The sequence below is a fragment of the Phyllostomus discolor genome, chromosome 4, assembly GCF_004126475.2.
Source record: "Phyllostomus discolor isolate MPI-MPIP mPhyDis1 chromosome 4, mPhyDis1.pri.v3, whole genome shotgun sequence".
Lineage (NCBI taxonomy): Eukaryota > Metazoa > Chordata > Mammalia > Chiroptera > Phyllostomidae > Phyllostomus > Phyllostomus discolor.
Genome location: NC_040906.2, coordinates 177,168,194 through 177,292,871, shown reverse-complemented (window position 1 = coordinate 177,292,871; position 124,678 = coordinate 177,168,194). Strand labels below are relative to the sequence as shown.

At 38.0% G+C, this 124,678-nt stretch overlaps 2 protein-coding genes, 1 long non-coding RNA gene and 1 pseudogene across 5 annotated transcripts; 2 read left to right on the top strand and 2 right to left on the bottom strand.

Annotated features, from left to right (window-relative positions):
* The first annotated feature begins 59,396 nt into the window (after positions 1-59,396).
* On the top strand, positions 59,397-61,387 carry LOC114495681 (annotated as a pseudogene).
* Positions 61,388-63,056: 1,669 nt separating this feature from the next.
* SMPDL3A (sphingomyelin phosphodiesterase acid like 3A) lies at positions 63,057-97,415 on the bottom strand. Of its 3 annotated transcripts, XM_036024642.1 has the most exons (9): positions 92,151-92,344; positions 87,726-87,939; positions 86,676-86,820; positions 82,290-82,386; positions 81,374-81,543; positions 80,723-80,903; positions 79,224-79,348; positions 77,235-77,593; positions 63,057-63,067 (listed from the first exon to the last, which is right to left on the bottom strand). In XM_036024642.1, the coding sequence occupies exons 1-8, from the start codon at positions 92,260-92,262 to the stop codon at positions 77,273-77,275; spliced, it is 1,365 nt and encodes a 454-aa protein (XP_035880535.1). In that variant the 5' UTR covers positions 92,263-92,344; the 3' UTR covers positions 63,057-63,067; positions 77,235-77,272. The 3 variants fall into 3 exon arrangements, with proteins under 3 accessions (XP_035880535.1, XP_035880536.1, XP_028365434.1); XM_036024643.1 differs by lacking the exons at positions 63,057-63,067; positions 92,151-92,344 and adding an exon at positions 96,473-97,415 and having other exon boundaries at positions 76,959-77,593; XM_028509633.2 differs by lacking the exon at positions 63,057-63,067 and having other exon boundaries at positions 76,959-77,593.
* Positions 97,416-98,452: 1,037 nt separating this feature from the next.
* Positions 98,453-102,264, bottom strand: FABP7 (fatty acid binding protein 7). Its single transcript, XM_028509805.2, has 4 exons — positions 102,031-102,264; positions 101,420-101,592; positions 100,758-100,859; positions 98,453-98,821 (listed from the first exon to the last, which is right to left on the bottom strand). Exons 1-4 carry the CDS (start codon positions 102,101-102,103, stop codon positions 98,771-98,773), a joined length of 399 nt encoding a protein of 132 aa, XP_028365606.1. The 5' UTR covers positions 102,104-102,264; the 3' UTR covers positions 98,453-98,770.
* Positions 102,265-107,562: 5,298 nt separating this feature from the next.
* On the top strand, positions 107,563-118,581 carry LOC118500316. The gene is made up of 2 exons (XR_004902881.1): positions 107,563-108,088; positions 118,538-118,581. It is a non-coding gene; the product is annotated as an uncharacterized LOC118500316 (long non-coding RNA).
* Positions 118,582-124,678: the final 6,097 nt, after the last annotated feature.

Here is a 124,678-nt window from a genome sequence, read left to right as displayed (position 1 = left end):
AATTACATAGTATTGTATATATAGTTATGCCATTATATATTATTTATATGTTCTTTATCATGCTTTAAATATGTGTCTAGTATACATGTAATGAATATTATATTTACATACCTAGGTTTATATGTATAAACATATACATTATGTATATACATGTTTATGTTTAATACATTAGTTATTTTATTTACACATTCAACAAACATTTTTGAAGTAGAACAGAGATTGGCAAACTTTTTCTGTAAGGGGTCAGACGGCACATGTTTTAGGCTTTGAAGGTCATGCAGCCTCTGTTGGAACCCTTCTATTCCCCAGTTCGGCAGCTCACCAGTTAGTGGGGGTGGCTGTATTCCAGCAAAACAACAGTTCTTCCCGCGACCTGCAGGGTTTGGTCCCTGTCATCACTGAACCCTGGCTTCCTCACAGGAATGAGGACTCCGTGCGTGTGGCCACTGCCACAGGGCTTAGTGTTTGTTTATACCTGGAGTTTTCTTTCCCCGGATATCTTTATGACTTGTTCCCTCACCTCCTTCAAGACTTTGCTCAAATATCACCTTCTGAATGAGGCTTGTCTTACCATGTTATTTACTTCTGTGGTATGTAATATTGAGACCTCCACATGGGTTCATCCAATACTTTTAACTTTGCTCCATGGCACTGATTTAGCCCAGTAGTTGGAAAGAGCAGAAGCTCTAGAGCAAGAATGTCTCAGTTGAATTCTGGTTCTACTATTCATTGACTCTGTGGTTTTAGACTAATTATTTAGTCTCTCAGTGACTCATCTTCCTTTACCCATAAAATGATCACACTGACATTATATAACTCATGAAACTATTTGAAATAGTTAACATATATTTAGTTTAATATATACAATGCCAAATTAGTATTAAACTGAATTAAATGTCTAAAATAATAGAGGAATAAAAATAATCCAACAGAAGGTGGATAAGCAGAAACATTATTAAAAGAAAATATAAACAGCAGAAATCACAAAATAAGTTTCAAAAATAAATCCATGTCATTAACTGTCAATTATAGTCATTAGTTCCAATATATATAAATACATTAAATCCATTTATTAGAAAAACAGATTGTTGGGTTAGAATTTTTAAAGAAATACAGCTCTCAACATCCATAACACATACATACATACATACATACATACATTTACATATATGCACACAGATTGAACATAAAATAATAGGAAAAGATACATTTTGCAAAAACTAACCAAAGAAAGGTAAGGTAGTATGTTAATTTTAGACAAAACATAAATTAAAACAAAACCCATTAAAAGAGATAAAGAGGTACACACAAATAAAAGTACAACTTGATCTGGTATATACCTGTCTTAGTCCATTCGGGCTGTATAACAAAATTCCACTGACTGGGTGGCTTATAAACAATGTTTACTTGTCATGGTTCTAAATGCTGGACATCGGAGATCAGGATGCCATCACGGTTGGATAAAGGCCATCTTCCAGGTTCTTCACATTGCAGACAGGGCTTGGGAGCTCTGGAGGGTCTCCTTCACAAGGGCACTAATCCCATTCATGAGGCCTCTACTCTCATCATCTAAGCATATTCCAAAGATGCCACCTCTTAATACCATCACATTGGGTATTAAGATTTCAGCATATGAATTTGGGGGGAGTCACAAACATTTAAACTATAGTAGCACCTAAGACATATATGCAAAGATTTATATTGTAGCACTATTTATAATAGTAAAAAAATATATATATTAACTAATTTAAATATCATGAGATAAGAAAGTAATTTAAATTGAAAATACAGTTTATATGTCATGCTTGTAAAATATGTAATAAGTTTAAATTTGTATAGAAAAAAGAAACTAGAAAGTATTCATTAAAAATTTTGCAATAGTTGTTATTTCTGGGCAGTAGAATTGCAAGTGATGTTAATTTTTAAATTATTTTCTTAAAATTTGTTTTTCTAATTTTATATAATGGACATTATTACATATAATTTTAAATTAATTTATTGGAGTAACATTGGTTAATAAGATTATATAGGTTTCAAGTATACATTTCTATGATACATGATCTATATATTATATTGTGTGCACACCATTCAAAGTCAAATCATCTTTCTTTACCATATACTTGGTCCCATTACATATAATCTTTAAAACTAGAAAAATAAATATTTTTATTCAAAGGTTTACCAGAAAACCACAGAAGTAAAACTATACATCACATCAACATTAATGTTTATTTTCTGGAAGGAACTGCTTATTAGCGTGCTTGTAGGACAGTTATTGTTGATAGATGTTAGTCGCATTCAAATGTTTTTATTTCTTGTTGCCTTTAACCTTAGTTCAGTACAATTTTAGTCGTAGTAAAAATTCTTCACATATTTATTGAGACCATAAATATTAATTAGCGTGTCTCATTTCTCTCCGGGGTAACCTCAATCTATAGCACTACTCACCACCTCCAATCTCTCAGTTTCCACACTTCACTTTTGCAAGGATGAGGGTGTATTATTTATGTTTTCACACATACATTCTAAACATTTCAGATGATATGAAAACCCCGTGCTCTCATCATAATTCATTTAAATTGTTTTGCACAATGCCACAGGAGAAATGGTGAGAGAGAATAAAATGGATATCAGCTGTTATAGTTTAAAACTCCAACCAGAGATGTCTAACCATTTTTTTAAACTATGCTCTAAAGGCCACTCTATTGTCAAACTAAAGAAAGATTATTCTGCAACCATGTGTGGTGTGTTCTTAGTCTCCTCAACTCAGGTGTTTGCCTAAGCTTGTGTCCTCTCCCCATTCCTTCCCCTCCCCTCCCCTTCCCCCTATCCCCCCACCCCCGCCTCCTCTGCTCTTTTCTATTTTCTTTCCTCCTCTCTCCCTCTCTGTCTCTCTCTCTCTCTCTCTCTCTCTCTCTCTCTCTCCACCCTCCCAATTCTCTTTCCTATACCTGTCCTTACGCCTTGGGTTAGACTTGAGCTAAGGAAAAAAGACAAGCATTAAATTGTAGGTAACACTAGAATTTTGATTTACACTAGATTTTTCTTAATATCTAAAATTCTGAGAAAGGATGGAAAAGATTGATCCTGAAGAATGTGTTCCAGTGGTGTGGTATTGGGGCAGGGGGTGGGGGGAAACCTGTTTCCTAGTTGCACCCTGCTGAGTTCAATCATGTAAAGAACCAATTAAATTGACTCCCACAGTCTGGATTATTCATTATCAACCCAATCCAGGCCGTACTCACAGCGCTCCATGCAGGCCTTTGTTTCATGAGTGCTTCTAAACTGGCATGTGCTCTGAAGCCTTCCCGGCAGCCTTTAGGCAGCTCATGCCCACTGTGTCCCCACCAAAGGAACTGTATTGCAGTCTTCAAAGGGCCCAAGTTACACAGTAATCTGATGTAACAGAGAGAAAAATTCACACTTTAAGTTTTTTTTACTGTCAATTCCTTCTACTTAGGATGAATTATCATCCATAAAAAAATGGGCTTCCATATGATTGTCCCACCAGTTTTTCAAAAATGTCCATACATGTCTGCTTCCCAGATATGAATTTAGTTTGAGTTCAAGCTGGAATTCCTACTATATTCATTGAAATCAATGCCTCATTTAGTTATTGCAACAGGACGTTTTTAAACAAAAGAAGTTACCAAAATACTAGTTCAATGCACACAATGTGGCTATAATTATAATTGGGAATAATTAAGTATTTAAATATATGCACACATATGAAATTATAAATATCCTATACCATAAATATATATATATAAATTATGATTTTAAATTTATGTATTTCTGGAAGTGAAGCAAGACAATCCTTTCAAAAACATCAATTTCAATACTCTTTCAAAAATGCCAACAAAAATACTCTTTTCATCTTTTACTGACATTTCCTTATTTTTGTGACTAGCAACCAACAAACACATTTCTTCATTTCAAAAGCCCCACACTATAGTTGTATGACAAGCACTTAAAATGCCATTATTGAAACTGGGCTGTCCCAGGTTATACAGAGATGGTCAGGGGCACAAGATTAGCATATACACTACAAATAAGTTATGTATGAAAATGAATAGAATGCATGGTTACAAACAATTCCAAAATGAAAACCCAGATCTGTCTTTACAAAGTGCATGCCTGGTGACATCTGCATTGTAATAGAAAAGCTTGAGTCTTTCTTTAATATTCAGCCTTGACACTTGATTTACTGCTCACCATTGATTCTCACATTGTAAAGAAAGCTTCCTTTAACTGTCTTTCTCCCTGTTCAGTTTTCATTATCTGTACTCATCAACTCCTCTCAGTAAAAGGAAGTGCATATGTTTATGTCAGAATGTACATTATTAGGTGCATTTATATATACACGCCATGTGCAACTGTGCAACAGCCATGCCAGAAAAGACTGTTTTCCAAGTGTGACCTGCAGGGAACAAAGAGAAGGAAAAAAGTAGGCATTTTAAGAATCTCCTATCCGATAAGACTGAAATACCATCAATAATTGCATTGATTACCATTATCTATTAAGATGATTGCTAATGTGTCCTCATTTTGTTCATGAGGAGACTAAAACTCAGTTAAGTCACTTGCTAAAATGTACACAGTGGCTAATTACAAAAATGGGATCCAAGTCTGGGTCTAATTCCCAAGTTCTTATTCTTTAAGTTATACAATAATTCCTTCCTTTTGTGCTGGGAATACAGTATGGAATGGTGTTTGCATGAATACATTTTTATTTTAAAGATACTGAATGGATGCTTGTACCTACACAGACTATGTAATCACAGAGGCTGAGAATGTCAGGCAGACAGTCCAAAAGCACATCTTATCCAGCACCAGGCTTTGCTGACAATCAGGAAAAGATATGACAAGTGAAGCGGCATACCCAGTGTCAATGCAGCCGAGGCCTCACACTGTCGGGCAGGTTCCTGAGTCTATTTCCCACACTGGAACATATTGTGGTTCCATGATAATGAGTATCTGAGGGCAAGTTCAATGAAACAAAACCTGTTAGTTTGGGAGTCTGTGCACGTGTTCATCATGCTAACAACCATGGAGCTCCATTCTGGTTATGTAACAAACTTCCTTCCATGTAGCACTTGTCCATATATTGCAAATTTGTCTACAATGAGCAGATTGAGCAACCAGGTGGGTGCTTCAGAATGCATTCCTCAGTCAATAATCAATGCGTACAACATCCTCATTTATCTTCTAGCAAGTACATTTTTAGTCAATATTTGAAAGAAATTTGTTATAGTTATAATGACATTAGATGTGTATGAGAAGCAAAGAAGACATAAGATATTTATAAGGCCTTCCCATTAACTCTTTTTCCCTGCAGATGCTACTAAGTATAGACTGGATCCTTAAAAAACATGGAAAGATAGATATACTCATCTGTCTAAAAACAAAGTATAGTTATAATTGTGTATATAGTATATGTGGAGATTTATATAAATAATACATTTACAAATCACTTTTGGTATTATAAAGCTCTTCCAGAATTAAGACATTAAGTTGCTGATTACTACTTTAATATGTTTTGAACAGACTTTCTGAAAGTCTGCTAGAGAAAGGCTTTTGCTTTCAAAAATATCTCCATTCTCAGTTATGCCAATTAAAGTTTATTGAGATTTTAGGACCTCCCTTTGGATCATCAATAGTTCACATCTAAACACAAAGTAATTCATTAATTTTGATATTTCTTGCTGCAGATTAGAAGATTTAATAGAAGAATGGTAAATTAGATGAACTCCAGGGAAATAGAAGTCTCAATAGGACCTCAGAGTGGGCACAATGTGAGAACAGTGACCAATTTGGGAACAGAGATCATTGGGAAAATGCCAATGCAGAACAGAAAAGGGAACGAGAATGAGAACACTCAGGACAAGTACAGCATCCTTGCAATTTTGACAATGTTAAACCCATTGAAATCAACATCCCAGCCATCACACTTTGTTGGTCCTTGTGACATCCTTCTCCATGCTGCCTGATTTAGTCTTGTCAGCTGAGGAGTAAAAGCTTTACAACATCAATGACTCTGTGTGGAAATAGAGGCATTAAAGTTCCTCCTCAATCCTTTACTCAGTTCGGGATTGTGTTTCCTGTAGCAGAAACACATTATTTGTCTATTAGTGATAAATAATGAGAAAAGGTGATTTTACTATAAATTCAGTTTAGACTGGTGAAGATAGCACATCTATAACTGAAAGAGAATGCTCTGCAATGAGAAAGGAACAATAATAGCAAGTTTAAAAGAACATGAAAATTAAAAATATGATTATTGAGATAGAAATTCAATTGAGAATTAGATGATAAAATGGAGATCATCTCTCAGAAATCAGACCAACTAAAAAGAGATAAAAATATGAGAGAAAAGATAAAAGGTAAAAAACCTTAGAAGACCACTTCATGCCATCAAACATACAATTAATAAAAATTGAAAAACTGAATGAAGAAAAAAGCCTCTAGATTCAAAATAAAACTTACTTTAAATTGGGAATGAGGGGATGCAATGCTAATATTTTTTACTTAAATGTTTACTTTTAGTTAATCTAATATAGTCACTATTATTCATTTGTGTTGGCTATAATAATAGAATAAAAGCTTTACCCCTTAAAAGCTTAAGTCAGTGGACATTGAACATCCAAATGAGCGCCATCATCCAAACAGTTTACTTTGAAAGGCTAAACGTATGGCAGTGGCATTGCAACCATTTTTGGAAATGCTCCTTTAAAATGTTCTTCCAGGTGAATTTAGGAAACTGTGTTTACTGTTTTATATTTTTATATTTTATTTGTAAATCAAAACTCCACATCTAACAAACATAAAATGAGATGCAGGAAACCATTGTCTCTGTCTCCAAGCATAGAATCCACTGGCAGCTCAGATAACATAGATGAATGTACATCTGACAGATGGAGAGCAATAGGTGGCCACTGCACCTGGAACAGCTCAAGGAACAGATGGTATTCATGTGTGTTTTTAAACAAGAATGAAGAGACACATTTATCTTATTTGAAATGATCACCCAGAAAGATTTGAAGGGACAGAAAAACACCTTAAGAATCACATGGAGAGCAAACAATAAGGATGTGCAAATTGTACGTGTCACAGAAAAAAAGATCACATTGTCTTTCTATCAAAAACACTACAATCTAAAAAAAAAAGTTAATTCAAAACCCAAATCAAAGTATAGGAAATACATATTTTGAGATGTTATGGATCTTAATCTCTTTACTAGCCCCATTACACAAACAAACATTTTTATCCAACTTATGCTAGAACCTATTATGTTTCAGGATGCCTTTTGCTTAATATTTGAAAACTCTTGCCTGGCTGGTGTAGCTCAGTAGATTGAGTGTGGGCTGCGAACCAAAGTGTCGCAGGTTCGATTCCCAGTCAGGGCACATGCCTGGGTTGCAGGCCATGGTCCCCAGCAACCTCACATTGATGTTTCTCTTTCTCTCTCTTTCTCCCTCTCTTCCCTCTCTAAAAATAAATAAATATAATTTTTAAAAAATTAAAAAAAAATACTCTTTGCCCCCTCATTCTCCCTGAGTTATCTAAGTGGCAGAAATTAATATAATAAACTCATTGGCCTAACATAGTAATAATGGACAATGGAGTGTTATTTCTCCTTAAAAGCCTTCCAGGACTAATGTCAGCAATAAGATATCTGTTTTGGTAACAAAGAACTTGTATATGTAATTGAAAGTTATTCTTCAGAACCTTCTTCACCTTGGAAAACTACAATATTTATTCATTCCATGAAGGCTGTCGGTAGTCAACACATTTTTGGAACTTATTTTTCTATTGCCTTTATACAAGTTCTCAGAACAAATATATACATATACACACATATATATATTTCTACATTCACATTGTGATTATTATACATGCCAATCTAATAAAATATCTTACTTATCACTTCTGGGTCCAAACAACTTTTAGAATCTTCATTTAACTTAATTTTCCATCAAAGAAAAAGAATGGCAGTCTTCTGCCACTGAAGACTTCCATAAGAATGTAATGTGGATTCTGAAGATTCAGATCTAGTTTGATTCTTGTCTCTATACTTATAACCATGGAACCTTGGGCAAATATTATTTGAACTCTTTAAGCCTAATTTTCTCATCTATGAAATGATAGTGACAATGTTGCTAATGTTTGAGCCAAAAATCATGATGCCAGAAGATGGAGGAAAAGAAGTAAATTTGATGAATTCTGTTTATCCAGATCCTAAAACAGTACATGATATATAGTATTTGTTCAATACATGTTTATTGGCTATGTAAGTGATGGTTTTGTTTAAAAGTTATGATTACTGGGATAAGAATTTGAACATTCTATTTTAAAAGTTTAGGAAAAACAATCTCAGAATTGCTTTAAAAATAAAAGGAGAAAAATATATATGAAGGGTAAAGAAGAGAGTGTTCTAGAGAAATTGAGAGCAAAACACATGAAGAAACTGAAAAATAAAGATCGCTTATTCAAGATCACAAGAACACTTGGATGCATTTATCAGGCAGGATATGGTGTAAGGTTTTAGAGCAAGAAGAAAAACAGAAGTCAAATCAGAAAGATTACTATATCCAGAGTAAAATATAGGTGAAACATTAATTTCAGATCTCAAGTGTTACATTAAGAACACTATGTATGGGTAATGTAAATCCAAATTCAGCTGTCCCTGTGCACCGAGAAGTAGGAGGGAATCTGCAGAAAGCAAAAATGAAGCTGACCTGTTTGAGACATCACCATGAGAGATCTCATGGCCTTGAGAGATGGAGAAAGGGACACCAGGCCAGCACTGTCCTGGTCCAGGCCCTCCTGAGGACCACTTGCACTTCCAACTGGTCAGTTCCACAGACCACTGTGAATCCTTCCAATGTTTTCCTAGTCTTAGTTAAGCTAATTTTAATGGATTTTCATTCTTTGCAACCAGACTTTCCAGAGTATACCAGTCTCATAGACTTCAACCTTATCACAATTTGTAACACATTTTCAGATTCATAATACTCAAGTTTTAATTATGAATCTACCACATATCATTTTCCTACGAACAAACCCAAGACAGTAATACTATTTTCCTTGGCTCCAGGTAATAAGTCTGGAGAGTTAGGCAGAGCCCATATTCCCCAAAACTAGAGATGTCATAAAAGGTAAGGTCAGTAAACCCTGCACTGTCCTTAGCAAAAGAGAGAGACAGAGAAAGAAAGAAAGAGGGAGAGAGGAGGGAAGGAAGAAAGAAAGGGAGGTGGAAGGAAGGAAAGAGAACTAGGTAATGAGTAATCTTATAAAGTGCTATTTTGGTGGAAAGTTAAGGCAAAAATCAAGACGTTTTCCTCTGAAGGGTTAAAATAAAGCACAGTAGTTGGGAATACATGAGTGTGGTTGTTTGAATAATTCTTTATTGGTTTTTAGTGTGCTAAATTAATTTACTGTGAAATTATATGAGTATTCAAACTTTGATAAAAGAGATAAGACTCTGAAGAGTTCTCTTATTTTATTAGATGAAGAAGAAAATTTAATGTTGAAAAATAATTAGGTTTACAGGTTTGTGGGCAACACTTTGAAAATGTATTATTTGATGTCTCTTTTTTCTTTGTAAACAAGATAGTTTGCCCAAATATGAAGGGCTTCCAAGGAAGGGTAGAGTGAGAGGTCTGAGAACAGAAAAAACTTCCAAATGGCACTTGTAGAGAAAGAGAGAGAACTTACAAGGGAAACATACCAGAATTCTTGGACATGGTTACTGTGGTCCCAAGACCAATAATTTATGGTGACAATGATCACTTAATTGTGTGATTATTTCCAACAATACTGCACAGACTCTATGTAGACATAAAAATTTAAGACTGTGCTCAACTTTGGGTTTGTCCGTGTGACAAAATAATGGATCAAGAGCTTTGGTGTATATTCACAGGACTGATTGAGACTGTGCACCACAAACTCTAACCTAACTTGGAGATGATATGAAAATGGAAGATGAGTGAATAAGGTAGCAACAGAGGGATCTGTGCTAGGACTCCTGATAAGCCAGAATCAACGAAAAAAGAATTAATATAGTGGATATTTGTCATATTATCTGGCTTCTGGGAACCTTTTGAACACATTTTGAACAATTCTTCATTGGTTTTTAGTGTGCTAAAAAACCAATATATGAGAATTTTCTGCCCTATGAATTCTGCTTACCCAAGGTAGACACCAAGAAACTTCCTGGAAAACTTTCCTACCAAAGTATAGGCACGTGAACAACTATCAGATGCATCCTCTTAGGACAATTTAAAGAAGTGAGCAATGTGAGGAAGTGAGCAAGGGGGATTCATCTGTCAGCAACCATATCCACAAAGATGACTGGCTCTTTCAGAGAACTGTCTGGGAGCTTTGAGCATCCAATGACACCAGTGACATCAATGGTACCAGCAACAACGATGGTACTGAACAGGGGTAGCAGGGATATTTTCACTATAGTAATCTTTAATGGGGTTGATACAGAGAGAGCCAATCAGGTCATTAGGGAGGAGAAGAGAGAGGCTATGAAGGAGGTTGCCTGAGGCAATGGTAAACAGTCTAGGATAGCATTGGCTGAGAATCTGAATGCCTCTGGAGCACATGAAATTATGAGCCAAAAAATTTAAAATAAAAGGAGGGCAGAGACTGGCTCTCTGGCACTCTTCCTCGAGGATGCCTGGATGATTGTGTTGTAGCTGCCTGCATTTCCCAAAGGACAGAATTTTGGATGGGAGAAGAAACTCTGGGTGCAGCCTAGGATCAGGCTGACCTGGCAGAAGATGGCAGGGTTATTCTTCTTTGGCTATTCTGGACGGGACAAGCCCTGAGGCAGAAGCCTGCTGTTCTTCCAAAACTGTATAGCTTTTGTAAAAGAGAGAGAAGAGAGGGAGGAAAACATTGATGTGAGAGAGAAAAAACAATCTATTGCCTCTCACTTCCCCAACCTGTGGGACCTGGCCTACAACCTAGGCATGTGCCCTTACTGGGAATTGAACCACAGAATTTCAGTTTGCAGGACAATGACCAACTCACTGTGCCACACCAGTCAGAGCTAACTAAATTTTTTAAAAAACAAACAAAGAAATTTCAAGGATCTTCCCTTCTGACTCCAGTTCCCTCTTCCAGTACATACACACATACACACACAGCAGAATTCCCAAGGTATGGAGAATTTTTTAGGGTGGGGTGGGCAGTTGGGGGGAATTGAAGAAATAAGAGAAACCGCTTAGCCCAGATTTTTTGTTAGAGAATGTAGAAGAAAGGAGAAAGTGCAAAGAATGAGGCATCTGATTTACTGTGTGAGATCTGGGGAGAAATAACTGGACATTCTACTCTGTATCAGGTCATACAGTTGTCCATTAGAACATCTTTAGTAAATAATTAAATAACTTAGCAAAGGAAAACATTAACTTGTGAGCAGTCAACATGTTAGTGTATTCTCCACTGATACCCAGCTGAAAGGAGAATTACTGGAGTGATGGCCTCGAGGAGGAGGAGGAAACTGGCTCTAGCACACAGACGGGAGGTTTGCCTTAGAGCACAGTCAATGGGAATGAGGCCCGGAGCAGAGTCGAAGAGGACAGAGGCTAGGAGATGGGGAGACGTGTGTGCATGTGGCAGCCTGTTGAAGTTTTCTCCTGACTGTTTCAATATTTTCACATTTGAATAAGAACATGGGGTCATTAACTGGAACAAAGTTGGAGTGAGGGTGTTGAACATTTGAGGGCTTGATGAAATGTGCATTTCCCACAATTTCCTAAAGATTGTTAGACATTTTATCTTGAGATATAATCAAAAGACATTTTATCCTGTGTTGTAGTTCAACAGTTAACATTTACAAACTAGAATCTCAAAGAAGCATGCTTATGACAAAATCAATGGAAAAGGAATGTTGAATCAAAAGAGTTTTAAGAATATATATCTAGATTTCTGTATTCCACCATAGTATAAATATTCTCGGATACAATTGAGATAGTCCTCAGTTATAATTTAATTTGTTAAGCTACCATCCCTGATTCATGGACCACCTTGAAGCTCCACCACCGCCTCGTCCTTACAGAAATAAAAAAAAAGAAAGTGTAATTTAATTTCACTGTATCATTGTCATTGGCTCATTATCTGAGCTTAAGTTTTATTAAAAACTATCCAAAATCCAAGTATGTAAGATGGGGCTCAGGAAAAAAAATGAATAAAATAAAAGACCAACAGAACCTTTTTACATCAGAAATACTAAAGTTTCTCTCTCTTTTCATCCTCACTCAGAGAGTGTCCTGAGGCTAACAATGTCAGTTTCTAAAATTTCATGTGATACCGTGACAGCCTAACACTCAGAGACCGTAAGAATGTGCACTACACCGGTAAATGTCCGTCTGAGTGATGTGGGACTGATGGGGAAAAAATCATGATTACTTTTCAATCCAAATAAACTTCTGGATTGTTTGCAGTTTCTACAACGAGTGTGTCTGACTTCTTGAATTAAAAAGCCAGTAAAGGCTCATTGTTGTTTATTTGTTTCTTTGCAAGACAGGTGTTTTCTTTTTCATGAGTCAGTAAGTTCCAATGATGATCTGCATCAGACTACCTGAGTTTGTAGTCTGAGTCTGCTGCTTCTAGATGTGTGACCTTGGGCATGTTATTTAAACAAATGAGGCCTTTGTTTACAAATGAGGTAAATGCTTTCCCACAGGACTAATAGAGTTAACATATGTTACATACTTTGAAGAGTGCTTGGCACATAAAAGCATTTAATAAATGTTAACTATTACTGTTATTTCTTTGAATAGGGATACTTCTCCATTTGTGGTTTTAGTTTCAGCTCAATCTTTCCATGTCTCAAAGCATCATACTATTTTGTATTGTAAAAATGATGTAAAAATAGCATGCATTTTACTATATTCTTATGTTCATTTTCTACTCATGTATTAGTGCATTTTAAACCAATCTCCTTTGACATTTAGTCATGAACATTTGTACTTTTTAAAGCCACCTATCATTTGAAACTCTAGTAATTTGGGAATTCATATCTTACCAGTCCTAGTGAGAAATAGAGCAACGTCTCTCTCATGAAGCTGAAAGCTTATTTCCCAGCTTTTTGCACAGCAAGGGTGTGCCAATGTGATCCAGAATTGATCAATCAGGTTTACCAAATTTAGACTATGAACAGGAGTTAGTGACCCAAAGATGTGGGAGCCATGCAGGCTCCATTCTTGTGTCAGGGGATGGCAACAGCAGCAAAACCGTTAGGTTTCCTGAAACATCAGGGACAGCTAAACAGGTTGGGGTCTGGGGTTTGGTGCCTTGATAAACTGCCACGAGTCAGTGTCAGCACCAGTAGCAGCAGGTCTCAACAGGCCTCATTCAGGGCATGTCATTAGCCTGGTCCTAGCTGATGCCTAGCTCCCTCACTCTGACTTTTCAAATCGTACAGTCAGTAATGTTTCCAAAAGCCTCTCAGTAAATTAATTTCCTGCTTCAATGTCAGAGTTGCTTTCCGAACCCTCCAACTAACAAACCTTGACCGATACAATTTAATTTCATGTACTGTTGCCTGGTTGAATGTATACTCCCCTAATCTTCCTTCCTCTCACAGCACCCTGTGAATAGAGAGAGAGAAGCGCATGCTCTTATTCCATATGTATTAGGAAGAAGTTAAACTGATAGGCAACATACAAGACTGTGTTGGTTTCCTATTGCTGCTGTAACAAATTACCATAAATTTAGTGATTCAAAACAACGCAAATTTTTCTCTTACAGTCTGGAGGTCCGAAATCCAAAATGAGCCTTCCAGAGCTAAAATCAAGGTATTAGAAGGGTTTGTTCTTTCTGCAGGCTCCAGGGGAGAAGCCGCTGTTTGCCTCTTCCAATGTCTAGGAGCTATCTGCATTCCTTGCTTAGTAGCCACACCACTCACTTGGACCTCTTGCTTCCTTCCTCACATTTTCTGTGCCAACTCTAATCTTCTGCTTCCCTTTTTTAAGAACCCTTACAATTACATTTGGGTCCACCAGGATAACCCAGAATTATCTCCCATCTCAACATGCATAATCACATTTGCCAGTCCCTTTTGCCATATAAGGTAACATTTACAAGTTTCAGGGATGAAGAGGTGGGCATCCCTGAGGGACCATTATTCATTCTGCTGTAAATATTAGTAAGCACACTCTAGATTAAGTAATTGTAGATCGTGTGAGGACCTCTGATCTCTTTTATGTTAGAAGTCCTTAGTTTCTTCCAGCTCTCAGCCTGCTGCCAGTTATTAAGAAGACTCAAGTTGTATAAGTCAAGTTACTGACTGCCAAATTTAAGGAAACAGAGAAGGTATTCCTGAGAAGACACCTTAAGAAGAAAAAAAAAGTCATACATATAGACACGTAGAGTAGTGTAGTCTTGTCACATTGCCTGCATACCTCAGTCGTGATTCAAAGAATGTACATTACCAAAGTATGCTTGCCGTCATGTCCCAGGCAAAGGGGAAAATTCTATTCAATCTTCTGTCAGCCAATATATACAATAGTTAACAACCGTGAATATCTACAGGACAACATGGTCATCATAGAAGCACAATACCTGTATTTCGCATATGAGGATATATTCTCATCCCATATGATACATGCTTTAAGAAGAGGAAAGAACACTTCTGGATGGTAGCACTGTAGTTGTCATTGCCCTAAAATACATCTCTTCTTGTTGGACAAAACTACCTTGAATTGCCAAGGCAACAACCCACCCTCCGTATGGTCACTCTACTCTAGTTGTTAACCTCCTGATTGCTTTTGCTTTCACTGCAACATGCCAAATTAGCTCTGCAGAGCTCCACACAGCTTCTCTCTTCCTGAAGGTCAAGTGTCATTCTGATTCCTTTCCCTTCTTTTAGTTGGTCAATTTACACCTTTGTTTTCTTCCAACCATCAATATAAAGTACCTCCTTGTTTTATGTTATTATACTTCCTTTGCTTTATCTAGAAATTGTGCATTGTCTCAGCTTGCATGGATCAGTTGATTGGATATCCTGCCACAAATTGAGAGGTTGCCAGTTTGATTCCTGGTAGGGGCATGTGAGTAGGTTGTGGGTTCAGTGACCAGCCAGAGTGCACATGAAAGACAGCCAATCAATGTTTGTCTCTCACAGCAATGCTTCTCTCCCTCTCTTTTTCCTTCCCTCCTCCTCTCTATAAAATCATACATAAAATAAAATTTTAAAAAATATATATTTAAAGGGTGATCATGTAATTGAGAAACTCAAATTATTACAGGTAGCTCTAGGGGAAGAATGGCAGGAACTAATCATTAGAAATTGTGATGAAATAGATTGAAGTTTATGATAAGAAAGATTTTCAAACAGTGCTCTTTCGAGTGAAATAAGCTGCTTTACAAGAAAATAATTTATTAAAAGTATTTATGCGAAGGCCAGATGGTGATCCATCAGGAATAACCTTATAAATAGGAGAAATTCTATTACTAAATAAATGATTGGGTCAAATTATCCCCTAGGATATCTCTAAAATCTATGATTCCAAGTTATGTGGTATATGTAATAAAATGTATTTTTTGCTTGTATTAGATTCTTACTTCAAGTGTAAATACTTCTTTTAGGTAGATAGCCACTCTTCTAATGTGTAAAAGTAAATAGAGGTATGAAAATAAAAGTATTTGTTCAATGGAAGTAAAAGGATAAGAAGACAGGAAAGAACACACTGTCATTTAAATTCAGTGTGAGATTTTCCATGAGGATGCCTATGAAGTTAGATTTGCATCTGTGGAAAGGATTATGCATATATAACTAATGTATGTTAAGATGTTAAATTATCAATTATCTTGTGACAGTACTGTACTACCAAGAGCCTGAGTAAACTACATGTGATACTTGGGTACTAGCTAGTCTGCCCTAAAGAAAGTGTGAGTACAGGAAGTTGAAACCTTGGCACAAAGAGACAACTGCAACTAGGGAGCTGGAGAGTGGAAGAGCCAAGAGAACAGATGGGCAGGAGAGGCAGCGAGGTTTGCAACAATGTCTGTGATAGTGAGGCTTCTGCAAGTGATGCCACCATTAATGCCTGCCACCCAAAAAGGCAGGTTATTAATGTTTATTAAAGTTAATTCTTGATGTTATATCACATTACCATAAAAAAAAATCTAGCTTTATCATCATTCATTTTACTTGGAATGCTATTCTAGATGCCTGACTTTAATTTAAGAAAGTTAAGATTAGGAAATTTTTTAAGCCATGTACAATAATCAAAGAAATGCTTTACTGGCTGAATAATTCAATTTCCCAGAGTGCATATATGCTCTATATGGCACTGTATAAGGCAGAGAAATAGTCTTTTGCAGTGGGAATTAAAAAGAGCTCAAGGCGTCTAGAAGTTAAGCTCCACTGGAAAACCTACTTTAAGAATTGGCACCACTTGCCGAAGTTTCACCATCACAGAAATTGTCCTGAACCTCACTGCCTCTCCTGCCCATCTGTTCTCTTAGATCCTTCACTCTCCAATTCCCTAGCTGCAGTTGACTCTCTGTGCCAAGGTTTCAACTTGCTAATAATACCCAAGTACCACATATTTTATTCAGGTTCCTGGTAGTACAGTATTGTCACAAAATAATTAGTAATTTAAACTCTTAACGTACCCTAGTTATATACACATGATCCTTTCACTAAACAACTCTTTTTGCAGTCATCCTCCTGGAAAACTTCACATTGAATAAAAATGACTGCACTTTCTTTCCTGTCTTCTTTTTATCCTTTTACTTCCATTGAACATACACTTTTATTTTCATACTTATATTTGCTTTTGCACAAATTAGGAGCCACTACCAACCAAAAAGAAACATGGTAAATTTGAAGTAAGTATCGAATACAAGCCAAGAAATACCTTAATATATATACTATATGGCTTGAAATCATAGGTTTTAAAAAATGTGAATTTTTTCATAGATGAAAAAATCCTAGGGGATCATTTAACCCAATCATTGACTTGGTGTTAGAATTTTCTCCATTTATAACACTCTTTTTGCTGGATGATCACCTAGCCTGCTCTTCACACAAGCATCCCACAATAGTTGCAGCCAGGCCTCGCAGCCAGATAGGCCAGAGATCAGCCTCACCTGCCAGTGAGTTTGTGGTTAGTTGTGGATCAACCACAATAGGAGGCCACTCCAGGCCACACAGGGAACACCTCTGGAGCACCTGGCTCTGGTGAAAAGGGGGAATTCCACCACTGGTCAGCCATTGGGTGAATAAGGCCAGTTGTGGATAAATCAGGCCAGTTTTTCAAGACCAGGAGATGTAGTTGATCTACCTAATACATAGAAACAAACAGGCAAAATGAGGAGACTAAAGAATATGTTTAAAACCAAAAAACAACCAAATAAAAAAAGATCAAACTTCAGAAAAAGATCTAAATGAAATGGAGTTAAACTGTTTGGTAGATAAACTGTTCAAAGTAATAATCATAAAAATGCCTATAAATATCTGCAAAGTAATAATCTTAAAAGTGTCCATAAATATCTGCAGTCAAGTGGATACTATACTCAGTGACAGCTTTAAGAAAGAAACAAAAATTATAAAAAATAAAAAGTACCCATCAGAACTGAAGAATATAACGATTTAAATGAAAAAAAAAAAAAAAAAAAAAAAACCACCAGAGGGTATCAAAATCAGATCAGATAACACAGAAGATTAGATTAGCAATCAGGAACACAGAATTTTGAAAATCACCTAATTGGAAGACCAAAAAAAATAAATAAATAAGAATGAAGATAGCAAGAGAAACCTATGGAACAACATCAAGTGTACTAATATTTGCATAATAGGGGTACCAGAATGAGAAGAGAGAGACAGTTGTGGTAAACCTATTTAAAGAAATAATGGTTAAAATGTTGCCTAACTTGGAGAAGAAAACATATCCAAGTCCACGAAGCACAGAGAGCTCCAAATAAGATGAACCCAAAGGGAACCACACTAAGACACATCATAATTAGAATATTAAAAGTTAAATATAATGAGAGGGTCTTAAAAGCGGCAAGAGAAAATTACTTACATAAGAGAATGACCATAAGATCAATAGCTGATTTTACAACAAAAATTCTGCAGACCAGAAGTAGTATGATATATTCACATGATGAAAGGGGAAAACCCACAGCCATGAATACTCTACTCTACCTGGCAAGGTTATCATTCAGAATTGAAGGAACAATCAAGAGTTTCCCAGACAAGCAAAAAGTAAAAGTGTTCATCATTACTAAATTGGCTTTATAAGAAATGTTAAAGGGAGTTTTTTAAGTGGAAAAGATAAGACCAACACTGCAAGTAAGAAAATATATGAAAGAAAAACTTGCATTAATAAAGGCAAACATATAGTAAAGGTAAAAACCAACCACTTATGCAGGCAGTATGAAAATATTAAAATGGCAGTAAGTACATACCTATCAATTGTGGAGGGAGAGTAATGGGTGAAGGTGAAAGTGGTATAAGGGGGGATAAATGGTAATGGAAAACAAAATACCAAAATACATAGGGACATAGGGCGCTGAATGGCAAAAAAAAAAAAAAAAAAAAAATCCTTACATATGTTATCTACATGAGACTCACTTCATGTCAAAAAATGCACTGAAACTAAAGGGATGCAAGAAGATATTTCATTAAAACATAGACAAAAAAGCTAGGATAGCAGTACTTACACACTAAATAGACTTTAAAACTAGAGCTATAACAAGAGAAATAAGGATGCAACAATACCACATCTAGATTCTTATCCAGTGAGAATGAGTTAGTAATTCAAAAAGATATATTCATTAGCCAGGAGATTTCTGGTCAAGATGATGTCATAGGTAAACATGCCTCACTTCCTCACACAACCACATGAAAATTACAACTAAAATATACAACAACCATCATTCATAACTGGCAGAAATCAAGTTGAATGGAAGTCTGACAACTATGGAATTAAAGAAAGCACATCCATCCAGACTGATGGGAAAGGAGAAGACAGGGAGAGGGCTGACCCCCCATCCATGTGTGGTGGATAAAAATTCAGGAGAAATATCTTGGGAGTAAGGAGTCCTAACCCCACAACAGGCCCCCAGTCCAGGGTTCCAGTGCCAGGAAGATAAGTCCCCGTAACTTCTGGCTGCAAAGTGGAGATTAAGTTGGTGGAAAAAACTTCTGGAGTCCCAAGTAGTTCTTATAAAAACCCACACATGGATTCAATCAGACTCACTTGATCTGAGCTTCAGCACAGGGGTAGCAGCTTCGAAGGCACTGGTGGCATACAGGGAGAAACTGAAGTGTCTGGCATCAGTGCAAGAGCTAGGGAAAGCTTTCTTCTAGACAGAAATCAGGCTGAGGCTATTGTCCCTTTTATGAACCATTCCCCCTCAAAGAGCTAGCAGGCTGGTGCCATATCTGAGATTCCATCACCTGGGCTAATATTATTTGTCCCACCCTGGAGATCCCCAGAGACTCCCTCCAACCCAATTTATGGGCACACCCATGCTACTTTTCCATGTAAATGGCTGGCCTTCTCACATGCTTCAAAACTTCTTAAATTCTTTCAAATAAGCAATAGTCAGCCACAGAGGCTCCAGTACCTGCACCACTTGTTAAGTGACTGACCCCAGGTCTTGCAATAAAAGCAACTAGCCTAGTTTCACAGCTTGGTTTCATCTAGGAATCTCCAAACCCAACACAAGTAGCAGCCATCTCAGATTGCTCTATAGATCAGTCAGGATAGCTCCAGGCAAAACACAAGGGGGGCGGGGGATGACCTTGGCCTGAACCACCTGGGAAAGCCCGGAGCCTGCGCACCCAGTGAACAACTACTGACCACATTGGAGCACCACCATCTTGCCCCCACATAGCTGGTCCTCCATGAAGGGTGAATGTTCATGGACAGTGGTCACAGCCAGTCCTTGTAGTTAACTGGCTTGGGTAAATACCTGCCACTGGCTTTCAAACAGCATTCAAGTCTCAACTACAAGAGGAGGATGTGCTCAGCCCCCATGGAGTATGCACATCAAGTACCCAGCATGAGTGATAGGTGAGGCTGTGCCACTGGACCCTACAGGACACCTACTATACTGGGCAAGGCTAACAAGACAGGGAGTCATAGCAGCTCTATATAATACATAGAAACAAACACAGAGAGGCTGCCAAAATCAGGAAACAAACATGGCCCAAATGAAAGAACAGATCAAAACTCCATTAAAAAAAAAACTAAACAAAATGGAAATAAATAATCTATCAGATGCAGAATTGAAAACACTGGTTATAAGGATGCTCAGAGAACTTAGTGAGAACCTCAACAGCATAATAAAGATCCAGTCAGAAACAAAGGATACACTAACTGAAATAAAGAACAATTTACAGGAGAACAATAGTAGAGTTGATGACGCTGAGTGTCAAATCAGTGATTTGGTACATAAGGATGCAAAAAACAACCAAACAGAACCACAAGAAGAAAAAAGAATCCAAAGAAATGAGGGTGGTATAAGCAGCCTCTGAAACAACTTCAGTGGTTGCAATATTCACATCACATGGTGCCAGAAGGAGAAGTGAAAGAGCAAGGAATTAGAAATCTATTTGAAAAAATAATGAAAGAAAACTTTAATAATTTGATGAATGGGCATGCAAATCCAGAAAGCATAGAGAGTCCCAAACAAGATGGATATAAAGAGGCCCACTCCAAGACACATCATAATTAAAATGCCAAAGGTTAAACACAAAGATAGAATCTTAAAAGCAGCAAAAGAAAAGCAGTTAGTTACCTACAGGGAAATTTTCATAGACTGTCAGCTGATTTATCAAAAGAAACTTTGCAGGCTAGAATGGATTGGCAAGAAATATTCAAAATCATGAAAAGCAGGGACATACAGCCAAGAATGTTCTACCCAGCAAACATTTCATTTAGAATCAAAGGGCAGATAAAGAGCTTCTCAGACAAGAAAAAAATGAATGGAGTTCATCATCACCAAACCATTATTATATGAAATGTTAAAGGGACTTACTTCAGAAAAAGATAAAAACTATGAACAATGAAATGGCAATAAATACATATCTATCAATAATTTAATCTAAAAAACAAACTAAGCAAACAAAAATAACAGAGATGGAATCACAGGTATGGAGAGCATTTTGATGGCTGCCAGATGGAAAAGAGGTGTGGGGTATGGATGAACAGGTAAGGGGATTAAGAAGTACAAATAGTTAGTTACAGAATAGCTATGGGGATGTAAAGTACAGTGTAGGAAATGGAGCAGCCAAAGAACTTAAACAAAAGACCCATGGACATGAACAAAGATGTGGGTTTGCCTGAGGGAGTGGGGGGGATAGAAGGGCAAAGGGACAAAAATTGAGACAACTGTAATAGCATAGTTAATAAAATACAACTTAAAAATGAAATCATAAAAATTATCTAGGAAATAAGAAAAAATTAGAAAAGAACATATTTTAAATACATATAGAGCTCCCAAAATAGAATGTTCCTGAAAATGATAGATTTTCTGGAGAATACAGAGCTACCATCTGGGTGCCTCACCAAAACAGAAAGAGCTCTCTCTCTGCATTTGCCAAATTAGATCAGGATAAATATCCTCATTCTCCAGAAACCTAACACCAACTTTTCTCTGTTCTTTTTTTAAAAAAATTCTGGAATGTCAAGCTCTTTTTAATTAAAGTATAGTTGCATACAATATTATATTAGCTTCAGGTGTACAACAATAATTTGTCATTTATATACCTTATGAAGTGATTGCCATGAGAGACCTAGTAACTCGTTGTCACTGTACAAAGTTATTACAATATTATCATGTGTTTTTGGATACTCTATTTTCTAGTATTTTACTATTACTAGCTATTACCATAGCTATTCAGTAACTGCGAGTGTTTACTTCTTATTCCATTCACTATTTATTTAGTTATTTTTTATTGAATTTATTTGGGTGACACTGGTTAACAAAATTATACAAGTTTTGGGTACACAATTCCTCCATATTTCATCTATTTTGTGTTCCATATGTACATACTGATTGTGTCCCTCCATATATACATACTGTTTTGTGTTCCACCCAAGTCAAGTCTCCTTCTGTCCCCATTTATTCCCCCTATACACTTCTCCACCTTAGATAAAATTTTAAATTAATGATAGTCATTCAAATACTCAACTTATGACTTAGTTATGACTTTAAATAATTTATAACCAATTAATATTCTCTCATACTGAAAAACCTAAAGAGCCAAGCTAAAAAGAAGTGAAATGTAAAATATGCCAATAATACTTTTCTACTATTAAACCCAACATCAATAATTTAGTTTTAGCCAAATATCATTCAGTATACAATATTAATGTTATTTGAATTTTCTAGCTTTGTATTTGATTTATAAATGTTTTAGTTTATAGTTGTGTTACAATCAATAAGTATAAGAAACATATACCTGGTAATATGTTTATATATTTTTAAGTAATATTTTGATGAAGCTTATAAAGTAAGCATAGGGGAAATCTATTTTTTAAAAATGTATGCATTCCTTATGTATGATAAGACTGGATTTATGCTTGTAATTAATTATACACCTCAGCTTGACTTTTTATTGCTAGTTAAAGAAAACCAAGAGAATATTCTTAGGGAACAGAGTACTTCTGAGAACTTAAGGCTCATCTGAGCATGCTGCCCTGGAGAGAGATTCAGACCAGTTCATAGTCAAGCAGAGGAGCCCAGGGTCCCAGTTAAATAATTAGGAGGAAGAAAAAAGTATAAGAAAACATGGAATTTCCCATAGATCCAATCCCATATCTTTCTGATTTCTTCTATTCCCTCTTCTTATAACAACAGCAAAAGAGACTACTGACTCCAGGAACAAGAAATAATAATAATAGGGCTTCTGTTCAAGATGAAGGTGTGGGTAAGCATGGTTGGCCTCCTTGCACAACTACATCAAAATTACAACTAAACTAGAGTACAACCATCATTCAGAATCATCAGAAATCAAGCTGAATAGAAGTTTACAACTACAGAATTAAAGAAGAAACTACATCCAGACTGGGAGGAAGGGTAGGGCCACAGAATGGTTGGTCCCACACCCACATGTAGTAGATACAAGTTTGGAGGGATATCTCAGGAACAAAGAGCCCAAGCTCCACATCAGGCCCCACAGCCCAGGGCTCTGAACCAGAAAGAGAAGTCGCCATAACTTCTGGCTGTAAAAACCAGTGGGGACTTCTGGTCAAGATGGAGGCATAGGTAGACACATTTTTCCTCCTTGCACAACCACAGAGAAAATTACAACTAAACCTCAAAACAAATAACACCCAGAACTGTCAGAAAATTGAACTATATCGAAATCCAACAACCAAGGATTTAAAGAGACTACATTCATCCAGGTGGGTAGGAGAGGCAAAGATGCAGAGACAGGCAGAGAGGTGAGAAGATGGGGTGTGGCATAGAGAGGAGGTGGTGGTGGAATGGGCAGTCCCACATTCAGGTGTGGTAGATAAAAGTCAGGAAGGACACCTTGGGAGTGAGCAATACCAGTGCTAGACCAGACCTCACAGCCCAGGGTTCTAGCACCGGGAAGATAAATCCCTATGACTTCTGTTATAACTGGCTGTTAAAACCAGTGGGGATTGGAGTGGTAGAAGAAACTGCAGGATATTCAGGAGTCTCCACTTAAAGGGGCCATTGGGTCTTAGGATGCATACAAACCCACCCACTCTAGGATTCAGCACCAGGACAACAGCTGGAAGGGTGCCAGTCACATACAGAGTATGGGTGAAGTGACTAGAAATGGGGCAAGTGCCAGGCAAACCTCCAGAAGCCAAGCAGTGGCATTGTCCCATTTCAGAGCCTTCCCCCACACAGAGCCACAGAGCAGTGAAGCATGTTACACCACCTGGCAATTATCTAAGGCTTTGCCCCACACAATTTAGAGGTGCCTTTTCTAATAAGCCACACTACTAAGACAGGGAGTCAAAGCAGTTCTCTTTAATACACAGAAACACATACAAGGAGGCTGCCAAATTGAGAAGACACGGAAACATGGCCAAAATGAAAAAAATATAACAAAACCTCAGAAAAAGAACTAAACAAAACAGAGATAATCAACCTATCAAATGAAGAGTTCAAAACACAAGTGATCAGGATGCTCAAAGAGCTGATTGAGTATGGCAGCAACATAAAGATAAAAATGAAGGTTATACTAAGTGAAATAAAGAAAAACCTACAGGGAACCCAACAGTGAATGGGAGGAAGCTGGGATTCAAGTCAATAATTTGGAACATAAGGAACAAATAAGCATTCAACCAGAACAACAAGAAGAAAAACATAATTAAAAAAAAACAAGGATAGTATAAAGAAGTCTCTGGTATATTTCCAAATGTACCAATATCTGAATCATAGGGATGCCAGAAAGAGAAGAGAAAGAGCAAGAAACTGAACACTGATTTGAAAAAATACTGAAAGATAACTACCCTAATTTGGAAAATGAAGTAGACACACACAAGTCCAGGAAGCACAGAGAGTCCCAAACAAGTTGGACTCAAAGAGGACCACACCAAGACACACCTTAATTAAAATGCCAAATTTAAAAATAAAGAGAGAATCTTAAAAGCAGCAAGAGAAAAGAAGACAGTTACCTACAAAGGAGTTCCTATAAGACTGTCCACTGATTTCTCAAAAGAAACTTTGCAGGCAAGAAGTGACTGACAAGAAGTATTCAAAATGACAAAAAAAAAAAACAAGGACCTACAACCTAGATTGCTCTGCAATAGAACTATCATTTAGAATGGAAGGATATATAAAGTGCTTCCCAGACAAGGTAAAGCTGAAGGAGTTCATCATCACCAAGCCATTACTACATGAAATGTTAAATGGACTTATTTATGAAAAAGAAGATCACAACTATGAACATTAAAAGATCAACAAATTCACAACTATCAACAACTGAATCTAAAAAAGCAAACTAAACAAACAACCAGTAAAGGAACAGAATCATAGATATAAAGATTATTTTTAGAGTTATCAGCTGGGAGGGAGAAGAGGGAGAGTGGGGAGAAAGGTGCAATGATTAAGAAACATACTTGGTAGGTACAAAATAGACGGCAGGATGTTAAGAATAGTATAAGAAATGGAGAAGCAAAAGAAATTGTATGCATGACCCAAGGACATGAACTAAAGGGGAGTTTCTAGAGGGAAGGGAGTACCAGGTGGAGGGGGACTAAAGGGGAAAATTGGGACAACTTGTAATTGCATAATCAATAAAATATATATTTTAAAAAAACAGTGGTGATTGAGACTGTGAATAAACAGAAACTGCTAGCACATCAGGCAGTTCCTCTTAAAGGGCCTGTACCCAGTCTTACTCCCTCTGAGCTCCAGCATGAGGTCAGCGGCTTGAAATGCATCAGAGACACATGGGGAGGAACTGAATTGTCCAGCTCCAGGACAGCTTTCTCTCAAACAAAGTGCTGGCAGAGGACATTTTCCTTTTCTGAGTCCTCCCCTGACAGAGCCAGCAGGCAGGCACCATATCTAAGACTCTAATCAACCTGGGGCACACTGTTTGCCCTGCCCTGGTGATTGCCCAAGGCTCCATCCCACCCAACTTTAGGGTCCACACAGGCTGTTTCCAGTGACTTTTCCATACACATGTCTTGTCTTGGCTCATGCTTCAGATTTTTCTAAATTCTCTCAAACAGCATCTCTCCTTGGCATGCCATTTGCCTATTGCTAGGTGTCCCCAGGCCCAGCACTAGCAGCAAAGCAGATGACCTTGGTTCACAGCCTGGACTTGCTTGGGCACCTCCATAAGTAGCAGCCAAATGCAGATTGCATTGTAGCTTATTTGGGTGGCCCCAGACAGAACACAGTGGTGGTGTTGGCCTGCACCTCCCAGGAGACCATAGAGCCTGTGCACTCAGCAGATAGACACAGACCATATCAGAGCACCACTGCCCAACCAGATCTACAAACAACACACTCAACGGGTGGACTGAGCAGGCATCAGAGCACTGGTGAAGTAAGTCCTGCTTTGTGGAGAGGCCCCTGCATAGCTGATCCTCCACAGTGGTCAGAGGTTGTGGTCAGTGGTCACTGCCAGGACTTGCAGCTGATCGGCCTGGGAAAATCCCTACCATGGGAGGCTGGACCCTGTGAAACACTATGTTAGGCCACTCTACCAAGCCCGGGTGTAATAGCAGCTCTACCTAATACATGGAAAAAATCATAGTACACCATCACCAAGCTAGTATTATATGAAAATATTAAAGGGTCTTCTTTAAGAAGAAGATTAAAACTATGAGCAATAAAATAGTAATAAATACATGTCTATCAATAACTGAATCTAAAAGACAAGAAGAAACAAACAAGCAGAACAGAAACATTTAAAGGAACAGAGAATGTTTTGAGGAATGCCAGATGGGAGGGAAGGTTGTAGGGATGGGGGAAAGAGGTGTAGGGATTAAGAAGTACAAGTTGGTTGTTACAGAACAGTCACGGGGATATAAAGTACAGCCTAGGGAATATAGTCTCAAAGAATATACATGCATGACCCACAAACATGGACAGAGGTGTGGGGTTGTCTGAGGGAGTGGGAGAGGTGTGAGTAGAGGGGGACAAAGGGGAAAAGTTGGGACAACTGTAATAGCATAAACAGTAGAATATAATTTAAATTTTAAAAATAAATAAATAACCAGAACAGCAAAAAAAAAGGAAAGGACAAAAGAAAGAAAATAAAACAATCATAACATACTTAAATGCTAAATATGCTTTCATAACACAAAAGTGAAAAAAGAAATTATCCAGACTGTGATTTTCTATAGAAAAATGCTTACAGGTGCCTAAACAACTAATTTACATGTAAACTTGTGGAAAGTATCATACTAGTGATTGGAGACTACCTACAAGGTTTCACTTTCCTCCTGTTATGTCTCAGCTGTCTTAGTAGCTAATATATGCATGCATATATTATATAGTACATATAATTTATGTATACTAAATATTATGTACAATCCTGTAGGTACTATTAGAAAGACAAAACTCTCAAAAATCTCTGCAAGAGTGCATTTTCACATAAAAGCATGGCACTATGTACCTCTTTCTAATCCACATGTTCCATGGGAGTAAAACAGCATGTTATCAATGGGAAATGATAAAAAATATTACCCAGACAGATAATTCCTGGGGAAGGGAAGGAGCTACTTTTGCTCCACAGTATAAGAATTATCTGAATTATTGCTCTATTTCAGTATTTTACCTTGGGAGTAAGGGTTTGGACTCAGAACCCTCTAAGTCACCCGAGCTCTACTTTCAGACTCAGAAACCATGGTAACCAACCACCACAGTGAGAAAACTTCCTGTGCCACTGTGTATTTTCCAGGTCTTTATAGCTGAGACTTGAATCACTGCTGTACAATCAGCCGATCCCACACAGTCTGCAGTGAGTTCCTGTCCCTTTGTTGATATGACTGGCATCATTAGTTTCTGGATAAATGTGCACATAAGGAAATATTTTGGAGAGAGGGGATTAACTTTATGCTGTTCTGTTTTGCTAGCATCATTATGTGACAAACTTTGGTATCTCTCTCTATTTTATAATTTTAATTAAATTCCCAGAAGGCAGAGAAAAATGAGAAGATGTAATGTCCAAAACATAAAAGCAGATGCTCTTCTTTTTCCTAAATATGACCTTTATGTTTTTCTCATAAAGGAGTATCCCAGAGATCATCTGTCTCGTGGGCTACAAATAAAATAAGGAATAGGCTTCAGGAGGTGGTGTGCATATGTGTTGGGGTATTGTGGTAAAAAGCTAGAATTTTATTAAATCAAATACCATTGCAATGTAGAAATCAGCTTTACTATTTTGTTTTCTATATTCTTTAATGTGTCATTAAAAAACTACACTAATTAGCATGTGAGCCCTTTATGCATAGCACCTAAAAATATTGAAAGAATAGAATGCAATAGTTTAAAGAATAAATTCAGGGATCAACCTACCTCCATCTTCTGCCACATACTAGTTGTGTAACCCTGGGCAGGCTGCTTACTATCTCTACTGTGCCTCAGTTTCCCCATCCCTAAAATAGGGCTAATAATAGATTCTATTTCTTTAGATACTTATCATGAGTAAGTGATTTAACATATATTCATAAATACCTAGAATTCAGTGTTTCAGAAATGTTAGCTATTATTATTATCATGATCATTCTTTCACTATTACTGAACTGTTTGATATAAAATTGGATTTCAACAATAAAATGAATAACAAAAAAGTTAAATAAATACTAGAGGAAAGGAAATAGGTACACAACTGCTTCAAGTAATTAAAAATAAAATTGTTGCCTTTGCAACTAGAAAGGGCTTTCGAGACCATTCAGTGCAAACGCTGCATTCGCTGGAGAGCTGCAGACACCAGACGCAACAGGAGCAGTCGCTGATCCCAAGCCCTGGAGCTGGTCTGCGTTTTGGAGGCAGACTGGAAGAGGTCACTGACTCAGATCCCCAAATTTCTAGTCCATTTCTACCCTATTACATTAAATCTGTGTGTAATTCTTAGACTATAGGTGAACTATATTAAGCAGAGCTTTCAGAAGATATAACAACTTGCAAAATTTAGAAATCTGGTAAATAAGGCCTTACTATTACTAGCTCTGGTTATTGTGTGTGTGCATGCCTCAGTGTAAGTGTGCACAGATGTGTAGCTTATGTTCTTTAATAGCTGATGATGACAAAATGACTTCTTTTCTTGATAATGGTGTATTGTAGGTTTCAGAGTTATCAGTATGTTGCTTTCAGAGGCTAAGTGCATCAGCTTTGTAATCATATTGACCAATATTCAAGTCTCAAATTCTGACTTTGTATTTTAATGGCTGTGACTCATTTTTTATTTGTAAAATCAGGGTAATAATAACTCCCTCATGGCTTTGCTTTGAGGGTAAAACGAGATAAAATAGATGTAGTCCTTATACATCAGATGTAGTCCAAAGTACATGACAATAAGCAGGAGATATTAGCTATAATTATTATTGGTGCAGAAGACTTCTGAATACAAATCTGTTACTAAATGATTTTTAGTGCTTTCCCATTGTTTCTGTGCTCAGATTTTTTTTTCATTATTAGCTTTTGTGCATGGTGGAGCCAAATAGAGAACACTTGGTAAAGTCTGTGTGGTTTTGGAAATACTGGACTTTCTAGAGATCTGTTTAGTCCTGTACTTCTCCACACCCACGCTGTCGACATCAACAGCAGAGTGTCTTTGTTGGTTATATAAAGAATCATCCAGGAAATTTTTAATTTCCAAGCCCTCCTGCCAATTAAATTGGAATCTCTGAGATGGGACTCAGACATCAGTAGTTTGTAAAGCTGCCTGGGTTTCCAATGAGCAGTCAAGGATGAAAACTGTTGTATGATATTAGGTATTGTTACAGGTTCTTAGCATAGCAGGACGGAACATAAATGTACTCAGATAGATGAAAGGTAAAAGCCTTTTTCACTGACTGCTCCAAGTGAGAGAAGGCTGCCACGCAGCGCCACAAATGGGTTGTCCTCAAAGACATGGTAATAGTAAGCTGGAACTGTATAAGCTTTACATAGGGCAAGTGGGAGAAAACTGTTCCTTACTTCAAAATTTGTGAAGGATCAAGATTGATTACTTGTTTTATATGAAAAATTAAGTCAATTGCCTATTTGGTTAGTTTATTTTATTAAACAGATTTGTTCTTTGTTCAGCATATCATGAAATACTATAATGCTGCCCTCAGAATTAAGGGTGGAATATGAAACAATAAGCTCTCAAACCGAATATGAATCTTGAGTAGAATGTGGTAGACAATATTCAAGATGGCCCTAAGATTCCCAGCCTCTGGTATATACTTCTCCCAGCTATTCAAGCAAACATTAATCTAAGTACTGCTATGAAAGGATTTTATAGATGTAATTATCATATGAGCCCTTCAAAAGGAGCATTTTCTTTGGCAAGTGGCAGAGGAAGAAGTCAAAGATCCAAACACAAAAGGAATGAACCAGCATACCATCACCAGCTTGAAGATGGAAGGGACCACATAGCAAGGAATGCAGGTGACATTCAGGAGCTCAGAGCAGCCTCTGGCTGACAGGCAATGTGGAAATGTAGATATCAATCCTATTGAGATAAAAGGAAATGAATTTTGATAATGGTTAAAAACAAGTTTGGAATATGATTTTTCCCCACAGTCTGCAGATGAGAGATCCATCTAGTCAACATCTTGGTTTCAGCCTGTGCTACCCTTCGTAGGGAGTTAGCCATGCCATGACAGACTTCTTACCGGCCCATCCATGAGCTAATAAGGATGCTGCTTTAAGCCACTGAGTTCAATAATTTATTACACAGAGATAGAAAACTAATATGAGGGTCTTTTCTGTTCTGTATTATTCTTCCCTTAAATCTCTTCTCTTTTCTCTGTGCACCAGGCTCAGAGAGGGCTTGTTATTGCCATATTAATTGAAAGTACATAATTTTTGTTAGTAAATTTATTTTCAGAATGCCAACAGTGACTCTAAAAAAGCAACAGGACTTCCATAAATAGACACAATCTCCATGGTCTCCACTGGGCCAGCTTCCACCACTTCCCAACTTGGACCCCAGAGAGCATACAAGGGGTATGCACATGATTCCAAATCTTTAAAAACTTACCCAAAGTACCTCAGTAAACAATAGAACTTGCACTTAAATATCAAACTAAATTTAAATCCAACTCTCTCCCTAAATAATAATTTGACCTTGTATAGATTTATTTTTCTGGATCTACAACAGTGATTCTCAACAGTGATGCTACATATTAGAATCACCTGAAAACTTAAAAAAAAAGTTCTGATTGCCAAACAACACCCAAGCACATTTAATCAGAATATATGAGGTCCAGACATCAGGAAATTTTAAAATTCCCAGGTGATTCCAGTTGGAAAACCAAGTTGGGAACTAGTAGTCTATAAAAGGGAACTCAGGTTATATGACTTTAGGAGCCTCTTTTAGTTCTAACAGCCTATAAACATGTTTAATAAACAGAAATGTAAATTAACAAGCAATATTTTAATGATGCTTGAAAGAAAGTGGTCAATTAAGGCTAACAATTTACTACACCTGTCTGTATTTAAGTGCACTGGCACCATTTCAATCCAGAGGATACATCCATTTTATTATTTTAGGAATCATCTTAATAGGATATGTTAGATATCAATGCTCATCTTCTGTGTATATGACTTTGAGGAGGGTAGAACATATAACACATGGGAAACAAAGTAACCATGTATTAGTGTAGTGGGGATGGGGTAGGGAAAGAGGAAAGAGAAAGGTAAGATGTATGCATGTATTTAAAAAATAGAGAGAGAAAGAGAGAGAGACAGAGATGGACAGAGAGACTGGAAGGTACAGAAATAAGAAATGCATATCCCTGATAGTGAACTGAAGGACATTAAAACACTAAGATGTAATAATAATTGTTCATTTTCCCAAACCTTCTGTAAATTTGACTATTATGTAAAAAGCCATGTGGACCCTGACCAAGTAGCTCACTTGTTTGGAGTGTTATCCCATACACTGAAAAGCTGTGAGTTTGGTTCCCAGTCAGGGCACGTGCCTAGGTTGCGGGTTCAATCTCCAGTCAGGGCACATACAGGAGGCAACTGATCAATGTTTCTCACATCAATGGTTTTATCCTCTCTTTCTCTCCCTTCCTCCCTCTCTAAAATCAATAAATATATTCTCAGGTGAGGATTAAAACTAAGTTTTGTGGGAATAGGAGTGTTTTATGGAAACCAAGGAAAAATGGGGGGAATGCAGAATGGTGCAGCCACCATGGAAAACAACATGGAATTTCCTCAAAGCTTAAATGTAACTACCTTTTGACCCAGTCATTCTACTGCTGGGACTATACCCTAAGAACCCTGAAACACTAGTTCAAAAGAACTCATGCACCCCTATGTTCATAGCAGTGCTATTTACAATAGCCAAGATTTGGAAACAGCCTAAGTGCCCATCAGTAGATGAGTGGATGAAAACAAAACAAAACTGTGGTACGTTTATACAAGGCCTTTTGCAACAACATGGATGGAACTGGTACTATTACACTAAGCGAAATGAGCCAGTCAGTGAAAGACAAACACCATATGATCTCACTTATAAGAGGAATCTAATGAACAAAATAAACTAATGAGCAAAATGAGAGGCATAGAATCATGGAACAGACTGACAGTTGTAAGAGGGGATGGGAAAGGCAGGGACTGTTTGCAAGAAGGTGAAGGGATTAGTCAAAGAGCATAGATGAAGAACCCATGGACATGGGTAACTGGTTGGGGATTCACTATGGAAGTGGGGGGTGGGCTGGGGGAACAGGGCTCAAGGGGGAAAATTAGGACATTTGTAGCAGTATAAACAATAAAACATGTTTAAAAATGGGGGTTTTCCTCAGCTTAGTAAGCACAAGTCAGAGAGCAGTAAACAGCTCTGTGAATGGAAGTGTTACAGAGCAGACGGGGCACACAGTTATCGGCCCACCCAGGGATGCCAAAAACTGTTACAGAACACACCCACACACAGGGCCAAGGGGGGTTACTATATACTATTACCTAAAGGACCCCCACTAGGTTTGATTGTCTGCTGCCTTAGGAAGGATGTCTCTCAATGCCAGAGATTTGTGAAAAGGAAAAGAAATGTTTATTTAAACTTATACAGATTTAAAGTAGTGACCTAATGTCTTCATTAAAATATCAAAGTCCTTTGGATACCCACAGACACCCACAGTGCTTCCTTCTCCCCTGCCCTAGTTTGGGGTACCCTATCTCAGGAAAAGAAATAGACGTCTGTGATTCCAGCCTTGGGCAACATCAGCTGTGCTGCCATCCAGGCAGAATCTCTAATTAATCCAAAGCCATGTGGCACCTTCTCATGGCCTACTGGCAAGAGTTCTTTGTACCCATTTTCTAGGCAAGGTCTCTTCTGCTTACCAGGCCACATGGCCAAAGGGAGCACCCCAAAGCCTCATGGTCCTCTTCTACCAAAGCTGCAGGGGTCCCCACTCTGGCAAAGTCATGTGGCTCCTCTCACATGGCTGTGAGGGTCCCCACACTTGCCAGAAGTTTGTGGCTCTCTCCTCTGTTGCCACAGCCATGTGGTCCTCTCCTGCAAAGCTGCTGGGGTCCCCACTTTGGCTAAAGCTGCATGATTCCTTCCTCACATGGCTGTGGGGAGTCCCTGCTCTGCCAGAAGCACATAACTCTCTCTCTAATGACTGCCCGTGTCTGGGTTTAAATCCCCACGCCAATCTTCCTCTGCAGCCCCATTTCTGACTCCTCCCACAATTGGCTACACTTGCCAGCACTCCCATTTCCTTCCAGTTTTACTGGGCTGCCATCGTGAGTCTGGGTAGGTGTGGCCCCATGTCATGGAGCCAATCACTTCCAAGCTCTCACACAGGTGCTGTAACGAGGGGGACCTGCCCCCCACTTACATCTTCTGTGGAAGTCACTCCCTTCTCCCTGGCTCAAAGCATGGCCATAGCTATTTAACATATCTATGCAAACAGTTAAAGGTTATAGATATGTTAAATGACCATGCCAGAGGTTAGCTGCAATGCTGTTGTTGTACAAAACAGCCCTGCATTTTCCTGCTCCATGTGTCCCTTACCCCAAATCACACCTGTGGGAGAAGGGGTGAGGACATCCTAGTATTTCCAGGACACCTTGAGTTCTGGACCCCATTCCAAATCCCTATTTGGGGCTGCTCTCTTGGCTGCACCCTGTTACAGAAGTGCTATTGAAATTAAAATTTTTGCAAGAAATATATAAATTGGACCCAAAAGCTACCACAAAAAGTTACATTCCTTCAAATCTGGGAATTTTGAGGGGGTCATTTTCATTTTCACTGACTATGGATTGAGGGATCCCTAGAATTTACGCCACTCTGCTTAGTGCTTCTGTTTCTAATTGATAAAATGGATTCAATATGGGACACGCTTCATTGGTTTTTTGAAGAAGACATGATTAAGTAGTTACAGATGACTGAACATACTGTTTGAGACACAGTATTGTTATAGAAATGTTTGTTAAATAAAAAATAAACAAGTACAACATCTCCCTTCTGATTTTTCTTCCCATTCTTTGGTGAACTGAAGCTCTGAAAAGAAGACATTGAGCTGACATTGACCTCACTTTTTCTTTCCCTCAAGCATTGATCTAGCTAAATAATTTATAGGAATATATAATTCAATGTATGGCTTGTGACCTCTAAGCCCCAAAGCTACAAATTTCAACTTTATTAAAGACTTCAGCTCTTTTCATTGTATTGTCTTATACCTTTAACTCTATCTTTAGAATAGGAAAACTGCTTTAGACACAATGAAGATTAAGACATGTAGTTCTACGTGATAGATCCCTGGTATAGATGTTTATAGTCTGTTTAAAGTTGACAAGTTTTAATGTGAGCAGTAAGCACTCTTTCTTATACAGCCTGGCTTCTAGGGTAGGGCAGATTAAAGGAAATAAGCATTCAACCATTCAGCTGTTAACTGAGAAGTTTAAACTAGCCCCACGTTTCTGGAGCCACAGGCAGTCAGTTAAGCAGCATTAGTGGTGCCCTGAGGACATCTGCCCTGAGACAAAAGGAGCTTGTACTTTTCTCGGCTGTGTCACTCAGTAGTTGTGGGCGGGGGGGGGGGGGGGGTGAGGAGTGTAACTGTGTACTAGTGTATCACAGTTAATACACTAGTACATTTATTCATAACTCTTGAGGCTGCTGCATTGCATTTAGAAAATGACTACATCTATGCATTGCCAAAGGCCACACTATTGATGTCCATTTTGGTCATAACCTATCTGATGAAGAAAGATTAATTATGTCACTTTTGAAATAGTCATAGCCTTCAAGTACATGATGAAATAAAAGAAAAACATAGCTATTTCTACAAGATCTGGAAAATATTTCACCTTGTATGCACATGGCCCCACATTATAAAGGATAAAACTACTATGTTTTAGGGACAAAGCCTGTGAATTTTTGCAGGGTCTCCTTCTATCTTGGTGCAAAGATTAAAGTTTAAACTTTGTCATTTAATAATTTTCCAGAAATTCTTGAATGTTTGGTGTTTGACCTGCTTGCCAATTCTTACCTTTTTCCATCCCAGTATTCTCCTGCTCTCACCCATGTCATTCTGCATTAAATGTCACAATAACTTGATATGAATACCTTCCATTCAGCGCATGTGAGGTTGCACCACTTCCACATGTGTGCCCTTCTCCTGGCTGCTTGGTGCACCCTGCTGGACTCCCTCGGGAATGCGACTTAGACAAGCTTCTTGCATACACTCACAGATGAGACACAGTGTCTACTGCTATGATCTCCAAAATATTTTCCTCCTTTTCCTTGGTTCACAGACTCATCCAGCTCAGTCCAGATCATACCAATTTAGATATCAACATTTTCTGCAAAAGCTTGCTCTTAGTGCAATACTCTAAATGTTTGTGCCCTCCCCCAATTCAAATTTTGAAGGCTAATTCCTAGTGTGATTGTGTTTATAAGTGGAGCCTTTGGAAAATGGAATGGAGTCTTCGTGAATGGACACCTATAAGAAAAGAGAGGAAAAGTCTATTTCTCTCTTTGCCATGTGAGCACACAGCGAGAAACTGGCTATTTACATATCAAGATGCGGATCTTCACCAGAGAGCAAATCAGTTGGCACTTGGATCTTGGACTTCCAGCTCCAGAGCCATGAGAAATAAATGTTTGTGGTTTAAGCCACCCAGACTATGGTAATTCTATAGCAACCTGAATTAAGACCCTCATTTATTTAAGTGGGTATCAAAGCCTTGAGAGCAATTTCTGAATGCTGAAGTCATTCTTGTCCATCTTCTAGTGCACAGACAGGTATGCCTACATTATGACTGTGACACTGGAATAGCAATAATAGGAATTGTAACCCCACTAGTGAACTCCACAGTGACCAATGGGGGTGACATGCTACTCTAGCTCCCCTAACCCAAGGAGTGTGATGCCCCCTGCTTGCTGTTTTCACCTGAGATCCCAAAGTAATCTCTGAAGATGATAGTCTTTATCGTACTCCACCCACTTTTCAGTTGCTATTACATTTCTTCTTTTGATACCTCTTTCTTGTTTCTACTGCCTCCCCTATTTTTAACCCCAACCCAGTTCATGGTGAGTTTCCTTTATTTTTTGAATAGTTGTTCAGAGAATCTGGAACAATTTATTTTCTCCATATGTTCATGCTGCAGGTTTGCTAAATCCCTAAAGATCCTCACCATCATTTAATAATAAAATTTATCATACAGTGAAGAGTTGTAAGAGTTAATTTAGCAGAGATCATGTGCCTTGCTCTGTGCTAAGGTCTGTCAATAAAATTAAACATACATCTATAGAAGGCTTACACCATCCCAGACACTGCAGAGGACTCAAGCAAGTATGTAGGATAGGCTCTCAAGAATGTATAGCACCAGGGAATGGGCAAGAAACTAATATTTATTGAGCTCCTAACACATTATCCTCACACTAAACCTACAAAATAAATATTATCACTCCCATTTTAAAAATAAGAAATCTCAAAAGGTCAAAAAGATTAGGAAACTTGCTCAATATTCCAAAGTGAGAATAAACAGAATTATAATGTAAAATATTTAACACCATAGTAATTCCCATACTGAACTGGAAGAATAGGAGAAGTACTCAATTCACCACAACACAGGGAGAAATAGATGAGTGACATGTAATGACAAAATGATTTGAGGATTTAAGAGAGGGAGAAATTTCATCTAGTAAGGGGAACTGGAAAGACTTCAAAAAAGGACTATATTTAATAAAGTACTTGGAGAAGGGATTTTAACAAGCCCATCTGGAGAAATGTGAAACTGGTCCACAAAAACAACCTTAGGACAAACAAGTGACTTCAGCATGGCCACAAGATAAAGCAAACACACAACTATCCATGGTGTTTCTATATACTATCAACATGCATGTGTTTGAAAAAAGTTTTAAAACAATACCATTTTATAATAGCTCCTTTTAAATCAAAATAGGTATAAATCTAACAGAATCTTTTCCAGATCTGTATGCTGAAAACTGCAAAGTTCTAATAAAATAAATCAAAGAAGAGCTAACTAAATGACAAGACATGATATGTTCAAGAATCTGAAGAGTCAACATAGTAAAGATGACAATTCTCCCCAAATTAATCTCTAGATTTAATGCACTCCAATAAAAATCCCACTAGGACTTTTTGTGTAGAGACAAGATAATTCTAAAATTGGTATGAAAAGGCTAAGGAACTAGAATAGCTAACATTTTTTTTAGGAATAATAAATTTTCAGAAATTACTCAACCAGATTTTAAGACTTACTATAAAATGACAGTAACTGGATAGTGTGGTAGTACTAGTAGAGAGAAAGACACATAGGTCAGTGGAACAGAACAGAGAGCCCAGAAATTGACCCATACAGATAGGGCCAATAAATTTTTGACAAGTGTGCAAAAGCAATTTGATGAAGGAAGGATATTCTTTTCTATAGTGATGGAACAATTGAACATCTATACTAAAAAAGAATGAACTAAATCTCAATCTTCTACAAAAATCTTATACAAACTCAAAATGTGTCATATATAAATGTAAAAATTTTTAGACAAAAATATAAAATCTCTATAGCCTGGGATTGAGCAAAGAACTCTTAGACATGACACCAAAAACAAGATTCATAAAAGAAAAAAACTTAATAAATTGGAGTTCATCAGAATTAAAAAAGTTTATTCTTTAAAGACACTGTCAAAAAGTGAAAGACACAAGCTTCAGACTAAGAAAAATATGTGCAAATCAGATATTCAACAAAGGAATTGTATCCAGAATATAAACAACTCTTTAAACTCAATAATAGACTAGAATCAACCCAATTAGAAAGTGGAAAAAAAGAATTGAATGGATACTCCACCCAAAAGGATCTATAGATGGTAAAAAAAAAAAGCATATGAGTAGATGTACAAATTATTAGCCATTAAGAAAATGCAAATTAAAGCCATACTGAGACATTACTAAACACCTCTCAAAGTAGCTAAAATTAAAAATACTGACAATACCAAGTGCTAGTGAGGATGTTGAGCAAGAGAAACACATCGCAAGGAACACAGGTTAAAGAAATACATTGCTGATGGGAACACAGAATGATATATCCACCCTGGATAAGAGCTTGCCAGTTCTCGTAAAGTTAACCACCCACTTACCCAAATACCCAGCAATCCAGTTTATGGATTGTTATGGACTGAATGTGTCCCCTCCAAATTCATATGTTAAATTCTAACTACCAGTGTGATGGCAATAGGAGATGGTGACTTTGGGAGATAACGAGGTCTTGATAGCAGAGCTCTAATGCATGAGGTTAATACTTGCACAAAAGAGAGCTCCATACCTCTCCTTCTGCCACAGACAGATACAGTGAAAGTCATTGGTCTGCTTGCCATGTGGAAAGGGCAGATCCCAGCCAAGCTGGCACACTCTGCTCTCAGACTTCCAGCCTTCAGAACTGGGAGAAATAAATACCTACTGTTTATAAGCCACCTATTCTATGGTGTTTGATTAGAGAAGCCTGAACAAACATTTGTATTAATCTTAGAGAAATGAAAATTTATATTCTCTTAAAAACCTGTATGTGAATGTTTATAGTGGTTTTATTCATAGTCTCCAAAAACTAAAAATAAGCTAAATGTCCTTCATTGGGTGAATAAATAAACAGACAGTGGTACATCAGACCATTGAATACTACTCCATAACAATAAGAAATAAACGATCAAACAGCAACTCATATGAATCTCAAAGGCATTACACTGAGTATAAAACCAAAGGCCAGACTCAATGGTAACGTGCACACGAGTCCACTTACATGATATTCTCAAAAGGACAAAACCATTCTGATGAAGAATTTATTAGAGGTTCCCAGAGCTTATAGATAAGGTTAGGGTGTGACTTCATGGGGATGCCATTAGGGCATTTCTGGGAGAGATAAAACTTTTTTGCATTCTGATTCTGGTGTGATCTCATACATCTATCCCTGTGTTACAATTCCTAAAACTGTTTAACAAATAAGTCAATTCTTATATGATAATTTCAAAATAAAATGAGATAATAATGGCAATGATGAGAGGGAACTATGAGTTGTCCCATTTAGGTGGTCAGTAGGACAGACATAGGGACAAGTGGAGCACAGGGTGGGGTGAAGCATTGCTGTTGGGTTCAGACTCTCAGAATGAAACACTCTTTGGCTTTCATTGTTCCAGGGCTGCCTCATTTTCTTCTCTCGGTTAATATTTCTTCCTACCTTTCTCACTTCACCCTGGAAGCAGATTCGCAGCAATCCATGGGTTCCTTCCTTTCTCTAAAATGCTGTACTGACAGGAATTTATAGCTGATCTGCCTCTGGTCAAGGGAAAGTGGGGAACATGTCCAGCATAGACATATGAACTGGTGGACTAAGGGCTGAATGAAGGAACGTGGGACATGTGTGGTTGTTACAGAACACAAGGGGGGAGCAAAGGCAATGTACTATTACTGAAAGGGACCCCCTAGGTTCATTATGTCCGCCACCTTATGGGAAAGACATTTCTCAATGCCAGAGATTTGTGAAAAGAAAAGGAAATGTTTATTTAATGCTGTGCAGACTTAAAATAGTGACCTAATGTCTTCATTAAAATCCCAACGTCCCTTAAAACACCCACAAACACACACAGTCCTTCCTTCCCCTTTGCCCAGTCTGGGGTACCATATCTCAGGAAAAGAAATAGAAGTCTGTGGCTCAGGCAGCCCCCAGTTCTTTCCAGTAAAATGTGCTCGGCTGGTAGGGCTTCCTCGGTTCCCCGCACCATCAGCTGTGTCGCTGGGATCTCTGCTAAAGCTGGGTGGTGGTTCCCCCTTCTAAAGCTGCGGGGGTCCCCACTCTGGCAAAGCCATGTGGCTCTCCTTCACTGCCACAGCCTCATGGTTCTCTGCAATGCCACAGCCACGTGGTCCTCTCTGCACATTGGCTGAGGGACCCTCCACTCTGCCAAAACTGCATGGTTCTACTTCCAATGGCTGCTGAGTCTTTGCTTAAATCCCCGCACCAATCTTCCTCTGCAGCCTTTCCCATAATTGGCTACACTTGCCAGCACTCTCAGATCCTTCCAGCTTTACTGGGCTGCCATTGTGAGTCTGGGTAAGCATGAGCCCATGTCATGGAGCCAATCTTCTCCAAGCCCTCATGCAGGTGCTGCAACCAGGGCAAGTTGCCTCCCAGTTACATCTTGGGGGGAAGTTACTTCTACCCCTTGGCTCAGAGCAGGGCCACAGCTATTTAACATATCTATGAAACTAGTTAAAGGTTATAGATATGTTAAATGACCACACCAGAGGTTAGCTGCAAGGCTGTTACTATGCAAAACAGCTCTCAATGGCCATGCTCTATTTGTCCCTTCCCCCAACCCACACCTGAAGGGGGAAGGGGTGAGGACATCTTATATGTCTTTCTAATATTTCCTGGACACCCAGAGTTCTGAGCCCCATTCCAAATCCGTATTTGGGGCCCCCCTCTTGGCTGCACCCTATTACATGGTGACAGAAAGTACTTTAACAAATGCATGAGAAGAATGGGAATTAAAACTGAGGTAGGTTGGGATTAAAGTGGAGTGAGCTGTGAATGAGAGATTGAAGAGTGTGTCACACTCCTCAATTTTGTAGGTATGTTTCTTAGAAATGCTTTAGAAAGATGCAGCTGTTTTATAAGATGTAGTAGGATGGACAGAGGGCAAGGGAACAAGAAAGAGAGAGAAAACAACAACCTAGTTCTGCAGCAGTTGGTTCATAGTCACGGCCATGATTGCAGAAAAGGGAAAATAGTGGATAAGTAGCAATTCATGCCCAAAAAGCATAGGACTGAGCAACTTATTTGAAATAGGGTAAGGAAGAGGGAGATGAGATGAGATGAGATTGAGCAGAGATGTCACTTATTACATTCAGGAAATGGTATTTTAGGGGAATTTTTGGAAAGATCAGGAAAAATCACCTTGTCCCTGCCAAGACCCAAAGTAATGCACTTATATACAAGGAACAAAAGGTTCAGAACACCAAGAAACAGATTAAGTCTGAAGAGTTTCCCAAAAATGTCCATTTATTTATTTTTCACTCCAGACAACATTAGGCAGTGACCAGAATTACCCAGACTTGCTCCCCAGCCCCTTGCTGGGGAAGCCTCTCCCCTGACCCCTTTTAAAAGCTCAGCACCAGTGGGAAGGCCCAGCCCTCACCACCACCACAAAAATCATTACTTTTCTCTGCTTCTCCTCCCTATAGAGATTTAATTCTTTTTTTTTTTCATTTATACCCAAGATGAATAACATAGATGACATCTAGTTATACTTCTCCCTTCTCGTTTGGGGCACTGAGCAATGTACTTCCGCTACTTTCTGATAGAGATGAATTGGCAAGCAAAGTGCAGAACCAGATGGAAGGGCTAAAGAATGCCTCATTCTTTCCTTCCCTACCCTTGTTGAAACTTACAGCGTAGGCCCAGCCTGCTGGATGTGTCTCCTTAAAAACAGTTTATCGAGTCCATGCATTCTCAAACACAGGAAGTTCTGTCATCCGGCCAACAGCTCACACACTGTCCTCCTAGCCACTTCTAGAGGCTATCCAAGGGCACAAAGCAAATCAGTGCTTGGTATTTCTGTATCAATCACAATTGCAGCTTCTAAGGGTTTTATAATTTTTACTGCATTCACATGTCTTATATCAGAAGAGCAGCTTTATGCTAATGTTAAAGATGGAAAAGCTAATGTTCAGATTGGTTATGAGCTTAGTCATAGAACTAGTACATGGCAGAGTCTGGACTCAAACATTCTGCTTCCTAATCTTTCTCCTGATATAATCAAGATTTTTTTTATGTATGAAAACTCCTGGTCTGTGCTTTATTTGAAATGATATTAAGGACCAAGATTTTAACCAACACCAAGGACTTGGTCCAGATTCACCATCACAATGTTTTCTCTGAGACCCAGGTGAGCTATTGTTTCTATAGGTTAAATTAGGATATTCTGAGCTTCTCTTTCCATTTGTAAAGTACACTGCTGGTTCACAATCAAAAAGCAGTCTTTATAAAGAGATATCTAGTACAACCTCTGCACAATTCAGCAACAGACTGCAGAATGAATTGACCCCCTAGGGTTTCTTTTCATTATATTTTATTGTTTATGCTGTTACAGTTGTCACAATTTTTCCACATTTGAACCCTTCAACCCAGCTCACTTGACTCCCTCAGGTGATCCCCACACTGTTGTCCACAACCATGGGTCATGCATATATGAGGTCTATCCAGAAAAAGTCCAGCCATTGTTAATATAATAAGAACATTTTGTGCAACATCGATGCAACCTGGCTGCCAAGGAGAGTGGACTGGAATGCACACAACAGTGATGACTTCACTGTTCTAGTCAATGGGGGTGGTAGATGCCATTGAGTGAGCATTTGTACTGTGTGGCTGTTGCATTCAAAATGACTGAGTGAGTAGAACAATGAATCAGCATCAAATTTTGCATTAAGTTTGAACATTCTTCCATGGACACTATTTGAATTATTCAGGAGGCTTTTGGGGATGATGCAATAAGTGCAGCACCAAAAAATTGTGGTACAAATGCTTCAAAGATATTCTAGAATCTGTTGAAAGTGATCTATGTTCTGGAAAGCCTGCGACAAGCAGAACACATGAGAATGTTGAACATGTACCAGCTGGAATCAACAAAGATCAGCAACTGACAGTGTGAGAACTAGAAACTGATCTGGAGATTCCAAAAACTACTGTGTCCAATATTTTGGTGCAAGATCTTGACATGAAACATGTCATGGCAAAATTTGTTCCATGGCACCTGTAGCCAGAGCAGAAAAAACATTGTGCTGCAGTTGCTAATGCCTTGATTCAAACTATTACTAATGAACCCAAAGTAGCTCCCAAGGCGCCTACTTTGAAGGGGACTGAGGCATCATTGCTCTATGTACAATGTTTCTTGTATCTTGTATTTTCTTCAATAAATGTCTCTATTTTTCATAGCGTGTGGCTGAATACTTTATGGACACAGCTCATATATTCTTTGGCGACTCTATATCCCTAGGCTGTACTGTACATCCCCGTGACTCTTTTGTAACTACCAATTTTTATTTTTAATCCCTTCACCTTTTTTACCCTTCCCCCAACACCCCTTCCATCTGGAAACCTTCAAAATAGTCTCTGAATCTATGATTCTGTTTCTCTTCTGCCTGTTTGTTTATTTCGTTTTTTTAGACTCCATTGTTGACAGGTAGGTATTTATTGTCATTTTATTGTTCGCATTTTTATCTTCTTTTCCTTCTTCTTAAAAAGGACCCTTTAACATTTTATATAATACTGGTTTTGGTGGTGATGAACCCTTTTAGGTTTTTCTTTTCTGGGAAGCTCTTGAGCTGTTCTTTGATTCTAAATGATAGCTTTGCTAGGTAGAGTAATCTTGGTTGTAGGTCCTTGCTTTTCATTTCTTTCAATATTTCTTGCCAATCCCTTCTAGCCTCAAAGTTTCTTTTAAGAAATTAGGAAATGGTCTTATGGAAGCTACCTTGTAGGTAACTGACTGCTTTTCTCTTGTTGCTTTTAAGATGCTCTTTTTGTCTTTAACCTTTGGCATTTTAATTATGATGTATTTTGGTGTGGACCTCTTTGGGGTCATCTTGTTTGGGATTCTCTGTGTTTCCTGGACTTGTATGTCTATTTCCTTCACCAAGTTAGATAAGCTTTTTGTCATTAATTTTTCTTCAAATAGGTTTCCAATTTCTTGCTTTCTCTTCTCCTTCCATTACCCCCATGATCTAATGTTGGAACACTTGAATTTGTCTCAGAGGCTCCTTATACTATCTTCATTTTTTTGGATTCTTTTTTCTTCTTGCTTTTCTGACTGGTTGTTTTTTGCTTCCTCATATATTCAAATAACTTATTCGATTCTCAGCTTCATCCATTCTACTGACGATTCCCTATAAATTGTTCCTTATTTCAATTGGTGTACCCTTCATTTCTGACAGGATCTTTTTTATGCTGTGGAGGTTCCCACTAATTTCACTGTGCATCCTTATAACCAGTGTTTTGAACTCTGTAACTAGAAAATTGCTTGTCTCCATCTTCCTTAGATTTTCTCTGGAATTTGTCCTATTCTTTCTTTTGCACCATATTTCTTTGTCTTCTCATGTTAGCAGCCTCCCTGTGTTTGTTTCTATGTATTACATAGAGCTGCTACATTTTCCAGGCTTGGCAATATAGCCTAATGTAGTAGGTGCCATGTAGGGTCCAATGGCACAGCCTTCCTACTACCTAAGCTGGGTATTGAAGATGTGCCCATTGTGTGGGTTATGCACTCTCTCCTGTTGTAGTTGAGTCTTGATTGTTGTCTACACATCCAAGGTTAGCCATGACCTGTGTTCTGTCCAGGGCCACTAGCATAAGCTACAATGTGATCAGCAGATGGCTATTACTTGTACTAGGCTTGGAGGTGCCCAGGTGAGGCCAAGCTGTGAACCAAGGCTGGCTGCTGCTAGTCCCAGGTCTGCAACTGATTAACAAGATGTACGGGGCTTGGTGAAGCCATAGCTACTGGTTTTAGAGAATTTAGGAAAATCTGAATCATGGGACAAGAAAAGACATATGCACAGAAAAGACACAGGAAACAGCTTGAGTGGTCCCAAAAGTTGGGTGGTGCAGGGCCTCGGGAAATCACTGAAGTGGGGCAAACATGTGAGCCAGGTTAATAGAGTCTCAGACATGGCGCCTGTCTGCCAGCCCTGTGACTCTGGGAGGGTGGGGAGGGGGTGGTTCAGAAAAGGAACAATGGCCTCTGCCAGTACTTCTATGTGGGAGAAAGCTGTCCCCCAGTTCTTGTCCTGATGCCAGACATTTCAGTTTCTCCCGATATGTCTCTGATGACTTCCAATCTGCTGCTGCCATGCTGGAGCTCAGAGGGAGCTAGTCCAAGTAAGTCTGTGTGTGGGCCCTTTAAGAGGAACCGCCTGAGACTCCAACAGTGTCTGTCTTCCACAGTCTCAATCCTTGCTAGTTTTTACAGCCAGAAGTTATGGAGATTTGTCTTTCTGGCACTGGAACTCTGGGTTGGGGGTCCTGGTGTGGGGCTGGGACCCCTTATTCCTGAGATGTTCTTCCTGGTTTTTGTCCTCCACACATAGTTGTGGGATCATGTTCTTCTGCAACTTCACCTCTTCTACCAGTTTCAGTGTGCTCCTTCTTTAATTCCATAGTTGCAGGACTTTCATGCAGCTAAGTTTCTGACATTTCTGAGAAGGTCATTCTGTAGGTAGTTGTAATTTTGATGTGGTTGTGTAAGAAGGTGGGCCGTTTTACCTATGCCACCATCTTGACCAGAGGTCCCCTAGGTTACTTTTTAATTATCTTGAATTGTAGACATTTTTTTAAATGTGCATAGTACTTTTACACATAAAAATTACAACTATAAAAAAGCAGGATTTATTTCCTAAGTCACCCTATTGTACTTTTTCTTATTTAATAAACATTTTTACTAACATTTAAAGTACATCAAAAACCCCAATCATAAGTCTATAGCTCAGTGGATTTTTACAAAATGAACACGTTCATGAAAAAAGCACTGAGATCGAGCCCTGACTAGTGTGGCTCAGTTGGTTGGGTGTCCTCCCTCAAAGAGAAAGGTCAGGGCACGTGCCTGGGCTGCAGGTTCGGTCCTGCTCTGATTGAAGCACATATGAAAGGCAGACAATTTCTCTCTCACACCGATGTTTCTCTCCCTCTCTTTATTGCCTCCCTTCTCCTTTCTCTAAAAGTAAATAAATAAAACCTGGGGAAAAAAAGAACTGAGATCAAGAAACATTACTCCTGGCAGCTCAAAGAACTTCTCATGCTCTTTCAAGGGACTAACTACCTTCCAGGTACACCTGGTGCCACCATTCTACCTTTTAATACCATAGAACAGCTTGGATAATGCATGTTTAAATAAGAACAACTCTGTCACTTTATATTAGTCATGTTATTACCCACTTGGCAATAAGTCAAATACACAATGATTAGAGAGATTTGTTTTCCATAAGGTATGCTCCAGGGAGTCTGTTTGTCTGGAAGTATTTCATTTTGAATTATCAAGGTCTCAAAGTACCAGATTTTAATAGATGATTTTTCATCATAAGGTCCCAAGATGGAAAAGTAGTGATGCTGAAAGATGTCACTCTGTCCGGGGAACAAGAGCACTGCATTGTTACTGCAACATGAAGTAGAACATGGCATCAGCGTAAATTCAGAGTGCACATCATTTATGTGTAACACTTTGTTACTTTATTACTACCAAGAAGAACTATAACTTTGCCTCTAGTCATGTTCAAATATTCTGAGAAATATTAAATTTATAAACAGATGAGGAATAAACTTTAGCATTGTAATATACTATAAATATATTTGAGGCATAAAATCTATAATAAATGGAGAGAAGCAGTGCATTTTACATTTAAAGAGTGCCTGGTAATACTTCATTCTGGCTGAGCAATGTATAGATTTGGGAATGTTTTCCTTACTCTTCATTTAAATAGTCCATCATTTTCTGTGTTTTTAAAAAATTGGATGATGAGTTTATCAGAGGTTGAGTTTCATTTTCTTTAAAATTTGGATGATGAATTAATCATATTTTCCAATTACCAATTTTTCTTTCTTTTTCCCAAGGCAGAGAATCGGAGAAATAAACTGATTTATAAATCTACTATTCCCTGAATTATGAACCATCATTATTCCATGACAGTTTCTTCTATGAACCATGGACCATGAGAGGCATAATATGAGAAAAGAGGGAAAGAAATATTATTGACCCTGGCTGGTGTGGTTCAGTGGACTGAGCGCCGGACTGCAAGGCAAAGGGTCGCCGGTTCCATTCCGTCAGGGCACATGCCTGGGCCAGGTCCTCGGTAGGGGGCGTGTGAGGGGCAACCACACATTGATGTTTCCCTCCCTCCCTTTCTCTCTCTTCCTTCCCCTCTCTCTGAAAATAAATAAAATAATTTTTAAAAAGAGATATTATTGCACATATTTATTAAGCAACTGGGTGGATATGGTACTTTATTTATAGATTATCATTTAATAAAATATAGTCCTGCCTCCAATGAACTTGAAGTTTAAAATTAAACTATATCAATCTTCTCTTCTAGGGGAAACCCATAGGCAGTTATGTTAACATTTGTGAAAGAATGGAAGGGAACAGTCACACTCATAGTTCTGAATGGTGGATATTACCAAAGCTTTTATCATCTAACCTACTTTCTTTCTCTTCTGTTTCCACCTGGTCTTATCTGTTAATCCAATAATTAAATCACAGCACTTCTAACAAAATAATAAAGCAATCTAGGAAAGAGTAAATCATCCAGATGGAGAAAGTAACCACCACTTCTAGCAGCTCCAACCTCAATTCTCCCTAAATCCTACAGCTCCCCTTTCCTTCAAAGTTTTCACTCAAGTAAGGAAAACAAAAGCTGTGTCTTCAAAATGTTATTTATATGTTACAGGAATAGGGTCAATAGAAGTGTAAAGCAGAAGGAAAAGATATTATTGATTAGAGTAGTTGCTAATTATTAAAAAGATCAGGATGCCAAACTTATGATTATAACAGGACAATAAGAAAATCGTCAGACTTACTTTTGAAACAAATTTCCTATCTGAGAGTCCTGGGCAGAGAGGAAGGACACAAAGAGAAAACCCATAGGATAAAAATGAAATTTCATAAGAGTGGTTATAGTCCAAGCTGAGGTATAGTCCAAGCTGAAATAATCCCTTGAACTTGTAGCTAAGGAAGTTTTTGCTTTGATTCAGGCAGGGTATCCTGAGGGTTTGCATTTACTATCAGAAAGCATTAGATCTCAATTCATGGTCCCCAGACCTGCAGTATCAGCATGACCTGGAAACTTGTTAAAAATGCAATTTTTTAGTCTGTAGACCAAAACTACTGAATTAGAAATTCTGGGAGTACAGCCTAGCCACCCTAGCATTCTGATGCAAGCCAAACTTTGAGAACCACTGGTCTAAAGCAGAGGTCAGCAAACATTTTCTGTAAAAAGCCAGAAATTAAATGTTTTAGATTTAAAAGTCCATACAACCCCTGTTGTAACTACTCAAAATGCAGCAATAGTCAATATGTGAATTAATGGGCCTGATAGTTTTTTCAAAAAACTGTGTTTGCAGACACTTGTAGTGGGCTGGAGCTAGCCCAAGGGCCATTGCTGAGCCCTGTATAGAAAACTGGTGGGAGCAGGAAGGCAGTTTTGCTCACTACTTCTCCCTTCTCACCTGGACCCTTTCGTTGGTCCTGACACCTAGTGAGTGATGAGTCCAGATGGCACTAAAGTGCCTCTCAATGTGCTTCCACTTAAGAACGGTGCACAGGAAGTACTCATGCCACCTAGTTATTATTGTTAAGGCAAAGAAAGGAAAGCAGTAGAAAGGGATGGACACAGAGATACCAGTCAGTCAGTAAAATGCCAGGGCTAAGAAAGAAAGGGTAGCCTTAAGACTAAAATATAAACTCCATAACCATCATTTACCCAAATTTTGTGTTACTTTTCTAACAGAAATGCTCCCTATGACCATATTTGCTATACTTAGGAAACAGGAAAAAATGAAAAAGGAGCCTGACATACTCATTCACTCAAAAAATACCTACATAGGACTGACCATGATGGGACTGATAATAGTCTCTGCATGTACATCTTATTGGACCATTCAGTAAGGCTGAGGTGAAAATGACTATTTCTCTCCAAAGCAAAGGCTCTCAAATTCTATCAAACATCAGAACACCAGGAGGTCTTCTTAAAGCAGACTGCTGGGCCCCACCCCAGAGCTCCTGATTCAGAGGGCTATCTGAGAGGTCCCAGCTCTAACAAGTCTCCAGGTGATGCTCATGATGCTGGTACAGGAACCACATGTTAAGAACCACTGCTCCAAACCAAGCTCTTCCTTTTGTGCTTTCAATCTTAGCTGGCAAAATTATCTCTTTACATATCTAGGCTCCTAAGCAGACCCGTGAGTCATTCTCACTTATCCCTATCTCTCACCCTCACGTGAACCAACTGCCAAGTCTAATCAAGTTTGTTCCTTCCATATTTTGGAAACCTAGCCTCTCTTTACCATCCCCATTGTCAATGAATTCATTTACACCATTGTCCACATACTTTTCACATATTTTACATATAAAAAATAGTGAAATCCACCAGGCTACAGAAGTAAGCAGGTATAATTGTAGTTGCCAAGGACAATAGGCCTGGGGACTTCTCCAACCATCCCTGGGAATGGAGGCTTCATCTCCCTGCACAGTTCTCCCCACTCATTCCGTGGGGAAGCCTGATTTCAGGCCCTCAAAGTCATGTCTTGAATATTGTTGAATATTTTTCAGGCATTCTACTGAATTTGAGATTTAGCCCTTCAAACACACTTTCTACTAGCCAAAGTGATTTTTTACATGGTAAGTTAACCAAATGCTCTAAGACCAAATACTCATTATCGCTCCTTGAAGCTTACAAAATGAACATCGAGCTCATTTAGCTTTGTATGCACTGGGTATCACTCATAGTTCCAACAGGATACAGATATCATGCTCAAAATAGGATAATTCAAGGAGGGTTTATTTATAAAGGTGAAGGCGTGGAGCAGTGATTCTGAAACAGCAGCAATTTTACTGCTGGGGACACTGGACAAAGTTTGTAAACTTTATCAAGACTAGGGGGAAGGGAGGTTGGAAAATACTACCGGCATGTGGCAGGTGGAGGCCAGGGATGTTGCTTAATATTGCTTAGTATCCTACAGTGCACCAGGCAACCCTGCACAACAAAGAATTAGATAACCCAAGATGTCAACAGTGCTAGGGTTGAGAAACCCTGCCATGGAGTAAGCTCTCATTAAATATTTGCCATATTGAACTAGGCCTAAACTGCAAACACCATTCCCTAGCACGACTAAGTGCTGAGTCATCTGAAGAGGTTGACTATCACCTTTGACAGGTGATCTGTATAGAATGACAGAACCTCCATTTCATCTTGTGCTCTGACATCTCAAGTAAGTTCACCTTTGGGGAAAGGTCTGATCTGCTCCACTGAGTAGCTGGTATGTGGCTGAGGGTTCCCAACTTTCCTGAGACAATTTGTGAGCCCACTGTGTCAATATATTGCCCCAAAGAAAATCCTCAAAAATAGACTGAGGTATCTAATCAAAGTGAGAAATAAAAAAAAAAAATCACACGTAGGCATTCATGAAATACGTACTGAGAGTGGACTATATGCCCAACACTGTTCAAACCCAGCAGGTAGACACAACCCAATGCAGCTGAAAGAAGGTTTAGCTCTGACGTTACAGGTAAATCTTTCCTTAGCTTTTAGGTTAGAGAATGAGATTGCTTTCTTGCATTGCCCCTTACACAAGAAAGAAGTGAGGTCCTAGCGAGAAGCCCTACAAGATAGAAAGGAGAGAGAAAAGATTTCCTTAGCCTCTTGACATCACCCTCCATGATGTCAGATGAAACCACCTACAGTTTTGAATAAGTAAACATTCTATTTCCAACCACATGGTGCTAGAGAAAATGGGCCAGGCATTTGTGTGCTTGGCTGATTTGGGTTTGGAGATATATGCTTATGACTTCTTTCTCAGAAATAAATAACTAATGTCTACCTCAGTTAAAGAAGAATAGTTGGTAGTCTACAGTGTCATTTGCGTCGTACTTGTCCCAAGTGTATCCATTTTTATGCTAAGATTGGTGGAGTAAACACACAGTGCAGTGGCCTCTGTTCTCTTTCCTGATTCCACAACAGAGCCTCGCAGTCAATCAGCACACTCTTCCCCCCCTTGAGCCTCGGCATGGCCTCAGGTTCCTATTGTACATAGCACTCCAGGAGGCCACTCTCAGTAGGAATGGACACTTCAGGTAAAATCTCCTTGTGCTTCCTTGGTAAAGATATTGACCCTGGGGTAGGTCTTGTTAACATATAATAAATATGTAGCTGGAAAGAGTAGCTTAATGACTCTCTTATCATTTTATTTAGTTTGTATCTTCCTTAGTAGAAACCTGATAGGATGGAATGTGGAAGAATTTAATTCTGATAAGATGGAGCCAAAAGTGGGGAGAAATCATGCAAGGCAATAGGTGATAAGTTTATATTATAAATATGTATCTTGTGTCAGAATTTCTTTCCTGAACTTCTAACTCGAACTCATATATCTAATTGCCTATTTGATATTTTCACTTGCATATTCAACAGACGCATCTTAAAAATTTCTTCCAGTCTAGATGAAATAACAGAGACTGGATTTAACCACTACCACCAGCAGCCCAACATTACACAACCAGCAAGCCAGACAAAACATATGAAACTACAGTTTTTGGACACTGCACAGCAGGGTGTGTGGGCAGTGACCCTCGAGAGAAGAGAAAGGAACAAGATGAGTCCCCCACAGGCTCTAGTCTGCTGCCTAGAGAGAGTTTCCAGGCTATGGAACCATGAGAAGGAACCTAAACAGAACTCAGCATCTGGCTGAATTGGGGAGCCTGAGATCTGAGTTCTAGGAGTCCAGGGCAGCTAGAATGCATGAGGCAGAGCCCAGAAAGGAGAGAGCCTCACAGAGAGACTTGAGCTCTTGTCTGAGTAGCTGTTTGAGCACAGGCAAAAGGAAACCACCTGGGACTAGAGAAGGAACCTTCCAAAAGCAACAGCAAAACAATTCTAATAAAGAAGGACACGCGGAGTTAGGAATACTTAATATTTCCACCACCTTGTAATATGTGGAGTAGAATCCTTGGAAGAGTACCATCTTAATGTAGGGGATAAATTAGTTCTTGACCAAAGGCCAAGTTCTTGTTAGTGCTCTGGTCTCACACTGACAAAACATAAGGCAGATCTCAAAAGGATCAAACTGATCTAAGGTGACTTAACTATATACCAGACCATGTCCACACTATTTAAATAAGTGCAACAAAATCTAGCACCCAACAATGTAAAAGCCATAATGTCTGTCTTCAAATTTTAGAAACAGGCATCAAAGGAGCAAGATATATGAACTATTACCAGGAGAAAAGTTAATCAGTAACAACAGAAACATAATTTGCAGAGATGTTGAAATTAGCAAACAATAAATTTCAAATGCTATTATGTTTACAGGTCATATACCCAAGGAGGTGAGAGAAAATGTGAACACTGTGAGGGGAAAAGGGAAAGATATAAAGAGTCAAATGTACTTTGTAGAGAGAGAAGAATAGTATCGAAAATGAAAAGTGCAGAAAGGATTAACCACAGATCAGTGAACTTGAAGGTGTTGAAGTGAATTTAAAGCAATAGAAAATATCCAAAGTGAAGAACAGAGAGAAAGAGACATTTTTAAAAAAACATAAATGAGTGACCTGGGAGGCAATATCAAGCAATCTAATACCATGTAATTGGAGATCCAGAAAGGGGAAATGAGAGATAAAGTAGTTAAAAAGTAATGACCAAAACTGTTTTAAGTTTGATGAAAACTATAACCCCACATATCCAAGAAGCTCAAAGAACCCCAAACAAAAAACAAAACAAAACAAAACAAAACAAAGGAAGTCACAACAAAGCACATCAAAATCAAATTGCTGAAAACTGGTGAGTAAAAAAAAAGATGCAAGAGCAGCTAGAAAATAAAGGCACAATCAATTCAAAAGGTAAAGTCCAGGATGACAACAGAATTGGCAGAAACTATGAAAGTCAGAAGACAATAAAGCAATCAAATGTATTGGGAAGAAGGGTGAAGGCTGCTCACCTACAATTCTGTATCCATAAAAATATATTTCAATAATGAAACAGAAATGGTTTCAGATCTCCCTAAAAAAAAGCAAACTGAAGGGATTAATCACCAACAGATGTATCTCAAAAGAAATAGTATGAGATATTTTCCTGATAGAAGAAAAACTATGCCAGATTCTGATTTGGCCCTACATAAGGACATGACAAGCACCATAAGTGGTAAATTGTAGCTAAATATAAAAATTAAAATGCCCCAAACTGAGCTCCTGAATTTTTCTCAAAATCTGCTTCTTGTTCAGCCTTTTCTACCTCTTCTAATGGCAACTCCATCCTTCCCTCTGAAGGTCAAACATTTTCTAATCAGCGCTGACTTGTCTTTTTCGCACATGTCCTACAGCACATCATCAGCAACTGCCTGTGGCTCTAACTTCAGAACATGTCCAAGGCCTCACCTCCATATCCGTCTATTAGGTGCTTGCCTCCATCATTTTGCCTCATCCTTCTAACTGGCTTCCTGGCTTCTTGTTACAGTAATTCACCAGGCAGCAGTCACAGTAACCTTGTAACAATACATGATACTCCTATCACGCCTCTACTCACGAAGCTCCAGACGTCCCCGTCTCACCCAGAGAAAAGCCAAAATCTTGCTATGGCCAACAGGCCCCACACAGCCTGCCTTTGTGTGTCTTTACACCTCTCCGTCCAGCCTCTGGTGCTCCCGCATCACTCAGTTCAGGGTGCACTGACCTCCTCAGATTAGGAGCTACTCTCTCCCTTCGGCACTTTTTGCATTTTTGTCTGCCTACACCATTCCTCTCCAGACACTAAGGTGGTTTATTCCCTGACTGGCTTTAAGTCTTTTCTCAAATGTCATGTATTCACTGAGGCCCTGAACATGCTATTTAAAGTAGCAACTTTCTGCCCACACACACTCCTACACCCTCCCCTGATTTATTATATCCATGGTCCTTGTGTATTATAAAATGTGCATACTATCTTGTCTCTCTTGACTAGTACATACATTCCATGAGGGAAGGAATACTGTGGGTTTTTGCTTTTGTTGTTTTTACCACTGAAACTATAGTGTCTGGAACAACTGGCAGTCATGTAGTAGACCTCAATATGTGTTTGTGGAAGGAATGGAGCAGGGTGTGCTTGACCAAGACCTGCAGCTGTAGTACATGCTTTTGTCACCAGAGAGCAGCACAAGAGCATTAAGTTCTAATGATGGCACCTGAAACTCAGGTGCACACAAAAGAGAGGAGGAGGGATTTTTCAAACCCAGGTCAAACCAGGTTAAACACAACTAGTGGATTTTTCAAAAACATGGAGCCTGAATAGAAGGGGCAATCAGGGGTAGCGAAGCAACCGCTGTTCCGCTACGTGTGATTTGGGAGTCACTTCACTCTCCAGGCCTCAGTCGGCTCGTTTTAAGTCAAGGGTTAGCACTAGATTTTTTTTAACTCTGATTCACTTCTGGCCCTTATAATCCATGGTTCTAAATCAAACAGGCCCCCACTCATTTACCACATCTTTAATTCCATATTCAGGCTAGAAGGTCCAGTAATGTATTTCCCATAAAGTTGTATTCAAGCTACTGGGATTCATTTAACTACCCACAAGTTCAATAGAAAAACGCTTTGTGTGATATTAGACTATATCAGTGAGTGAGCTTGACTCAATTTATTTATTCCCACATCCTAATTTTTAAAGTGAGATAGAGTAATATTTCCTGAAAGGAAAAAAAAACCCCACAATGCTGGAGATCCCAGGTCCCTAAGATCATGTCAATTAAATGCTGTGGTTTCTTTCCTTGTTATTACTTTTGGGGAGAAACTAATGTACAGCAACTCGAGACATTGCCTCCCAGAGAAGAGACTGTTTAAATGGATCCATCTAAGGAAATGACTAAATTTATTTTCTTAGTGATGGAAGAGTTTAATTTTTTTCTGAAAGAAGTAGGACTTCTAAAATTGATCAGTGGAGGGCAGTAAAGAATTGCATGTTGGCTAGTGAACAAAGCATTCGAGGAATAATTCTTGTTAAGTTATTTTTGTTTTACTCCCCCCCTAATAAAATTCACTCACCATTTTTCTTGGTTGAGAAAATTAAAGTGTTATCCAAGGGTTTATGGAGATTAGTTCAGTCACTGAGTTAGTACAGGCACCTCAGAATAAAATTTTTTAAATATTCCCCAAATTGCATTCTACCACTGACTATAAAGCTTACTACCATATGCAAGATAAATCATTTTTCATGATTAAATATTTAAGTGACTTTAATGAAAGCCATCTTTTTATGGGGATTAAATGCATTAATTTCTGTTTAGTCTAATTTCTTTTTCTGTTCTGACATTTGACTTATTTCAGAATGTCTAATCCACATTCATGTCTCACAGAATTTTATTTTCTCATTAAAAAAAAAAACAAGATGTGGAAAGACACAGGTTGCACTCTTAGTGTGGACTATTATTTTAAAGCAGAATCAACATCGGAACTGGGTTCTTCGGTCTGTTTCCCTTTGATGTAAGTGGATGTCTCTCATTGGAAAGAAACAAAGAAAGGGTATCCATGCCATTTATTTGAAGAGCAGTAAATAAACACGTCTGATTATGTAATTTTCTGACAGAATAGAAGGTCAGGGTATCTGGAATGAATCAAGACATCCAAGCTAGATTCTGGCTGCGTTCTTATAATATCTAGTAATTTCCTTAATAGCATTTATTGAAACTATAAGTAAATAATGATTGAGTTTTTCTTTCCTCTGTCTTTACCACCTAGAACTGTACCAAATCTCATATCTGTACCCCAGATCCTGTCAAATCTCTCCCCATTTAGGGTGGTATCCCTGGCAATTCCCTAGTATTTAGCACGTAGCATGGTAGAACATGTAAATCTAATAAATGTTTCTTGAATAAAGAGTTGTCCAGTGGATTTACTCTCTCTACAGAATACACAGTGAACAAAACAAGTTTCATGCTATCATGAAAACATTCTAGTGGGAGGTAGGAGAATGGGGGTAAGAGATATATATACCTGAATAATTAAATAGCTGACGCATCAGGCTGTGATGCATGTACTTATATATACACTTACAGCAAGTCAAGAAAGCCTGCTTTGGTAACTGACAGCCAAGAGCAGAGCTGAAGGTGCCATTCTCTGAACAGCAAAGGTGAGTCTCCCAGCCAAGGGAATAGCTTGTGCAAAGCGCCTTTGCAGGACTCTGGCAAGTTCAAAAGGTCAGGGAGGCCAGAAGGAATCACTGAAGGTAGCCAGGCCCTTCATCCCTGCCATGGCTGCAATGGAACTGGAGAAAAGTGGCTTGAAAAGTGTGGCACAAGGAATGCAGTCACAGAATTATCATCTGATAACAAACACAAAGGAATCCTGTCTTAAGCACTCAGAGGCAAGGTATTCAATACTCTTAGCATCTGCTTCTGCAGCACTGTATGAAGAATCCCTCCTAAAAGATTAAGGAAATATTATTTTCTAATGTTAACTGAAATATCAGGCTACAAAATTGTTTATACAGGGTAAGTGCAACCAGGGAAGGACTACTCAAAAGATAAGGCTACTTATGTTCATTCATTAAAGCATTATTAACAAACCCTTAGTGAGTGTCTTCTAGCACTGGACATCATTCTGGTCCTAGTGATCCGTGGGTCACCGGCCAGCAGTGATCACGGAACATTGCGGATGGCTCGTCAAATGCGAGAAAAACATACACAGAGACAACCAGTGTCCTGTGGGGGAATAAGAACAGCAGAGCTACTCCTCACGTGGCCACCATCTCTCCTGGAGGGCGCCACTTGGCCACCCTCCCTGGTGCGGAAGAACACGCCATTCCCCTCCAGAGAGGCTTTTTATTGGTTTCATTTGCATAGAATCCAGGTAAAAGCTCATTAGTCATTGCTAGGAAGTAAGGATCAAACAATAGATAACAAGGAAGTCTGAGGGCCTATATTGAGTCAGGGTCAAAGAGCTGTAAAACTTTGAGGAACAAACTACTTCCTCCTTGGACCCTTCTCATTCACCTGAGAGCATTCTAAACAAAGAAGGTTTCACAGGACTTTACATATTCTTTCTTAGGCCTGATCACCCGGGGAATCCGCCCTTTTCAGCACAGAGCTGCACTACCCAGTCATTGTTTCAGGCTTAGGTGGAGCAAGGGAAGTGAGACAACCAAAAGGTAAGGAGATTTTCTCCCAGACACTGAGGACTCAGGCTATGTCAAAGCTGAGGAGCGAGGGTCCATCACCCCCTTTGCTGTAGCCCCCAAAGGCCTTCTTTTGGGGGCCTCCCACATGATCGTGCCTGTCTTAGGTCGTTCTCCCCTTGCGGAATCTTACCCGTCTTTGGCTAACCGACCAAGCTTTGGGGTTCAGTTATGAATGAAGCAGCAGAAGCAGCGCTCCTGCCAGGGAGATAAGCTTTTGTCTCCTTGCTGGCTTAGGGTCCAAGGCCACTCCCTCAGCCTTAGCCTAGGTGGGGGCTACAGCTTCTGATATCAGGCAGGGTGGTTCCCAACATGCTGGGGTTACAACAGCGAGCAGAGCAGAAGTATGTGTGTATGTGACTGAAAAAGAGTTTAACCAAAAAATTTAAATCACACAGAAGATGAGGTCATTTTGGCTGTGACTAGGGCTACAAATGAAAAAATGCCAGGACCCACTTGGATGGCTGGCGGCCTTCCCAGGCCATCTCACAAGTGATCTGCCAGCCTACCCACACAGCAAGCACTTAAGAGGTTCCTTTAGCAGCACATAATGGGACAATTTTCTTTATTTTTCTGCATTTTTTAAACTTTCTTGCAATAAGAATGTTCCTTGACTTATGCCATCAAATTAACAAAATGTATTAAGTAATACATTGAATATAAAGTTAGGGGCTTCCTTTGGCAAAGGAAAACAACAGGTATATAAAGTAATATTATTAATGAGTTTTATTTAAAAATGACAAAAACTTGAGGTCAGTGATTTGCTGCATCTGCTTCACAACTGGAACAAGTTTTCCAGAAACTAATCTCTCTTCCCAGAAGTATAAAGAAAGCATAATTTATTATTTTCAACATAGATGCTTCTTTCTATGATTTATAAAGAGTATATCACCAGAGACACTATTGTTAACCCCATGCGATTGAAGAGACAATTCTGCCAACCTGTTGTAGATAAGCAGCAACAAGTGATTCGCAGAGTCTGATGCACATGCAGTGGAGGTATGAGTGGACCTCTGCAGAATAAGCTCCTTATTTTAAAAACCTTCTTGATCAAATGTTCAGACTCAGAGCCAGAACACCATTGACTGCCTCAAACCAGCTGTGGAAATGGGCTGTCAATAGCGATGCCGTTTACTTCAGCAGGACAAGGGGCAGGTCACTGCTCTTACACCTGAGAAGAGGAACTTCCGGCTCCAGTCCTCAGATGACAGCCTGTGAGAACCAGTGTTTCACATGACTCAACACACCTCCCAACTCGCACGTGACATTGATGAGGAACAACACAAGTGAAGGAATGGGGACCAGTTCACCGTTTATTTAAAAAACACAACCTGTTGAAAGCAACACAATACAAGGGGAGATTGTCCGGAACCTTTGCTAAACAGGCAGAAATGTTCTACTCAAGTTAGTCAAAACCCAGACAGACAGAAGCATTATTTTCTTTGTCTCTGTTAATGCACATTCACGTTTTTAGGTAAAAATTAATATAACCACTAGAAAAATGGGGACAGAGTACCAAAGGGGTCCATATGTACCAGAGCAGATAAAGCTGATATACTGGACCCAAGTCTCACAAAACTGTAAATTATTTTTGCCTCAATTTTATGTCTCTCTTTACTTTCACTCTCCTTTTTAGAACTCATTTTTTTAAAAAAAATATTTGTTATGGAGAGTAGCATTCAGCAATTCTCAAGGATAAACAGGCCTCTCTTGCTATTTTCCCAGGCTTGCTTTTTTTTTTTTTTTTTTTTTTTTTTTGCCTTGAAAGGCAAAAAAAAAAAAAAAAATACAGGCAAAAAGGGAGACTGTCTGGCATTGCCTGGCTTCCCATCATGCGATGCTGATGTAACGGGCTGGGGGCGCACCAACTGGCTGCCTGCAAACTGGTCATGCTCTCTTCACACAAGGAGCGGCAATCAGCTTACAACTAAATCACATCTGAGCACAAGCTGTTGCCACAAAGGCAGCCAAAGAGGCGGGATTCAAAAGCTGACAAAGCGCCCCTAAAGCATGAAAAGAAAAGGAGCCCCTGAGGCTGCTGAGAGAGGCTTCCAACATTCACACCCACTCTGTAGTCCGTACAAAAGCTATGGCTTTGTGTGAACGATGGACAGAGCACCCTCTGAAGTCCACACTCAGAAAAAGTGCATGTTTAATGTCAGGAGATGAGAAGCAAGTGCCAGGTTATAGAATCAACAAATAATAAGAAGATGGCAGAAAAGACTAGGAAGGGAAATGCAGTGTTATGTGTTAACACCCAGAACTGATATTTGTTACCTCGTAGGCTTCCAGTGAACACCACTATTATTCACAGGCAGAAATTTTGTGAATTGCATATACTTTGCTTGTCATTTGCTTTTTAATGTATGCAAGAGAGTCATTTCTTGAAGGTGCAAATGGTTTTTGTTGGAAACACTTAAAAAATTATAACACTGACCAAAGATCATCAAATAATATCTAAAATAGAGTTTAAGTATAATAAATCTGTTCTTTCTGGGCCAAGATTGTTATTTACAATCATATTACTGGTGATCTCAGAAATGGGATGTGACAGAAATGTACCAGCTCTGACTTAAAACTGGCCCTGAGACCTGAAGCAGTTCTCAGGGATCACAGCAGGATCTCTTGTCTACCATGTTATCTACTCCTTTGTCTGCCTGTTCCCACCTGGGCATCACTCTATGCTTTAACACTCACCAAATAGCACACATATTGCTGGTCTGTATTCACCTCTTTGCCATCATCTTTCTCTTCTGAAAGACTTCAACAATCCAAATTACATCTTTATGATAAGTTCATAGAGACATTTGCTAAGATCTGGTTATGGAAACTTGCTTAATTCCAGATGGATAACATGCATATGTCAACTTCCTTCTACTTGAGCTAAACAAAATCTTCAAAACATCAAGCCTACTAAAACCTGAATGTGAAAAAAGTTGAATGTGAGATATACACGGTTAGACATGAAATGAGAAAGAACACTAAGAGATTAGCTCACATGTATGCATAATTTGTCCCATTTATTCCATAATGCTAATTTACAGTGACATAGTGCGTACTGCTGTGCTTCATAACCATTGTAAGCACTTAATGAGAATTAACTCATTTAATACATAACTTGTTTTGTGATATAATTCTATTCATCACCATATCTTACCGATGTTGAGACTGAGGCCCAGAAACTTGCCAAGGCCATCCAACTAATTGTCATTAGAGATGAGATTTGAATCCCAGCAGTCCAGATCCAGGGGCTGAGCTTTGGCCTCTCTGCTATGTAACCTTTATGTAAAATATTTTTAAGATTTATTTTCTCAGCCCTTTCAAGGAATACAACACCTATTTTTTTAACCGTAATTAAAAATAAATGTTAGCACTTCCACGTTACCCACAAGAGAGGTCCATATGGCTTTGTTCTCAGTTCCCACACAACTTAAAGGAAAACTTTCACAATGTCCTGAGCCCTTGATGTCCTGCCAAATGAAGCAGGGAGATGGCCTCAAATTCCTCCCAGCAGGAACCCACTTTGGAAGTCAAGGTGACACCAACCTTGACTTCCAAATCAAGTGGAACAGGTGCAAAAGGAAAAGTGGCAGCATCTGAACCATAAATCTGAACAGAAACCTGGGAGGAGCTTCTGCCTGCAGCTTGTGCCATTGAAAACCCCGCTGCTGTCAGTGTCACCTCCTGCAGGGAGCTGTACTGAAGCTTGTGGCTGCCACTGCAGTCACCCCCATCGCCAGCACCTGACTCCTGGAACCCTCACTAACCAGATCCAGGCAGTCTTCTGGGAGCCTAGACTTCTATGGTTACTGATCCCAGGGCTGACCACCAGCCTCTCACAGAGGCATCTTAATGTCAACCTGACCACCATGTTCTGTGTCACACAGACTCTCCCCTGCGCTTTGTGGCCTTGTCAACCCTTGCAACCACAGGGATGCTACTCAGTGGGCCTGATGTGGTGCATGCTGGCCCCCAGAAGTGCTACACATGGTGGCACTATCTCTCATGAACACCCATGGGAGATCCTGCCTGATCTCTACTTCTACGGAGATTCTGAAGAGATTGAGAAGGAAGAGCAGACCACTGCTGAAAAGACCGTGACTAAGTAAGAATTTCAAGGTTCATGGTCTGTTCTGGCTCCCAAGTTCACTGCTGCCCAGTCTGAGGTCACGGACTGGTCTGAAGGCACAGGTGTCCGCTGTACCTATTCTGCAGCTTCCTACTGAAGACCTCAGCTGCTGCTGAAGATAGGTCTGCAGCCCCCCACTGCACAGGCCACTGAGTGGGTAGGAACAACCACTGAGTGGTCTTAAGCTGTTCTTTTACAAACTCCAGAATGGAAATAAAGTTAATGAAAAATAAATAGGTTTCTAAAAATAAAATAAATGTCGATTAATTTGCAAAAATAAATATGAGCATTATGCAGATTGAACTGTTGTATCAGCTAAGGCGCATACAATTTGAGCTACCTAGGAAAGGAAACCATAGAAAGAGTGTTTAATAGGAAGGGGTTAGAAAAAAGGAGTTAACTATGTGTGTTTGTGAGGGTTTTCACCTTCATGACCTAATTATCTCTCATAGACCTCATCTATTAATGTGATCACATTGTGAATTAGGATTCCAACATAGGAATTTTAAGGAGACATGACCATTCAGGTCCATAACACTCTGTGATCCAAATGTGGGAGAGCATCGGATCCCAGCATCCCAATGCATGCACCTCCACCGGGATGGAACCCAGTGGTGCTGACCTGATTCCAGGGCGTTTCTGAGAGCTGGATTTGAAGAGTCAAATTATCTTTTGACCTCTGGATTGGGACATTTCAACACATTAACCTTTCTAAATATAAGCACATTATCTTCATATGTGTCACATTTTCATTTGGAAGCTATCATACAACCTAAGGCAGAATGCATATTTGGGTTAGAATGTCAACAAAGAGGACTTCTAGGGCAAGCAAGGTAAGAACATACCAGAGTACAGCTTTAAGTAATGTGGACTAGAACTTGAATCCTGTGAAGTATAACAGTAATTTCAAAAATTGATTATATTCTAATTGAAACCAGGTAAATTGTTTTAAAAGCATGCGGTCATTGTTAAAACACCTAGAAAAATAATAATCATAATAATGCTATCATGTAAAATGATACCAGATGGTAAAATGGCACCAGATGTAGGACCTTGGTTCAGCAACCTCTGTACTTGAGTTCTGGCTAAGAAAGAATTCAGAAACAAGACCCAAACCGTAAGAGAAAGCTTAGTTAAAGTGTCACAGAGGCAAAAGAAGTGAGTCGTGCAAGAAATGGGCTCAGGAAATGAGTTACAAAGGCAAAAAGAAGGGCCCTGGGAGCTTAGGAGAGATGTGCCCTGAGAGACGAAAGCGAGAGGAAAGGCTATGATCAGGAGTAGAAGCTGGAATCTATGTAGTGAATCAACTCTATTCCATAGCTGTGCCTGCAGTGCTGCCATCGGACCGGATATTTAACAAAGAATTTAGACACTTTCTGCGCATGAGAAAAAGAGGGTGGAGAAAGAGCATGGCTCATGGTTTACAGTCTATAATCCTTCAACTACGTATCTAATATGACCACCAGGTGCAAACAGTCTTGTAATGTGTGTATGACATTGAGATGGAGAGACATTTGCGAAACATGCTCCAATTTAACCCAAAGTAATCTTGCTTGTTAATTTTTTAAAGTTACTACTAAATACAGAACGTGATTCATTCAAATAAATGCATGAGATAGCACTGTCATTGATGGTGAAAGCCTTTAAAAAGGACAATTATTACTTGGTGAAGTGTAAACTCTCCGCTTTGCTAGTGAGGGTGTAAATTGGAATATAAAGTCTTATGTGGAGAGAAATTGGTATAAACAGCCTTAACATTTTTATATCATTTGATTTCGTGATTCCATTTCTAGAAGTTGCACTATAAAATAATCAAAAATACACTCGAAGATTAATATGTAAGAATATCCCTCATAGCATTATTTAATAATGATGAAGCATCAGAAATAAACTAGATATATAAAAATTAAGTAAATGGTTAAATTATTGATTATGTTATTCATTTAACTGCTGCGTCAATGAGCACCGATGTTTTAGAGGACATTCATCACCCAGCTCTCTCAAGAGATGGTGCCAATTATCCTCCCTGAGCTCTGTGCTAAGTGGGCTGTACTCCCTTGGTGATGCACTCTCAGCGCTGTGCCCTGCCTAAGGCTGCTCAGCCTTGTCACACACCCTCCAGTTCCCCACAGTGACTGATCTGCCTATCTCCTCAGAATATCAGGCTGCAAAATCAGGTTCCAGTCCCCAGCCCTCTCAATCTGCCTTCTCCTCATTCACACACCTCAGAAGGGAGTAAGGCAACAAATTTGTCAGTCCTCAATCTGAAAGTTATTGCTACTGAGGAACCCAATCAGGGAGGTGAGACCATATCATTTGCAATGCATGCAGTGTCTGGCTACTTCAGAACCATACATCCAACAGGGGTGACTTTCTGGGAAAACTGAATGCATGAGGCAAAACCCCCACCAAGGAGCTGAGGGAAAATTCTTGGTCCAGTGGAATTCAAAGCAGCTGCTTGGAGCTCTGTTAATTTTAATAATCTATCTCTATTATTCTTAATAATCAATCACTATACTGAAAGCAGAGAATTAGAAAGCACTTGACTTACAAAAGAATTCGTTACGCAGTCATTAATGGTATCACTTTCTCAACATTGTTTTTTGTTTCATTGTTTGTTTTTACATAGGGAGGAAAGGAAGGAAAAAGAGAGGGAAAGGAACATTGATGTGAGAGAGAAACATCAATCAGTTGCCTCCCTTATGCGCTCCTACCAGGGACCAAACCAGCATCCTAGGCATGTGACCTGACCGGGAATCCAACAAGCGAACCTTCTCTTTGTGGAATGATGCCCAACCAACTGAGCCACGCCAGACAGGGCTGAAATATGTTTAAGTGTTCCTTTATTTTGTCCCATGGAAATTTTTACACAGTAGGCTCAAGAACCATAGAAATGTCCTGGATGGATGAGAAGAATGTATTTCTTTGTAAAGTGAAAACAAGGTGGTTATGAATGGGGCAGTAGAAGAAAAAGTGGCCTGATGCTTTTATCACAGGTGCTTCCCTCCACAGATAAATTTTAGAAAGAGTACACCTGGAAAACCCTAGTCAGTGTTATCCAGGCTAGTAACTATAGTTAGATACCTTGGAGCGCTCAAGTTGTTGTGATCCCACATTTCTAATGATAATAGTAATTATGAGGAATTTCATGTAATCCTCCATTTATAGGCAGACAAACAAGCAAAAGTAATGCTAAACATGCAAAAAAATCAAACCATTTCTTGGGTTTGGGGCAAGGCCCCAACTTTTTTTGAAGATTTTGTTTATTTTTAGAGAGAGGGGAAGTGAGAGAGAAAAACATCGATGTGAGAAAGAGAAACATTAACCAGTTGTCTCTCACATGTCCTGGACCAGGAAACCTGGACCACAAACCAAGCATGTGCCCTGACTGGGAATCGAACTAGCCACCTTTTGGTTTATGGGATAACGTCCAACCCACTGAACTACACCAGTCAGGGCAGGCCCCAACCTCTTATTATAAACTACAAAGATCTTTTCCGCAATCACTCTCACACCAAAGAGCTTCTTTATTTGCGACAAAAGCCAGATTTTCAAACCCCTCCTCTAAACCACTAATTATAAATTCAAAATGCTTCAAAGAGAAATACAATCAAAGGAAAACATGTTTGCAAAACTTTGATAGTAAAAGAGATGCAGTGGAACTGATTAAGTCTGCCTTGAAAACCTGCATTACAAAGCCGGTTGACAAAAATCTCCTGTTGCTAAATTACTGTTGTTCGTGCAGCGATGATGACAGAACAGCAGCAAGAAGCCCCGGGAAATGATAAAACCCTCCTGTCACTGATATTATGAAAATATCTTTACAATAGTGCTGGATAAGTTATTTTATTATAACCTACCAAGTTTTGATCAGTAAAAACTTTCACATTTTTGAAAATATCAATGTGTGTATTCAATTGAGTTTGCATATGTTAAGTGATAGCAACCACACACACACACACACACGAAAGAAAGCTTTGTGTTTCCCTCTGCCTAAGGCTTCAAGGAAAGCATGAGAGAAGTGGTGGCCTTTCCCCAGGAAAATGTGGCTTACAGTCACATAGCTTCCAGCTACTCGGTGCTGAATTAATGTGTGAAAGAAAGAAAAGTTTTCTTCAGGACCACTTAAATAGAAGGATGAGAATGCCTTAAAGAGATGTTCGGATGGAAAGAAACCATGCTGAGAAAGAGTATGCATTTTAAAGGCTCCAAAAGAAACTGAAAATGGCTGTGGGAAAGTAAGAATGATTCATAAAGATCTTGAACTTGGTCTTTGGAGAGAACAAATATATTCTACCCTGTGCTTACAGCATCTAATCCCCATCACCTCCACATGAAAGCCAATTACCTCACAACATGCCACTAGAAAGAATGACCCATCTACTTTCTATTGCTGACTGAGTTACAAGGGGTTACCATGGTTCAGGCAGCTTCATCACCAGCAATGCTTAACATGCAGAGTGAGAATGGAGGTTACATTAAGGTACCAGGGCTGCTGCTGTGGGACGTCGGATGGTTCCTTGTTACAGAGCAACAAAACAGCCTGCCGAAACGGTGAGAACAGCAAGAGAGAGAGAGGAAGTTCAAGAAAACATAATTAAGTTGCATTCTATGTAAAATCTCATAAGGTATCTAAAACAATTAAGACATAGTTTAATGACACTTAAGTAAGAAAGGCATTTTAGAGCATAAGAGTTGCCAGAGCCACATGCTGTAAGAAATACAACCATTGTTTCAATTACTTTCACTTTTGTTTTATTTGGTTTGGGTTTTCAGACTGGAAGTTTTCTCGAATTAACGTTTTCACATGTTATGTTTTAACATTTTATTTCACATGCATGTGTTTGTATATGTATAGATATGTGTGTGTATGTGCTTTTTTTTTCTTGAACTATGTGACAGTTGCAGACACCATGTCCTTTACACCTGAACACTTCATGTGCATTCCAAGAACAAAGGCATTTTCTCACATAACCACACACCATTGCTAAATTTAGGAGGCTTTAGCTAATGCAATCCTAAACAATATACAGCTTGTGTTCAACATTCATCAACCATCTTAACATCCTCCACAGAAGTTTCTTCCCCATCCAGGACTTTGAATCACATTTACTTGTCAGCTCTCTTTAGTCTCCTTTAATCTAAAGTAACTCCTTACTCTTTCTTTTTCTTTCATGATATTAACCTTTTTGAAGATTCTTGGCCATTCGTTTTTGTAGAACACTCCTCAAAGTGTCTGATATTTCCTTAAGTGTATGTTTATTTTACATATTTCAGGCAGGAATAGTAAGTATATCATTAGTGCATCATAATAGGAAGCTCAGGTGTTTCCTAGTGATGTTAATTATAAAAACTTGGGGAAGGTGATATCTGTCAGGTTTCTCTACCATGAAGTTACTGTTTTAATTTTTGTAATTAATGTGTTATCTCTGGGGAGATACTTTGAGATAATGTAATATGCTGTTCCTTATCAAACTGTCACACAACTTTTGGCATCCATTGATGATACTTGCTTCAAATAATTATTACATGATGGTTGAAAAATCATTTCAGTATCTTTTGAAAAAACTACATAACTAGAAACTAAGAGAGATTTCAATTTTGTCATTTCTCACTTTTATGTGTTTAGATGTATGGAGAGATAGATACCTGTGTGATTTGATCAAACATGCACTTTAATTGATTTCTTAAGACATACAGAAATATTTTCCGCTTTCATTTTGAGTAAAAACCTTTTCCTCTCATGAGAATCCTTAATGTTGGCATGAGTACACGTGCATGAAGCAGTGTTATTATATATTGCTTCCTAAGAAAGTTCTACAGCGTCATGCTTTATAGGATATATTGGCATGTTTTTTTCTCAATCCAATTCTTATTTTTTTCATGCCATTGTAGGATTTTTACCCTTGTAGTCAAAAGGAACAGTGGATGGATGTCCAACAGATCGATCTCCTTTTAATATCAGATGCTCTTGGGGCCCAGAACCAGAGCAGAAGCTTGAAAACTGTCCCATAAACTTAGGTACGTAGAAACTAAGCTTGTATGGTGCATAAAATGGATGCTCAATAGGCCATGTTAAATCGACGAACCTCATTAAATATATAATGGGTTGTTAAAACTAAGATAATAGAAACCTTTCTAGCAATATACTGAAAATGATAATGGATTTAATATGTAAAAATCAAAATTGAAAACTTTATACTCGAAAAGTTACATTTTACTTATTCTAAAGTAATAGAAAAAAAGGATAAATGTTTTTTCTATGCTTCTTAAATTGTGTCTTGGCCAGGAAAAAAATAGAAAACAGAAGTTTTAATTTATTGATAATAGAAGCAGGTCAAGACAACATCACACAGCCTTAGTGTTGCTTGTGTTGTTTTCATCCCATCAATAACTGTTTCCGCAGTGTGTGAAAGAGCACCCGGCATGTGGGTGGCATTCCACAGGTGTATAGTGAAAGAACAAATTCATAAATACTTGATGAAAGAATAAAATTTGTAAGCCCTTGTGAGTCTCCTCATAAGGAGGCATGCAGTGTCAGCTGAGTGTTGATTCTGAGCTCTCAGAACAGGCAGATTCTGACAGAACAAAGAGGTAAAGAGGCTGTTGTGTTTTCTAAATAAACACAATGTTTTTAAATACTGACAGGCAATCTTGGAAAAATTCAGTGTCTAACTCAATTGTGAAACTTGTAACTAAAATTGCTTTGGTAGAAGAGTTTATTATATGCTGCCCTGTGAACCTGATGAATTATACATTGATTTGGAAAGTGCTGAGAACTGCAGACTTGACTAGTGTAATGGAAATATTACTGAACTCGAAGTCAGAGGCTTGGGTTTGAGTTACAGCTTCTTCACTTAATTAGATAAAGTGAATATCCCTTAAGCAAGTTATTTAATCTTTCTGAGTCAACTCTGCCCATGACTAATGTGGTAGATAGGCTAAAATGTTTTACAAATATTAAAATACTAAAGGAATTATTATTGTGAAAGTCCACATAAGAAATCCATGTACATACTCTATGGTTTCATTTAACAATTTTAATTCCCCTAATGGGTAATGTATGGGTATTAGAATAGATTGAATTAATAATGACCCTTAACACTGAGGTTCCATAGACATGCCGAAACTGTTTCAGGTTGAACTTAGTGTTAAACGACATCTGTCTAGCAGTTCATCACACTGCCACTCTATGAACTCACAGAATGAGATCAAAAGGTACAACAATAATTTAAGCCCCATAAAGATATTTCCCCATAGGGGAAGTGTGTAGAAGAGTATGGAGCATGTAGGTGAAATTCCATAAATATCTGATGAAAGAATAAATTCCATAAATACTTGATGAAAGAATAAAATGTGTAAGTCCTAGACCAGGAGGGCGAGGCACCCTATGGTCAGAATCTGGAAAGAATCTGAACTGATAATCGGATGTGAAGAACAATTACTGATCTCTGCATGATGCACAATCAAGCAATGCAAATCTGTTGGCTTGAAAGAAGAGAAACTTTTGTCCTAACCTCACTGTCTTTCACTGACAGAAGGCCAAGGCATTTCCCAGCCAGAAATCAAGGCATATACCTTTCTCCAGACAGAGTGCAAAAACCTGATTACTGGTTTCCATCAACCTCCATTAATCTATCTCTTTCTATTAAAAATTAGACTAAAACTCCAAGAAAATAAGTAGGCAAAAATAGGGAGGAGAATGTTTATAACACTCTGGGAGATGTAGACCTCATAAATAAATGTATACATATGTCGGTAAAATGAGCCCAAATAGAACTGCCTGTGGAAAATTATGTTTTTTCATAATTCTGATGTTTTAGCATTTCAAACAACCAAATAGTAGAGATAAAATAATATGTCAGCCTAAGTCAAGCAAAACCCCATTTACTATATGGCATATACTTAAATTAGCCTAGCAGCTAAGCAGAAATTCATCACCCAGGTTTAGGTCTAAAAACATATTGACTAAAACTCAGTCCTACAGAGTCTGTGGCTTACTCTAAAATATCCCATCTGAAATGGGATGTCCATTGCTGTCCTCAAATTTCCATGTGCTCAAGTGATCAACTAACTAATGCAAGGCTCGAGAGTGGCCAGTATAATATGAGTTCTAAACATGAAAATGTCACTCTTTGCTAATTAGCACACAATTTCAAAAATGGATTTCCAGTGGTGGAAATAGTTGTCTGAGGACTGGCATAATGAATGTTGAACTCTCAAAGGTAAAGTTAAAAATACGCAAAGTGTGTAGACTAGCTAAAATGGAATAGATAGACAGGTGAATGAATACAGAGACAGATGCTAGACGGACAGACATGAACAAGGATGCATTTTTTAAAAAGACACTTACTCTTCCTAACATGCAAGATAGAAGAGTCCAAAATGGCCAACAGCCTAACCTGTAGGGAGGATGCCTTAGACTAAACCCCTACCTCCTTCAGCTCCAGAAGTGAACCTCCAAGGACTTTGAGTGGTACACTGTCAGCGCCATATTGGAACCCAAACTCAGCAAAGAAAAAAAATGTTGTGCCAAAATATCCTCCTATATTTAGAACCAAATAGAACAAATTAATAAAATCTCTATAATCAAAAACACGGCCTTACATAAAGCCTTGCATTACCTACCGTGTTGCCCAGTGGGACGAGATGCGACTGCTAACCTTCATAAACAGTTATGGCAGGCCAGTAATAATCAACCACCTGGAAATGATTTATGCACAGTAATGCAGAAAAGTAAAACAAACAACAATTTGACTTTACTTAAAATGTTGACATTTTCTTCATGATAAATAATTTTGCATTTTAGTTTTTAATTTATTTTAATTTGTTTCTCTTGATTGCTAAGTATTTTGATACCTCCTCCTCAAATTTTGCACCAGAGGCTAGTGCCTCACTGCCCTGATTTTCAGCATCTCCGGATTTAAGAAGGTTGAAATATCTTGTGTCCAGAATTTTGGTATTTGGTTCCAGCAAAACTTTCACTCAGGATAGTGCTCAAAGCCCCTCAATAAATGGAAAATAATCTTCTAGACTTATAAAATGAGTAGTGTGAAGTATTAGCTTTGTTTTTTATGTGTTATGTTATGTGTTTGTTTTTTATGTATGTATTTTATTTTTTATATGTTACCTTACTAATAAGTATGTTGTTAATAAGTGTCTCTATGTGTGGTATGATTAAGCTCCAACCTGCTTTCATTTTTACCTGATACCCAAGAATTTCCAGAGCACTACCATTATCTGCCAAAAAGAAGCCAAAAGAGTTAGTTAACTTGGGTCAGTTCACAACACTCAAGGAAACCATGAATGGGATCAAGAGTAAAGTATATTTAATTTTATTTATGTATATTTTTGTAGTGCTTACTACAGACCCCACATTATTTTTCATGTTTTACAAAAACTAACTCACAACAACCTTCTATGTGAAGTATTATTAACAATTCTGTTTTAAAAATGAGAAAACTCTCTTTTTCCCTTAGTAAAATCCAGAACTAGGTCTATGTCATTAGAATTGTATGACAGGCAGAAAAAGACCACCATGGATATTTACAAAACTAATGCAGCAAAAGGAAAGAAAACACTGAGTCTTCAGACCCAGAGGGGGCTATATTTCTAAAGTAATTCATCACAAGAATCAAAAAATAAATTTAGAAACCATGTTAAAATCCTTAACTAGATTCAAAAACAGGAACTCATAACTAAAAAGGTTTGGGCAAAATGAGACAGCAAATCAGTAAGATTTATCTCCTATAATCATTTTTAGAAAAGGGAAGATGTTTTGTTTTTTAATTAAATGTAAATCTTCTTAAAGCCTTCACTAGGACTGCTTCTTCCCATTTGAAAAATGGTTCAAATCTACTGGACTAATGGTTCAAATTGCAGCACTGATTGGCATAAAAATATATGTAGTTCAGGAAAATGTCTCCAAAGACTGGCATTCTTTTTGTCCATTCTCAGAGTTTTTGATATGAATTCTGAAGGTGGATATAATTTCTGGATTGAGATCCTCTTAACCTGATAGCCTGTTTTTCCCAACTTTATTGAGATATACCAGTAACTGACATATAACATTGTGTAAGTTTAAGGTGTACATGTTAATTTCAAACACATATATTGCAATACAATTACCACCTTAGCACTAGCTAACATGTCAATCATGTCACATATTTACCATTTGTTTTTTTGTGGTGAGCACAATATTTTTTAATTAACCACTTCCCTTTTGTTTCATGTTTTAATTACCTTTGTACCCCCATACCTAGCACAGGCCCCACACTTAATAGGCATTAAGAAAATGTTTGACAAATGAATGTACAGACCTACTCTTCCCATTCCCATAAAATAATTATTATGAGTAACTTAAACACGTGGTGGCTTCTAAACTAAAGAGCTTCCAATTTAATCTTCAGTTGTCTATTCTCAACTGAAGAAGAATAGCTTCTTAAACATATTCTTATTGAAAAGATTCAGTTTTGCTTCAAAAGCATAATGATTCCAGATGAAAGATGTTAGTTTTTCCTGGTGTAGCAAATATATCCATTAAAATATTATAATGAGTAGATGATATTTTAAATTTTAAGTGACTTTTTAAATTTTCAAATGATATTAATATCCATATGTTCTAAACTTAATGTTACCAACTCTTCCCAAACATAGGATTATAAAAAAACACATGTATTTCAGCTAAAGTTTCCAGCTAGATTTTTAAAGAAAAGGTCATTAATGAATTGTCAGGTGAACAGAAACTATGTTGGGCTGCTGCTATGGTGCTTTGACATCATTTGGCAGCAATCTTCGAGATTAACAGGAAAGAAGACAAAATGAGTTTTTGGAAAGGTATATTCATTGGGACCCCTCTTCCCACTGTCTGACCCCCAGCTCAAGCATCAAGACACCCTTGGATTAGCAAATCTGTATGGAGACCTGTCACTACTGAGAAGGTGCCAGGCAAACATGTAGCAAGTTCTGCAAATGCTTTACAGGGATTCGGTTCCAAGCTGCTTTCAGTTGTTGGCATAGCCAATAAGCTTGAAGCTGACTGAATGTCAGAAACCAATGGTGGTATACCTCTGTGCAGTGTGTTTGCCAAAACCGGTTAGCTAAAGCACAGTGACATGCTCAGAGATGCACATGTGTGTATTTTTAATTTTCTTGCAAACCTGAAGATGGAAAAAATGCAAGCCGTTGCTGGATATGTTTTTGTTAGACTAGGTTTCTTTTTTTTTTAACTAAGGCTGAACATTTTTATATAACTGTAAAAAGAACACTTCAAGGGCTAAAGACCTACCCAGCTTCTATTGGCCATCCTGGAATATATATTAAAGGACTTTTTATATATTATTAAAAATGCCCTATGTAACTCTTGTCATTGCCCCAAGCACAATTCCATTGCCACCTGAGTGATTTGAGAATAAATGCTTCTCAAACACATGCATAAAAAAGGATTTTGTAAGTATCCTACAGGTATCTCAATAATGATCATAGAAATAATAAAACTGCCTGACAGACTAATCAGAATATGATTTTTTCCATATTGTGATAACCATTTCCATGTTTATATAAATACATGGTTTTAGACAAAGCGATCATTTTAGTATCTTTCTATCACTTCCCCCAAATATTGGACACTTTGCAGACATCTTTGTAATATAATTATCAGTTTTTCTGACATTTGTTTCATGACATCAGAACCCCCACTAATTAGTTCTCTAGGAATGGAGCCCATTGTAGTGCAGGTAACTTTGTTAAATTTTTCAATTGTTACATCTGTTTTAATTATGTGTGATGTGGCCCAAAGGCAATCAGTGTTCCTAATAAGCTGTCTACACATACAGACTAGTGTGTGTACTAAGCTGAGCTCCACAGGGTCAGGGATCTTCGTTCACTACTGCATCCCTAGCACCTAGAACAGTTCCTGGAACATTAAAGGATATCCATACACATTCGTGGAAGGAATGGTGACATCCAAAACCCAGTGGTTATGGCTTTATTTTTGTATAAACTGAATGTTTCCCAGAGCAACACTGAAAAGTGTGAGATCGTTTCCCTTATCTTCATCCTCATGTCCTTCACTAGTCCATTTCCCCATCAGATCCACTTGCTCCCTTTGGGCCTCTAATACCATTAAATAGTGTTACTATTCATAACTTTGACAAAATGCTATGTCCAAAAACTGGACTGTGAACTTCACATTTTCATTTAATTCCCACGACAATGCTATTAATCAGGTAATGCTACCTCATTTGACAGATGAAGGAAATTGAATTACAGAGTAAGTGCCTTGACTGTATTGAAATGAGCAAAGGAGCTGAACTCAGACCTCAAATGCCTCTAACTAGGAGCCCTGACCTCAACATCTTATCACATCACCGCCGCATGGCCTCCTGCTTCACTAAGTCCTTCTTACTACCACATAGTGAGAGGACATGTTACTCTTCTCATGTTCATCTCTAAACCCCACCTCCCTGTTCAGGAACAAATCCTGCTGCTGCTGCTTCCAAAATATATCACCCCAGGGGCTACTTCTCTCCACTGCCACCACCTCAACCCACCTGCACTCCCCTCTTAGTTGCACTACTTTAACCTCCACCCCCCCCCCCCCAGTATCTCCATGCATTCACTGTGAATCATTCTCCATAGAAGAGCCTAAATGTCCAACTTCCAAAGTTGGATATCTTGGATCTCTATGTACCCTTACAAAAAGTGAATATATTATGTGTAATATTAAAAAAATGTATGAAGAAAAATAGAGAAAACATCTATATAGCCACTGATTGTTTTAGGAACTAACACTTAACTAATACATTTAAATCTCCTTTTTCTCTCTCCCTTATTAACTTGCACATTCACTATCCTCTAACACTCTTATATTTGATATTTATTTTACTAGCATATCTCTGTTTTGTCTACCACATATCTCTACTTTGGGCTACTACTACATACACATCTTCTTGGTCTTCTACATATATCTCCATTTATGCATTTTTAAAGTTCAATATAAATGGTATTACATTGTGTTTGTCCTTTGGCAATGTGTTTTTCACTCATTAACATGCTGGTGGCATTTATTCATGTTAATTTTCACTTCTGTATAATATTCCACATGCTGAATAAACAATATTTCATTTATCCATTCTCATGCTGATATATGCTTAAATGGTTTATAGGTATGCCATTGTTATTAATTGTACAAACAGTGCTGCCAAAGGTTATTCTTATACATGATTCTTGCCATATAATTTTGGGAGTGTACTCTTATGAATAGTCCAAAGACTAAAGAGCTAAGCGAAAGGGAATTTCATCTTCAACTTATGTTGTAGAATTGACCCAATATAGTTATTTGCAGTGGTTCAGTTCTTTTGGAAGGTACAGGTAGCTCCAACAGTCAGAGGAAGGGGAAGACTATCTTCCCCCACAACTTCATCTGATGGTGTTAACAATGAAAGCAGTCATAATACTTACACTGTCAGCCCAATGAAGTTCCATCTTTTTTTCTTTTAGCATAAAGCTCATTGCATACAAGAATCACTCAAGGTAGGTGTGACGATATTTTTTTTTGACTTGGAGTTGACTCTATTTTTTTAATTTTATTTTTTAGTTAAAGTTTATATTGAATATATTTCGTATTAGTATCAGGTATACGATATAGTGGTTAGACAATAGTATACTTTACAAAGTGTCCCCCCCAACATATTTCCGGTACCCACCTGGCATCATACATACTTAATACACTATTGTTGACTATATTCTCTGTGCTGTGCCTTACACCCCCATGACTATTTTGTAACTACTAGTCTGTGCTTCTTAATCCATTCACCTTTTTTACCTAGTCCTCCAAACCCTCTCCCCTCTGGCAATTATCAACCTGTTCTCTGTATCTATGAATCTGTTTCAATTATGTTTGTTTATTTTGTTCTTTAGATTCCACAACTGAAATCACAGTATTTGTCGTTCTCTGACTGACTTATTCAGATGTGACAATATTTGAGAGGCAGGATTCAGCTTATCTTTTAAGAGTCTAGAGTAACAGAATTTTCTCAGGGATCTGGACACAAGATCGGATGGTATTCTAGGACTAGGTGCCACTAGGAGGGATGCTGAATTTACTAAGATTTTTTCCCCATCATTCAAGATGGGAGGTGGCTGTTCAATTTATTTTCTGTATAATAGATAGAAAGATTCATTTAAATAGATATTTCCTAGTATACATCTGCAAGTATGCTTTGTCCCTAAATCTCTCTACCCACCTGAACTGGTGGTTATTATTAAGGACTCTTGCCAATTTCCCTCACCATTACTCTCTGTCCTTCCTATCAGCGTGGGCTAAATGTTGCAACAAAACTGGTTTGAAAGTATCAGTTTAAATGATCTAAACAAAATGTGTTTTATAAATTTGCCAAAGCCCTATTGATAAACAGAGGCAAATCAAGACAACTTTTACTGTGAATGTAAAAAACATTTTTTCTATAATTAAACATAATCTGAGATAAAACACAATAAATAATTGTAACAGCTCTGACTGTAGAGTTAAAAAAACTCACTTAACTACTAATAACATACCTAAATATTACTTGTATTTTAAGATCATTTATTTGTATTTTAAGGGAAAAGTAAACTGAATATAAAAAGGTAGCATTAAAATATAGTATTGTATTACAATGTGGGAAGGGTCCTAAATGTTCACTACCCAAGTCCCCAAAAGATGTAGAAATTTCCTCCACAGTAACCCTGCAAGCCCGAGCTTGCTCGTGTTCAGTGCTGGGGCTCATTGTCTAGGTCAGCTCACGGCACCTTCAGCTTCCACCAATTCTCCTTGTATAGCATAAGCCTGTTTTCTTAAAACATTTGCCCATTGAGTGTAAGAATATATAACTATATGATGCAATCATTGGACAATACTAACTTTAAATATAATTGCGGGTAGGAAGACTTATAAATAATATGATTATTTTATAACAATAAGTCTTTGCTTTGTTTCAGTATTCTCATGTACAAAGCATTCTCATATATTTTTAAATGTAAAAAAAATTAAAAATGTTTACCTAATGAACATAGATAGTTTCTTAGATATAATATTCTTATTTTAAAATACATTCTCACCCCTTTGGATATTAAGATATTTTGGTTTTATTACGATGGCATGTTATATCTACAAGTCATTTTTTGTATTAAATCAACTAATGAAAAGGATAATGAGTTCCACTCTCCTTATTGACTGACCAAAGGCTGCTGATTGTATGTCTTTTCCAGCAAACCCACGTATGGGGTATACAATCATCTCCTCCCCTACATCTCTCAGCCTTGTCTCTTCTACTTCAATTCTCCTACTTAGATTGGAAACAAACAACAGCTTGAGAGAAGTTGTTGAGAAGCAAACAACTGTGGAGCAGCCCTAAAAACAAACCCACGAAATGAAAGTTCATTTTTATCCTTCTCAGAATATCGTGATGAAGAAAATGCCACCACTGCATTCCAGTGTGCTTCTCTGAGAAATATTCACACCTGTCACTTCACTCCAACAATCATTTACCAAGTCTCTGAAACTGGACTATGACCTTAGGCCTTGTGCTAGTACTGCAGCTACAGCAAGAACAGCTTGTGACATTCTCTCCTTAAAAGTTAGCACTACTCAAGTGCGAAGGCAGACAGCACCCACCAGTGACATGTCATGGAGTCAGACCCTAATGAGACAATGGTGTTTTCTGGCGAGGAGATAGGGTATATCAATAGTGTTAACCCCGTTTACATATGAGATTTAAATATATTAAGAATCAGTCATCATACTTAGGAAGAAGTCATTTGCTTTAATGGAAAAATGGCAATTTCAAAAAGGGCATAAATTAAATATAATTATATAAACCGGAAGATAGAAAATTAACATCCAGACATCATTCTCGTAATGGGCAGTTTAAATATATTCAATGGAATACAAATTTAGAATATTCAAAATATGTACATTTGAACATCATAAAAAAGAAAACAAAGAAAGGAATTTTGTTTGCCCACTCAGTAATTCAGGAAGATTTATGTAACAATTTCCACAAACTGATCTCAGGCACAAAATGTTACATTTTCCATGAACACAAGTTGTGAAATACTATAGACTGTGCCTTATATAATAATATTGTTTGAGACAATCTTCGTAGGAATTATGATCAAGAGCCACAATAGCACAAATTTGAAAGGCCTTACATTTCTCATCACAAACTTCACTGCTGTCATAACTCACAAAGAAGTAATTATAGTATTTTATAAATTTCTTACTGTCTGGGGTTGCAAATTCCTTAGCTAATTCATACAAACTTTTCGGCTGCAAATCTTCAATGTCATAAGTCTGGGTCAGGATGTACTCCAGTTTCCAGTTGGACTCTCCCTTTAGATTAGCATCTGTCAGGTTCAAGTAATACTGCAGCATATCCTATAGTTAAAAACAGAGAGAAAGCCTGGTTGATTTTAGGTCCCACAAAGCATTGCATAGCAAGAAGAGTCCTTACTAAGACTGATGTGATGTTCTTAATTTAAAGTTGTAGTCATTAAAAAAGGTAAGAATTGTTTTTTTAAAACAGTCCCAATAGAAGATCTACTTTACTTTTTTCATTTTAAAAACAATGAAATAAAATAATATAAAATAATATAAATTATATAGAGATGTACAAAATAAAAAGCCTTCAATTCACAAACCTCAGAAGTAGCCAATGCTAATAATGTTGTACATATCAGTGGTGTACTGGGGGCGGCTTGTAACCAGATCACAAGAGTCTACTGTCCGATTTTCAGAAATCTTGTCAGTTGGTTGATGTGACTTTGGCAGCTTGAAACTGGCCATGATGGGAGTATTTACACTGTGGAACTCGGCAAACACTAAAATCAAAGTGCTTCTCCCCCGACAGTGAACAGGTTGTTAAACATTTACCAGCACTCTGGTGCATGTGTGGTATTCTAGACTTTGTAGACAAAATAAATATTTAGAATATATATACCTATTCCCTATGTTTCAGCTTTTTTAAAAAAAATGAAGTCATACTATGCAAACTGTTTTGCACTTTCAAAAATTATTGAGTGCTACATCACTGACATTGTTCTATGTCAGTATATATACATATATATATAAACACACATATATACACATATATATATGTATACACACACACACAGGTCTGTGTGTGTGTGCGTCTAAGGTTCAGATCCCAAAACAGGCAACTAATAGTTGTAAAGTAATTCCTTTGAACTAGTTTATTTGTCAATAGTTTTATTTCCTCATTTAATCTAATGTTTATGTATTAAATTAGATTTCCCCTACCCTACCGCCTTCATAAAAACCTGCTCTAAGAAATAAAAGAGCTACTCCCATAAAATTCATCTAGGAAAAAATAAAGCCATTACCTCAATACAGACTTTGAGAAGTTCTTTACCAATTATATTTGTGGAAAAAGCTACTACCTGTAAGCTAGAAGCCCAGTCTTTCAATGTTAAATGTATTTAAAGCAGAGTCATGTACAAGCTCCAGAGAACTTTTACAGCAAAAATCAATGTTCAACTCAACTTATTTTCTTTACAAAATTTTTTTTGCCAACATTTATTGAGAACTTATTATGGACCAAGCATAGAGGAATAGACTCAGACAGAGAAGTTAGGTAATACAGCCCATGAGAAAGTATGGGGTCAAAACCTACACTCACCTTCACAGCTGTGTTCTAAGAAAGAGTAGTTAATAACAAATGTGGCTTAGTGAAATATTTCAACAGGTACACAAGTCCACAGAGAGGACACAACCTAATGGAAACTTCATCTAATGAAAGGTGAAGCCTTTGGAAGAGAAGTTTCAGAGGAACAGCATACCAAAGGCTGACCACAGAAGCCCACACCTGGAAAGGGCTGACACTCCAAATATATATATTTAAAAAAAGGAAGACATCATAAAACTTTAACAAGTACAACTCACCTAGCTATGCTGAGAATACTCAACTAAACTAATGAAAAATATTCAACTACAATGAAAACTACAAATGCATAAGTGTAAGGTTAGTTCTAAAATTGTACCAACTTACCAATAATTCATAATCAAGAGGATCATACTGAAATAGTCTGAGACCAGGGTAATTGGTCTGTTTTTGTAAAGCACCCTTCACCGGCGTAACAGCAGGAGCCACAAACACAGAATTTATTGGATTTCCTGGACAAAACATATGCACATAAAAATATTTTTTTTAGAAATTGAGTTTTTTATTAAAAATATGAACAAATTCCAGATTAGGAGATTGACAGACATAACAGCCAATGATATATGTTCCTTGATGGAATCTGACCTGAAACAACTATAAAGACACTTTTGAGAAATTAGGGATATTTTTATTATGGATTAGTAGTACATGAGAGCAAAGAATTATCACTGCTTTTATTCCATAAGTTAATGATATAATGACTATGTAAGTTACTCATGTATTTAGCCATGCAGACAAAAGCATGTAAGGCTGAAATATCTGACCTTAAGATTCACATTCAGATACTTCAGGAAAAAAACCCCTAAAATATGGGTAGGCATCATATGTGGCAAAATCTTGATAGATATTAAATATAAATGATGGTACACAGTTTTTTTAAATCATTCTCTCTGCTTTTTATATACTTGAACATTTTCATGATAAAAAACAAGTTCTCACAAGTACACACAATAAAAACCCAAAACTAGCTTGTCTTGTACCTCCACCTCAGATGATATTCCAATAATTACATAATAAAAATTTGATTACAGTGCCACCATGTTTTATACATATCGTAGAACTAAATTTCTTTCTGAGAAACAAAGCTATCAAATTCTGTAAAATGATCATTTTTACCAAGCTTACTCATTCTAGATGAAAGAGGTACAGCAATTCAAAAATGTTACCCAATTACTGAAATATATGTATATATATACATACACACACACACACATAGATTTTTCTCTTGGCTGACTGATGTAAAATCAGAACTCTTGTTCTGTTAACTCAGTTTTCTGTCCTCATGCAGCAATCACTTTTAAAAATACATAATTGTTTTGTTTGATGCTGGAGTTTCTTCTGGGTTTTTTTTTTCTTTTAATGATGAGTAGATGACAATGTCTGTAAGCACTTAAAAGTGAGAGCTCATTACGTTTTACTTTAAATCAACAGTAAATTATGCATTGGTTTTTAAATTAGGAGAACTAAAACAAGTCATCTCAAAAACAACTTGAGTCTAGCAGGTAAACATCAAACAGTAATAATTCTCTAAACTTGAGGGTATAAAAGAAAATTTGAGTGAGCTGAGGGTTTCAGAGGCTTTTGTGTTCTGGTGATGGCAATCAAATGTCAGCGGCCCCGTGGGGTGAACAGGAAAAACCCGACTCCAGGCTCTGCTCTGGTGTGGCCACTCACCATTCCATTACAGACGGCGACTAAGTACAATCTGGTGCTGGCAGGTCGATTTAATGAAACACCTCATTACTAAATCAGTAAAAATCACCAGAGATCTGCTGCTATGCTCTAGCGTCTTGGATCGGGGAGACACATACAAAATGTCATATTACCTTTTTTATCTGAAAGAATCATAATGCTGTCTCTGTGAGTGTGTCCATAAAATTGTCCTGCAATGATCTTGCTGTATCTTCTAAAAATATCTACCAGTTTCTCGTTGTAGAATTCTCTCATGGCTGTAGTGTGCATGGAGTAGGGCAGGTACCCCACAGGGATGTGTGCTATGATGTACACCTAGGGGCAGAAGCATGGGAGGACAGCTGAGGGTCTTTTTGCACACTTGCCATCACATTTGTTATGACAAAATGACATTTAGATACTCAAGATTAATACTATATTGATTAAAATTTGGAAAGCAATTATACCATCTCTCCTGTTTATTACCAAGATGAAATTAGAAAAATATTAATTTCACTATATTTGCACTTGTCTCATTTAAAATACAGTTGATAATATTATGTAACTGTGACATTCGTCACAATTTTTTCAATATCAACCTTTTTATAGCAACTGCTGTCAATTAATCCTCAAAACATTAAAAACAAAACAAAATAACAACAGAAATAAATCATAATGTGTCTCCTATGAAAATATCTTCAAATTTTAACACTTTTATTAATACCTGACCCTCACCCTCAAGTTTAATAAATTCAGAAATTTAACCCTCTGTTTATCCCCTGGTGATTTTGAGCTATGAAATCTACCTTCTCCTTATTTTGCTGAGAGATATTCAGTGTATGTTCTAGCCATTCAAACTGATTTGCTGGGTCACTCCTATTCAGGGTCACAATATCTGGGCCATAGTACAAGTTTGTGTTTAGACTGATGATCCTAAGGTTCTGATTAGTTGAAACTTTCTGTGAATAAAAGCCACCTATAAAAACAAATTAAACACATTTTAGAAAAACACATACAGATATGTAGTCACTGTGAAAGCGAATTCTTAATTAAGGTTTACAAGCCAGTCAGGACGGTCATATTCATTTCTCATTGTTTAGTTTGTCCGCACACAGGCAGTCATCAGCTAAGAGTCAGGTTTTACAAACACTTGCTGAAAACCTACCCTGTGCCAGGTCCAGTGCTGGCACTTCCACACACAGAGGTAACAAGAGTGGGTTCCAACATTCAGATGAAAATGAAATTAAATATATTGACACTAAGCAATGAGGTACTGAATTTTGTAAAAGAAAAATTATTATATAAACTCCTATTTTTGTACAATTGGGAAAGTAAAGGTGAGAATTATTGTGAAATACAAAATCCAAGGGTGTTGCCAGGGACGACTGAAGACATGGCAGACAAGCCAGAGCTGCTGCAGCCTCTGTGCAGAGGAGGCTTGGAGGCACAACCCCACCGGCACCAGCAAACCAGTGGTGACAGAACACCCAACAGTCTACTGTCAAAAGCAGCCGCTGAGATGGCCTTGCTCTCTGTGCCCCGGGCCCACTCACTGCCCATGCTTCTCTCTCCTCCGCCCTCAAACATGACTCATGGCCTCCAGAAAATCTGGGTACAGAGGGTCTGCAGAATTGGCACACTCAAGCAAACAATAAGGATCTAAGTCTAAACAACATGAACAAAAATAGAGGCAAAATAGAGACAAGTAAATCTTTCCCTTACCTTTCCTTAAAGTCTGAATAGCTTCTTCATCTAGCCATGGTTTCCAGAGGTTTGCTACTGCGTTGTACACCTTGCTGGTGAATGAAGGCAGCTGATCCTGGCCACAGATAATATAATGCACCATTGAAATGCTAAAGAATTCAACATTGTTTGAGTGCTTACTACTATGCTACACATCTGAAAATGAAAAGATGAGTACTAGATAGACTTGGTCTTTAAGGAATTTATAACTTAGTTGGGGAGACAGGGGCAAAATATAATCAGTCACCTGTAACACAATGCTCTCGGTGCTAAAGCAGAGGTTCTGGAAGTACAGAAGCAAGAATAATCAAGTCTGGTCTGAAGAGTCAGCGTGGAGAATACAGCATCTGAACCAGGCCTTGAGTAATCATTCATCAAGTTGAGAGAAAAAGGGATCAAACAGAGAAGAACAAATCCCTAACAATTTCACTTATATGTGGAACTTTAAAAACAAAACAAATGAACAAAACAAAACAGAAACAGACTCACAGGCATAGAGAACAAACTGATGATTGCCAGAGAGGAAGGACAAAAGATGTGAAATGGAACAAGAGGTACAAAGTTCCAGTTACAAAACCAGTAAGTTCACAGAAATGTAAAGTACAGCATAGGGAATAGAGTCAACAATATCATAATAGCCTCGTACAGTGTCAGAGGGTTACTAGACTTATCATGGTGACCACTTTGTTAGGTATATAAGTGTCAAACCACTGTTATATACCTGAAAATAATATGTAGTTTATTAACTATATTTTCTTAAAAAGACAAAAACAATGACTGACACAAAGACAGTGTCATATACTCATACAGAGAAGAGAATTCATTTTAGTGAGACCAGGGTATAGGATGGATGTGCAAATGAGCTCAATAAAGAGACACAGAGGCAGCTTTGGGCCTGACCAAATGCAGGGCCTAGCGTAGCATGTGGAAGGAATGGAGAAAATTAGATTAAGTCTTCTGACATGTTAACACTAGTATAAAGCTACTTAACTTCATAAAGATTTATAACAACAAAAATTTGATTTGAGGAAGTCTTTTATGTCAACCTAAGTTTTATCAACATATTTTGATTTTTAATAGTATACTAGAAGTACAAACATTCTTTTATTATCATAAAGTATCTTTTATCATTCTATTTTATTATATTATAATAAAGTATGGTGACATAAGCTCTAGGGAAGTAAAAAACAAAACTTTAAGAAAGTAGATACCTAATAAAAACCTAGAAATCATTTGTAAAATTGGATAATTGCTCCAATTTAAAAAATGACAATAAAAAAACTGATGCCATTTTATTCACTATCATCATTTCCTTCTGTACATCAGTGATAAAGACCTGTTTCTTAAAGGAGTTTCCCTGTCAGTATTAATTAAAGTGCTTAGGTATATTTCAAGATGACCCAAGTCACATTAGTTCTTAATGCACATGCCTAATACATGATGAAAGTATAAATACCTTCAGAGCAAGTAATAACCAAATGACTTGTTTTAATGAACTAATTATCCACAGCACATTCAGCTTCTATTAGAGATTAGAGCCATGTATCTGAAAATTACACAATGGCTTAGGCCAACCCACATTCTGATTAAAAATTGGTCATCATCATCATCATCATTGCCACCATCAAAAAACCTATAGTCTTAGCCATTTGTTTTCTTTGAGATGGAAGCTAACGTACTGATATGGTCATGTGGAATTTCAGATATATATATACATATATCTGTCTCACTCTACACTTTTCTCCCTATTTTTAATATGTGAAATATCAGCACCACAGAAGTTAGGTGATTTGACCAGGGAGAACTGGTCAGTTGCAGAGCTGGGTCTAAATCCCAGGTCTTGGCACCATCACACTTATGTCTAAATATCTATTTCACCATGCTGTCATCTCAGTCCTTTTGGGCTGTGACATGACCACTGCCAAGAATGAAGTATACAGTGGGACCCACCCAAAAGTTTCATGGCACTAGTCTTACCAGTTTAGGGGTAAATGAGGACCCTGGCCCAAACTGCTTTCTTGGGCGGCAACTGGAAGGAATCCCTGGGCTGCCCACACTAATATCAGCTTCTGATGGAATGGGAGGGACATGTATCTGTATACGCATGCTTATGTAGCTGTTTATGTACAAGTTTATGGGGTTTTAATGGAAATTACACTTGTCATCTCTACTTGTCACTAACATTCACCAGAATTCACCTCAGGTATCAATCTCCAGTAAAACTGTTGTGGGCCCTTCATGTTACATTTGACATTCCTGAAATAACATGTGGGGTGGAAGGTGCTATAACATAGCACCACCAATAACATGTGGTGCTAAGCTGGCAAATAGCATTGTCAACATGCTATTGAAAATAACATGTGGGAAGGATGGGCATGGAATAATAGAAAGATTTTCAGATATAAAGTCCTATGGTAGAAGGAGAATAAAATTAATGAAGGTATACAGGCTGTGCAATTTACTTTAGTTGTACCTACAATAAGATATAGTATAAAGGTTGGATAGTACCTACATCTTTGAATTATTATAAGATGTGATATCATGATTTCATAAAAAGAAAACAGAGATAAAAGTAAAGAGAAAAAATTCCTCAAAGGGGTTAGAGAAATGTATCATATATCACAGCTCAGTGCCATAACCACCACTACTCCCCTTACTGAGGGCTTGCTCTGTGCCAGGTAGGAAGCTATGCCCTTTCCATACAGTGTCACATATTCTCACAAAAACTTTGCAAGGATGGCATTATTGCTCTTATTTACAAATGAGTGACCTATAGATCAGGGACATTAAGTGAAATATCCAAGTTGGTCAAGCTATTAGAAGCAAGGTGGGATAAAGATTTAAATTCTAGTAGACATGACTCTAAATCCCACCTTTCCACTGTACCAGGCTTTCTGTCACCTAAAGCACATAAAAGCAATGTGTATAACCACTGGCTGCTGGAGATTGTTCGTCCCCAAGCCTCTGCACCGTGTGGTCTAACATCTCAGTGGTAACAGCAGTTGACCACTAGTTGAAAGGCTAACTCAAAAAGACTCATGTATTGTTCATCTAAGACTGAGGCCAGTGTTAAGCGGTCATTTGAAACTTAAGCTCATCCTAAAGTACAACTTTTCAACATCACTGTATTCAGGTTAGATTAACTAATATAATCAAAACCCTCATGACACATCCTTTTGATATGAGATGGAAAAATATTGTAAGCAAAAGAAACATGCAGACAAAGAGAGGCATGGAAGTAAACATCATGTACCAGAGATGTTGATTATGTCAGTCTGGTAAGAGCAAGGGATGTGTGAAAGGATGTTGGTCTAATTGCACACAAAAGACCCAGGATGTGGGCTCTGCCCACAAGTGATGGTGAGCACTTGAACAAGCAACTTAACACTTCTAGGACTCAGTTTTCTCGTCTACAAAATGAAGGGTAGATCTAGACCACAGTCAGCAAACTTCTACAGAGAGTAAACTGATAAATAGTTTAGGCTTATGAGCAATACAGTCTCTGTCAAAACTATTCTACTCTGCCACTGGTGCAAAAGAAGCCATAGGTGATACAGAACAAACAACAATCGCTGTGTTTCAATAAGGCTTCATTTACAAAAACAAGTGGCAGGCCAATATGGATGACTGCCTGTAGTTTGCCAACCTCTGAATTAAAAAATAATCTTTGAGACTTCTTGACTCTGCAAAATCTAAGATTCTGCACTACTATGACAAGACCCGAAGCTAAGGCTGGTGTCCAGCTCTTATGCACAGGCTGCTTAACAAACAGCTGCTCTGAAAAGTTGAAGCTCAGGCTGTTTCAGGCATATAATATTCTGAATACAGTCTCTGCCTTGAATCACATCTTCATTACTCAATAAATAAATTTGACTTGAACGTGAACCTCCCTCCTTCTGTTCTTATGATAGTTGCTATGTTTTTAAAGTTTTCAATCACAATCTATCTTAGATTAGGGTGTGCAGAGCTTTGTATGCCTCATTGCAATTCTGAAAAATGTAAACATTTGTCAACATCAACTTATCTTGCTAACTTTATCAAGGAAATGCAAATAAATAACAAAATTACTCAAAAGAAAGGAGAAATTAAGAAAGATTACAAAGGAAAACAAAAATTAATAGTCCACAAATTAGGTAATGTGCTCCCCAAAACTCACTGTGGATATAACATTTTATGACTTATTAAGAGTCACTTTAACATCCTCAAAACACTGGCCTTGCCTTCCTGGAGAGCTGGCATTAAGAACACACTCTGCCTCGATGGGCCCCACTCCCACACCCTGTATCAGCTAGTTACTGTCCTAATTTTGACACTACTGATGGGAAAAATCACTTAAGTACTTCTGAAAGGTGAGGTCAAATTTACCTGCGGCCAATAATCATGATTGCCCAGTGCAGGGAAAACCTGGAGGTCTGGAAAGAGACTCTGGACAGTAGTCGTCATATTAGCAATCACCGTTATGACTGTGTCTGTTGAGAGTTCATGGACTGGAACATGAGGTGGGCTATCCCTGAAAATGAGAAAGAATCATAGAGAACAAAATCAGTTTCTATTAAAAGTCACTAGACTTACGTGTGATGTCTTTCCGTGCACTATCATTGCAGACCCCCACCATAAAGCAACAGGTGTAGTTAGGAGTCGACAAACTACTCTTCATTTACCTTTCTCCCACAAAGAATCTTATTTTTTAAATTGTGTATTTAAAAAACACAAATTAGACATCTCATCCTATTTTACTGCCTGATTGCAGATTTACAAGAGATAAAAAGTTTTGGTAAATTAAAAGCACAGATCCCAGAGTCAAAATGCCTCGATTCAAATTCCAGCTTTGCTAGAAGCTTACATAGCTAGCTGTGTATATTTGGATGAGTTACTTAGATGCTCAGTGCCTTCATTTACTCATCTGTAAAACGAGGATAGTAATATTTAATGTAAAGATCAAATGAGTTACAATGTATAAATTAATTAAAATAGTGCCATAGTCACTCTGTTAGGTATAGGAAATATAGGCCTCTTCACTCTATCATAATGGATGGAATTATTTAATTATACTACCAAAAGATGGTGTTTATGAAATTGCTATCACAGTTTAACTACATTGTTGCCACTTGTTTTTATTATTAAATCAAAACTTCTATCACATTAATAAATATTTCAAGACACTGATACAAGTGTGCTCTTTATGGATTTATGTCTTAGTTAACATAAACATATTTCTAGAGTGTGTATTCTGGAAAAAATACCAATTCTAAAATTGTTCTTATCTCTAATGATGTTGATTAATTTGATCTAGCATTTTTTAAACCCAAATAATTTTTAAAACATAATTAATTTTATGGAATTCATCATTCTAATGAAGCTTAAGACACGATAGATAAATATTGAGTAACTCATGGTACTTACATAATAACTTACCCTGTCCATATCATGAAAGATGCTTCTTGTCCTGAATGTTTTATAAAATCGAATGCTGACAAAATAAGGTGATATGGAGAATCACACATAACATCTCCAAAAGGGCCAGGATTGGAGGCATTTGAGCCTTTGGATGAAGCACACACTTTGGTGCGGTCATCTGTGATGTGGTAAGTAGGGTCCAAGTGCAAGTCAGTCACATGCCAGAACTGTCCTGTTGATTAGAACAGAAAATGGTGTTAAATCTACTTCTTTGTTTGGTGTTTCTATGCAAATATTTACAGTAGGATGACAGACAGTTGCACTTCCCTATGATGGAAGAAACCTTAGTAATTTATGTTGCTAGAGGACCTGAGCCTTAATACAACCCTTCCCTATGAGAATATGAGAATTCCAGGGAAGAATGTGCTAGAATTTACTACTTGAATGTGTGAGAACTGAGGAGCTCTGTGACAGCATGACCACCTAACAAGACTTTGTAACAAATACAAGTTGCCTAATGAAACATATGGAGACATCCTTCTGGGAGGTCAATAATAATATTATATTGTGTTTTAATAGCATGTCTCCTTCCAGAATTTAAGGTTTTATCATTTATTTACATGTCTCTCATAGAAAAATTGGTATAGAAATATGATGTGGTTTGTTAGGGTTACACAGTGAATACATTGCAGAACCAGAAACTAAATCTCCTATGTTCTTTAAAACCTTGCCTCTCAACATTAATCGGGGAAAAAAATTAATACTAGTTTTAAGCCAAATACTGTAAATGCCAGAAGTTCTTAAAAGTTTTTTTTTAATAGAAGAATACCTTCTATTATATACTTATACACCAAAAGCATGGGACAAACAAGTAGAATGCAAACTTTTATCTGTACAAAGATGAAAAATGCTAAGTATGTTTGTAAGCAAACACTAGAATAAACCCAAAGCTGAGATAATACAATAAAATATTGAAAACTGTTAATTTGTTAAAATAGAGAAGGTAAGTTAGATTTGGGTTGTTTCTTCACAACATTGTTGTGATTTTGTAACACATTTAAGTTCACAGCTAAGAGGTGGTAAACAAAAGATCCAGAAGTAGACAGAAATATACTTTATAGTCAATTACTTGGTGTTCAGTCTTCCTTTCAAAACATTTGCTAAGAGTGATTTATTTTATTCTATAATGCAGAAAATAATCCCACTTTTATTTCCAGCTTAGACATCTTCCAACACAAAGACTGGAGCTGGCAAATAGCTCAGAATCATCCTGGAGGCTGTCCTTCCTTGACATATAAGTATGTAGTGTATCTCATTTTTGTGTAAACATGTATTTTATCATTAGTAAAATGTTAAGGTATAGTAAACTGTACACAGAACAGCACAGTGCTATGGTTAAGAGTGGAGACTCCAGAGTCAGACCACCTGACTTTGAATCCAAGCTCAATTTACTAATCTAGTTGTTGCAATCCTGCAACAACCCTAAATAGCCCTACTATATGAGGGTTCAGTGACTTAATAGAAGTAAAGTTCTCAGAAGGTACCTGGCATCGAGTAAGCTCAGCATTAGTTGTCCTACTACTACTTAATAACCCCAAGCTTGAATTTGAGATTAAACTTCCTCATTTCCAAGGAATAGTTAAAATTTTATTATTCACTATAAATTCAGTACTGTTTTTTATGCCTTACTTGCATCAATTCATCATTACATCCATTTTATATATAAAGAACTGCAACAAACAGAGAGCAAGCCCAAGTCACATACATCATACACAAAAGAGCCAAGATAAGGATTAAGGAAACCTGACTCCAGAGGCCACTTTGCTCTTAACCACTGCACACATTGCCTCTCTGTGTGTGCTCCCCTTCCAACACCCTTCTCTCATTCCCCTTGTGTAAAATAGATACTGACAACACCTACAAGAGACACTGTAATGATTAAGGGACATGAGATTATAAATATACTAAGTTTTTGTAAAGCAAAACTAGAAACACATTAAGGACTCATCCCCTGATATAATTTTGTACCTATATTTATATAGCCCTCGTATCTAGAATATGTCTGACCTAGAGTAGGCCCTCAATGAACATTCTTTAATTAGTCAAAGGCAGATTTCAGGATTTCCTCAAGATCACATGGTGACTCAGCAATGAAAGCAATTTTGGAACCAGACTTGCAGAACAGTGTTCTTTCCACTACATTGCATTGCCAGACAGATAAGTGAGGGGTAATTACTCAGATGCACTGAAGGATGGCTTTAAATAGCAGCCAAGAATGGAGCTCTGACAGGCTCTTAACCTGGAATTCATGAATAATGAACCTCAGGAGGCCACACCTCACACCTCTAAATAAAATTGTACACAAAATGCTCTGTGTGTGTGTGTTTGTGCACAAGACCATAGAGCGGGCCTGTGACAGAGCCCACACTCCAATCCAGATTCTCTTCACTCCAAAAGTTAACAATCTAAAGTTCTTTTCACTACACCACAATTACTTTCTTATTGTGCAGATAATCTTTAAAAAGATTTCCACAAATGTTTGTGCATATGTATATTGTCAACATAGCTAGGTAAGTGCACAAAATTATATCAAAAAAGCTTATTTATCTTAAAATGTTTTAATTTATCCCAAACAGCCTAGTAAACCATCATTCAGATGCCTGGACATATGGCTGTTTAAAATAGGTGCTTTTTGTTTATTTGTTTATGTCAGTTTCTACCAAATAGTCCAGCAGGTCCTGACATACTCAAGCTAAAGAGCTGTGGCTAAACACACTCGTGAAACTTCCCTGGGCTTTTTTGTCTTCTGACCACCAGAACTTTACAGGACAGGAAACTGACACTGGGACTTTGCACAGGCATGCACACACACAAGCAAGTGAGCAGAGGCCAGCCCTGCTGGGTACTATAGGGAAATCCAAGTATTTTGGGTTGGAGGAGGAGGAAGATTACATCAAGTTCAAAAGTAAAATAATATATCCGGTGGGAAACTGCTGAGTCAACATGTAAGCTGCTCTTTGTAGTTAACCCTTTCCCTTCCTCTTCCTCAGGTGATTCAACCTTGTGGCTGTCCTACCAAAACACAGAAGTGTGAGTGGAGAGTCACTAGACCCCAGCACGTTGTCATTGAAGGCTTCAGCAATCAGATTTTTAAAAACAAATGGTGAACTTGCCATTGTTTAATCTCTTGCAGTCAGGGACATTTTATAACCAAACTGTAAACAGCCACCTAATTAATAAAAGCAGGAGCCAGCATACATAAGTGTTTTGAAACAACTTCTTGTTATGACTGATGGTTGGGAAACCTGATTTACATTTCTTGTTTTCAACTGCCTGACAGCTGAGTCATGAGAACTTGACTCTCAAGAAGGGACATTTCTCGAAGAGCATTTCAGAAATCACGAGAGAGGAAGAGCTACAGAGAGGTGTCAGGACTCAGCACTGCGCTGAGTTTCAGAGACAGATATGCCGAAAACATAAGACAGAACTCCACCTATCTAATTTTTCTCCTCCAAATAACAGAGCAATTATTTTTAAAGGGAGTTTGGGAAGTGTGGGTACCTTGTTCTTTGAAACTGAAGGCTCAGGTGGCATTGTAAAATCTCTCATCCAACTTTTATCTATTGTGGACCAGTGGTTCTCAAACTCCAGCGCCTATAAGAATCACCTGGAGAGTTTATTAAATAGATTGTTGGGCCCCGATTCTCGCAGTTTCGGATCCAACAGGCCAAGGCTGGAGTTGAAAACCTGCATTTCTAACAAGTTTACGTGATGCCGATGCTGCTGGTCCCAGACCACACTTTGGGAACCACCACTGGAACAGGCACTGTGTTAAGTTTTGAGAACCAATGAAATTGGTCGCGTCGGCTGGGAGCCTAGCATGTAGCTAAAGTGAAAAGCAGGTCCCACTGGTTCTAAGGTAGACTAAGGGGTGGGTAGCACCGAGGCTGTGACCGTACTCCACCTGGGGGAAGAAACGGCCACCAAACTCAGGAAGCAGGGCAGAAGATACAAAAGTCCCAGCGACATTTACACCCCTGCGGTGTGGAGGAAAGCCCTCAGCTAGCTGCCCCCTCAGTCCTGAGCTAAAGACTGTGGGAGACACCCAACTCCCAAGTTTTTTCCCTGCAGATAGGGAGCTTTTCCTTCCTTCCCCGGGGAGAAAACAGCCAGAGACACAAAGGAAACCACTGCCGCGCGCCCGCTCTGAACGCCCCCGCCGGCGCGGGAACTTCCCCCGGGTGGAGTTCCGATCTGCCCCCGGCAGGTGGACTCGGCGCCCCGGCCCTTGGGTCCCCCGCGCTCGGCCCGGCGCAGCCCCGGCCCGCCGGCGTCCCGCCACAGTCGCTAGCTGGTCCCGAGCACTTTTCCAGACTTAGAGCAGCTGTTCCGCCCCAGCGCTCCCAGGCGGCTCGGGGAGGGAGAGGGTCACAGGTGACTCACCCGCCGCCGGAGCGGGACTCTGGCCGCGGGCGGGCGCCAGGGGCAGTCCGAGGCCGGGTTGGCCCAGACGGGCCACCAACAGGCTGCAGAAGAGCGCGTCCAGCAGCGCCATCGCGGGCGGAGGCCACAGCCCGGGGAGACTGGAGCTGTCCTGCGGCCCCACTCGGACCGTCAGGCCCCGGGGCCGGGGAGGAGGCACAAGACCCGGAGGGTGTAGACGCCCAACGGTCACGTGCGAGGGCAGAATGCCGCAACTCCGGTAGCCTGGCCTTCGGCAGCTGTCTAATGATTACTTACTTGCCTTTTTGCTTCTTAGCGTTATGATTCGCTTGGGAAGGAATGTGTTTGGGCCGGTCCCAGGCAGTGCCTCTTTGCTAAATGCCACCTGGCCCTAACCTGGAGGGCCTTCTCCACGGAAGTGACCCAGAGAACCTTGAAGTATCCTGATTTGGAGGAGGTTAGCACGGTGCCTCTCTGATTGTGGTGTCTGAACTAGCAGCACCAGCACTACCAGGCAATTCTAGTTACAAATGAAAATTCCCAGACTCCAGGACAACTGAATTAGTATCGGGTTGGCACCCAGTCCTGTATGTTTTTACAAGCCTTCAGGGTGCTGCTAAAATAGTGGTGATGTTTCAAAACCACTTCTCAATACACTAGGTTTTGGGATATTATTTGTTAAAAAACAAAATTCAACCGAATAAACTTGAAAATCAATTGGCTTTATTAAGTGATCTATAAATTGGTCAGCATCCCTTCCAGCAATAAGAAGGGCTCTGGAGGGGTTATACAAGATGAAACGTTTTTATGGGAAGAAAGGTGAGACTGGTAGGGAACTCGAGAGTTGGAAAATTTTAGTTTAAGTAATAGCTAATAAGCTTAGTAAACAATTCGAGTAAAAGCTGTTGTTCCAGGAACTGACTCCAGGAGACCACAAGCAGTTCCACATTTGTACCTCAGGAGGACTGCAAGCAATTTAAGATGGCATCTGAGCCATTGAGCTCCAGAGAGAGGTGGACACTGCCCAGGGCCCCAGGGCCGGATGCTGCAAGTTTTTTTAACCCAATTAACTTTTCCCTGAGTTCCAACCCCCTTACCTACATTTTGTTCTCCTTATAAAATAGGTCATTTTAAAATGGAATTTAAAAAGGTCATTAGGGTATGAACCTGCCATCTTCTCAGGTGGCAGGCCATCTGAATAAAGCGCCCATAAAGGTTCAATCCCTGTCTCTGCTTATTGGGTTTGGTATGTGACAGGTAGCACAAATGCCAGTTGTTTTTGTTGTTGTTTTTTGTTTTGCTTTTTTTTTTCCGGTTTCAGGACAAGGGAACTATTAACAGAAGAACATAAAACAATATTTTTAGAGCAACACTTCTTGTGGTGGCAGCCAGCAAGGGTTTTTATCATGCAGATTGCCTCTTTTTTCTACGGGGGAGTGAGGCAGAGAAAGCCCACATAAACAATTTTCCATTTTTAAACTTTTTCTTCTCATGGCCCACATAAACTAATGACTAAAATTCTGCAGCACACCAAAATATATATATATTTCTGTCAATCAGACAAAAAAATAGGTATAATTTTGATTCATTCACACCAGATGACTATTGTTGTATTGGCAGCTGTCACATTTTTATTTCACAATCTAAGGTAAAAGAGGTCAGTGGCCCTGACTAAGTAGTCAGGTATTGCATGTTCTAAAACTTCTTGTGGCACAGCAGCGTGCCCCTTACAGTACACCAGTTGCAAGTCCCTGAATTACCTCATTGGTGTTTATAGGGAAAATTCAGACTAGTTCATTAAGATTGTATTTCTGGGAGAGGCTGAAACAGCAATGGGTCAGGTAGTAAGTAAATCTAGGTTTGGTATCATGAGATTTAGCACAAGTGAGGCCATTTAGGGCCTATGGTTTTCTCTTTAACAGTTTGTTTTTAACAACTGAGTTAGAACAATGTCTCAGAACCATGCCTTATGCATTCCAGAGATGCATGAAAATCATAAATAGAGCTGATTTGTTTTACTCTTCCAAGGAATTTTTGAAGACACTGTTTAGAAGAAAACCACAAACCCAAATGACATCTTTTGGGGAGCTCACTTTAGATGCAATATGACTCCAGCAGCAAAGGCATCTGGGAAATGTTGAACCTTCTGTTTAACTCTCTCTAGCCTCAGGCTTGGCTCACTATCCAGAAAACTGGAATGCCACCCAAAAATAAATATCACACCCCCAGGAAGGAGCTCAGTGAATGTACAGAGTGTGATAACAGCCTTTTTTTTTTAGTCAAGAATTGCTCTTTTGGGGGGTCTACCTGGCTATGCACCCTACTCCCCGTGCAAAGGGATCCTGTCCTGGGAGGGGTTTGGATTCTTCCAGGCACACTGGGAGCAACTGCTTTACCCTAGTAAGTTGCTCCTATTAAAATTCCTATGAATTTGAATAAGGCTTCCTGTCAGTTCTTCAGAATCGACCCTGAATTTAGACTTTGGGGTTCTCCCCCAACAGCATGACTCATGCTAAACACCAAACCTACATTTAACATCTGACCTAATTGCAATTTTAACCTCTGAGAAACAACCTTAACTAGTCTGGAGTTTTCTGGTCAAACACCAGTCAGGTAATCAATCTGTCACCTGGGCCCTCTCCATCCCCCTTAGAAAGAAGAGGAAATTGGCATGATAAAAACCCTTCCCATTCTTTCCCACCAAAGAAAAGATGTATGAGCCAAAATCATCCTTTCTTTTCTTTTATTAAAAACCCATTTCCCCACCCTTATTCTTATAAGCACCTTGCATTTTGTACAACCTCTTGGAGCCTTTCTAGCAGCTGGGTGAGATAATGTCTAATTTATGGATTATTTAATACAGCTAAGTAGATCTGGAAGTTTACTCAATTGAAGTTTGTTTTTTTTAACAACAGTCTGACAAAAGAGCCAAGATGCCCAAACTGTCTTGGTTTCCACGTTCCTTCCAATACCATTTATGAGGATGCTGACCCCTTTAAGATAGAGAAACATCTAGTTTAAATTAGTAGGGTATGTAGTACCTTCGGGGAAGAAAATACCCTCCAGAATAACTAACCTTATAAAAGATTTGTAAAGTATATTAGTTTCCCATCAGAGAAGACTTTATTTTTGTATCCTGTGTGATAAAATAAAATCAAGTCACTTCCATTTTCTGCTGCATGTCCTACCGGCTCAGCTCAGGTCCTGCCTCAGCTTTACGATGATTCAAAAGCCTTTCAAGCACCAAAGTGCTTTCCAATGGTGGACAAAATGGTACTTCATATAACCATAGAACCAGCTCAAACTGGTCCTACCCTGTTTCTAACAAGATACTGAGTTGCTTTTCAGAGGACAGACCAGATGTGCAAGTCATGCCAAAGCTTAAGCATGTACAGTGGAGAGGAGTTTGACCTCCACTTGTACCCAGAACCAAAGTTGCCCCTTCAAACCCCTCCCCACATCCGTCCATGAAACCAAAGGACCAGGACATGACCAGAACTTGGAACACCAGAACCCCTTCATAAGCAAAGGGTTCATTGTCCAGAAAGATCCAGGGCTGAAGCCCCTTATCATGTTTTACCATGAACGGTCCAATTTAAAAACCCTCCTATTGAAACCTGCCCCACCAGCACTTCCACATACCAGCCTGTTCCCCCTAGTCCCTTAAAACTCTCCTGCACCGAACTCTGGATCTTGGAGACAGATTTGAGCCTTGCCTCCCGTCTCCTTCCTGGTCAACCTCAAAATAAAGCCTTTTCTTCCAAGGCGGTGTCATAGGATTGGTTTCTATGTATATTGGGCAGAAAGACCTTGCTTGGTAACACTTGGAGTTTCTCAGTCCATAAACATAAGAGTATGGAGGAAAGTGGAGCAGGAAGTAATACGAAACAGATGAGAGAAAACAACTTTAAGGAAAACAACTTAGTGGGCCTAGTCTGAACATTCTGAAAGACAGGAAAAGGATTTTTTAAAAAAGTGAAAAATGTCAATTTTCATTTTTCAATAAGCCAGAAGTAAATCAATTGTGAAATAGTTCTTAAGAAAGCATAAAATATGGCTTACACATTTTGAAACCTAAGAAATACTTGAAAAAGTACAATATATTGAAATGAATGAGTAGAAATACCATTCTCCCTTCTACTCTACTTTCCTTTGCTTTTCTTTATACCCACTCTGTAAGAAGCACAGTGCCTCAACATCTCTGGGTACGATCTCAGCCCTAGGTATTTGTAGGTCTCTGTGTTCTGGGTGTAGGTGTATTTTGTTATGAGGGTACGTATCTGGGTAAGAGAGACCTGTAGGAGGAAGAAGCTGCTGCTTACTCATTGTCAAGTTTCCATGGCGGGACTTCACAGCATAGCCTTTAGCCCAGTTTCCATATTGGGATCTTGGCTTAAGATACGTCCTTCCAGTGCCTCTTGGTCAGATTGTCTCTGGGCTTGCAAACTTTTCCTTTTCTGTTAATTTTTTTTAAGGACAAACCAGAAAAGTTAGTAAATTAACAGGTTACTATATGTGATAAAATGTGGCTTGAAGAAAAATGATGTGCAAGGACCCTATGAAACGTTTAGGAGGCAAGAGTATCTTTTAATTATATTCCCATAAAAAATGTTTTTGGTCCATCACTGCAACTCTTGATATTTTAGCCCAGCATAACTTAATTTCTAATTAGGCTGCCCAGAAACCTTTCCATTCTTCACTCTTTGAGAAAGTTGTTACAGAAATAAATGGCAGAAGGATAATTAGGCCAATTATTTGGCCTAATTATACAGACCTGAAGCTGAATTCCCCATTCTTGGCCTTGTATCATTAAGAATAGATAGGCCAGAATCCATGCTTCTACCAGAGCAGAGGCTAGAATCACCAAGAGAAAGCAGTTCTCCAAGAGCAGCACCTGTGAAGGCTGTCAGAGCAACTGGAGCAATGGCCACCTTAATGTCCTGGCTCATACTTTCAAAGACAAAGCTAAGGGTGTGGGGCCAGGCATCATGGTCACCCCCAACTCCCAATATGTCACGTTTGCTCTTCAAACCTGTATTGCAGATTACCACCAGTAAAGTCCTGTGTTAAAAAAAAAAAAGGTAGACTCTAGTTTAGGAATGGTGAATTTAGCCAGACAATTTTATCTTGACATTCAGTAACAATTGTGCATTCAAATGTTAAATCCTATAGCTGTACTTTGGATTTTTCTATTCTTCATTTAATACAATAGTCAAGTAATAATATCATAGTGGTAAATTGTGTAAGTTAAAGGAAGTTTCCTCATACTTATATCTGTAAGTGAACTGGACCTTGAATTAACTTATAGAAACTTATTGAAATCACTGGGTTGATTAAAAATTGATATTGCACATTAGTCCTGCAAAATATTTCTCTTTCTCCCACTCTGCACCCCCAGAGGCTAACAGAGAAAAGCTTTTCTGAAGTATGATCATGAAATATAAAATTCTGCATTTTTGTTTCAGAAAAAAATTAAAATAGTAATTTTTTAGAAGAAATAAAGGAGAAATGTTCAAATTTTCCATTTCTTGATATTATTCACTAGTCATGAGAACTTGGACATGTAAATCTAATCTTCAAGTTTCCTCATTGGAAAAGTAGCAATATTATCTGCCTTGCCTGCTTTACATTGTGCATTTGAGAAAATGTATAAAAAGCACTTTGTAAATGATGAGATATAAAATAATGTTCGTTTGTACTTTACAAATGTCAATCATAGCCGGTTACGGACATTTGCTTTCTTTATTTTGGTCAACTCAGTTACGACAGCTCCCACACAAAGCCACGTGAATGCTTTCATGCCCACTCTGCACACTCCATTTTAGTGTTCTTACTGACCTAGTCCAGCGCACTGTACTTGTCTGGAAACACATCTTTGTAATCCAAGATAAAATTCACTCCCTTTTACTATTTACAATAAAAATTTGAATTACATTACATTTTGACTGGATATTTGGATTATACTTACCCTTTAATGAGATGTTTTCCTATATATCATTCTGCTTCAGGCTGCCTGTTTCTAACAGCAAGAGGTCACTGTGAACCCAACTCCCCCGTAACACTTCTTCTTTGCACCCCAGCCAAATGTATGTAACCATCACAAATTCTCTGTGGGAGTCTCAAACCAACCTGTGGCATATCCACATTTCCCTAGGCCTCTGCTTATTTTTTTAAATTAATATTGTAAACAAAGTGCTAACTTTTCTAGCCTTACTTTAGGCCATGGAAAGGCTACTTTATTTAAAACTCTAATATACAATACCCAGACAGATTAGTGATATTAAAAACAACAACAAAATCTCTCAGGGGTACTATTAGATTTTTATTCCAATTCGATTTACATTCTAATGGAAATTATAAAATGTGTTCATTTGTTTATTTTAAAAATGTGACTTAAATTCTTAATGCAAACTATACAACATGATAAATTTATAGATCAAATTGAACTAGTTGCTTAAAGTAACGAGTTTTTTAAACAAGTGTTTAAAGCACCATTGTCTACCTCCACACCAAGGGTAACCCTCTAATTAGTGATCAGCTGTGCTGTAGTAGCAGGATCGTGCTGAGACTTGAGTCACGGAAAACTGTAGAGCTTCTCCAGGCCCAGATCAAGAACCTTTCTATGCCTTCTCATAGAAGCGAACAGCAACTACGTCACCAAAGGTAAGAGTCTGGAAGATTTAAAAGATAACCAAATCATTTTAGATAGGAACATCTCGAGCTGAAATTTTTAAAGATTATTATATATATAATTTAACTATTATGCAAAAGAATGACATTTACAAACAGTAAATGCTGCATAGGCTCTTCATTTCTTCAAACAAAATGAAATAAAACCCTTGTATTTACTGAGCAAATAACATGTATATACAGTTTGTGGCTGTAAAAGGAAAATGAAACAAAAACTGAGATTAGCTATCTAGATTCAGGTCAAAAGAATTCCTTTTGCCTGATGTTATCGAAGTAATTGGAGCAAATTTTCTATCTGCTAGGAAAGTGAATGAAATTTTAGTAGGTTTTCGTAACGGTTTTCAATTCATGACCTAGATAACTTTCAAACAGGTTTTAGAAGATCCAAACTATTGGGACAAATGGTATTTGTTCCAAAATCAGCAGGAAAAGGCGAACACACAAATGTTCCCATAGCTTTGGCTGCCATCGGCTGCCATGCTTCATCCTACTGAACCTTGGTGGTTCGGTGGGTCCAATGTGGAAGGAACGTGGGTTCCTAAGTCAAGTCCAACTTGAAGAATTCCTATAAAACCTCTTTACAAAATTTAGGGATTTTTAAAATTTTTTTCATTATTTTCATGTATTGATGTGAATTTCAAGAGTGTGTCCTTATTTATCATCTATTGCTTAATCTCCTTTTTTGAACTCAAAATTCCCAGATCACAGCCATCCATCCAAAGCTGAGCTATCCACTTTTCTATATCAGGGGAAAAACAGAGGTGAAAACAGAAAGGAAAATTCACATTGAGTTTTTCAGAGGTGAATCCTTTCTTTTGATAATCACTGAGGAAAAATGTGGGCAAATATCTGTTAACATGAACGAACAGCTGGCCGCCTGCTCTCCCACTCCACCCAAGAAAAGAAGTGCCAATCTGGAACCCCGTATCCCAGTCTAGAACAGCTCTGATTGCAGGCAAGGGGAAGAGAGTAAATAACAGCCAGTTTTCTTAAATAACAAAAACAAAAAATCTCTTCTGCCATTCTCTTAGAAGGAATATGTAAAGCAACCTCACCTCTCAAAAAAAAAAAAAAGCAAAATGATATATTGACTATCCAACGTGATCAAAATACCATTACTCTGTTCACACATGCACACAAAGGTGTCTGGGATGCTAGAGTAAGACATAGTATTTTTTCCAATTTATGATGTTGCATATTATTAGAGAAATAATTTTTAATTATTTTCTATTTTGTAATTTTTATGTGACTACCAGTTTTGAATAGGTATGTGTGAAAGGTACTTTATACATTAAAAGAAAGACTGGGAGTAACACCAAGATGGTTCTCTCTGAGGGGAAATTAGAGAAGACTTTAACATTTTTACATTTGTTGTACTTTTGTGTTTTGTTCTAAATTATCTGCGCTGACCTTATATAGACTTTATAAGCTAAACTATAAAATGTTTGAAGGTCTCTTCTTTATTACAAGAGTTATAAAGTAATTTTTTTCTGATATTCATTAAGCTTGATATTCTTATAGGAATATCAATCATCTTTATATATCTTCATGATAGTTTTATATTTAGATTTTATTTGAGGATTAAGCATTTGCAGTGATCCTACAAAAATTCTTTTAACACAAGTTAGGTATATCAATGGCAACATTTTTTTAACTACACTAAGAATTTTTATCTTTTTCTATAGTTAAAGGAGCACAGTTGAGAAAATAATTAGCTAGGATATGTTTATTTCTTCTGTTTTAAATATGGTTAAAGAACCTTGCTAATGATTTAATGTTATTAGAGAAGGGAGGGAGGGAACAGTGAAGGGGGGAGGGAGGGAAGGAAAGGGAGGAGGTGAGAGAGGGGAGGGAGGGAGAGGAAAGGAGATTAGAAAAGGGGGAAGGGATGAAGAAAGAGAGAATTGCCTTACTTACCATGACCATTTTGCCATCCTTAATTTCTCTCACAAAAGTTGTTTCTTTGCCATCCCATTTCTGTACATGAGTGAGTTTGTCTCCATCTAGGCTAACAACAGACTGAGAATAACAACAAAATGCAGAAGATAAAAATAGTTATAAATCCAATTTCTGATATGAAATTCAAATGCAGTGATTTTTGAAAGAGTTGTATACTTGTAAAAAACTAATTATCACATCAGTACCACATCCTCTGTTACAAAAATTTCATATATTAGAAGTAAATACTTTGGACAACTGCTCTAGTAACACTTCTCCTTTAAGCAAATCCTTAGAATGAGGCAGGCTGTCTATTAGTCAATCTGAGGCGATCTGAGACATTAAATAAAATGCAATGATTCTTTCAAACAAACACTATTTTGAAAAACAGATTTGATGTATAATGTGGAAACACATGGTAAAAAAATAGATTCCTGTTTTGAGCTATTGCAAGTACCTATAGTTCAGAACATAACCTATACGTGCTAGAATGAAAAATTAGCCCTGATGTCCTTCTCTGTGAATTGAAATACTGAGAACATTCTCCATTTCCCAACATCTAAAAAAGAAAGTAGCATCTGGAATCCCTCTTTTTTTTATTCACTCCCCCTTACCCTCACCCTGGTGAAGTGGCTTCTTACCTTACAGTTTCTGTCATCTGCAGTGGTTTCATCAAATTCTTCTCCCAGACGGAAGCTAATCTCTGTGTTCTTGAATGTGCTCTGAGTCCTGATCACCACTTTATCCCCCTCCTGACTGATGATCACTGTTGGTTTAGTCACATTTCCCACCTGCCTAGTGGCAAAGCCCACACCTAAAAGAGCAAAGGGAAGCAATACAGTCAGCAGCAACTTCCAAAATAGCTCACAAAGCAGAAAACTGCTTTCCTACTTTGGAATCCAAGTCCTAAAGTCTAAGTTTTGTTAGAGCATGTTTAGCCCGTTAATCACTCAATACAACTACTGAGCTATAATAACATACAGATGCCAAGTAAGTGGATGATGAAGAGAAAACGACAAAGGCACAGAAGCTTCCCGTCCACTACACACTATTAGATGCACCATTATTTGACCCTGGGCAAGAAAGCAGACAACTGTCACCTTAAAACTCCATTCTGTGGGAAACGCACAGCCTAGCATCCAATTATGACAATGTGATCTGTCTTTGTCACTTGCCAGTCTAATGGGTGTAAAAGAAATCTACAAGTATCTGAAGCTGTAAGTTAAGAAGAGGACATCTGATTTTTACCCACCTAGAGCCTTCATGTACTCATCAAAGTTCTGACTGTCCGTCAGCTTCCAGGTAGCACAGAAAGCTTCCACCATCCTTACCCTTTCCCGTTAGCTTTGAAAACCGAGTAAGGACAGGAGCGAGGATTGCTGAATCCTATTGCAATTCAGAAGACCCCTTTGCACTTCAGAGCAGCTCCAGCCTTCTTATTTGGAAAAGGGGCGGGCAGAAAGCCAAGGACTTAAATTGCAAACACATTCACCCCTCCAGTGTCCTTTCCAGGAGGCTGTTGCAGGGGGAGGGGTGGAGGGGAGGCTCAAGTGAGGTTCCAATCCTCTTTGTGATTGGCTCAGGCCACTGGGTTAGCGGAGTAGGTCGAGGTGCTCCCAGTACTCACACTGCAGCCCTTCTGCCTGAGAAAGCTCTGCGAGGATTCAATGGAGCTTGATGCAGGGAATGAACGGGAAAATGAGAGGGGGTCTTTCAGGTTCCGCTCGAAAACTTGGCAAAGGCAATTTCAGACTGTGAGGAAAGAAAAAAGATAAACAATAGTACATTCAGATTGATTTCCGTTAGTGGCAAAGATGGTTCCACAAATGAGGACCCCCCTTAAAGAAAACCACTGAAATGCCAGACTTTTCAAAGAAGGCTGAATAGTGTCTTTTATGTTCTCTCATATTTACAGGAAGAGTAGAATACAAGCTAGGATATGCCAAACTAGAAAAAGAAGAGGGGGGAAGATTTAAATGCCTTTCCTGGATTGTACGGCTAGAAGGCTATTCTGACTATCAATGGGACACTAATTTTGGCCTCCTCCCAACACAAACTGAGTAAATTTAAAGACCCCATTGTTCTTTCTAAGAATGTGGGAAGCAGATCGAGATGGAAAGGGGACCTAAGGAAGAGTATAGTTATGATTCACTAACAAGGTATAAACATAAAGGAGAATTTTTTTTCTTTCTACATATTATATAATCTGTATGGGAAAACTAGACAGGTTATTTAGTAAAATTTTAAATAACCTGCACAATTGACCTTGTTTGATTTTCCAAAGCCACAATTACATAAATGCAATCTACATATTAGCTGGGAGTTAGCAATAGGGGAGGTTAGGAAGTGGAGGAGCAGTGAGACTTGGAAGATCTTTGACTTAGAAGATCCACAACTTTGTCCCGGCTCAAGGTACCCCAGACTGGCCAAAGGCCTAAAGAGTCTCAGACAGAGTATTTAAAGGAGGTCTCTGAACCTCCTCTTTACCAAGAGGTTCTTCCTGTTTTCCTAGTGTCCACCATGTAGGAAAAGCATGCCCCCTTCTTGCTTTACTGAACAAGGGAATCTGCTTTGGCAATCTCTGCTCTTCCCTTCCATCCCATTGAAACTTCATCCACACTGCCTTTCAGTTTTCAAATAGGAGACAAAGCTCAGGACCCATCTTACTCCAACTGCCAGCTCCATGATTCTACTGTGGTGTCTCAGAGGTACCTCTAAGGTGCTCAATAAACATCAACTCAATCTTTACCCACACCTAATCTTCCTCCTGGCTCCCCCATGCTTGTGAATGGGACCATGATCCACTCAACTGCAAATACCAGAAAATGTCAAATTACTTCTAACACGTTACCCTCTGAAATCAAAGTCAATGTCAAGGCCTATCTATTTTGCTTCCTGAATATTTCCTTAACTTGTCATTCTCCCCCTATCTCCACAATCACCATCTTAATTCCAGCAACCACTGTCTTTTACTGGTCCTATGACAAGAGCCTCTTACCTGTTCTTTCTGCAGCCACCCAGGATCCCCAGTCCTTCACTGCACTGAAGACTGAGTGACTTTGTAAAACACAAACCAGCATCTTCCTGGTGCCTAATGGTGTCGACCATCTTTTCATGTGCTTCTCTGATGTTTATATATCTTCTTTGGTGAAGTGATAGTTTAGTTTGTTCATTTTTAATTGGGTTATTTTTCTGCTTATTGAATTTTAAGAGTCCTTTGTATATTTTAGATAAAAGGTATTTGTTGAATATGTGTTCTTTTTTTTTAAAGATTTTATTTATTTATTTTTAGAGAGGGAAGGGAGGGAGACAGAGAGAGAGAGAGAAACATCAATGTGCGGTTGCTGGGGGTCATGGCCTGCAACCCAGGCATGTACCCTGGCTGGGAATCGAACCTGGGACACTCTGGTTCACAGCCCGCGCTCAATCCACTGAGCTATGCCAGCCAGGAGAATATGCGTTCTTTAAAAAAAATTATTTTATTTTCCTTTCCTCAATTGTGATAATACTTTCATTAGCGTGTCAAAATTTATCAATTATACACATTAATTATGTGGAACTAACCAATGTCAATTATACTAAAGTAAAGGTATTTTTAAAAATCTGTATTTTATCTCATCATTCTCCTTCTTAATCTCCAAATGGCTATTTCCTGCTCTCAGGTTGAAGAGCAAAATTCCTACTATTGCCTAATTCAGGCCTGCCCTTCACATTTGAAGGACTTGAAGTAAGAATCCAAACAAAGGTTCACATGCCATATGTCTAATCAATAAAAACTGTAGTTCAAAGGACGCTAACAACCGGCCGGGACTCAAAGCTTATTCCTTCACCTGTTCTGATAGTGTACCTTGTAGCTGTCTGCAGGACTGAGTGGTAACACAGATGTGGTGCAAGCAGGAGCTAGCCTGGAACCCAGGGTTTCCGGTCAGGGCCTGAAAGGCCCTAAACCTGGGTTTGGGGCTAAGCTGGACTGGTGTTATGCTGACATGAGTCTGGTAATACTGGGGGCCACCATGAAAAACCAGAATAAAACTATTCACACCCTGTGGCATTATTTGAGCCTTTGAATCAAGTCCCTTAAGCCATGAACCTTTCATAAATTCTCTTTTTTTATAATCTAGATGACTACTCAGTTCATTTATGTAATCCATGCTCTATGGTAGAGGTTCTCAGACCAATTTATTTTGCTACATCAGAATATTCTTATATGTCTTATTTAGTATAACATGTTTAAACTGTAGAATGTTTAAGTATTATTCTAAAATATAATGAATCATTCATGTTTTCATAGTCCAAAAATGTAAGATCAGCAAGGGCATGACCCATGTAATAGATATCTTCATCTTAGCTCCTTATAGATTGCGGTGCTGAAATACTCATTCATAATCATTTATTTCTTCTACTCTTTCAATGAGGAATATGAGCTGATGATATATTTATTCTAACTAAAAGCATATATTACTGTAATTCTGATCCTTTCATACTTTATATGAAATATAAAAGCCCAGCAATTCAGAGACAGATTTGTTGTTGTATGTTTAGTAATAAGTGGAAGAAAATATTGCTATACAGATTTCTAGAGTAGAAATTGTAGGAAAAGCCACTTAACTCTTTTGCAATTCCCCAAACTGACACATTTAACATTTATTATTTTCAATCATTGTGGAATCAATCTATTTATACCTAAGAATGCTTGCTTTCAAATACTAAGTAATTTACTCTGATTATTGAAGATTTTAATAAGAGTAAAAGTGAATAGAGAAGATACTGTTTTGTACTAAGAAGAATTAAACCAATAGATTTTTTCCCAATTTTCCCTAACTTAGGAGTAATTTATGATTTTGTTGTGGCTTTTATAACATAAATATATCTACAGGTTTGAAAAAGGAAAGATTGTGACAGACTGACCCCTTTCTCAGGCTATACAGACTCTAAATAATCCATCACATATATTTTTTAACAGTGAAATAAAAGGAATAAATAAGGAGAAGTTGCTTTGGGAAATCTTAGCAAAATTTCCATATAGGGCTGAATCTCCTGACATCTGCTTTATGACAATTTTTCTTCTTAAGAAAACAGAGGTTACGAATCAATTTTTATCACTGCTCTTGAGGATACTAAGCCAAACAAGGCCACAACACTATTTCTTATAAAATATCCAAGAGAGGTGAAATGACATTCAAAGTACTTGCCTAAGGTTCTTTATCCTACTAGATCATACAATAAAAATGGTGATAGAATACTTCTGTAGTTGGAAACATGTCATTACACAATATGATTGTAAACTGTCTCATGATAGGCAACAGATAAGATCAGACAACCCCTTTTTCTGAAACGGTGGTACAAAGTTACCTAGGGGCTCAGCCGTCTGTCATGTGCACACTTATCATTATCTCCCCCATACACCAAACAACCAACCAGCTAAACCAACTTTAGGTGCCAGGAGTGATGATTCCAACCTTCAAGTGGGGGTTAATGTGATATGTGTAATGGAATTTGATGAGAGAGAGGGTGTAAAAAAATTGTTTATTATATGTCCCTTGATGTTGTGAAATTTTTATATTATTGCACTTTTTAAAATGTGAAGTAGACCAGAGAGAAGATACGCCTCCAGTATGTTCCAGAGTGTGGCACACTCTTGAAAAGAAGTGTTGTATTGCTCTTCTGGAAAATGAAAAGCTAGTAAAGACAATAGGATGAAGAATTGACTATCTTTCCTATGTCCTCATTGTTTCCTATTGTCTGCAGGTTTTCCTCTTTTTACTTCCCATTAGCTAACTATTCTACTCTCCATATTTTCTTAAGTATGAAATGTAGAAGAAGTCCTTGACCTGCTGTTAGATCTGACAAAGTGACTTTGGAGAGAAGTTTGTTCCACATTTGTTTTAAAGAAGTTTTAAGACTCCCCTCAGGCTGTTTGTTTATATTCCACAACTCCACCAAGAAAACTCCCCTCACCAGCCCCTAGTGAATTTATACTTGTTTTTTAGAGGTTACCTCAAATATTATTTCCTCAAGGAAGACTGTTTCAGAATCTTAATTATGTCACCCCATGGTTTTATTTATGTCTTTTAAAACATACTGTAATTTTAATTAAATATTCTTGTAATCAATTGTTTAATATCTTTCTCTCACAGTAAAACATAAGCTTCCTATAAAATCTATTTTAGCATTCATGATTTTTATTCTCCATTGTGCTTTAACTCCATTGTCTAGCACAGGGTTTGTTTAATGAATGTGAATGATATGAACCAATATAGAGAGTGAACACAAAGAATCAGAGAATTTCACAAAAGTAGGAATTTAAACTATTGTACATATGGTCTTTTCTACGTTTCTATCTCTGTGCAACATATAGTATATAATTTCCTGGGAAGGATATACAAAACTCTTCCTCATATCTGTCATGTTAATTTTAGGAGAAAATTAAGGCTCATTGTTTTCAGGATTTTTTTCTTTGAAGTAAAAGCTCATTGGGTAATCTGAGAAAACATCCAAGTATGTGACACATTTATTAAATGCAAGAGCAGGAAACCTTTGGGACATGCCGTACATAGAAACCTGGTGCCAATGAGAATGCATGGAAATTGTTCTTTCAATGGACTCACCAGTCTCCTTATTAAGGATTACTGTCATTTGTAAATAAAACCTTATAAGATTTTCTTTTGGGGGAGGTTTTAAAATCTTTGAAGATCTCTGTTAACTCTGCATATGAAATGCCAAAATAAATCATTACTTTGCATAATGATTGCCAGATGGATAGCTAAAAAAGGAAAGTATTAATCTGGGATTAGCTGAAGATTAAAGCAACCGCTCTAGCTAGTTTAAAAGTGAGGGAAAAGATAGGGAATTTAATACTTAGAAAATTCTTAGAAGAGTTGAAGGGCTAGGTTTTATGTTGAGCTGAGCTTTTGGGAATACTCCCAGACACGACCACATCACAGAAACTGGCCTGGGGAGGAAACAGTATCTCTACTATAGTTACAAAGCTGAGGAATCAGGAAGCTCTTTTCCTTCCTGCTGGCTCCAGAAGTACCCTGCTTTAATTGTCATTCAGCAATGACGGAGTTTCACTCAGAAATATTGATTCTAGGGCCATGCCACATGGGCCGGATCTCAATAGCAAAATGGATGTCTGGGGTGCATTTTCTGTCACCACTTAACTGAATTCTGAATTCAAGTCTTACACAAGTGCATATGACAGGCAGGACCTAAATCGAGTGTAGGTATAGGAGTTTGGGAAATGTTTCACTCTCTGCTGTCTCTGCAAACCATAGAGGACCACAGAAGGCAGTGGAAACAGAGGTCAGGTGAGTCAATTTATCATACCCAGTCCACTACTCAGAGATGACTGAATATGTTTTATTAGGGCATTTTTTAAGAAGGCAGAATTTTAAAGAAGGATAGAGATTTTGAATGTCTGGAAGTATTCCACAGTAGTAGTTCCTAAAACTGAATGATCATTAGAATCGACTGGGGAGATTCATAATGCATTTTAAGATTGTCCAAGAGATTTTGATAGAGGTAGTCTGAGGTAAGGCTGGACATTGCAGTAAAAAAACAAGATCTTAGGTTAAAAGCCTATGTATGCTAATGCATTTAATGGCTTATGAGTTATAAAATAAATAGTATATTTCAGCCTGCCAGAATCATATGAGTAAATTTGCATTCTAATATTTCTTCAGTGCTTAAATACAAATAAGTATAAAAGATGAGTAATGTGGCTAGTTCTCTGACCCTACCCATGATTCCAGATGGTGTGCAACTCATATCAAGGATGCCCCCATATTAAAAATAATGTGTTAGGTGAATGTGATAGCCACTACCCATAGACAGAGACAACAGTGTGGTGATGGCCTGAGGGAAGGGGTGGGAGTGAGGGCTAGGTGGAAGTAAGCAAAAGGGAGAGAAATGGGTGGACATCTGTAATAATGTACATAGTAAAAATAAAGTTAGAATAATGATGATGATGATGATGATGATGATGATGAGTTGTATGATACCCAGAAAAGAAGAAACATGACCCAACTATTCTAAGGATAAATTGTGCAAAAACAATCTAACATATAAAGTTCTGTATTGCAATGGAGCATATCCTAAATCATAGTACAAATTTCCAAGATTCATAAATTTAAACAGCACTCTGTTAATTTATATTGTGACATTTCTGAGGACATTGAAAAGTCTTATCTCAAGAGAGCATATGGGTCAACCTGCACCTTCAAATGAAGAAGACATTTTCATACTCATTTTATAGAAGAAACAAAACTTTCAGTCTTTGCAACACATTATTTGAAAGATAATTTATTAGAGCAGCTCCTGACATAGTGTGACAAGTAACATCACAACAAATTACAAATGAGCCATTGAGATTTGTGGTATTTTGCACCCATGTTTATCAAAGTCATAGTTTTATAAGCATATGTGAATGTTAATGATATAAAATTAAAATAAATTTGGGGTAGCAATTCCTTTTTTAAATTTCAAAGCAACTTTTAAACTGGAAATACCCATTGCATCCATTATTATCATTATATTATTTTTATTGTTGGTTTCACATACATAGAAGTAACTTTATAAATGTTGGTACCCATCAATTTGGTGAAGGGTGAGACTCCATTTGAGTTTGTAAAAAAATGCCAGAATCTCATAAATTTAATGATTTTTTATATTACTTTCCTATTCATTTGGAAGTATTTATCATTTTAAAAATAACATTTATGACATATATATGAATGACTCTATAGAGAAATTGTAGTAAATTAAGGTGTTTCTGCAACTTAAATACAATCACCAAATATATATGTTTTTCTGCCTTTTGGTTCACATAAGAAAGTGTTCATTATAGAAGAGTGAAATGATTCTATGTAAAACATATGTAATAATACATTTTGTGTATTGTCTGTTTTTACAAATATGGCTTACAAAAGAATATAATTGTACAAATTGTACATTATAATTTTTCTCATAAATATAATCTATAAATTATAAAAAGCAGAAATGTTGAAAGACTATTAAATCTTGTGGATTATATGCTGCTTGCATCCCTAATCTATAATATTTAAAAGAAAACCAAAGGTGGATAGATAGCATTATTTGGAAAGCCTTTTCACGTCCTCTGGAAGTCCACATCATCATGATTATATCTTCAAATTTCCTAAGATGAGTTTTCATGGGTCATTTCCAGATTCCTGTTGCTGTCAGCTGTAGGAATTTTCAGGGTATGGCCTTGTAATCCTCATGTGCTCAACATAATTTGTAGTGTGTCAGATAGATGCAGAACTGTTCTTTATTTCCATAGAGAAAACAACTGAAAGGAGACATTTGCAAAGTCAGCACATTTTCCTAAAGTTGGGGAAGTCAAAGTGTACATTGCAAAAAATATGTTTGGATTGTATAATATCCTCACTCTTTTCCCCATTTTTTCCTACAACCAGATTCCTATTCATTTCTCTCTTTTTTTCATGTACACTAACATTTTTTAATTCAATTTCTTGGGATGACATTAGCCACCTCTTTTATTTCCTTGACATCTGCCAATCCATGACTATACTGGTAATTACTAAAGTATTTCCCAACAAAAGTCAGATCCTTCTCTAAAAGAAAATTCTGATTCAACCTGGTTATTACCTGGGATATGAAGTTTGTTTATACTCCTTGGTTAATTCCATAATCTTATCATTTGTCTATATTGGCCAATTTTAATTTACTTGGTAAGTTACATAAGTAATTATTTTCATTAATGTGATAAATAAACACACATAAACTTTCCACCCAAAACAAAGCCTAAGACTTTGACAACAACCAAATGGTTTTTCTGCATCCATGTCCCTGCTTCTTTCCATCAAAATACTCATCTTCCTGAATCTCGTGTTTATCACTTCCTTGCTTTATTTAGCTTAAATGTATGTATATGTTTTTCCAAAACATATATTAGTGTAGTTATCTTTATAAAATGCTTTACACCATTATATGATATCCTGGAAATTAACATTTACATCTGCAATATTTTTGTTGCTTTTTTTGCTTTTTTGTGTGTGTACATAGTTTGAATTGTAATTGCTGGGTCATGGGTTTAGACAATAATGTCAAATTGTTTTCCAAATTGGATTTGCCCATATAGACATTCACCAGTGGATTCATATCTTCCCCAAGACAGTATTGACAGGTTTTTTAATGTTGGCCAATCAAAAGCATATAAACTGATAATTAAATTTGTTTTGATTTATATTTTCCTAACCACTAATGAGGTGAATATCTCTTCATGTGTTGATTGGCCTGTTGTTTCTTCTTCCGTGAAATGTCTGTTTATCTTCTGCTCATTTTCATGTAGGTTGTGTTTCCCTAATTATGTATTATTTATCTTAATTATTTCACAGTGTGAGTGTCATGAATATCTTCTGCCAGTCTGTAACTTTCACTTTCTTTGATGTAGCTTCTGATGGACAAAGCTTTCTTTTAATATTTCCAAATTTATCAATGCTTTATTTTATTGTCAATGTGTTTTGTGTCTTGTTTAATAAAACACCCTACACAAAGCGCAAAAATAGCCATCTATATTTTCTACCAGGAGTTTTAAAGTTTAAACATTTGAGTCTTCAACTATTTGGACTATTGTAGTTGTTTCCTCTTTTCTGAACTGTCTTTCCCCTCCAACACCTTGAATCAGAGAAGGATCAGAAATAGCATATTGCGCCCTAATAAGTGTGGTTACATATACGTAAAGACACTTAAAGCAGTAAATTGTGAATATGGTAGTTTTTCCTGCTTAGGTAGCAAAAGCATCAGAGAGTCAGGCAGTAGGGCAGAGAAGAATATTCCAACTTACTGCACAGTGGTTTCACAACTGGTAGCTGATCCTAGCATCCTCTAGCTAAGCGAAGCTAAGCTCCTATATCTGAGAGGAGGGTTCTACCAGTTACCATCTGGGAAGCAAATATTTTTTAAAATATTAAAAAAAAAATTTTTTTAAATTCACCCTATTGTTTGTAACAAATCCCAGGTCTGGATAAGTATTCCTCTTCATTTAAAGAGGAGGGGCAGAAAATAATCAAATTTAGCATGAAATCTGTGGGCATATCTACTAAAAAAGTAGCCAACCACTATCTGGATAATAGAGAATAAGTGTATATCCTTGAAAAATGACTTATCAAAACAAATAGAAGAAAAAATAGAAAAATGTCTATTTGGAATATCAATAGGTGCAAATGGCTGTACAGAATAGGAGCAAAATGCCATAAGAGTAAAATACATGAAAATAAAAAGATGATATAGATGAAAAACTTTAAAAATGCTAAGATTCAAAAACAAGATGGATGTAATCAAAAGACCCAAGGAAATTAATAGCTAAATAGAAGGAATTAGATCAACCAAGGGGAGAGTAATAAATAGAATGATATTGTTTGAAGAGAATTTTCAGAATAAAGAGACATTATGAATAATGGAAGTGAAAATGTTACACAGAAAGAAAATGTAAATACAGCCTGATAAATAGAGATATTACTAAGAAAGACATTAAAACAGTTGAATTAAGATATACAATAAACAAAATTATAATTGAGGAAAACTTTATGTAACTGAAAATTGGTGTCAGTCTATAGATCAAAATGCCACACAATTTAGTGTAATGAAGGAAAAGAGAACAAAACTCTCTAATTCTAGCAATATTTTTGAATCAAATGTATTTCAAAGAAATAAATCTAAAAATAAGGAAAATCCAATAAACATTCAGAGAAAAAGATACATAAAATGTTATAAGAAGTACCATCAACCATAGTTGTGTTTTTTTTTACATTGTAACATTTATATACCAAATAAATATGGAGCAATGTTACACAGTTTGGGAGGGAAGATGTGACTCAAGTTTTCTGTTACATGTAAATGTAGAAGGCATTTGCTCTTTAAAAACACACAAACAATCAACCAGCATTCTCATGATATTGTTTTCAAGTGTTGCGTGTCTGCAAAAATGAGAATACATTTAGCAATGGACTTGAGAACTCAATTTACTCTACAACTATATTTCCCTTTCAAATGAGAACATTCTAATTGCACACTTCAATCTTAACAGCCTAGTTGACTTGTGTCTGCCACTGAGACAAGAGTTTTGAGAGTTTTACTCTCAAATCATGTTTCAAAATCCTCAGGATCAAGTATAGATTCTGAACAATGACAAGCACTTGAATTAAGACATGGATTTTCAATTTATTGGAAAAATACTCATACACATCCCTTCCCTGGGGGGAGGATCTTGGGTGTAGGACTGATGGATGTGCACAGTTTAAGAAATTAGATCAAAATGACCATTATTTTGATTTGCAATGGCATAGGAAAACATACAGTTTTTATCAAAGAGAGAATAGGTCATAACGATTGAAATAATGCCTCAATTCAGGATTCTAGGGGGATCCTTCAGGAGATAATTGTTTTCTCTGTCTTTAATCATCTCCTTTCTAAACTTTAACAAATAAGTATTAAGTTAACATTTATTTTTCAGAAATGATTATATCATTGTTTCATGTAGTCTTCCAATTTAGACACCAAAAGGTTTTATCTCCAAGCATTCAAAAGTGTGATACTTCTTTTGTAGTGTGTTTGTTTCCTGCATATAATTCTGTGTTCTTAATTCTTTTATTCTCTTCAAATAGCCTTGGGTTACAAAAATAATTAAAACAAAATGAAGCAAAACTCCACAACCCAGTGATTACCATTCTTTTTTTAAATATATTTTATTGATTATGCTATTACAGTTGTCCCATTTCCCCCTTTCACTCCCCTCCACCCTGTACACCCTCTCCCACCCACATTTCCCCCTGTAGTTCATGTCCGTGTGTCATACTTATAAGTTCTTCAGCTTCTACATTTCCCATACTATTCTTACCTCCCCCCTGTCTATTTCCTACCTACGATCCATGCTACTTATTCTCTGCACCTTTTCCCCCTCTCTCCTCCTCCCACTCCCCTGTTGCTAACCCTCCATGTGATCTCCATTTCTGTGGTTCTGTTCCTGTTCTAGTTGTTTGCTTAGTTTCTTTTGGTTTTGCTTTAGGTGTGGTTGTTAATAATTGTGAGTTTGCTGTCCTTTTACTATACATGTTTTTTTAATCTTCTTTTTTTAGATAAGTCCCTTTAACATTTCATAAAATAAGGGCTTGGTGACGATGAACTCCTTTAACTTGACCTTATCTGAGAAGCACTTTATCTGCCCTTCCATTCTAAATGAAAGCTTTGCTGGGTAGAGTAATCTGGGATATAGATCCTTGTCTTTCATGACTTGGAATACTTCTTTCCAGCCCCTTCTTGCCTATAAGGTGTCTTTTGAGAAATCACCTGATAGTCTGCTGGGAACTCCTTTGTAGGTTACTGTCCCCTTATCTCTTGCTGCTTCTAGGATTCTCTCCTTCATTTTTACCTTGGCTAATGTAATTATGATGTGCCTTGGTGTGTTTCTTCTTGGGTCCAACTTCTTTGGGATTCAAGCTTCCTAGACTTCCTGGAAGTCTATTTCCTTTGCCAGAATGGGGAAATTCTCCTTTATTATTTGTTCAAATATGTTTTCAATCTGTTGCTCTACCTCTTCCCCTTTTGGTACCCCTATAATTTGGATGTTGGAACGTTTAAAGATGTCCTGGAGGTTCCTAAGCTTCTTCTAATTTTTTTGAATTCTTATTTCTCCATTCTTTCCTGTTTGGTTGTTTTTTTCTTCCTTCTGGTCCACTCTACTGTTTTGAGTTCCAGTTTCCTTCCCATCACTATTGGTTCCCTGCATTTTCCTTCATTTCTTTTATAGTAACCTGCATTTGTTCATCTAATTTGCGACCAAAATCAACCAGTTCTGTGAGCTTCCTGATCACTAGTGTTTTGAACTGTGCATCTGATAGGTTAGCTACCTCTTAGTCACTCAAAAGGATGAGTTTTGGGGCACTAATTTGTTCTTCTGTTTGAGCCATCTCTCTCTCTCTCTCTCTCTCTCTCTCTTTTTTTTTTTTTAGTCTGGTTGCTCCTGTTGTGGTGAGGGGCGGAGCCTTAGGTGTTCACCAGGGCTGGGCACCCCAGTCGCTAGATTGTGATGTTGTATGTGAGGGCGGGGGCAGGAGGGAACAATGGTAGTTGCTCATTCTCCATGGGACCTCAGTCCCTCCCCTGGGATCCTGGGTTGCGTGCTCTGCCCTGCTCCACAATCGCCGCCTCACTGGGTCTGCCAAATGTCGCCTGCATACTCACGGTTCACCCGCTGCAATCTTGAGTGCCCCAGATGCCTTACGCACTCCCAGTTGCCTTTTGCCCCCAATTCTCCCTGTTCTCCGAGCCATGCCGCGCTGGCTTCTTGTCTCCGCCTCTCCTACTGGTGTGGATAAACGGGTCTATTTCAACTTCTTGGCTGTCCAACTTCCATTCAGATAATTTTTCTATCAGTTCTGAGTGTTATTCTACCTCTAAATTGTTGTTGTTCCAATCTTGGTTGTGTGTGGAGATACGGTGTATCCACCTATGCCTCCATCTTGCTGGAATTCCCATCAGCATTCTAATTGTGCTCAAATCCAGTGTGTAAATAAATTAATATAATAATCTCTGACTGCTCTGTATTATAAAATACTACGAGATGATTTTCTTGTTTTGACTTTGAAAGAGTACTAGACAGGTTCAAAATAGAGGGTTCTTCCATGGATTGTGTATTTATCTTTAGAGAAATTATTTAATCACTTCAGCATTTCAATCACAGTCTGGAAATGATGGTTGCTGCTCTGGATCATCAATTATGTTCCTTCTCTAATGTCCTAGGGCTTTTTGGTGTTTCTACATTTAGTTGGTCTGTTTTCAGATGCTAACAGTCACCCGGCCACTTTGAAGAGGCCTCAAACCTCATGCCTCATAAGCACTCACCCTGATGCATCCAGTATTCTAAGGTAGGGCAACAAAAAATTCTACTGAAGTAAAACTTTGAGATGGAAAACACTTTAAATCTTCTTCTGAGGATGGAATTGCGAAAGGGAGAAGGAACAAAACAGCTATGATTGATTTTCTTGTGTAAATCAAGTTAGATTTAACATGAAAATTTCATAAATTTTGCTTCAATGAGAGTTTATTAAACATCTAATTATTTAGTTAATAAAGAACTATATACCAATTATTTACAAAACTATGAAAGCATTCATTTTAAGTTGTTCTGGTGATATATGCCAAACTCACTTTTTTCTTTTAAGTGAATAATAAATAATAGTGGACTAACAAAATGGCCGTAATCCACATCAAAGAAGAAGTTCACCAAATACTAGTTTTACTGTTCATATCAATTCTGAAACAAGTAGTCCATTAAGGAAGTCACACACAGTTTCATTTTTCATAAAAATATATCTTTTTATTTCTGGTGTTTTGTAACTTCTGTTAAATCCACTTTGGCAACCATAACATAACAGTGTTATTTAATTTAGATAAAATCATTTCAATGAAATGTTATAACAAATTAAGATATTCACTACTATTTTTAAAAAGCCACTTATAAAACATCAATTGCCCAACTGACCAATTTAATAATTAGTGTAAATTAGTCATCAGTCATATTTTTGTAGTCAAAATATGAAGTGAAAAGAGGTAGAGCTGAAATGTTTTTTTTAACTAATCAAGAAAATAGAGCAAAAAAGGAAGAAAGAACAGATGGACTTGGACCAATAGAAAACAAAGAGTAAGATGGTAAAGTTTATATCTATCCCAAATATACACTGCCCACAAAAAAATTTATTTAAATATAAAGTTGCATATGTTAAAAGTAAATGATACCAAAAATATCATGCAAATGCTAATCGCAAGAAAGCTGAAGTATTGTGCTACTATGAGACAAAGAGGACAGGACAAGGAACTCACCAGAGATAAACAGGGACCTTTTGTGAAGATGAAAGGGTCAGCTGCTCCAGGGCTATTTCTTGCAAAGGGGCGTGAGAGAAATTCATCTTAATTAGTTTATTGGATACTTAGATGTGCACATTTGTCAAAACTATCACACAGTACACTTTCAATGGCTTTATTTATTGTATGTACATCATACTTTAATGTAGTTAAAAAAGAAAAACTATGGCCATTTGCCAACTCAACCATAAGTGGGCTAGAGCAGTATTACAGCACAGTGATGCAGAACATACACTCTTTGGCCAGATTGCCAGGGGCTAAATCCTGCCTCTACTCCTTACTATCTATAACATTAACTAGAGTAGTTAACTTATCTGTGCCTTAGTTTTTCTTTAAAATGGGTATTATCATAGTTAAGTGGGCATTGGAAGGAATACGTGAGCTGATACAAATGAAGTACTTATAATAGTGTTACAGCAAGTAGTCAATAGTTGTTAGCTACCATCCTATTTTGTATTCTCTGCTTAATCCTGGTTAACAGTGGATTCTTCTGACAATCAGCAACTGTTTTAATGCAGCAAAAGGAGAAAAATAAAGGAAGAGGAGTAAGAAATATAGCTCTTTATTGGAAATCAGTTTTTAAACTAGGAGTTAACTAGAATTAATTTGCATGCCTAGATTTTTTTAGCTTGAGCAATGAGAAACCTCTTCTTGTAATCCAATTTGCATAGTTTGCACACACCCTATGAGGAAAGATAGCAGCCAAATACAATGTAAATTTTTTGCCAAGAATTCTTGTAACTTGGTTTGGAAACTCTCAAGAGGAACCGATGGGCTCTCTCCTGTCACATTCTACACATAGGGTATGTTTAATATGTATGTTTGAATAAATTAACGAATGGGAGGTGTGTGGGAGTTGTTTTAAGTATGTGACACCGGTGACTCTGCTTTATAACTTTACAAAGGAAAAACACAAAGGAGAACAAAATATGATATTGGTTCCAAGGGAGCCTGTTTCTTTCCTTCAAGCACTGTGTGGCTCTAAAATTTTCCATTGCAGGGCTTAGAGACAGCACTGCCATTCTAATTGCTGTCCTATTGAGTGATCGTCTCTAAATTTACTTTGTGCCCCATCAATAAAAAGTTTGTCCATCTCATATATGTGTATTTATTTATTCATAACTTATGTGTGAAAATCATGAATATTACAACACATATAAAATGCAAATTGAAAACAATGAGATAGACATAAAATAATATTTTTATATATTGTCTTTTCTCCTATTAAAATTAGCACTATTGTAGCTAGCTCCATATTGCTGTTAGTTACTATTCCAAAACCAAACATGTACTTTGGGTTAAGGATTATTTTTCATAATAATAGATATAATTAATAAGTCAAGGGGTCTTCTTGTAAACTTTGCAAACCTTAGCCAACTTTTCCTGCTAAAGTTATTTTTACATTCCCAATTTACACCTTAGAATGTGGTTTACAACTTATACTAAGAGTAGAACACATATTAACACTCGTTTTTGTTGTCGCCTTGTACATTATTAGAACTATTCTAAATTCTCAGTTTTGTAAAGACATGTTTCCGACCTTCTCATCTCATTTTACAATGCTTAGCTTAAATAAAAAATACATAACATTATTTATAAACCAACATCACTGGGTCCACATACAGACAGTGAATCATAGCTGAAATGTATGGGAAGTGAGACTGCCACCGTCTATCGTGTACTCTTCCCTCAGGACACTTTGTGACAAGCGCCTGTCTGACATGCCTGAGTAAATGACCTGTGCCAATCTATATATAAATCTTCATAAAGATGAATGTATACTGCACTTACATAAAATTAAATATGAATGGGAGTACTAATATTTTCATTTGGAACCTCAACATGTCGTTTTGCAGATCACTGGGATTCACGTCATGTGCCCTCCTTCAGAACTCAATCAGGAAAGAGGGCCCATAAGCCATACATCGAGAGAGAAGTCTCAAAGATAATGGGTATAAATGCACAGGCCAAACCTACATAGAATAATGTATATCTTTGTTTTTATGTAAGTGAACTTGATTATTGACTCAACTTTTCATATTTAACTAATTGTAAAAATGTTTATACAGTCCCTTTTTTCTGGAAACTTGGTGAAATCTGTGATTATTAATGCATTTTGGGTTCTCATGACATCAGTTCAAGGATCCCCACTTCCTCCTTCATGAGACTTCACCTAAGATCTGAAGACAGAGGATGAGGTGAAAGGGCCAGGGAACAGGAAGGAACTGGCTGTTATGGTGGCATCACAAATATCTTGTCCCTGGTCATCTTCTTTGACATTACATCTGATGTCACATGTTACATCTTATGGCCACAGTACATCTGATGCTGACATTTCCTGTCCCACAGGAGAGGAGGGGCAGTGTAACATAAGATTACAAAATATTTGGTTGGGGCAACATTGAATTGTGACTCCACTTAGTGCATTGAGTAAACAAAGGAAAAATTTGGATTAGAAGGGGTGAAGCAGCATTTATCTTTTAGAAATCATGAGTTTAAAATGTCTATTGTGCATTCGAGGCAAACATCAAGTAGACTTTAAATATGGCTGTCTAGAACTCAGAAGAGAGGTTTATGGTTAAAATATACAGTTAGGAGCCACCAGAAACATATAATTGATCTTTAAATCATGGGACTGAATTAGATCATCTAACTTTTGAACTCCAAGAAGTGAATGTAGAAACATGGATAAGAGATTCATTAATAAATCAGTTGAAGTTCCAGACAAGGAAGCTGAGAAGCATCCAGTGAAATAGGAGGAAAACTAGGGCAGTGCCACCTATCAGAAGCCAAGGGAAGAAGGACCTCAAGAAAGTATGACTGATTAATTTTGTCAAAGGTGGATGAGAAATGTGGAGAGATAAAGACAGTTTATCTCCAGATTGGGCAACATGGAAGTCATGGATGCTTTCCTTAGGAAACATTTCTGTAGACTGGGTGACAGTGGCTTTGAGATAAACTAAGACAGAAGTTAGATGATGTGAGTATATTGTCACGCAGACTGGTGGCAGCTGATACAGACAGATCTGATCAGATCACTGGGAAAGAGCTGGGAGGGGGCACAGAAGGAGGCAATCGTAACCAGTCTCGGATGGGGTTGGCTGACAAGCTGAATGCCTCCAGAGCTCATGGAATTGTGGACAAGAAGATCTGAAATAAAGGAAGGACTCGGGGCTTTCAGTCGGGTTGGCTCTCCGGCTTGCTGGCTCTCGGGCTCGCTGACTCTCTCTTCCTCTAGGATGCCTGGATGATCATGCTGAAGCTTCCTGCATTTCCCAACAGACGGTATTTTAGATGGGAAGGAACTCCGGGTGCAGCTCAGGATTGGGCTGGCCTGGCACAGGATGGGAGGTGTATTTTTCTTTGGCTGTTCTAGAGGGAATGGGTTGTGAGGCTGAAGCTTGCCATTCTTCCAAAATTGTGTAGCCTTTGTGTCTTACGTTGTTTTAGCTTGTAAACTAACCCTATAGTAATAAGATAATTAGAAATTAACAGGGGGAAATGATAGAACTCAGATGTTAAGAGTTTAGCCTTAATTGATAGCAGTAAGTGACAAATTCATGTGAAAAGCTGTTATTCCAAAACTATGAAGCTTTTGAATGAACACTTCTTTCTTTTATCACCAAATCTTTGCCTCTGTAATTTTGCCTAGAGGGTGGCAGCGGGCAGCAGGACCCCTATTTTTGGTTTGGTAACACAGCCACTGTGGAAAACAGTAAGGGATTTCCTCAAAAAATTAAAATGGAACTGCTTTGCGACCCAGTGATTCTACTGCTGGGATTAGACCCCAAGAATCCCGAATCACTAATTCAGAAGAACCTATGCACTCCAATGTTCATAGCAGCACCATTTACAATAGCCAAGTGCTAGAAGTAACCTAAGTGCCCATCAGCAAATGAGTGGATAAAAAAATGTAGTTCATCTACACAATGGGATACTACACAGCAAAAAGGAAGAAGAAGGAATCCCCACACTTTGCTTAGCATGGATGGAACTGGAGAGCATTATGCTAAGTGAAATAAGCCAGGCAGTGAAAGACAAGTAACGTATGATCTCACCTATAAGAGGAATCTAATGAATAAAATAAACTAATGAGCAAAACAGAACCAGGAAACAGGAAACAGACTGACAGGTGCCAGAGGAAAAGGGGGAGGAGGGAACAGTGGAAAGAAGAGGAAGAGAGTAGTCAAAGAACATGTAGGAAAGACCCACGGACATGGACAATGGGATGGGGTTGGACTATGGGAGAGGTGGATGGGGTGGGATGGAGGAGGGTGAAGGGAGAAAAACTGGGACAACTAAAAGATTATGAACAAGAATAAAATTCTTTAAATTTGTCAAAAGTTTCTCATAAAGAAGAACCCATATATTGGGAAAGTGGTTGGAAGATTATGTAGAGTTACAAGAACTGTTATTTGTTTTCAATATGAGTGATATTTTGACACATTGTTGTGCTAATGAGAATTGAGTAGTAGATAAGGAATGACTGTAGAAACAAATAACTTGGGTGAGCAAGAGAACACAGGATCCCGGACATAATTTATGACACATAAAAGGAAGTATAGCAATAAATCATGGTATAAATACAAGTACTGATGAAAGTAAGGAAGTGAGAGGGATGAGGCACAGGGCAGAAATGGTAGTGAATGGATTGGAGATCTCTGGTGGTTTCAAGGACTGTTGGGTCAGCAGTGTTAGAAGTAGTGAACTATAAAGAAAATTGTTAGATATAATGATGGAGCATATGAGGGTTTTGCTGATGATGGACTGTGAGTTCCTGGCACAGTGAAGTTTTAAGGGATTGGAGAAAGGCTGTGTTAGAGCCATAAAGGATGAGATATGAGTTAAAAAAGATGACCAGGGAGGCTTGGACATCATGGGCAGTAAGGCCATTCCTAATGATTGTCTGTAAGGGCTGTCAGTTTAGTCCTCACTAAAGTCTCTTGGAGATGGTGTGTTTGACTATTTGTAGTAACAACAAAGTGGAGTAGTGGGAAGCAGTGATGGTCTCAGCAAAGGTACTGTCAAAGTTCAAGGAGACACAGAGACATTGCAAATCAAAATGCAATAGAATAATACATTTTCTACTGTTTAACCAATGTGTTTTTCATCCTGGAAATTCTCTTTTACCCCATTACTCTTCAAACTAACCTTCAAAGCACCTCTTACTACCCCTGAGGAAAAGGAGGGTTGGGGGAAATGGGATGAGACAAAAAAATTTAGAAGTTAATGCTTTTGAGTTGGAAAGCTTGATCTTTTGAACTGCTTGATGGTCTTAGGGAAAATTAAGAAAAAGAGTATAATTTCAGGAGATAAGACCTTGAGAAGTAGGAAGGACCAGAGAACTGTAGGCCAGTAAAGGAGTTGCTTTAGGAGCAGTAGGGACATTTCTTTTATTGAAAGAGATGGGCAGGCAGAGCACGTGGACACTGAAGCAGGGAAGCTAGTAGAGTTGGTGGGAGAAGATGAGGAAATATTTGCCTGATTTTCTTTATAATATATGACATAATCATCAGCTAAAAATGAACCTGAAATGAAGTGAGATTAACTAGAATTAGCAGAGATTATTACTTTGTAGAACTCCTATTTGAAATGTGGATGGAAAAGGGGTTCTATAGAAAGTAACTGCACATGGTAGTCTGATCCTAAATTCCTAACTAGCTAGGCATTATGGATGGTCATGCCCCAGGCATATAACTTGTTTAGTAACAGGTTTATCTTTACCTAAAGCAATCCCTGCTCATTGTTTCTGTGTATCTAAATTAACACATTTTTGAAAAGCTCATTTTTAGACACCGCCTTCTCATATAATTTTAACTACCCTTCAATCCAATTCCCTCCTTGCTTTCTCCCACCCTCATGTAATCCTCTCTACATTCCTGCCTTAATTTCTAATGTGTAAAACAAACTTATTCTCTGAAGCACTTGAGATCTCTCAACCTCGCTGATGTCATAAATTTGGCTAAAATAAACTCTAAAAATAAATTCTCTTCAGGTCTGCACATTTTTTACATCAACAGAAACTAAGTTTGAAATTAGAAATATAAAGTTACATTTTTTAATACAGCTGGTTCTTGTGGGCTGATAGTGGTAGCCACTATGCTTAGGAGCCTTTCTATAATAAAAACATGCATGCTACAGAACCAGATTATCTTGAGGTGATAGATGGGAGGGAATTTTCATGTGAGGATGAGGCAGACTCCAAAGTCAATACTAATTTCAGATAAACCACTGCATGTGAGTAAATTATTGAATGCTTTAAATTTTCTAGGTAGTTGCATAGGAATCTCTCTACAAGAAAAGAAACAAGAAGCAACAAAGCTTTGTAAATTGCTGCTACAGATAGTCAATTCTCTAAATCTCCAGAGAACACCTAGGAAGGAGTGAACGTTCTGTGTCGAACACACTCCTTAGATTCTGAATTTCTTTTAAAAGCTGCCTACAATAGCACAGCAGGACAGAGAGCCCCCGTTACCTCATGGAGCTGCCATCAAGCAGTGGCCTGGGGTCTGCACTGGGAGACAAACTGCCTTGGAAGGGGCATTTGGACTTGTGATAAGGCCAGGAAGAACCACTTAGTCCCAGAGAGAGAATTGTTCCAGACAGCTGCTTAGCATTTAGTCTGGAGTAAGCGCTCTTTGTTTTGTTTGCCTTTATAGAAACAGCATTTTGTTCTTAGTTGAGACTCTTAAAAAGAAACCAAAGCTAAAAACAGCAGAGACCATACAGACTTAGGAGGACTCAACAAATCGTTGAGGGGCCAGTGGCTCTATGTAGCCTAAGCTCAGACAATATTTTCCTGAAGTAGACAACTGATAGACTGGGCCATCACCATGTGGATAGGGTGGATCTGGTTAGACCTTTGAGTTGGGAAATCAGCTAGATTGCCTGTAAACTGTGAATGCTACAAAGCTGGGTTGGCAGAATGGAAGAGAGATTATCCCAAATCACACTTATTGTCTTGGAGTAATTATTAACAGTGTCCTCTTTGACTTTCAAAAGTGTCAGAAGCTAAGACAAAGGGTGCAAATCACCCTGTTTATAAGCAAAGCTAACTAACTCTCATGAAAGACAGCTCCACCCTGCATGGTGGCCAATGTCCCCAAAGGAGGGAAAGGAGGGATTGGAGAGGCCCAGGCCAGCACTTAGAGGAGGCAACCCCCTGTCAAATGACTGGCAATTCTAGTCAAAGGAGATGCATATAGAACCCACTATTCAGACTTAACCCAGGAGAGGGAGAGAAAATGTAACCCAGAGTACCACAGGCTTCATTGCACAATGAGGAAGTTACTCCTTTTGAGAAGGAGATTCTACACAAAAACTGGATCTTGCCCTTTTGATTACACACACAGCAAAAGCACCTAAATGAGAAGTCATTTCTTTTTCAGAGCACAAAGAGTTGCTAGAACAAAATAATATTTTAAAATATAAAGTTTGGGTTCTTTTTGCTCCTTGGCCTTTCTTTCAACCAAATTAACAGATTACCTGCTGGTCAACTAAGCCACCAGAAGAGGTTTGCCCACAGGAAAGCAGGGAGTGGGGTAGGAATAGAAAGCTGGGGTGAAGCAATGGATTCACAAAGACAGAAATCAAATCACTTGGGTTTGGGTCCCTGCTGAACCCCATGTCCTCCACCATCCTCTTTTCTCCAGGCTGAGTCCTAAGATGTAGTACAAACAGAAATCCTACATATGACTGGAAAGATCTGAGAGACTATGAGTTGGCTCCTTATTGCTCGGGTGGAAGGAGAGGTGGTAGCAAGCTTTCCTGGGGTCCCATTTTACCCAGCCACACAGCAGAACATTAAAGAGAGGCGGCCATTTGCATTACTTAAGTAGATGTGTCTGACACAAAGTTTTCCTGAGCTAAGTCTGTTCCAAATGACTCAAAGAGGTGTGGAAATTGGTAAGTGCGGAGTGAACCCAGAAAGGCTTTGGAGAGAGCACGGGTAGTGACCTGAGTGGAAACAGTAAAGGAGTGTGACTGCTCAGTTGGCA

What these genes read in the sequence shown, in the direction of transcription:
- SMPDL3A (XM_036024642.1), bottom strand. Translation starts at nt 92,262, where the DNA reads ATGGCGCTGCTGGACGCGCTCTTCTGCAGCCTGTTGGTGGCCCGTCTG. An exon ending in ATCATGATTATTGGCCGCAG is followed by an intron (nt 82,387 to 86,675) that starts GTAAATTTGACC and finishes ATCTGTGGCCAG; the next exon opens with GATCAGCTGCCTTCATTCAC. An exon ending in CTCTTGATTATGAATTATTG is followed by an intron (nt 77,594 to 79,223) that starts GTAAGTTGGTAC and finishes TTTTAACTATAG; the next exon opens with GATATGCTGCAGTATTACTT.
- FABP7 (XM_028509805.2), bottom strand. Translation starts at nt 102,103, where the DNA reads ATGGTGGAAGCTTTCTGTGCTACCTGGAAGCTGACGGACAGTCAGAAC. An exon ending in CAGATGACAGAAACTGTAAG is followed by an intron (nt 100,860 to 101,419) that starts GTAAGAAGCCAC and finishes TGTTATTCTCAG; the next exon opens with TCTGTTGTTAGCCTAGATGG. An exon ending in AGGATGGCAAAATGGTCATG is followed by an intron (nt 98,822 to 100,757) that starts GTAAGTAAGGCA and finishes TAAATCTTCCAG; the next exon opens with ACTCTTACCTTTGGTGACGT.